Below are 144,179 nucleotides of genomic sequence, written 5' to 3' on the forward strand. Positions count from 1 at the left end.
ATCTTGGTGGATTTTGCCTTTGATGAATATGAAATGTCCTTCCTTATCTTTTTTGATGAATTTTAGTTGAAAATTGATTTTATTTGATATTAGAATGGCTACTCCAGCTTGCTTCTTCTGACCATTTGCTTGGAAAGTTGTTTTCCAGCCTTTCACTCTGAGGTAGTGTCTGTCTTTGTCTCTGAGGTGTGTTTGCTGTAGGCAGCAGAATGCAGGGTCCTCGCTGCATATCCAGTTTGTTAATCTATGTCTTTTTATTGGGGAGTTGAGTCCATTGATGTTGAGAGATATTAAGGAATAGTGCTTATTGCTTCCTGTTATATTCATATTTGGATATGAGGTTTGAGTGTTTTTTTTCTCTTTGTTTTGTTGCCAAGACGATTAGTTTCTTGCTTCTTCTACGGTGTAGCTTGCCTCCTTATGTTGGGCTTTACCATTTATTATCCTTTGTAGTGCTGGATTTGTAGAAAGATATTGTGTAAATTTGGTTTTGTCATGGAATATCTTGGTTTCTCCATCTATGTTAATTGAGAGTTTTGCAGGATATAGTAACCTGGACTGGCATTTGTGTTCTCTTAGGGTCTGTATGACATCTGTTCAGGATCTTCTGGCTTTCATAGTCTCTGGCGAAAAGTCTGGTGTGATTCTGATAGGTCTGCCTTTATATGTTACTTGACCTTTTTCCCTTACTGCTTTTAATATTCTTTCTTTATTTTGTGCATTTGGTGTTTTGACTATTATGTGACGGGAGGAGTTTCTTTTCTGGTCCAATCTATTTGGAGTTCTGTAGGCTTCTTGTATGCTTATGGGTATCTCTTTCTTTAGGTTAGGGAAGTTTTCTTCTATGATTTTGTTGAAGATATTTACTGGTCCTTTGATTTGGGAGTCTTCACTCTCTTCTATACCTATTATCCTTAGGTTTGATCTTCTCATTGTGTCCTGGATTTCCTGTATGTTTTGGACCAGTAGCTTTTTCCGCTTTACATTATCTTTGACAGTTGAGTCAATGATTTCTATGGAATCTTCTGCTCCAGAGATTCTCTCTTCTATCTCTTGTATTCTGTTGGTGAAGCTTGTATCTACGGCTCCTTGTCTTTTCTTTTGGTTTTCTATATCCAGGGTTGTTTCCATGTGTTCTTTCTTGATTGCTTCTATTTCCATTTTTAATTCCTTCAATTGTTTGATTGTGCTTTCCTGGAATTCTTTCAGGGATTTTTGCAATTCCTCTCTGTAGGCTTCTACTTGTTTATTAATGTTTTCCTGTGTTTCTCTAAGGGAGTTCTTCACGTCTTTCTTGAAGTCCTCCAGCATCCTGATCAAATATGATTTTGAATCTAGATCTTGCTTTTCTGGTGTGTTTGGATATTCCGTGTTTGCTTTAGTGGGAGAATTGGGCTGTGATGATGCCATGTAGTCTTGGTTTCTGTTGCTTGGATTCCTGCGTTTGCCTCTTGCCATCAGATTATCTCTAGTGTTACTTTGTTCTTCTATTTCTGACAGTGTCTAGTCTGTCCTATAAGCCTATGTGTCAGGGGTGCTATATAACTGTTTTCCTGTTTTCTTTCAGCCAGTTATGGGAACAGAGTGTTCTGCTTTCGGGTGTGTAGTTTTTCCTATCTACAGGTCTTCAGCTATTCCTGTGGGCCTGTGTCCTGAGTTCACTAGGCAGGTCGCTTGGAGCAGGAAGGTTTGTCTTACCTGTGGTCCTGATGCTCACGTTTGCTCCTGGGGTGTTGCTTAAGAGCTCTCTGCGGTGGCAGCAACCAGCAAGATCTGTGCCGCCCCTTCCGGGAGCCTCCGTGCACCAGGGTTCTAGATGGCGTTTGGTGTTTTCCTCTCCAGTCAGAGATGTGGGCAGAGTGTAGTCTTCTCTGGTTTCCCAGGCATGTCTGCCACTCTGAAAGTTTAGCTCTCCCTTCCACGGGATTTGGGTGCAGAGAACTGTTTATCTGGTCGGTCCCTTCAGGTTCTGGCAGTGTCTCAGATGCAGTGGACCTGCTGTTCCTGGGCCCTCCTCTACGGGAACCCAGAGGCCATATACAGTTTCCTCTTGGGCCAGGGATGTGGGCAGAGGTGGGCGGTGTTGGTGGTCTCTTCCGCTCTGCAGTCTCAGGAGTGCCCACCTGACCAGGCGGTAAGGGCTCTCTCCCATGGTGTTTGGGAGCTGAGAGCTACTGCGGGCAGGGATCCGCGGGTTTGGGACTCCCGCTAAACACTGGAAGTGCCGGGTCTTAGAGGAATTTTGCCTCTGTGTGCCCTGAGTTCACCAGGCAGGTTGCTTGGAGCAGGAGGGTTTGTCTTACCTGTGGTCCCGAGGCTCAAGTTTTCGAGGCTCAAGTTTGCTCGTGGGGTGTTGCCTACGAGCTCTCCATGGTGGCAGCAACCAGGAAGCATAAATGAAGTTTTTATAACTCCTGCCTTTGTACAATGAATAGCTAGTATATCTGGGAATGCAGTCTCATGCTTTAGCTTTAGCTGACTGATGGGTCCAGGTGTTGGAATTTGGATGGACAGTAGAAATCATGAATTAGTAAAAGCTACAGGATACATCCAAGAAGTGGGCACACATGGTACCTTTTTATTAGCTATGCAGCTGATGTTCTGGGAAGAACACATCCCTTCCTTTAAGGAGTTGCTATTGATTAACAGCAACTTTGTGTTTTCCTTGATTGGGTCTTCATTCTTTTTCTGAAGCCATGATCTATATATGATAGAGGTCCCACAAAAGAGGTAGGAATTGCAGCAGACAGGATTTACATCCACATGAAAGACAAAAAAAAAAAAAAACCAAAAACTAATATTGCTTTTTGATTCATATCTCCACTCTTCTCTACAAGATCTGATGTCCTGGCTGTGGGATTAGGAATTTGGAGGAAAGTAGATAGGGACAGGTTAAAGAGTAAGGAAACTCATGCAAATTATGGCTCTTGAATGATGATCCCTAGGGACAGAGTCTTCGTCAAAGCTAGTTACAAGGTGGTTATATCTGCATTACCAAGTTCTATAGCTGACTTCTCTGCTCTCTGTTCAAGCATGATGTGATCAATCCCTTTTTAAGTTGTTATTTATATAAAAGTAAAATAATAATTTAAAAATAACTTATTTTAAATTAATGTATTTTTTTGGTTTAAAAGTTACTGTTTTTTAATGAATATAAATCTCTCATTAGGGTTTTTGGTACTCATTCTTTTTTTTGTTAAATCTATTTTTTATTAGATATTTTATGTATTTGCATTTCAAATGTTATCCCTTTTCCCAGTTTCCTCCTCTCCCATGCCCCCTTCCTCCTGCTTCTATGAGGATGCTCACCCTCCCACTCACCCACTCCCACCTCAACACCCTGACGTTCTGCTACACTAGGGAAATGAACCTTAACAGGATTAAGGGGCTCTCCTTCTATTAACATTTTTTAATATTAACTTTTAGTTCAGACATAGTTCACATCATAGTAATTATAGCCTTCAGAAAAAATGGGTTGTGTATGCATAGATAGACTCAATTCGAATGGGTTAAAATGTAGAACAATGAGAAAGGCCCAAATAAAAACATATCTAATGCCATAATGCAAGGCATGGCATTCAAGATGTAGCATAAAATCCCATGTAATGTATGAATTTGGTAGAAAACAAGATTAATTTCAGCTGAACGAACCCAGAAATGGCTTTATTAGAGTTTTGGCTGCCCTGTCAAGTGACATTGATTTTACTGCACTCCATATGACAGGTTGCTTCTGGATGCCCTATGCATGCAGACAACCACAGTGTTTTAATTAGGCACTTAGGGCATTCATCTCTCTGATGTGAAGAACTCTTTTGTATTTCCAAGGTTCAAGGCAGGGAAGAACACAAAGATTCCTTATTATTTTAGTGCAATATAATCTTTTGCAAATCAACACGCTCTTTAAGAGACCATTTTCTTGTTTCGAAGGTCCAGAACATTTGGAAAGTGGGCTGAAGTGGGTTGGCTTTGGTGGCAATCTGTAAATTTTGGTGGCCATTGTTTGGTACAGAGTTTAGGTACCCTAGAGCTTTTAGAGAAGATACCAACTATCTTGAGGACTATAGGTCAAATTTATCAAGTTGATGAAGACCAGTGAACACAGTAAAGGTAGCAAGGACCTAGTTATTTTAGATTTGGAAACCTTTAAGAGTGAAAACACTACTAGGGATAGAAAAGTGTTGAGAGTTGTAGGAAGAAATGCTAGAATGATGGAGGGAAAGAATGTTCTTAAACTATGGGTAGAGTTGTCAGATACTAAAAAGTCAATTCATGTAAAATCAGAGGACACAGCAGGTCTGTAACAAGATTAATTGGACTGGCCATTATTTATTCTTTCTCCTCCACTTTGGTTCCTTAAGACTAATAGTGTGAATTTTAAAATCAGTCATGTGTCTTTGGTGAATATTATGAAATATCCTAAGATTTTGATTTCACTCATACCTAGTAACAGAAGACTAAATAGACAGTAATAAACATGACTGAAAATAGATTAACTCAGTTAAGAAGTGGAGAGGAATAGCTTGCATGGAAGCCAGTGGGAGCTACTGGAAGCTCTGGAAGAAGCATATTTCTAGAGGTGATTGCATTCCCACCTGAGAATTTCAACCTAACCATCCACATAGTGCTTTAAACACAGAAACTGATGAATACTTTCCCACACAACAGACTTTTGATTGATTGATTGATTGATTGACAGTAAATATTTGCTGTCCACTACTCTGTTCTAGATACTGATAATAGAACCCTCAGTAAGACAGTTTCCTATAGGGCAAGAGTGTCAGTCAAAGATGCTAAGTGAGAAAAATATGAACAATATGAATATATGAGTGGATGTTGGGTAGTGGGAAGAATGTGTGGATGTTGGGTAATGGGATAAATGAGTGGATGTTTTGTGGTAGGATGAATGAGGGAATGCTGAGTAGTGGGATGACTGAGGGAATGTTGCATGGTTGGAAGAACGTGTGGATGTTGGGTAGTGGGATGAATGAGGGAATGCTGCGTAGTGGGATGAAAAAGAACAGAACTAAGGTCAGACCTATAATGACAGTACAAGATCTTATTTCATTTGGAGGTGGGTGAAGTGAGACAGGACTGAGTCTTAAAGACAGGAATAGGGAAGAAAGAGGTCCTAGGAAATCACAAGCTTGTTACTATTGCAAGAGTTAATAGGAAGAGGTAAATTCTGGGCAGGGTATACACTGATGTCTTCAGAGGTGGAGGTGGGGCTGGTTTGACAGCATGATGGGAAACTTAGTCAGGGTTTCATTGCTGTGAACAGACACCATGACCATGGCAACTCTTATAAAGGAAAACTAATTGGGGCTGGCCTACAGCTCAGAGGTTTAGTCCCTCATTGTCATGGCAGGGTACGTGGCAGCATACAGGCAGACATGGTGCTGGAGAAGGAACTGAAAATTCTACAACCAGATCAGACCAGCCAGCACAGGAAGAGAATGAGCCACTTCCTCCAACAAGGCCACACCTACTCCACAAGCTTACACCACCAATTGCACCACACCCTGCGAGCCTATGGGACCACTTTCATTCCAAATACCACAGAAGCCATTGGTGCTACCAAGCAGGGAGCTGAAGTGTTGAACTCACACTCGCATGAAATTGTATGGCTGCTGCAGGGAATGGGTTTATGGTGAGAAACAGAGACCCACCCAGGAAAGCATGTTGATGATCCTAGTGCCTGAGATGGCAGTCTGAATTGGGACAGTGGGTACAGCAGTGAGGATAAGTAGTAGGATATGGTATGTATTTTGAAAGTACACTTGTAGGACTTTTTTTTTTTTTAATTTCATACACAAATGTGAGAGATAAAATGCAAGGATGGTGTAAAAGATTTTGGCTTGAACCACGGAATGAGTGAGCAGCTGGCTGCTGGCATGATGGGAATGATGTATCTTGGTATATGATACAGTTTGATATACGCAGCTAGAGTTAAGAGAACAGGGAGGAAGCTGTAGGTTGTGGACCTCTCTGCACATAGAACTGTGCTGACACGAGGCTGACTGACAGACACCGTTTCTGGTACCTGACAAAGCTCTACTCCACATAGGCAAGTGCTGGGTATGATGCTTGCAGCTCTCAGCTATCAAGTACAACATAGCCTTGTTGTTGTACAGCATAAGGCAGGGAAAATGACTCCTGGATGAAGTGTAGGCTGGAGTCTTAGTTCCTTTTCTTGGGTATGTGAAGACAACTGGTAACACTTATGTATTGTATCCTGTCTCCATGGAGTTATCCATGTATTCTAAATGGGCCAATGGAATAATCTTGGGATATCTGTAAGAGCTACAATTAAAAGTTTGGTTTTTTTTTAAAGAGCAATTCTAAAGAGCTCTCCAGCTTTCTTTATTAGTTTGAAGGGCATATCAAGGTCATTGTGCCTAGTTTAGATTCCTGATAAATCTAAAGTCTCTCTCACCTACCATAGCCTGCCTTAACTGCTGTCTAGCTCCATTTCCCTTCAAGTGATTCCAACATTTAATCCCAGGGTTTGTGAATTTCAGGGAAGCTTCAGGAGAAACTCTTAGGGTCATACATTGATGCCACCGAAGGACATCTGGGGTGGACGCACTTGCCTGGCTCTTTATCATTTTCCCCATCATTCTTCCATTCATTGACTCATATCTAAAGGGTCTGCACATCATAGTGAAACAGCCCACGTAGTGAAGTATGTGTGTGAGGAGTATAGAAATGGGTATAAACAAATCTGTTGTTTAGCTTTCTCCTTTATTTCTGTACCACATACATGTCAGCATTCACTTGGGTTTGACAAAACTTGACTTTTCAAAACTTCAGTGGCTTCTGGCGGCTGCTGGAAGTCAGATGTCTTTCCTTAGCCCTTCTTTATGTTTCCCTCCTCTCTTCCATTTGGGTGTTGGCAGCCTGTCGGATACACTCTTCTTTCCATGCCTCTCATTACGCCACACTTTTACAGTAGAGGTCAAGATTTAGTTTCTACTGATCCATTGAAGACTTAGTAAGTAGGTTGAAGCCTTTTGTGAATGGGGACAAGAGATCAGCCTCCAAGTTCAATGAAGCTGGGAAACAATGTTTCTTTCATTCTTTAATGTGGTTAGCCATCATATTAAGAAATGAAAATTTCTATTATTGGAGTTATTTTTCCAGAAAAAAGCAACTGAAAGGACACACCCACTGCAGTTTACCTGGTTAACTACCTGCACTATCTCTGCTGTCATTTTGCTCTCTAATAACATATTTTGTCATATCCCATAGTTATTTATTAGCAACACATTGAATTACCTGGGATTATATATAAAGTTTGTCCCTTTTGAAGAATTTATGATTCAAGCATTTGAGTATATGAATAGTTATAAAAATCTTATGAATGGGATATATACAAATGCATGCTGTTTACTTTTGACAGGTGAAGACCCAAACAACCGCTATCTACCATCACATTTCTTCAGTGTGGTAAGTTGCCAGGGCCTGCAAGGATTATTTTAAAACTGTTTGCTGCCCGCCACTGTGCTACCAAAAATAAACTGGTCTGAGAGAACTATGTGAGAGGACATTCCTGGAAGCTCTGAAAAGCCTTCAGCCTCCTCCTTCTCCTCCTCCTCCTCCTCCTCCTCCTCCTTCTCCTCCTCCTCCTCCTATTCCTCCCCCTCCTCCTTCTCCTCCTCCTCTTTTCCTTCTCCTTCTCCTCCTCCTCCCTCTCCTCCTCCTTCTCCTCCCCCTCCTCCCCCTCCCTCCTCATTCTCCTCCTTTTTTTTTATTTTTGCAACTTCATCCAAGCTACACTGACATATGTCAAAAGACCTGAGCCCTTTTGTTTGTTTGCTCCTCCCTTCCTCCCCCTCTTTCTTTTTCCTTTTTAAAGAAGGCAAAGGTATAATTGAAAATTCTTCTTAAGCTTGTATTTTGGCCCAACTACTTCAGAGACACAAAACAAACCACATACTACAGAACTATTTTAAAGAAGATGAAGAAAGGATTGAGTGTGAATGCTGGCATATGTTTATGTGCCCCCCCACCCTGTTCCGGACAAGTGCTCGCACGCGCACGTACACACACACACACACACACACACACACACACACACACACACACACACACACAGGTGTCAGATCCATGAAAGCTGGAGTCAGTTAAAAGTCCTTTAATAGGCTGGTGACCTTGAACAATTTAGTTTGCCTATCTGGTCCTGGGTCTACAGCTTCTATAAAATGTAGCCCCAAAGGAATGTTTTAGGGCCAGTCATGTCTGTCAAAGTCATTAAGGCTCCACTTCAGTCGCAATTGATTTGCATAGACACCTTACAAGGTATAATTCCAACAATTTAAGAGTTCACACTGCTGTGTTTGGAACAGACAGGACTAGAGCACAGGAGCACAGATTTCTGTCCAGCACCCTACTAGAAAGGGGGTGGGGGAGAAAGAGGGAGAGGAAAGGTAGTGAGGAGGAAGGAGGGAGGAGGCCAGGGGGAAGAGAGAGGGACACAGGGGGAGAGATGGGAGGGGATAGGGAGAAGGAGGGTAGACGTCTGAGTCAAACTACCTTTTACTGCAAGTAAGAAGGAGACCCATGAGCCACAGAATGAGGCATTGAAACCCTCCAACCTCCGAAGCATAGGAAAAATTTACAAACCCAGGATGTATATTCAGGAGAGGGGGACAGGAGGATTGAAGCATTCGGGGATGACAAAGGTTTCAGAGATTGCTTGAAGACTTTTGAGATGCAGAGTCCTCTGAAGGTGTGAGGATTGGGATCACCAAAACAACAGTGCAGCAAAGAGCAGTTACATCTGTCCCCAAGAGTCCTTTCCTTCTTGCCTCTGTTCCATGGGTTCTTGCACCACAGGGATACCTGCCTCGCCCTCTTCCTTACTCCCACGCGGGTCTCCGCTTGGCTCACCACGCCACCGCCCGGCCAGTGTCTCGGAATTCCCCCAGACCCACCCAGTAACGGTTTTTGGATCGGCAGCTTCCGACCCCTCCCCCCTTTCCTTTCTCACTGGAGCCGCAGTGCCGCGCGCTTCTGAGAGGGGCAATCCGCCCCGGAACCGACGTGAGCGGCCCGGGGCGGGGTTAGAGATAGCGGCTCAGGGATCCCCCAGTTCCAGCAGGGTCCTCTCAACACCCCACACCCTCCCTCTCACGCACGACTTGCCCACCACAATTCCCTAGTCCCGCACTTGTATCCAGCCCCCTTGCCCAGCTCTGCGCTCCTCCCCGCCTCCCACTCCCCCCCCACCCCCCGCGCGCCTGGCACGCTCAGCCGAACTCGGCGCCGCCTCCATCAGAGCCGAGCCGGCGGCTCCGCTGAACAGCCGCCTCTGCCGCCGCCGCGCCGGTCCTCCGCGTCCTCTCCTGGTCCCGCCCTCCTAGTCCCTGCGTCCCGGTTCCCCTTCCCGCCCTCCTCCCACCTCCCTCTCCAGCCTCCCTTAGCGCTCCTCTGGCTGCAGTCCGCGCCCGGCCCGCCACCGGGCGGGCAGGAGGACGGCGGCGACTCCACCATGAGCGACGAGGGCAGCAAACGGGGTAGCCGGGCGGACAGCCTCGAAGCTGAGCCACCTCTGCCCCCGCCGCCCCCACCCCCGCCTCCGGGAGAGTCCTCCCTGGTCCCCACCTCCCCACGCTACCGGCCGCCGCTACCCGCGCCTCTGGAGCGCATCGTAGGGTCGGGCGAGCCGCCGGTAGAACTGGCCCCGCGGCGCAAGGGTGAGCCGCTGCCACCGCTGCCGCCGTCTCGGTTGCCCGGCGACCAGGAGGTGTCAGCGGCGGGCGACTCCTGCGAAGGTCCTAGACGCCTTCCGGAGGTAAAGCTCCCGGAGGCTGCGGCGGGGAAAGGCAGCCCGGCGGAGCCCGAGGCCGGCGCGTGCGGGGAGGGCGAGCGGCGAGGCACCGGAGACCAGCCTGAGACACGCTCCGTATGTAGCAGCCGCAGCAGCAGTAGTGGCGGCAGTGGCGACCAGCGCTCGGGACATCAGCACCAGCACCATCAGCCCATTTGCAAGATCTGCTTCCAGGGCGCGGAGCAGGTAAGGCCGGAGGGACCCGGAGTCTGTAGGCGGTGAGCGCTGGGCGGACCGGGCCGGCAAGGGTAGAGCTTTCAGCACCGCGGACAGCGCACGCCTCTCAGCTGAGCTCTCCTCTCGTTCTCTTTCTGAGAAGGCAGATGAAGTGTCCCAGTGACAAATACAGAAGTAAATTAACCTCTGCCTTTTCTCTCTACCTTATTTTGAAGTCAAGTACTCTCGGGTACTATAATGGTAACATAATTAAGCGTTTCTTGTGAATTACTCACAGGATTTTAGTTTGTAAGTAGAATCAAGCCTATAGGATGCAAAGGTGAAGTCTGTTTTTTGTTAATGTATCCAGAGAACTTAGTCTCAGAATACAAATGAGGTGGGGGATAAGTCATTCTATATCAATACCAATGAGATATGCAATAGAGGGTGTTTTTTATTGCAAATTTTTAATGAGAAAGGTGCTATGGTCCTTGCAAAGGGAAGTACTTGAAAAGAAAGGGTTTAGCCAACTGGTGTCCTTGACGATTTGTAAGAAATACATTTTAAAATTATAAACATCATTAGAGGCACATGCAAACTTCCACGAGAATCATCACACAGGGGAAATGATAGTGCATCTCCCTTGCAAAATGTGTGAAAACATTAGCTTTAATGTCTTTGAAAGTTAGGAAGTTGCATAAGAATATGCAGGCTTTCAGGAAATAGTGCCCTGAGTCAATATTTATGATGCTACATTTAGAGAAAGTAAAAGCACAGGCTTCTGTGAGTTGCTTTCTGCCGTGCACTTCTTTAGCAATGATTAAGAGTAACTGCAGAGGAAATGCATCTGACCATCCACTTAAGTTATTAAAGAGATTTAATAGTGGAGCTTTCCCCAAGGGCACTGGGGGCTATATCTTGCAGACATTTTGTATGTCAGTAGAACGTTTATGTCATAACTCAAAGCACTATTTTAGAAATAGTTTTTTTAAGACTTTAGTATCATTCCCATCAGAGATATAAAAATTTAATTTGGTTTTCTGGGATAGAGCTTGATGCCCGTATCCTTCTTGGTAGACTGAGTAGACGGAGAAGAAATCAAGCTTAGGGCTTTTAAGTAGAGGCAGAAACACAGATGTCCACAGTGGCCTGCTTTTGTTTTCTCTTCCCCAGGGTGAGTTGTTAAATCCTTGCCGATGTGATGGTTCTGTTCGGTACACACATCAGCTGTGTCTTCTAAAGTGGATCAGCGAGAGGGGCTCCTGGACCTGCGAACTGTGCTGTTATAGATACCACGTCACAGCCATTAAAATGAAGCAACCTTGCCAGGTAGACACAATGCTTACTCTTCTAGGAACAATTTTGTTAGCATGGGCATACTTGAATTTCATTTTGGCTTAAACAACCTCCTTATTGCTATGCAAGAATGTTTAATGCAAGCTGCAGTAAGACCAAGATGTAGAATCTGTAGGTTGTGCTTAGAGAAAGCCTTGACATTCTATCTGAGAGATCCCAAGGGCATTTTAACCAAATGATTTCCTTTATAATTTGTTATTTACTGATTAAATTATACCCAGTCCTGTTTCTTAAAGGCTTAGTTGGTAGAGATGAAACCATGCGAGTCTGTTTTATTAATAGGAGATGCTATACAACTTATTTAGTAGACATTTTTACATTTTTAAGCCATACCCAGCTCAGTTTATGGAAAAGAGATGCAAATGAAGTGGCTGATTACCAGTGTGGAAACTCCCGGTTGAACCTGTCAGCTCAACTCTGAGCATTCTTGCTGCTTGAAGTTTTCAGTTCTGTAAGAGTTTTTAAAATTTTGTTCGCATTAATTTTTGGTGCCCTTCAGTTACATACCGGATGCAGGCATTTTCCCCACAGCACGGCTGTTCTCTGCAATACTGTTGAAGTTCTACATAGTTTCAAAGCTTTGTGTAAAACCACAGTGACACAGTATCATAAGTAGTTAAACGCCCCCTTCCCTGCCCACTGCAATAGGCCTCTTTTTCCCCCATCTCCTTATTTTTTCTGGGCGGAAGTGACTCAAGTTCTTTGAATAGGCTGATAGAATATCAAATACAGTATATTAAGATAGCTTAGAGGAAAGTGGGGAAATACATAACAGAGATCTGGTAGGAGATGAACCAGAGGTACAACAACTATGAAAAGGCAATGGAAAACTTGAAAGGAGAAACACAATGGAACCCAGTGGCCCTCACCACTAGGCTTGCCTATGACCATTAGGCTTGTTCATGACCATTAGACTTGCCCACGACCACTGGGTTGCTAGGCTTGCCCATGACCACTAGGCTTGCCATGACCACTACTATTAGGCTTACCCATGACCCCAAGGTTTGGCCATGGCCAAACTCAATTTACATTGAGCTATATAACATTCCTGGCACTGTAGTGCTTCTGAAGGAATACACTTCATGAGTTATTGTTGCATTGAGAATTTAAATTTCTTAGTATTCACTTGGTACCTTATATAAAATTAATTGACATTGCTGAAATTTGCATTTATTAGCAATCATGAGATGAAAATGGGAACATTCTCCACCTCAGTCTTACAAGTTACCTGAAAAGGGGAAAGAATCTAACAAGAGGTATGGCCACATGGAAGTCAGTCACAAACCTTTTCTGGATCAACTTATAGATAAGGGATCAACTGTCCTGAAAACAGTTGGGGTCATATCCATAGGTCATGGCCTGGTCGACATTGTTGTATCCATGATAATCTTATGAACAGAATACCTCAGAGGCTAGACCTAGGAAGTTTTTCTCACAGTAGTTAGCCTAGTAAGAACAATGTGTGGAGCTATAGCAGAAAGTTAAGTATGTCAAAAACTTTAATTAAGGGCTACTATATATATTCATTCCTTTTGGACATTAATTTTGCAGTAAATAGAAATAGGCTCCTTATTAACACTAAATAGACATAAAAGTCTAGGGCAAATAATACTATTTATAATAATTGTATTCCTGTGGCAAAGGGAATTTATGCATTTACTTTCATTAATTTCAAAAATAGTAGTTATTTTAACAAAAGCAATTCTCCAAACACCGTTTCCACAAAAATTAAAAATCCTCCAAATTGACCCAACATGCTTAATGTATTTAAGATTACGTATATGATATATGATCTGTAACATTGTCTGACCATTACTCTGAGGTGGAAAGTAATATTTAGAAACAAGGTTCTTGCATGCTATGGTAGCATTTGTATCATGGCAGAGGTGAAAGAACCTTAAAGACTACATCTAACACATATAAAGCTTGGTACTCATATTTTTAAGGTGTTAGGGAATGACCCAAGACCACACACATACACAGTGAATACCACTGAACTGTACTCCAAACCCATGCTTGATACCCTTATCTAACTGAACTTGGCCATAAACCCAAAGAATGGGCCCAGATGCAAAGACATAGCTTCGTTCCCAGCCTGTCACTTGTGTTATGAATGACTCTCAGCCTGAGCATTCTCTGGCTTTTAATGTGAAGTCCATGGGAGTCCTCAGTCATCATTTCCATGTTCCTATGGCCTGAAAAAAGTCACATCCTCTTAGGGCAGAATCAAACAGGAAGTCTGTGCATGGCTCCTCTTTTCCCTATTCTGTTTCCTGTGAATAGGGTCCTCTCATTATCAGGAGCAGACAGTTCACTGGCCTCGAACAGAATAGAGAATAAAATTGAACACGGACATTTACTGAGCCGTTGGTCTGTGCCGGCCACTGTTCTAAAGCCTTCCACACAGAGATACCACTGTTTAGTCTTTGTAACATACTAGTAATATGATTGACACTGTTTTCTTGACATTACACAATGTGAAACTGGAACATAGCCAGCCTCTTCTAGGGATATATCTGGATCTGGATCCTAACTCAGTCAGCCTGGCTTCAGGGCCTGTGGTATTAAGTAGGAATGCTCGTAAGTTCTTTTCATCATTCTTCTGCTAGCATGTCTTGATGTCTCAGAGCCTTTTGTGAGTTTCCTATGTGGTATTTGAAGCAAACAGAAGCTAGTGTTTTAAGAGTAGAAAGTCTTTTGCTGCACAACAAACTTTCTAAATTCTTGCTGATTGAAACATCCACTATAACTTATTACCTCATGAGAGTCTATATCTCAGCTGAGGTCAATGGGAGGCTTTGTACCATATAAGGATTACCTGCCACTGTAATCCAGAGGTTTGGCCTTGTCAGTATACTCGATGACTTGCCTGTTTGACTTGTTCTTGGTGGTGGCTGTTCCTTGGGGCTCAGTTCCTCTGGTATCTCAGTTCTCCTCCCATATGCTATGCTTCTAGCACAATGAAATATGGGGTTTTTGGAGGATGCAAGTGGGCACTATGAATGTACTAGGACTTGACCTTGAAAGTGACATGACTTCATATCTGCTGCATCATCTTATTTAAAGCAAATTTAGTCTGAGGAAACAGGCAAACTGACTCTACTTCTGGAGGCTGACTTGCCTTTAAAGAAAGACCATTTCCCCCACACTTCCCAGGAGAAAGTGTCTAGTGTGACTCACATCCCTATCCTGATCTCTCCATTTGGTCTTCATCAGGTCCATGTGGACCAGACTTGTAGACATTGCTGTAACTTTCTTTTTGGAGGCTCTGAACTGAAGGAGGCTGTCAGTCCAGGGAAGCTTGACTCACCCTTGCTGTTAGATGCGTTCTATCAAGCACTTTCCAGGACTCTTTGTTAATATCACGTCTTCTTAATTGTCCACTGGGAGATGGGGACAGTGAAGGGCAAGGAGGGGGTAGGCAAGAAACAGGCACATGTGAGCAAAACCTGCTGCAGGCTGCCTCACACTTTAGTTTTAATTGTTTCTCTCTCATCGAGATTCCCTTCTGTTTCAGTTATGCTCGGTGGTAGAACCTTGGAGAAAGTGAGCAGACACATTTACATCTTAATTATTGCATCATTAGTAGTGGGAATTAAGACACTTGAGGCACTAAAAATGCATTTACCTTCCTCCTTACTTGCAGAATCTACTTCAGTAATCTATCAAATGGTGTAATATTAATTGATATATTTTTATACCATTAATAAGTATGTCATTATATCATTCTTCTATTCTATATATCATTGTTAAATGATACATTAATGGCATTTTAAGAGTAAAAGCTAATTCTGTCTTGAAGCACATAGTATGTCTGAAAACTGAGATGCATGAGCATATAAAATGACATTTACTTCAAGTTGTTGGTGACATTGTAAACTGACAAAGCAACAGTGTATCTTGTGAAATGCTGTGTATGATATGTAGCTTTGAGGGGGGGGTCACATTTACTAAGTAACCTGCTGTGTGGGACACTGCACCCTTGATGTAAAACTCAGACTGCAGTGCCTCCAGATAGGAAAGCATATGAGAAGCCCCAACAATAACATTAAAGTACATACGAATTAACTGATGCCATTCTTATAGAGGTTGGAGGACAGACCACCTGTGGCAGTTGGTTCCCTCCTTCAGGCATGTGAGTTTTGAAGATCAAACTCAGGTCACCAGGCTGGGTAGGAGGTGCTTTTAGCCTCTGAGCCATCTCTCTAGCAATAACTTTTTTAAAAGGGAGATGAGAATGGCACTTCTGCCATATCAGTATTTTGAGGATTTATGTCCTAAATATGCATGGCATGCTTAGAATGGCTCTGCCTCCCCTTGGTCTATCATGACTGTAACCAGTTCATCCTCTAAGAGAATGGGGCCCCTTGTTCCTTCTCTGTACTGTCACAAAAGTGTGATTGCCACCCTCTTTCTATATAGTTAAGTTTTGTTTTTAACTAATAAAAATTGCATAAATATTCAGGGTACTAAGAGATGTTTCAGCGTGTGGATACATAGTACAGTGAGTAAATATAGCTGATGGTTTCTCATCAGATATTTAACCTGTTTTTGTTTGTTGTTGTTGTTGTTGTTGTTGTTGTTGTTGCTTTTCTGCTAGGATTATGTAAAACATGGCATTTTAGCTCTTTTGAAATATACAGAATGTAGTTGGAACTACTCCCTGCATCTAAGTGCAGCTTCATACTCTGTGGCTGCTGTCTCCCCTCTCCCATATTCCACCCCTAGCCTGTCTTCTGATACTTGCCATTCTGCCTTCTACAGGTAATAAATCAGTATCTTGTGGATTCCACACACAAGTGAAGTCATGTGCTATTTATTACCTGATTCCAGGCTCATTCCACTTAACATAATACCCTTAAGCCACACCCATATTGTGGCAAATAACCAAAGTTCTTTTTGTTCTTTTGCCCCCCCACTCGCCCACCCAAGACTGAATAGTGTTCCTTTATATATACACGCCATCTTCTGTGGGCATATAGGCTGTGCATCCTGGTGATTGTGAATTCCATATTCTGTCGTTTCTTTTTTTCTTCTTCTTCACCTTCATTTTTGCTTCTTGTTCTTTTATATTTTTATTTATTTATTTTTTTGGCAAAACTAAACCCATTATCATAAATTATTAACCAGTATTTTGAAAGCTCTCCAGATGTCCCTCCCTGTTAGTCTAATTTATCTCCGTCTTGAGTCTTCTTGTGTTTGGAGATCTGAGATTTAGAGAATTTCCAATGTGGTTATTTCACGGGACAGATCTACTCCAAGTTAGAGTCATCAGGAATTTGTAGTTTGGAGTGGCCGCCGCTGGACGGAGTGCATAGGACCAGTCAGTGGGAAGTTAGGGAGCCTGGCTTAGAGCTTGTGGAAGGGTGATGACGCAAGGTGGTCTGCCAGAGCATTACAAAGCAGCATATCAACAGGTAAATAGACACCCCTCCCTCTACTCTCATTCCTCCTCTACCCTTACTGGAATAGAGGGGAAAGCACTGCCTACCTGCCTTGTCTACCTGGGCTTGCATGCTGGCCAGTTACCTTTAAAAGCATTGGGCCCCTGGCCGCTTTTAACCTACATGTCCTGCTACTTTTCCTTTAAATATTCATAATGTGCTCTGGGCCACAGGTCTTCTCAGAGCTGTTAAGAATAATGAGAATGTCTTCCACAGAAGGTCGGGGACACAGAGTTGTTTTTTAGTTCTAAATCCTTGTTACTAAAATCCTGCAGTTCCTTACAATAGGTACAAAATAGAATTATTTGTACCCATCTTAGACATCCTTTCTCAAGACCAACTTCTAGACAGATTTTAAGGCCCGTCTAGATGTCATTACTTTCTTAAATGGGGTATGAAGGGGATATTTTCATCTTCACGGCACCTCACGGTATAGTGCACTAGGAGAAGCTGATGAATTATCTCTAAAACTGATGGAGATTTTGAAAACTGATGAAGAAAACCTGAGAGTGTGAACCCTATCAGCCTGGTACAGACTCCCTGGGAAGCATCACCAGTGCTTGGTGATGACTTTAACATGTCCATGTGCATGCAACCTCGTCTCGATTTGTCTAGTATTCTAGCTGTTGATCCTGTTGTCATTTCCAGTCAGTTCAACAGTAGAGGAGGAGCTGCAATGAAGCTTTTCAAGAGCATGCCCAGTGACAAAAGTAGATGATGTTCAAATATCATATTTCATAAGTTGTAGGCAACTAAAAATGCCAAGATAGACAGTAAACATGCCACAAGATGGTCTCTGTTCCTTCAATGCTGGTTCTGTTTCATTTATCCACTCATTCTCAAGACATGTGAATGCACATGTCACTCATTAGACACAATCCGTGACTCTGTTGAATGGCATATGTAGATGGGCTTTGTGTTCTGCTACAGTCATCATGCTTCCCGTACAGCACTCAGTTCTGCTGATTCTCTAAATTGTCCCCAAGTTAGCTGGCTCTGAGACAGGAGCAATGGGAAGGAGGTAGTGAGCTTTGGGGGCTTCATGTATCCTCAGATCCCTCAAAGGGTGAGGCCAGGAGACAATGTGCTTCATGTCAACGATACTTTCCAGAAATTTCTCCTTCACATGTCTCTGCTTTTTCATAGTTTATGGCTGTTTTAAAGTGTGTCCTTCCTTTGTTTTGATATGTTTTCCTCCTCTTCTTGTCTCTGTGTGTTCACCTAGCTGCCTCTAGGGGAAAGGATCTAGAGTATAGGTGTGGGCAGATCTACCTCTTGAAACAAGTTTGGGGGCAGAGAATATTTGAGTAAAGACCACAAATATAGTTCCAACATGTCTTCACTTGATACCTGCTTGTTTAAATCAGGAAGCCAGAATAGAAAATTCATGAAGCTCCCAAGGGTCATTGTGACGATTGTGCTAGCGCAGAAACAGCTGCAGACACCATATCGATGAACAGATGTAATACAGGGAAATGACACTGAACAACACTGAACTTTGAACTTCAGTCAATCAGAGTGTTTCAAGAAGTGCTATTCCAGAAGCGCTTGCAGAGCTGGATCTGACCCACCGTGTTCAACAGTAGTTCAAGCAAATGGAAGCCTGATACAGACTTGTATATTTCCTAGAGAATCACGTGGGCAAATGTATTAAGTTTTAATGTTTTCAGCTTTAAGTGAAGCTATGATTAACTTACATCCTTTAGAAGATGCTGTCTGCTCAGCTCCATAAAAGCATTAAATATTACTGTCGACTATTACTAGCTATTCAAACCATTGTTCTTACCAGTTTCTTAGTTGTTTCAGACCCCAGGGATAGTTTCCATCTCATCAGATGGAAGGCAGGACTACAGAAGCCCTCAATGTTCTTGGAGCAAGCTGCCCTCTCATTTCAGAGAGCCCTGCATGCATGTGCAGAGTTCTAGTGGGCCCAACCCTACCCAGATCCTTCCAGCATCTGCTACTCACCAGGTGTATACAGTTCTGACATTGAATTCTTTCTGCTTCCTTAGGGTTTCTAGAATAGAACAGGAATAGTGATGTCTGGAACAAGTTTTATAACAAATCCCAGAATGCAGCACAACATTGCTTGAGATTAGATTTCTTTTTGGTCAGTCTGTGACCATTCTATGAATGTTGGTGATAAGAATGAGTGAATGATTGAGTGAGTGTTTTCACAACACTCTGGAATCACAGAGACTCTGACTTAAGGAATCAACATTGTTTTCATTTCCTGAATACTAGTTTTCTGCTTGGTCACTTCTTGTTTTCCATTTTCTTCTTAGATCTACTATCAATGAGAATCAGAATATGTCTAGACAAATGTTTTCAGATTTCCAGACCATAACAAAAAAAATCTCAAAAGTAATAAAGAGATCAAATTTTAAAACCTAGAGAGGAAAAGAAAGAGAGAAGGAGTGCAAGCTTCCAGTGAAATACATCCACTCTTTTAAAAACATAAAAAGTCATGGAAAAAGACTTAGTAATTGCTACCGGCAACACACTTTAAGATTAGATTGAGATTGTCACTAGTTGCAGGGTTCCACATAGCATCTGCTTGGGGAATTTAAATAATTTGTTGGAAATTTCACTATGCACTCATGGCTGCAGAAGAGCTGCTAAGATAGTCTACTGCATATAAATGTTTGCTGTGGAATTTGCTACCGGACTGAGAACAGGCTACATTATGTTGATGTGTGGTTTGTATCATTATACTGTAACTTCAAAAAATGACAATTTTCGGCCAGCTGGACACCACCGCAGCACGGGGAGCTCCAGCAAAGAGCGGACTCTTTCCTTTTTGCTCATTTCCTGCTTTACCTTGCCTGTGGCTTTGCTATGTTATGACTAAAGGGATCAGAACAAAGGAAATTCAGCTTCCTTCTATTCTTGGACTTTCTAATAGTAGAGAGGATGACTCGGAGGGAGGATAAACTGGGAGTGCATTGGACCATTCAGAATGGCAGGGAAAGACCTGATGAGCAGATAATCACCACGATTACAAGTAAGCATGGCCAGCTCAGAGGTCTCTGCTGAGAACGTCTGTACTGTGGTTTGTGTTTTCTGTATCCTTGGATATTTGACAGCCTTTCCCCAACTCATAACTCAACAGCTGTTCCCAGTGATTTATGCAAATGAGGTTTGATATCAATAAAAGTGGACTATAAATTGTATGGGAGGATATGAGGGAAACCTAGAAACGTGAACTACAGGCAAAGGCAATACAGGGACTTATTAAAGAGATGGTTCTTATTCCATCCATCCCTTAGATTTTGCCTGCTGTGCAAACTTCCATCTAATAACTTACCCTATTTCTTTCTTCCTTCCCTTCTTTCTTTTTTATCTCAAGTCAGCGTATCTGAATTGGATTAGCAGAACTGCTTTCCTTAATGTGCCTTTTGTCTTGCTTCTCTTTTTAGCTAGCTGACTATGTGTAAGTGGCCACGAACATAATTTAGGCACAGGAATAGAGGAGGAGTGGGCTCCTAAAGTGTCTAGCTATTATTCCAGGAGCTCCCTGGGTACTCCTTTGCTATATATGGTCCTGCAGTTGTGCCAAATGGCATCTTCCTCCTCAATTAGCATCATGACACGGAGCTACAGAATAGTGTAGATGAATAGAGAACTATTTCAAGACACACAGGCTCACTGTGGTTTGTTGGACCTGTTGGAAAAAGATTTTAGGAAAGGGTAACATCTTTTATAAATCGGGGTACTTTATATTTTTGTGGAAAATATTCCAAGGCATGGAAACTCTATGTTATATCTACAGATTTTTACATAAGTATACATTTAAATGGCCTGTTAGTTTTTTGTTTTTGTTTTTAAATAAAATGTGTGGAAACTTGTTAGTTGGGTACAAAAGAAGACAGGCTCTCTTTTTATACATACTTGTTTTTCCTTTGACCCCCTCTCTTTCTTGCTTTTCTGAGCTTATCTTACTATTACTTTTTTATGTGGGAAAAATAGCTGGGAATTTTCCAGCAAATGCTCCCAACCCTTGGAGAGAAGGGCACAGTGAAGAGATGTGGTAGAGTGTTCCCCAGCGTTAGACCGGGAGGTTGAGTCAGATGTTGATTGCACAGCACCTTTCTCGCCTCTCTCTAGTGTCTTTCTGTGTCTTTCGTGGCAACCTGTCCAGAGTAGTACAGCAGCTTCTGTGGATTTCACTTCAGATCTAGGTGACTTGAGTAGCTTAAAGAAGTGAAAATAAAAACAAACACAAAAATGCTAGGCTGGCCAAGAGGACTGCAAGGAACTTATTTGAAATCTGTTGGGTTGCCATGGGCTATGTGGTTCTCTAGCTGTGCAAAACACATAGACACTGAAAATTTCTAAGTGATTGTCGAGGAAGAGTGGTGACTCCCCTTTCTAGAATGCTCATCCTGTGACCTGCTACAGATGTGGCTGAAGGTTGTGCCTATGACAGAAAGGACATTTGTAAAAGAATTATGCCAGCTTATTTGGGACATGATTAAGTTCCATTCCTCTAAACTGAAAGGGGAAAATACCAGTGATTTCTCAAGGGTTCTCTATGGACACTTCACCAAGACGGATTATTTATTAATGTGACAGAACAAGGTGATAATTTGGGCACGGATGTGTGAGTATTAATAGTGAGCATGGTGATAATTTGAGAGTGGATTTGTGAGGATTAATAGTGTCAATGTGACAGAATCTAGAATCAACTAGAAAACGACCTGTGTGCATGCCTGTGAAGGACTGTCTAGAGTAAGTTAAACTCTGGGATGTATATAAAGCTGCAAGGAGATGCCAGGATCATGGGACCTCTAAAGAAAGGAACAAACTGGGTACAAGGGTGCTTAAGAGCTTACTGGGTACTACAGGTAACAGCTTGAGGGGTGGGGACACAGATAATTTTACCAGGAACTCAAGATGCTGGACATGTATTAGCTGCAAGATTTGTTGTTTTCCTTACTGGGAGCTAGTCTTGTTTGTGGTCTGACCCTTGCTTTGCTCCATTCTTCCCTTTGGAGCACAGTTGTTACCTCTATGCCACTGTACACTGAAGGATACAATTTGTTTCTGATTTTATAAGAACTTACCATTAAGATATTGCTTTGAGTTCATATGCAAGACTTGTTATTTGATCTGTTAAACAGGGTTGGAAGTGTGAAAGACTTTGGAGGCTTTTGAAGTTGTATTAATTAGTTGCCATTTGCACTGTAAGAATGCTGTGAGCCCATGGAGATGAGGATGTGTTTGAGTTTCAAGTTGATAAAGAGTGGAGTCGTGATGTTGATAACAATCCATTTAGGAGGACTTGGGATAACATAAGAGACAAGCATCTGGGCATGGCTGCGAGGGGCAATAGTGCTTAAGATATTCTCTGGCCATGTTTGTGACAGTAACTGAGCATCTACCTTAAATGTGAACTGAGGTCCTAGACTGCATAAAATAGAAACCGTGAGCTAAGTTGTAACCGTGATCTTGTTCTGCTTTCTGACTAATGATGCAGTGTTTCGAGCTGCTTCAAGCTCTCATCACTGTGGGTTGCCTACCTGTGTGGTTAGTGTTAACTATCAGCTTGACAAAAATCTGGAATTACCTGGAGGGTAGACCCCTGAGCCTGCCTATATGCAGCTAGGCTAAAGCTAATTGATGTATGAAGGCCTGTCCTAATTGTGGAAGGACTACTCTATGGTTAAAGGATTCACAAAATTATAAAGTGGGAAAAAGCTGAGCATTATTAGTGTGTATGAATTTATTACTCTCTGTGTATCAACTGTTGATATGATGTATCCAGATTATTTGAGTTCCTGCTGCCTTGCCCTTCCTGACAGATTGACTCTATCCCAAAACAATAATCCTTTCTTTTTCATCTTAAATTGCTTTTGTCAGAGTATTTTATCAGAGCTACAGGGGAAGAGACTAATCCTGTATTGTCAAACTATAAGTCAACATGACCCTTTCTTCTGCCAGTTGCCTCTGTCAAGCATTTTGTTAGAGTAGCAAGATAAGCAGCTAATACACTTGTGGGGTTCAGGGCCTGGGAGATGGGTGATCTTTCCACGTGCCCCAGAGGTAACCATAGAACATTCCATCATTGCTATTTTCTATTGTGTACTGTATAATCAATACTTCATGATTGATTCTTTTTATTTGTTATTGTGATTAAGCGCGATTGGTCATTTATGTAACAACTGCTTCACTGTATAAGCACTGTTCTAAGCCTTGGAGGTGACAGGTTTATTAAAGCAAGTAGGATTTCTGATTCTAGAACTGACAGAAAATAACCATAAGGCCTGGTTAATTATATATTGTGTTAATAATTCAATGTGAAATAAATCAGGTTTAATGGCTAGTTTTATGTTCAGATGCACTGGACAAATTCTTAGACATTATTCTGGATGTGCTGTGAGAATGTTCCTAGAGAGACTGGCATTTGAATCTGTATGTGGAGTAAAGCATAACACTGTTCTAATCGGGTTGGACCTGTCCTATACATTGGAATCCTAAGTAGAAAAAAAAAGGCTGACCTTCTCTTGGAAGGAGAGGGAATTTCTCCACCTATCTCTTTCCAAGTCAGAGAAATGATTTACTGTCGTATATGAACAGAAGCATTGGCTCGCCCTGGATTGCATCCTGACTGTCCTTCAGATCCAGGGGCTTTCAGTGCTACTCCATCAGCTCTCATTTCTCAGGTCTGCAGATGCCTCCTAGGATTGCAGGGTCTACTCTGATGAATCCCTAGCTGCACTGATTAATGATCTGAGAACTCATCAGCCTCAGTCATATGAACTAGTTCCTGGTCATTAATCTCTCAATACACACACACACACACACACACACACACACACACACAAAGAGAGAGAGAGAGAGAGAGAGAGAGAGAGAGAGAGAGAGAAAGAGAGAAAGAGAGAGAGATACATAGAGACATATACACAGAGACACACAAGACACACAGAGACACATAGATACACACACATACACACACACAGAGACACAAACACCACACACAGAGACGAAAATGCACAGACACATAAACACACACACATACACACATACACACACACACACACACACACAGACACACACACACACACCCTATTGGTATAGGTTCTCCTATCAAATCCTCAATGTAGTTTCTGGGTTTGCTAAAATAGATCATGTAGGACTTGAGTTGAGTGGAGGACACTTAAAGAAATAAATGAACAGACAAACACACAAACAAATGTGAAAGAGGCAAATCTGTCACCAAGAAACAACTTATTACACCCCCCAAAGGTATCACTCCCCTCCTTCACCCTTTGAGTGTCGATTATACTCAGTGGTTTAATATAGGGTGATGTGGCAGTCGAAAGTGGAGAGAGGAATAGATTTATGTTTGCAATGTCTAGCAAATGCTGCTTTAGTCACATGACTAAGGATAACATTGTCCTGATATGAATGATAGCATGTTCAGTGACAGGTCATGTTGATAGCATGTGCCTTTGGTATGCTGTGATGAAACTGTTTCACCTTAATCCCAACACCTTAGTATAGTTATGAAAAACACACAAAAACAGATGAATTGAGAAGCCTACCATGCACTTGAGCTAAAGTTAATGAATGAGACCATATGAGACAATTAGAGACAAAAGAACAAGATGACTAAAGGTAATGAGTTGAGGCTGGAGCCTAGGATAGAACATGGAGACTAAGGAGAACCAGCGTGTTATGAAGTATGGAGACTAGTGAGCAGAAACACCCCGGTGGTGGTTGGTTCATCAGTCGCTGTGAATACGCAATGGCACCATGGAAAGTTCACAAGAAGAAAACTGTATGCAGGGTATGTGGGAATTTTACATTTTGTAAGCAAAAGCATTCTAACTTAAAGTGTGTAAGGAGAAGCAAATCAGCATGAAGTGTAAGTTTAGGGAAGTCAGAGGAAGTGACACCTGAGATTAGATGCTGATGTTGATTTTGAAAACTAGTTGAATTGCATTCTGAAGGGCAAGTAAATGAACAGACAGCATGATGATAATGTAGGTATTTCATAATATGCCCCAAACATACTATTTTATATCAAAGAACCAGAAAATTTGGAGTCACAAGTCTCATATAGTACAGTGTTTTAGATGAGACATTTTGGCCTAATATACACTATGCTCTGAAGAGTGTTCTACGTGGATGATTTTGGTGGTGATGTTAAAGTCTTCTATTTTCTTGTTGATTTCCTTTCTAGTTGAAACGTGATCCTTGATGTTTCCAACTGTTAGTTTTAAATTGTCTGTTTTCTCCTTCATGCATTTTAGAGCTCTGGTATAGAGTACCAATATGTTTCTAAGGAGTTTTACCCTCCTGACATGCTAGCCTTTTTATCATTACAGAATGTTCTTTGTTTAATGTTTTTAGTTTGTCTTTAGTTCTGTAATGAAATACCTCATGTCTAGGGGTTTGAAAAAAATAGAAGTTTATTTCTCATAACGGAGGGTTATACTCTAAGACTGAGGCACATGTAGGTTTGGTGGCTAACTCACTATGGATGCTGTGTTCCCAACACAGGGGCAAAGGGAAGAGAGTAGAACTTACTCCTTCCAGACCTTTGACTAAGTCCTGAGTTCCATGTATGAGGACTACAGTCTCATAATTTAATTATCTCTTCAAAGCCCTGCCTCTTAGTAGCTAAACTGGTGATTCCATTTCAGAAATGTGAATCTGACTATAGTTTGGTTGCATGTTCCCATGATACAGATCCCTATGCATTGTTTACCCTTCCATCCATTTGATCTTCTAATATGAATTTGCTCTCTTGGAGAGACAGTATGTTTGGATTATTAAGTATGGAATTTTGGGTCTATATGAAACTATTCCTATAATAGAAACTTAAAAAACAACAAATACTTCATAGGTTGATTTCTGATTATGAAGCTGTCAAATTAGAGAGTTCAAGAGTCTATTCTCAGGGCTCATATGTGCTGCATTGTGTTTTCTTAAATTCCTAATGGACTTTCTGTAAACTCAGGTTAACTTAGACATTCATCCTGTTGGTTTTCATCTACTATTTGTGAGGAACTGTCTGGGTTCCTCCTCCTCCTCCTCCTCCTCCTCCTCCTCTTCCTCTTCCTCCTCCTCCCCCCCGCTTCTCCCCCTCCTCCTTCCCCCTTCTTTATTTCTCTTCTTCCAATACAGGACCTGGAATGAGGAATTAAGGATTCAGAGATTAACTTTTTACTAGTACATCAATACACAATGCTTTTTACTATTTTCAAATGGCTGATACCCTCCATAACTGCATATTCCAGAGGAGGATAGCAAGTTGACACAACTAGACTTTGCCATTTTTGGCATGCCCTGTTATACTATGCCACATATCTTTAAGAAGGGTTGAGATGCTATGAGGGTTGCTGGAATATAAGTGAAAGAGCATGGACTTCAGTACTGTGTAGATCAATATAAGCTCAGCCACATGCCAAGCTGTGTGGTGAGCACTGATATCATGGCTATCAATTCCTTAATGCCATTAGGTTGATTAAATCAAATTAAACATTTACAGATGCTTAATTATGGTGTACCTTAAAATTACTTTCAATGTTGATTTTATAAGATGGTAATAATAAAGCAAGTAAAAACCAACTTTGAAATGATCTCTTTTTTAGACAAGTGCATTTTTTCTCACTGAAACACAGTTTCTAAGATGAATAGCTTTGGAGAGAAGTTCAGTCGTCTCATCTAATGTCGCCTGGAAACTTGGCTGTTTGGAGAATGAATGTTTGATGCCCTGATGTTCAGCATACTCTAATTGAGATATATTGAGGTGTCTTGAATGACTTGGCCACTGTGAAAGACATGCAATGACTTAGAGGGTGGGGAATGACTTTTTCCGTTGCTCCTGGAGCTGTGCAAATTGATATTTGTCCTTCCAGAACCCATTTGGAAATAAATGGGTTTCATTTATCAGTGCAATGGATTCTGGACAGCCCATATTATTTTTGCATCTCTGCCATTGATAGGGAATGTGAATATAAAAGGTTCTGAAGGGTGAGGATTCCTTCTTTAGAAAACTTTTCATAGCATGGAGGGGTTTTGTATAGTACTTAATTAACATAAATGGAATACTTGCTACCCAAAATTTGGTGGGACAAACCACTAGTAACTTAGCACCTTCACCTTTAAGTGCCCATAAGTATGCCTTGGCTGTTAAGAGTCCTTTATTCAGAAGAAAATCAGCAATCAGGGAATAAGATGTTCATTGCAAGAAGAAGGAGGAGCGGCCATTCATAGGACAGCATTCTCCATCAGCCCTTCTCTAGGTTCCTTGTGTTTTATTGTTTAGATTCACGTTGTAAATGTTTAGGCCACAGTTCAAAAGTTTAGAAACCTTTTCAAATAAATATAAAGCAAGAAACCCCCCAGATACATCTCTTTCCTGTTTGGTGGCAGAAAAACTTCCCTGTGCAACTCTGCCCTCTAGTGTCTCACAGGAACCACGGACATATTCTTGGTATCCTGCTCAAAGTTCCCTGAGTTGAGATTATTTCTGTACTTTTTCCATGTTCCTTGGAAATGAACTTGATCAAGAGTAAATTCATTTGTGTGTGTGTGTGTGTGTGTGTGTGTGTGTGTGTGTGTGTGTGAGACGTATATATGTATATGCATATGTATACATATACGTATAACAAAATATATATACAAATAGAATATATATATATATCTTATTGGTGAGGTTAAACATTAAACTCTTAGGCATTTTTCAAAATAATTTTACAGCAGTTTAGGACTAGAAGGCATGTGAACTCAAACGGAGTGAATTCATTTGCATTTATTTTAGAAAGAGCATTCAATTATGAATGCTTATTATATTTCTGGCTGTGGTCTTGTTTAAAGAGAACATAATTATAACATCTAGCAGTATCAGACTATGTATGTTTGACATACTGAAAAATCAAACCCTTTGCCGAACAAGGAATAAATTTCTTAAGCAACATAATTATCTGGTTTCACGTGTACAAAGGCAACCAATGACGAATAATTACAAAAAAGTTTATTATTTGAAAGAGAAACTGGTCATATGTTTGCTTCTGTTTTCTTACATTTTCAAAGAAAACATTTCACTTTGCTCAGGGCCACATTTCAAAGAGAATTAGATGAGGCACCATTTTTGTGATGTAAAGCTTATGAACTTTATTTGAAAATTAGGTTTTTCATTACTACTGATTATTTTATTAATGGCATGCCATCATGCTTGAGGGGGGACTGTCTTCCAGGCAGCTTAGTTAACAGGCATCTGAACATTAATTAAGCTGTAACTGTTGAGGTTACGACCATCCCAGAGACTCTCTCCTAGGGAGAGCATGTGTGAAGAAGAATATTTTCTATGCAGTTGGGACTCCCTAGTGGCATGTCCTTGAAACAACAAAGAAATCAAAGGAAGAAAGGAGGAAAGACATGAATTTTATTTTCCTAGATGGGAAATAACATTTAACTTTAGAGTTACAGTGTATTTTTAACAACTTGGTCAGTTGGATGCAGGCAAAAAAATGTTTGACTTGGAAACACATATGAACTTTCCCTTTTCAGGTTAAGTAAGCCAAAATTGCTCTTGGCTTGAGACACTAAAAATATGATCTATAATGATGGATGTTCTAAGGAACTTGTGTTGTCCCTGCCCTCACCTTACTAACCCATGTGTCAAGAGGTCTATGGAGGCATGACAAGCAATGGAAGGGATGTTATCTCTGTCAGGGAAAACTACTTCAACTCTGGTTTTCAGAATGCTGTAGGGGAAACTGAGCAAGTGCAGTGAAGTTTAGCAACAAGCTTCAGTTAGATTATATATAGTGTGTTCATAAGTCATTGAACCTATTTCACTTATTTATGTAACTCTTTCAAGATAGACCACTGGGCTTCCATGTTACTGAAAGCATTTGTGTAGTGGAACCACTGCATGCTCAGTAGAACCCTGACAAGCTTACAAACAAACGAGATTCAGACTATGCTTATTTTATTTGGCTCTGACAACTATTGGGGGGTCACCCCCAATCTACTCTTCTAACTGCTGTCCTGGCTACATGCCCAATGGTGGACCCCAGATACTTGCTGTTTCTCCTGGCCATGGTCCATCTCTTCTTGCTGTGTCTTCCTCTTCTCTCATTTTTCCTCTTCCTTCTCCTCTTCTCCTTCTTCCCACCCTCCTCCTCTTCTCCTTCTCCTCCTCCTCCTGTTCTCTTCTCATTCCTTTCTCTTCTCCCCCACAACCAGGTAAATCAAAAGCCATTTATCGCTAATCCATCCAGTAATTGGCTGTAGCCCATTTTATTTAGCCAAAAGTTTTAAATTAAGGAACAAGGTTTACATAACAAAAGCTTACAACTGTGAGAATTCACTTGTAGGTCTAGACCTTTCCTTTAGCATTTAGAATTTAGCATTATTAATTATATCACATGGCAGATAAAGATTACATATGTTTATCTTTTGAAATATATTTTTTAAGATATGCAAAATTATGAGGCTAAATCAAGTGCCAACACACACACACACACACACACACACACACATATATATATATATATATATATATATATATACATGCATGCATGCATCACCCTACTTACTTGTTACTTGTTGTGAGCATCCTTAAAATCTACTCCACATTACTCAGCTATCAAAAACAATGACTTTATGAAATTTGTAGGCAAATGGTTGGAACTGGAAAATATCATCCTGAGTGAGCTAACCCAATCACAGAAAAACACACATGGTATGCACTCATTGATAAGTGGCTATTAGCCCAAATGCTTGAATTACCCTAGATGCCTAGAACAAATGAAACTCAAGACGGATGATCAAAATGTGAATGCTTCACTCCTTCTTTAAAAGGGGAACAGGAATACCCTTGGCAGGGAAGGGAGAGGCAAAGATTAAAACAGAGACTGAAGGAACACCCATTCAGAGCCTGCCCCACATGTGGCCCATACATATACAGCCACCCAATTAGACAAGATGGATGAAGCAAAGAAGTGCAGGCTGACAGGAGCCGGATGTAGATCGCTCCTGAGAGACACAGCCAGAATACAGCAAATACAGAGGCGAATGCCATCAGCAAACCACTGAACTGAGAATAGGACCCCCGTTGAAGGAATCAGAGAAAGAACTGGAAGAGCTTGAAGGGGCTCAAGACCCCATATGTACAACAATGCCAAGCAACCAGAGCTTCCAGGGACTAAGCCACTACCTAAAGACTATACATGGACTGACCCTGGACTCTGACCTCATAGGTAGCAATGAATATCCTAGTAAGAGCACCAGTGGAAGGGGAAGCCCTGGGTCCTGCTAAGACTGAACCCCCAGTGAACTAGACTGTTGGGGGGAGGGCGGCAATGGGGGGAGGGTGGGGAGGGGAACACCCATCAAGAAGGGGAGGGGGAGGGATTAGGGGGATGTTTGCCCGGAACCGGGAAAGGGAATAACACTTGAAATGTATATAAGAAATACTCAAGTTAATAAAAAAAAATCTACTCCATAGCTACATCCAGAATCTACCACTGTAGTACTGATTATAGTGCCCATAGAGCGTATAAACTTGATTCTTCCTAACTTAAAATTAAATCCTTCAGTCAACACTCCTGGCCCATGGTAACTATATTCTGTTTTCTGATTCTGTGTTATATGTCTCCAGACAAGGAGAGATCATACGGTATTTGTCTTTGTGTATGTGTATGTGTATGAGTAAGTGTGTGTGTGTGTGTGTGTGTGTGTGTGTGTGTGTGTGTGTGTGAGAGAGAGAGAGAGAGAGAGAGACTTATTGTCTTCTTGATTGATCTCTATTGTTATAAATGGAAAATTATTTCTCTTTGTTTATACAAAGCTGATTAGTATGGCATTGTTAGATTTTGGAAGCAGGTCAATGATTCAAGACAAAACTGGGATGAAGTACTGGAGACTGAAAAGTTTATTATACGTGTTATTAATGCTAGTCATTATGTGTTGCTGCCCCATTTTCCCTTTCTGTTCCTCTGTAAGAGAGAGACACAAGTGGATTCAATTTTTGGTTGCTGTGAATAATGTAATGGACTTTGGTGGTGCTGGTAGCCCTTGTCGATAGTGAGTTCATTTCCTTTGGAGCATATGCAGTGTTGAGATTCTTGGGCCATATGGTAATTCTATTTTCCATTTATAGAGCAGCCCTCATGCATTGATACAGCTGTGCCAACTTACATCCTTAAACACTGTGGAATTTGCCTTGCCTCTAGATTCTTGTCCACACATAACCTTTAACCGTTTTGATAATAGTCATTGTAACAGGTGTGAAGTAGTAACTCATTTTTTACATTTCCTTGATTACAAAATTGTTGAACTTTTTGTCATATGTATTTTGGCCATTTCAGAAATATTGATTTTGGTCTTTGAAAAGCAGGGTTTACTTCCTTGGTATGGTCCTGCATGGATGCCCAGCTTACAAACGTTTTCTCTCATTCTGTAGATTGTCTCTTTATCCTGATGACAGTTTCGTTTGCTACGCAGGACCTTTCGATATACTTACTATTTATCCCTTCATTTTTGTTGCCTATGCTTTTAGGGTCACATCCAAACAAACCAGTGCTAGTGTAAGCAGCTCATAAATGTAGTGGGTACCACACACAAAGCAGACGTGGAAGTGGAAGAGGGAGGTTGTTGAGAAGAGGCTGTCATCAGGAGAGGGGGAGATGAGAAAGGATGAGGGGGTGAAAATGACTAGAATTCCTTATATACATGTCTGAAACTGTCAATGAATGAAAAACCCTTCTGATAAGTTGGATGGTACCTTCGAGACAGCCATATTTACCCTCTGTGGTACTAAAGGATTTCTTCCTGTGCTTAACCTTTTTAGTGTAGAAGCAGGTTGAATTTTATCAAGTATATCCACGTCTACTAAGATAATCATATTTTTATCCTCCAGCATGGTAATGTGTTGTGTCATCTCTAAAGATCTGTATATGTTGAGCTTTTCTCACATTCCAAAGATAATCCCCACTTCACCATGTTGATATTTTGTTGAGTCAACTTCGCTGGTGTTTTATCAATGATTCTCATGCCTATATCCCTCAGGGATATTGGTAATTTTCTTTCCCATGGTGTCTTTTTATTACTTGAGAATCCCAGAAATGTCAGTGGTGAGTATCTAACATTTGGCTTTTGTCATAGAGTATTAATGGATTGGTAATTGTATAAATATTTGATAGATTCAACAGCCAAGTCATCAAGTCTTTGGCTTGTTTAATTATTTATTTGATTACTGAGGCAATCTCTTTACTAGTTCTTGATCAATTTAGATTTTCTATTTCTCTGTCATTCATTTCTAGTGTGCTCTGACTAGGCACTTACCCATTTCTTGGGTTATCTGTTTGTTGGCACATAATTGCCCAAAGCCATCCTTTAGTCCTCATCCCAGCCATCGGAAGCAGCAATATGTCTTCATATTGCTCTTGGAGACCAACCTGCATCATCTTTATCATTCACTGGCACTCCAAGTTGCAGCAAGAATTCAACAATTTCTGTATGACCAGCTGAGCATGCCCAGTGCAATGCTGTTCTGCTTTCCTGATCAGTTATAGTGGCCAGAGATTTATCAGCCAAAATGCTTTCCTTCAACTCATCCAGCTTCCCGTTGTAGGCCAGGTTACAGATCATGACGTTAGATACACACCCCTCCATTTCGCCTTCCCAGGACCTCCGTGAGACATTTTATTTTTCTGATAGAGAAGTTTATCTCACTATAAACATAAACTGTTTACGTTTCCTTCTGCTGCTCCATACGTATTCATATAGTGTCTTTTGTTACATGTCTGAATTTCACTTTTGATTTCTTATTTGACCTATTTGTTCTTCAGTGGCCATGTATTTTGGAATTTTGCTAAATTTAACAATTAATGATTTCTGGTTCCATATGACTGTGGTTGAAAAAATACACTCGATGCTATTTTAATTTATGAAGATTGCTATATGGCCGAAAATGTAATGCAGTCTGGAGAAAGATGCAGATATCTTTGAGGATTATGTGTGCTGTGTAGATACTATATGGAAATTATTTATTTGTTGGTTAGGCTTATTTTTGTCTAAAATGTAGCTGAAGTCTGATGTTTTCTTATTGATTTCTATCCCAGTGTTGCTTTATTGGAAGTGAGTTGCTAAAGTCCTCAATGAGCGTTGCAGTAATCTAGCTTTCTAGACTTATTAATAGTGTGTGTGTGTGTGTGTGTGTGTGTGTGAGAGAGAGAGAGAGAGAGAATGTATGTGTGTGTGTGTGTGTGTGTGTGTGTGTGTGTGTGTGTGTGTGTGTGTGTTTTCTGGTATAACTGTGTCTATATTCTAATTGTTAAACACTTTGAAGAATTAATCCCCTTTCAATATATGACGACCTCCTTTGTCTTTTTTTATAGTTTTATATTAAAGTCTGTTTTAAACCCATTTAAAGTAGATGTACCCTATGAGAGTTTAGTGAATATACAACTACTGTATTAAACACGAAGAGATATAAGTAATGATTCTGTTTTATTGAGAATTAAAATATGTTTCTAGGCCAATATAAATTTTACAGCCTATTTAGAAAGTTAAGCATAACATTATCATAAATTGATACAGTTAATTCCTAGTCAAATATTCTGGTGGGCATATGTTTTAGTTCAGAGAGCTTGAAAAATATTGTCCATCCTATTTTGATAAGAAAAATGGCATGACACTTAATACACAATGGCTCTTTCTTTCAGTAGCAAACAATAGGTAGTAAATGAAATAAAAACACAGTAAATTGAAGCATGATTTGTGTGGTCAATAAAATGTTTTCAGCAGTTACGCCTTCTTCCCAGTGCACAGCATACTAATTTGTATGGCAATAATATAATATTCCAGCAATTTATGTTGTAATAAAGAGTTTGTGCCAAACTGAGGAAAGTTTCAATGACATAGCATAAAATTTAATTGAACAAAGAAAAGAACACTTAAATTAATGTTCACATGAGTAGCACACTTTGTGTTCTGTATTAAACTTAAATGTCTGACCATTTCTAGGTAGATCAGATCCTCAGTGGCATCCGCACGAAGAACTAGGAAAATGTTACATGTTGGAAAAGGCGGTTTCATTTTATAGTTCAGAAACCAAGCCCTTCAAATAAACTACTAACTATGTGTAGGTGGTAGTTTTATGACAGGAAATTAGTGCAGAACTTCTTATCAGTTCTAAGTCAGAATCTGGTCAATACTTTAGAAGTAAGAGGGCTCATTTCTCATATCCTATAAGAGAGCCCAGTAAAAGAATTCCTTCTCCATGTTTGATCAAAATCACTCACATGCATGCAGATAGTCATGGGTTAATACTTGCTAAGCAGGTGGCAGTGGGATTTGAGGGGGTTAGGCAGGTGTTTGTTGTTATTGGGATGCTGTGTTACTTTTAGGACTGAAAACATTTTAAAAACTACTGTTGAAAGCCATTTGTAGTGAAAGGGTTAGGGCATGTATGTGTATTCCACTTGCTCCAGCAGACTGGGCTAACCTTGGTGACCATGGGGAAGAGGCTCTCAGATTACATACTTTACAATGCAAAAGAACCCCTGGCTCCAGAGGTGTTGTCAGTGGGCTTAGAGAGCTCTCCTGTGCTGCACTTGACTTGGTTAAGGAGGACCAGCTCAGGAATGCTTGCCTTACTTTGTTCCAAGAGCCATAGTACTAGTCGGAAGTTCTGGAATTAAAAGGTTAAATTAATTTGGAGATTCCCATATATCAGTTAGGAAACCACTACCCTAATTCATGAGGCACTGCCTAGCACTATGAGAGCCAGGTGAAATCTTGTAATAGCTTACTAAGCCCCTTTTAACTACACAACTAATTTGAGCCAGTGTAATATTGGGGGCATTTAAAGAACCAAGAAAACAGGTAAGCCCATACAGTAGACATGTAAGACTCCTCTTTCTCTCCCAGGCCCTACCTAACCTATGATTCCTAGGGAAAATTCTGGGGATTGAATGGTCCCTAGCCTTCTCAGACTTTTCAGATACATTTACATGTGTATGTATGCATGTGTGTATGTATGTATGTAAGCATTTACATGTGTGTGTAGGTGAGCATTTGTGCTATTTGTTTCTCCCCATGGGAAACCTCTACTTGCTTTGTTCTACAGCTTTAGTCTCCTGGCAGCTTCTCAGTACATATGTTCCTGATTTTTTCCAACTAATTCACTGTATTATTTTGAATGAACCTGGCAATTTAAGCACTTTCCTATCAGTGGTTTCAAATTTTCACTGTTATAAAGGCAATGTAGTGAATTCTATACACACATGCCGTCCGCTTACTGTGGGACCACATCAGATGCGGGAGTGCTGGGTTTAGCCCAGCAGCAGCAGCACTCTGTGTGCCTGCTTTCTCAGCAGCATTGTAGGACAGTGCTCATCTCCCATATCCTCATGGTCAAGGAAGTCATAAATAGTTAATTATTACCAAATTATTAATGTTGCCTAAAAGTGCTACTATGTCATTTTAGTTTTCATTTCTCTGATTGGAGAGGTTGAATGTTACTTCCTGGGTTTATTGATGATTAGTATATCGTCATTTTGAACACATTTGTATAAATTCCACTCTTAAAAACAATCTTTTATTAAGTTTCTGGTTTGACAAATGTATGTGCATATATCATACTTATGCCTCTGAGCCCACCCTCCTCTCCACAAGTCCCTTTCCCACTTTATGCTTTTGTTGTTGTGTTTTGTGATCTGCTGAGTTTAACAGAGTCTATCTGTGTGAATGTAGGCTATCTCTTGGTGCATGGTGAGCTCTCCATTGGGTACACAGCTGGAGACAATGCCCGCCTCTCTTCCAGAATCCTTACCACTCCTCCATGCTGGACTATTGTATTCTGATGAATTCCATTTTTCTATCATTGTGTGGCATCCGTCCTCAAGTTCATCTTCCTGGCTATCTTGACTGCTTTAGTGCCAGACCCCATATCCATGTTCCTTGTTGAGACATGAGGAGGGTAAAAGCAATACTTCCAGGTAGATCTAGAAATGTCTAGGGAATATTTCCCAGAAATTGCCTATAGTATTTTTAATAAACCATAACCTATTCATACATCATATAGAGAAGATAAGCCTGAATGTGTTGTTTGTTCTGGTTAACACTGAAGTAAACTACTGTATTTCTGCACTAAACATGGGGTGAACAGATATCACACAATAATTAGCTCTCCCCACTATAACCAGTTCTATCAATATGTGTACCCGTCAATTAGCATTTTCCTTGATACCTGCGTCTCACAAGTATAAAGAACACTGCACTTAGCTTTGGGCAGAAACTTTGTCACAGTGCTTATCATTTAGCTTTTCTGCTTCTTTCTTTTTTTTTTTTTTTTTTTCAGAGCTGGGGACCGAACCTAGGGCCTTGCGCTTGCTAGGCAAGCGTTCTACCGCTGAGCTAAATCCCCAACCCTGCCTCTTTCTTTTTAAATTAATTAGTTAATTTATTTATATCCCAAATGCTGCCCCCTCCCAGTCCCTTTCCCATCCCTCCTCCTCTTTTCCTTCGAGAGGGTGGGTCTCCCTCCCGAGGACCCCTACCCTGGCACATCAAGTCCCTGCAGGGTTAGACATATCTTCTCCCACTGAGGCCACACAGGGCAGCCCTATGGGGAACAGATTCTGCATTCAGGCAATAGCTTTAAGGACAGTTCTTGGGGGACCCACATGGAGACTGAGCTATGGGCCCAGGGCATCAGTCCAGCTGTGTATGCCCTTCTGCATCTTGAAAACTCAGCACCAGGCATCATGCGTATTCCTGTTTTAGATCCTTCAGCTACACTCAGTTGACTGTAGAGAGACAGCCATATTTCTTTTGCATGGTAATAAGGCCTTCACAAAGCTAGCCATATTGAAGCTACCAGGCTTGTGCCTGATCCTTCTGTGCTTCCTGTGACTTGTGATTGGACCAGTCACTCTCGCTTTCCCAGCCACAGAAAGATCCCTGCTTTCCTGAGGAGGCTTCTTCCTCACCGTGGTGCTTCACCCTCAACTCCTCAGCTCTTCATTTCTCATGAGCTTCTTTGTATGTATGTATAAATGTATATATGTATCTATAAATGTATGTATGTGCATATGTATGTATATTTTTATGTGCTTTGGTGTTTTGCTTGCATGTATGACTGTGTGAGGGTGTTGGATCCCCTGGAACTGGAGGTACAGACAGCTGTGAGCTGCCATGTAGAAGTTGGGAATTAACTGCTGGGCCGTCTCTATTTAAATTATGCATGTTGTGGGCTCACATGAAATGCAGGTGCCCAGACAGTACAGAAGGTGTTGCAGTCTTTTGAGCTAAGTTATAGGTGGCTGTGAGCCACCAAAGTAGGCACTCGGAACTGATCCCAGACCTGCTCTTAACCAACAAAGCCTCTCTCTGGCCCCAAGCACTGTACTGTATCTTTGTTTCTGAAACTGGGTTTCATTATTATTATTACTATTACTATTACTATTACTATTGCTATTACTATTACTATCATCATCATCATCATCATCATTTTAATTTGTGCTATACTGTGAGGCACCTGAGGACAAGATTTGTGCCTGGATTGATTTCCTATTCTTGGCTGTGTGAAGAACACTGGATAGCACCGATAACAGGAGCTGCGAGATGATTTAGTGTGCATAACATTTATTTTATACAACCCAAACAATCATAGTACACCCATGCAACTCACACTATGTGTGGTCCTAATGACATTATTGGTGATTAATCATAATAGTAAATGGGGAGAAACATACATCTCAGAGATAATACAGCCAGGGGCTGGTGGCAGGGGAACAGTGAGTCCCCTCGGAACATCTATATATCTGTGGACGCCTTCTTAGCCAAGTAGAGGAAACAGAACTCAGGAATGATGCCAGCTTCTGCAAACAGATTATCCAGGGCAGATTCTCACAGACTGTGGGAGGGGCTGTTGAGACATCATGGCTGCATTTGTTTCTCCAAGTGGGGTAGGAAGTTGATGTCTGATTCTGCTCTGAAGACATTTGGAGGTGATTTATTGGTTCTCCCGCACCTGTCCTTGCCTCATTGGTGAATAGATGCTTTCAAAACAAAACAGGATCCTGATAAAAACCCAACTGCATCCTGAGGAAATGTGGTTTGGGTTGTTTTTAAAACATGAATTAATCATCAGGGCTTGTAATGATTTATGACATGGGCTGTGATAAAAATTTTTATTCTTTTTCCAAACATATACTAAAAACTCACTTTGTTTGTACTTTGTTCCTTGGCTTAGGAGCCTGGTTTAAGTGTCATCATTCAGCAAGGATAGACTTCTGTGGCACAGCTGGTCACATTGGAGCTGTGTGGTCTGAACAGCGCTGTTGTGTGTAACTAGTCCGGGCGTGTGCACATGGATATATGCAAAGAGTGCATTTGACAGGACTATTCCTTCACAGTAGGATGGGAAAGTGGAAATTAAAAATAAGAGCTCAACTACAAACATCCTCACACTTAATGAATGGAATATGGGAAATATAGCTGTCAGTGCTGGCATCACATTGTTCTGGAAGAGCTAGAGCTAGCTAATAAGGGAAAAACAACAGAGACAGACAGACAGACAGACAGACAATTATAGACTTGGGGAGCCTTCAAAGAAGAAGGGAATGAGGTAGAGGATGAAACCAGGAAAGAAGACCACTGGAAGGCTTGCCTGGCAGACAGGCTGTGGGACCCTGATGGTTGAAGGGGACATCTGACATCAAGGAATGAAGAAAACCAAGGCCATGACAGAAAGAAACGAGGTTTGATGTAGTGTGATTTGAGGACTTGTCCTCCAGCTCCTCTAGCTGGCCTGGCACACTGCTTGTTGGTGTGTACACATGTGAGTGTTTGGGACATTTTCCAGTTGTCAGTGGTGATCTTTGATCATTTAAAACCTGACTTTTATTTTATAGTAGAAAAGACAGAAATCCCGCTTCGGCAAGCCCTTGGATGGGACACTGTAACTAGATACTTTATGACCTTAAACTACTACTAGAACCCAGTTCCTTTCATTGAGTTAGACTGGGGATTCAGTTCCTGCAACAGATTGGTAGAAGGCATCTTCAAACTAAAACAAGCTGGCTGCAATAGTGTTGGTCACCATGAAGTCCTCCCCAGTCCCATGATCTATTCTGGGAAAAGAAGTCAGCATGTATAGTCTGTACTCAAACTAGAGGACCTTTGATCATTTAAAACATGTTAAACTCTCATCCACTAACCTACATCACACATTCCCATTTGAACCCTTAATCCAGCAGTCCTCAACCTGGGGGTTGAGACCCCTGCACATCAGACATTTATATCACGATTCATCACAGTAGCAAAACTACAGTTAGGAAGTAAAAGCAAAAATAAGTTTGTGGTTGGGGGGCCACCACAGCATGAGGAACTATATTAAAGAGTCACAGCATTAGGAAGACTGGGGACCCCTGCCTTATTCTAATTCAGAAGGGGAAACGTCACCATGGGTCTCCCAGGTGGCTTCTTTCCCATCCTGTCAGCTGTCATTTCCAGCTTTGCTTGTTCTCTGTGTTGAGCACATGACGTTCAAAATCCAGATGAACACTGGAAAGCCTCACCAGTTACCCCCAGCTTTCTATGCAGTTTGGATGCTTGCCCAACAGACTGAAAACTCAGATAAGGAACCAAATGCTTTATTCTCATAACACTCGGAGCATTTTGCATTATGAATATATAGACTTTCTTGGGCACCATAAGATCCTCACGTGGCCCTCAGATTTTGATAAAATTTTACCTGAATAAGCACCACATGACTCATCTCTGGGTGCTCCCTCTGGGTGCTCAGGGCACAGATTGCAATGGGTTGCTTTGATGAAGAATCAGGATGCATGCTTTAACTAAACGCTAAAGCCCTCGAATCAATCAAACAGGCTGATGGGAGACAAGAGGTAGGATTAAGGGTTGAGAAAAAGAGAATGCCAATGAGCACATGTTTAATAGTTTAGGGCTGTTGAGAAGTGCTGTTAGAGAGCACCAGGGCTGAAGAGGGGAAGGAAGAGCTGCTGGAGTCTGTGCTTCAGATGGACATCGCCACACTGGGAGACACACATGGTCTGGGCACTATGGAGCAGCTAGCTAGATTTCATTTTAAGAGGCAGTAATGGTCAACTTAATTAATATTTGCAAGTATTTATACACATCCTAGTCTTTTTGTTTCCTAAACTCATTTCACAGCATTTATCTTGAATTTTCTGAGCAATACCCATTAATACTTAATTGGGTTTTTTTTTCTGTGTATAAAGTGCTCTCGCATGTATTGGCTCCATAATGCCTTATGACAATCTGAGCTGTTGGTTTAATCATTATTTTCCTTTTACAGATGGGTCCACTGGGCCTTAGGCAAGCAAATGATAAAAATTGTTTTAGTTTGCTTGGCAAATGACAGTGAACCAGGAAGTTAGCTTGGTAAAATTCAGTTAGTCTTATTAACAAGGGAGAGTGAGCATGGTGGCTTCGACAGCATGCTGGACCCAACTCAGAGCTGTGCTTCTGGGATGGGTTGATTATTTAATAGTAATTAATTTCCACAAGCATGGATATAGTACAATCACAGTGTGGTATCAGATAGCACTATCGCGGATGCTATGGTCCAGAGGGTGGTCCTTAGGTAACTGGAAGTCTGTTCTCTAAAATCTGGTTCAAGTTATGCCCATTTTCTCATGAGGGCCTGCTTTTAACCAAAGGTCAAATCCAAGTGGTCAACTGATCTTGGACTTGAATCACTAAAGTATGAGCCAAATCAATGTTCTGTCCTTTTAAACTCGGCTCTCCTCAGTACTGTGTTGTTATGACACAAAGTTGACTAACCCATGGAAGTGTTAAGAAGTTCCTAGATGGTAACATGTCACACTGCAAAGTGTAACAGCCCATTCAAACTTCAAATTCACTATGTTTACATCAAAATCAATGCAAAACCTGACCCATCCCAATGTCTGAGACATGTTCAGTAGTGACGTGATGGGACAAGTGTGACTCTTCAAAGTACTCACATTGGGTAAAGGTTGTCAACTATTTGCCTTCAGTCTGTGTGTATGGTCTATTTATAAAACACAAACAAATTTGATACGTAATCTTGTGTTTCATGTCCAAGAGTCCTCTTCATGCTCACATAAAGATTCAGGTTGTGAAAGGAAGATGTCAGATCTGAAACCCTATGGGCCTAAACATTTCATTTAGGAATCCTTGGCCTGTATTTCTGAAGCCCCACTTGTGTTCTGAAGAGGTTTCATCAGCAGGCTGTCCAAGGTGAGCCTGTTATTGAGGGACTCACACAAACTCCTTATTATTGTCCTGGCTGCATTGTCCTACCTCTAATACCCCACTCCACTCGGACCCAGACAAATTTTCCAAGTTATTTCCCTTCATGTCTTTGATCTTGCTCCAATTAATAGTTAATGTCTCTAGATTAAAGAAAAAGATTGAATTCAAGTGGAGGAAGCACCTTTATTTATAGAGTGCTGGCTAGGGCTTAGTTTTCTTTCAGACAGTGTTCTTTCAAGGATACTCACTTGTACCAGACAGGTAGCTAAAAGGCAGGAAGCCTAAAGGCACAGGGCAAGAGAAGTCCTTTCTGGAGAGAGAGAGAATATTAATATTTGGTGACATGGAGAGCTGTTTCTTAAAAGGTGCCTAGAAAAGGAGAAATTAGGCTGAGTGGGCCAAGGGCAGCCAATTTGCCCTGCCCAATTGTTATAAAATAGCTAGAAAAGGGCTGGAGGATGGGAGTCAAGGTCAGCTGAGCTGTGTCTCCCCACCTTGCCCTGCCTCCTGGCTACACCTACACATTCATGGGCACTCATCCCTGGCTCCCCATGGGCCTGTGCTATATCAGAAATGAGAAGCCAGTCAGAGCAAAGGATCAGAAGTGCTTGAGTCTGTGTGAAATGCCGAGGAGCAATAAGGGAGCAGAGAAAGGGCATGGAAGGCAGTATGGGTAGAGAGCATTCTGTTAAAGCTGATGCACTTCTCGTCAGTACATTCAAACATGAAATGCAAAGAGTGTAATTAGAGCTTTCCTATAAGTAGCCAAAAAAGAAGAGAGGCGAGGGCAGTGAGAGCCATAACTCTAAACTTGACCCGGCTCACCGAGTTACACTGTGTACCACGTTCCTTTGAAGTGCTGGCATCCAGAATGTGTGAGCAGTGTGAGTCTTGAGGTTAAAGACAAGCTACATCAGAGATCCTCTGTGATCTGTTCTGTCATCTGGTTGCCTTAAAAGTCATCCATTTGGAAACACCACAGTCTCAGGGAGAAGTTTTTCTTTTTTAGCTCTGTTCCATCCATAAGCGAGTAGAGTGGAGTCAGTCTCAGTGCTGTTATATCAATAGGAAAAGGGCCACTGCAGTTACATTATATTACATATTGTTAATACTCCATAGATGATTCAAATAGAGGATTGAAAGGATATTTCAGAGAATAGGTTATAGATCACTAATCCACCATTGTCTTCTGTAAAGAACCCGAGGATTCATAGAGTCTAGTCTCCAAGGAATTGGCACATGTTGGAACCAATCCTCATTGATATCAAGATTGACTCTATGTAGGTTGAGAATGTCTACTATCTGCTGTGTTATTTTTCAGCAGGCACACAACGTCTCCAGTGCATGCTGTGGAAGGTTCGGAGACATCTGCATGATGGCACAGTTGGCATTTCTTCATCTGTTGGTTTATTTAGACTAGATCATTCCTCTATCCTTGAGAGTAAATGGATTCCCTCAGCTTCAGATCATCCCCCAAGCTCCTTCCTTTGCTAGGCTGTGCCACATATCACCATGACTTCAGGACAAAATAGAAAGAATAGTCTTGGCATTGGCACACATCTCCTTACGATGCCAGAAGTATAAGTATCACATAGCCTTAGTCATTCCTGTGGTGTTAGCTCACTTCTCTGTCTCTCTTTCTCTCTCTTCCAGTCTCTGTCTCTCTGTCTCTCTGTCTCTGTCTGTCTATGTGTCTCTGCCTCTCTTTCATTCTATGAAGTTCTTAAAAATCAAGAATACAGCTAGGTAGTGGTGCTGCACACCTTTAATCCCAGCATTCAGAAGGCAGAGGCACACAGATCTCTGAGTTTGAGGCTATCCTGTTCTATAGGATACATTATACATCTGCAGTTACATTATATTACATATAATATAATGATACAGAGTGAGTTGCAGGACAGCCAGTGCTACACAGTGTAATAAATTTTTTCTCAAAAAAAAAAACCCAAAAAACAAATAAGCAAAAAGCAAGAAAAACATATTTAGCTAAATTTGCCAAATTCATTCTCGGTGTGAATGGAGAAAATATTGTTTCTCACCTCTGACTTACTAATACGAAGATCTCTGCCTGATTATCTACTTCTAACAATATATAGTGGCTAGCCCCCTTGATACTGAGGACAAGGGCCAGGTATATTTCCATTCATGACTACACTGAGTGTTTTGGATGAAAGGTAACATAAAAGTTATCTTTCAACCTCAGCCCCAGGAGACTTACCTCTCATCATGGGCCTCCTTCTCTTCAGCCCTCTTCTAAGGTTCTGTGGTATCTTATGGCCGGATAAGACTGGCTCCCACCTGGACAGTTTCCTTTAGTGACTGCCCCATCATTCCAAGTCCCCTTGCTGGTCCAAGTTCTTCCCAGAAATCTTCAGTGGCTGTCATATTTCCAATAAAGAGGAGGTCTGTTGCTTCCATGTGGTATCTGCTTCTTGAAAAACTCAAGAAGTTATATTGGCATGTGTGTTTTAACCATTGAACGCTTCTATTCAATTTAAGTTGTAGGTTTAAGGCTTTTTGTAGCTGTAGTGTTCTCTGTATATGTGCATGAGAACACATGTGTAAGGGAACATGAGCACCCACACATGCTGGACGTTGCCTTGGAGACTATGCTGGTGTACAGGAAGACTCAGAGGCTCTCTGCCTCTTCTGTAGCACAGCAGACACTGGCAGCGTCTGTCCTTGAAGGATTTGTCAGACTCACTTGTGTGAAGCTGATGATATCTATTGCATTTGGGGAAGATTATGCCTTGAGAAATCACTGCACCTTCATTTCTAGTAGTTGGCTGTGGACCTACAAAATCCACTCATCCAAGGTTCTATAGATCATCAGTTACTTTTCAGGAGCCTAAAGGGATGGTTGGAAGGTTATGAGTGCTTCCGGCTTTTCTGGGTAGCTGAGTTCAATCCCAGATCCACCTCTGGTTGCCCACACCACATGTAACTCCAGCTCCAGGGGATCTTACACCCTCTTCTTGCCTCCATGAGCACCTGACCTCAAGTATATATGCCCTCTCCACACATACATAAATACGACTTTTTTACAATTTGGAAAGAAAACAAAATAAAATAAGGCAAGTAAATTGTTTCATGGGTACTCTGTGATGTTTTGCATTTTCTGACTTTTCTATTTTGGCTACTTAATGGTTTATCTTACTTCTTGACTTGGAAATTGAGTTCTTTTACATAGTCTTAATATTTCATATTTATGAATTCAGTACTGTATGCAGTGTGATCAACATTCTTTCCTATGAATATCTTAGGAGACTCTGGATATTTCTAGAGATATTCTATTGTTGTTCAGTATTATATAAATATTCTGTATGTTTTTATAAGGATAACATTTAATTGGGGCTGGCTTACAGGTTCAGAGGTTCAGTCAATTATTGTCAAGTTGGGAACATGGCAGCATTCAGGCAGGCATGGTGCAGGAGGAGCTGAAAGTTCTACATCTTCATCTGAAGGCTGCTAGCAGAATACTGGGTTCCAGGCAGCTAGAATGAGGATCTTAAAATCCACACCCAAAGTAATATATCTACCTCAACATGGCTATACCTTCTAATAGTGCCATGCCCTGGGCCAAGCACATACAAACCATCACTTTAGATATCTCTATATTTCTACAAACACTTGAAATTTGTTGTTTTTTTACTATTATTTTGAAATTTGATTTCAAATAATAGACTATGTAAGATTATAGAAACACTTGGAAAGCTTTATAATTATAATAAAATTAAAAGAAGCAACAATATAAATGGTATTCCTAATCTGTGGGATTAATCTTGTATATTTGCACATAAACAATAAATTGTAAGAAAACTCTAGAAAGAGGAAACTGAAATGACTGACTCACAAAAATATATTCAGCATCCTTAATCATCAGGGAAATGTAAATCAAAACTATTCTGAGTTTCATCTTACACATGTCAGAATGGCCAATATCAATAAAACAAATGACTGTTCATGTTGGTAAGAATATGAAATAATGTGAACACTCATCATTGCTAATGGGTGTGCAAATATGTACCACTGTGGAAAGTCTTGTGGCAGTTTCTTAAGAGGATGAGAATGGATCTACCTAATGATATGGTCATGCCACACTTGGGCATATAAGCAAAGGATGTTTCATCCTACCGTAGATATCCTTGCTCAACATTGTTTAATGCTGCTCTATGAATAATCACCAGAAATGTGAAACACCCTAGATCTCTGTCAATGGACAAATGGATTCGAAAAATTTGATACACTGGCACAATAGAATATTACTCAGCTGCCAAAAATGAAATCATGAAAATCATAAGTAAATGAAAGGAGCTAGAAAAAAACTAATCCTGAGGTATCCCAGACCCCAAAATACAAATAGGGTATGTGTTCACTTATATGTGAATGTTAGCTTTTAAGTTTTCAATAAGCAGGCTACAGCCCATAAAATCATAGAGGTTAAGTTTAGAATAAGAGGCTTGGGATGGGGCTATGGATCTCCCTAAGAAGGGAAATGCGATTCCACATTCCTCTCATTGCTAGGGTGAGTGAACTCTGCTCATTCAGTCAGATGAAACACTGGATGCTAGGCTGCATTTCACCATTGGGTGTCAAGCTGGCAGGAAGTGCCAATGCACTGCTCAGGGATGGGAGAACGCAGTCTAAGATGGGGCCCAGCCCAAGTGAGAAACCATGCAGGCTGAGGCAGAAGCTTGGCTACAAGTGTCCAGGAGCGTGGAAAGACCTTCTGCAGGAGACTTAGGCTACCCGGCTCTCCATGAGAAAGGCTTCCCCCTACAGTGGTTCTTAATGGGCTTTCCCATCAAGTGCTTGCTTTTCCAAATTGTTTATTAATGGTGAAAAATGGATGCATACAATTTACTCAGGGTGGAACAGAGATGAAATACCTTTTGCAGGAAGGAATGTACAGGAAGGGAAGCTTTTGGGCTAAAACCTTGGGTCCAGCCCATTTGGATACCTCATTGGCATGGAGAATTCTGTGCTACATGACTACTGGTCATGAACTTCATGTGGGGTGTTGTGGTCATGTACTCCAGGACAGGAACCAGGTTGAAAGCCTACAGTCTTAGATTAGGGAATACCTGGGTTTCTGAATCTGATTCACCTTCCCAGTTTTTGTCAGGTGACACAGTTCAACTTACCCACATGAGAAGTAGAATAGATGGTTATAGATGAATGTGGAAGAGTAAGGAAGAAGGGGTTGGTGAGGGAATGGTAAAACTAAAAGACAATTTGAAGGCGTGTATGGAAAATTCATACAGTACATTCTTAAAATACATGCATGTGTGAAAGAATTATAAATGGAATCACCAAACAATGAGGAACGATAGTTAGAACCAAGCAGTTCTTGTCACCAAATGAAACCCCAATTCTAATTAGATCTAAATTAGATCTAATTAGTTACTGGTTCTAAAGATACCATGGAGAATCTCAGGGAACCCACAATATTGCCAAGGCTATCTGTTGCTCTTCACAAACTGGTGACAAAGCCCTATTATTGCAGGCAACACCTATACAACCCATAGAATATGCAAAAGTATCATTGGTGCCTATTGAAGACCCTACTGACCAATTTTAGCACTCTGCATGCCACCAAAGGAAAAAGCTAACACAAATCTAGCCACAAACCCTTTGGTGTACAAGGATGACCTGTCTGCAAGATATTATCAGTGAAATAGTGGCACGAGCTCTAGAAGTAATAAACAATTATCTGATTAGATTTAGGGCTCACACCATGAAATGGAACCCAGTCCAGCACCGCCAAGAACCTGAGCCTAGAGAAGGTGAGGACGAATAGGAAACTATAGTGCTGCAGCTCTGCTAAAGGGGCACAGAAACCAAGTGACTCCAAAAAACGTTCTTCTATGCACATAGATCAATCTTGATCATGCATTACCTGAGAAGCTTTCTCTTTCTGTAGATAGTAACAAAAACAGAGAATCACAATAGGACACTGTGAAGATACTGAAAGATCTTGGAACATTCAGCCCCAAATGGGATCAAATCCCTTCTCACAGAGCACAGGGAACCATGTGGAAGAAGAGGTAAAAGGACCAAGACCCAGTGGAGATGGAAGATACCAAGGATTCAGTCTTTGAAGCTCAGTAAGACTGACACACAGTTGGAATCGCAGAGATTGTAGCACTCTGAGAATGACAGAAAGAACAAAAACATATGTATATGGATGGGTGTGGATTTGGAAAGGATGTTGGAGAAGTTGGGAGGAGGGAAACCACAACAGAATATATTGTATGAAAAAACATCTCCATTTTAAATGTAAGAAAAAGCAGTATCAGTATCTTCTTCCTAATATGATGTGCTTAAATAGTTGTATTAAATTTACTCAGGTATTGACAAGCTATGCGAATTATTTTTATATCATCTATCTGTCTATCTGCCCGTCTATCATCTATTCTCTATCTACATATCTTTATATATACATACAGACATCTTCATAGCTATATTCTGGTGTGTCTAAAGTATTCTGAATTTTAAATTTGGATTTATTTTTTGACAACTAAGTTTTGAGAATTTCCACTTTGTGCAGATGTTAGATAGAGTCTTTCTCTCTCTCTAGTTTTATAGATTTTCCATTTCACTGCACTGTGAACAAACAGTATTGTCTTCTTCTATTTTTATAACTTGCTGGGGATTTTTTTAGCCTAATACATAGTAAAGCATTCAGTAGGCATTTAAGAAGTCTCACAGTTGTTTTCTGATATGCAGTTCTATTAATGTCTGTTTGAGTGGCTGTGTAACTTTATTCTTACATCTTGTTCCTCTGAACAAGTTCTCCAGGAGAAGGATTCCTCTCAACTCCTCAAGGTTCTTTGCTCTGTTGCGGTTCATAATAGTTTTGCTACATAAATACCGAGGTCATCTTTGTAAGTGTTACGTACACTGTAGGTACATGCTACAACCTCACAGTAGCTTTTGCTACTTCCTGCTACCTGATGCTACTTGCGATGAGTCCAATGTGTCTCATTCAGATCAACATTACTGAGTCTTTAATTGACAGATACATGTTTATATATACATTTTAGTCATTTTCATGTCCCATTTTCCTATGTCACTACTGCCTTCCCCCACAGCCCTTTTCTCAAAGATTCCTTTCTCCTACTTTTATATCTGAGTAGTCTCTGTATGATATGCTGTTCTCCAAATTTTTATCTTTATCATTTCTCAGATGTATTATTGTGTTTCCACATATATCTATACTATTTTTTCTCATGGGGACAAAGATGGGACTCTTTTTTATAACGGGGATTTTTATTTGTATTTATGTGTCTAGTCTCAGTTCCATAATCACGTTTTATGCTGTCCTTTGTTCCAGTGCTTACATTTTTATGACTGAGTCTGGATTTAGTTTTTCCTGTGATTTGGAAAGGTTATGTTACATTGTAACTCTTCTAGGAACAACCTTTACAACTAAAGTGTCATAGATACGCTTTCTGAGACAGTATTTATTCATTCCCCCTTAAGGCCTGTGAAGAAATAAGTATTTTCCCCATTTAAGTGTATCTTTTCTTTTTACTACCTCACTGTAGCAGGTCATATCCTGCATTTTCAGTATTCTATTGGTACCTTTTATACTTTTACTGTATATAATTTTCCTTTCCCTACTAGATTTATGTTTGGTGTTTGCGTCTCAGCTCTCTTGGTTGAGCCAGTTTCCTGCATTTATCAGAGCACATGCTGCTTCTCTGTGTTTCAGAACCATGGTTCTTGCAGTTGTTTTTACTTTTATTCATTAAGTGCACTCAGTGGCATCCAATTGCTATTTTCTTGTGTGTTTTTTGTTTCTTGATTTTGGCCTGAGGACTTCGGGCTACTCCTGGGAGAGTCACATGGTGACTGGAAGCTCTTTCCTCCACGGGAGGACTACCTTGTTCTATCTTGATATGAAAAGGTGTTTCCATTTTCAGGGAGATCTGCTAATTTTGTGTTTGTTGTTACCATCCAAGCTTTATTAGGAGTGTGGACTCTGGATATTTCTTTTATTTCTCATTTTATTGACTTATGCCTTATTCACTTATTTGTCTGCTCTCTTTGTTCTGCTTTTGTATTCTGGAATACCACTTAGATGTTTAGTATAACTAAGCATTATTGTTTCTCATAAGCTTTTCCTTTTCCTTTACACCCTTCTCTGTGACAAAGTCTTTCTAGGTAGCCCAGCCTAGTCTTGAACTCATCGTCCTCTTGCCTCAGATTCCTGAGTGTTGGGTATCTAAGAACAAGCCAGTGTTTGTTGGGAACAAGTGTGTGCTGGTCTGCTCAGCTGTTCCCTGAACTCAATAGTGTATGGTGTATTTCACTGACCACACCCTTATGTTTTATCTATGAACTGCTTGGTCACAGTTAGAGACACAGGTGGCTAGGACTAAACTCAGCTGGGTAGGCACTGCATTTTCAGCGGGAGACCTGTGCTAGTGTTGAAAAATATTTCCAAGTTACTCATATTTATCTTCTTCCCTCCCCCTCTCTCCAGCTCTTTCTCTTCCTTCCTTTCATCTTGTTGTTTCCTGATACCTTTCACTGTGGTTCATACTCCTCACGCAGAGGAACAAATTCCAGATGAAATACAGTTATCTTTGTGCATGTAATATTAGTGTGGTTTATTCACACATTTTTGAGTAGACATGAAGGATGTTCCATACCTGAAATAATACCCCCTTTCCCTGATCCGAAAGACTTTCGATCTCTTTGACAATGTTTTCCTATTAAGCTATGTGATCTCATCTCTTAAGATATAATTATTTGGGTTGAGGATTTAGCTCAGTGGTAGAGCGCTTGCCTAGCAAGCACAAGGCCCTGGGTTCAGTCCTCAGCTCCAAAAAAAAGATATAATTATTTACAGTGTTTAATATGACCCCCCCCAAATTGTGGCAGGCAAAATAGAGAGAATTAATCTCATGTTTTTTTTTTTCGATTTAGGTTTCAATAATGCACTTAATATTTGTGCCTAAGCTTCCTGCTTCTGTGGCTTAATAGGGCATAGCTGCTTTTAGGCTTTTAGAGGCTTCCAGGGCATCTTCTGAAATGTCCTCTGTGTCTGTAAGTTAAATATCATCTTTCTTTTCCTTGGCCTCCAGGCTCACATGCCGCATTCTCTTGTTCTCTGATGCTTTGAATACAAATTGTGCATCTTTGAGCATAGCCCTCATATCTCTGTTACTTGCACCTTTCACCATGTTAAAAATCTCTCTCTAGACAATTACTGCACAATTATCTAAGTCTCCCAGACTGTGCAGATCCACATCCTGTAGGAGAGGTTTCTTTAAGAAAGAATGAAATGAAGACAGGTGTGGAATGGATGTTCTCAGAGCAAAAGGAATGGGATCCTGTTGTTCGGAGTTGGAATGATAAGGATGGGTGTTTCTTGGTGGTCCATTGAGGTCAAGCCAAAGGCTTCCCTCACCACGGCGTCCAGTCTTTCACCACAATGTAGTCCATTACCCATTGTTTCTTCACCATACTTTGCCTTTGGGCTACTCATACCTCTCAGACAGAACTGACCTTATACATGGTTCTGAAGACTATGACTAGCTGTTCCTGTGTGTTTACTACTCAGGATGCGATCCCCTGCATCCTCTGGACTAATTCTTTAGCTACCTGAGCTCCTGCAGTGGCCCCATAAACCTGGATAAAATGAACACTCTGCAGCCAGTCTCTTCTCTGTCTTTTTGTATTTCTACCTTGGCGAACTTTCCCTTATCACAGAGTGCCGGCTACGTGATGACTGGGACTGTTTAAATCGTGCCTGTTCACCAAGATCTAGTTTCTTGGAAGCCAAAACCCAACAAAAATTAGAGCTGAGTGAGTAGTTGATACAGGAGGTATGGAAAGTGGTTTTTGGCACACAGTAAAGTGATTTTTCTGTTTAAGATGTCCATCAAAATCCATCAGTGGGTATAGAATATTAGAACAGAAAGGGATCTGAGACACAACAGTCTAGAGTGAGTAACTGACTCATCCCTGGCTATGGCAGGTATGCTGGGGCCTCCTAAATCACTGCCCTGGTTTCCCTCCTCCTACCCCCAGCTCCTTGCTGACAAAGATATATTTTGTTTTAGAGCCCCACCTCCCCATTTCTATTTGCAAGGTCTACTTTTATACTTTCATTCCAGCACTGCTATTCCACACCGTGTCTATTGTTTCAAGTTTGATTGAAAATATTTCCAGAATCTGTTTATTGTTGTATAAGAAGTAGCATATGCAAAGCTGGAGACCATGGCTTTCCACGTGCTTGTCGCCACAGGATGCAATTCTAATGGACTGTAAGGCCACTGACTGAGCAAACCAGCTCTTGCTATGTTCCTCCTGATGGCTGGTCACTCTCCCGTGAATGAAGTATTATTGCCACTGTGGTTGGAGCCTTGATTGCTCTGTTTTGAGCTCATCTTGGTTTTACATGAGTAAAACAAGGTAGATGTGTTAGCTTGCTTCTCCCCGCAGGCTACCACTTCAGACTGACCTTTGGTTAATGGAAAATGTGCAGTGCTGATGACCTTACATATACAATTAAAAGCATGTGTCTGTTTAAAATGGAAGGTCTACCTGAGTTCATCATCCTAATCAATCCTTATAGGCACCTGTGCTAAAATAAGTGTGCCAAATGGGAAAGTCTTAGGAGTGAACTATCTTCCGTGAGGGTGGAATCCATCTCTGATAAAACTGCTATAAGAATGTTTGAATTTCCAGTGTCCACTTATGACACACAGGGAGGCTGATTTGTGGTAATGAAGCTTCTCTCCTACCTTACTTATGCCTCAATTGTGAATCACATCCTGAACATTTTTTGACTCTTTTCAGTAATGACTTTTGTATTATTTTCATGAAATAATTGAGTAGTTGTCTTTTATGCCTGGTTTCTTTATGTGTCCCACCATTGGAACAACTGCTTTTTTCTTTTAAATCAGAAATAAAATTCTTTTCTTTCCAAAGAACAATATGTCATTTCTAGTTATTAGCACTCCACCAGTTATATTGGTTATATTCTATGAGCACCAATGGAGAATTCCTGTAGAGTCTGTGTGACAACACAGCTATATTTAAAATATATAAAATAAGTGTCACCAGGACAGCATTCAGCACTTCAGTATCCCCAGGGTGTTAGCATATGTTGCATAATACAAGTGTTGAAATTCAAGGTCTATGTACAGCCAGTCTTGAAGCACTGGTGATTTCAATTGATTTATGACATGGGGTGACTAAAGTTACTCAAAATATGTCTATGGGATGATATGGGGTTTACCACTTTCCCACTACTACAGCAATCAAGATGTGTTGTTAGCTGAGAGGTTGACCCAGTTTTTCAAAGTTGAATCTGGATACAACATTAAAACTTGTTAAAATTAGATTCCACCCATATTTGCCATTTGAGTTGGTATGAAATCTCAGTAGGCAGTAAACATCAATCTCTCTTTCCCTGTAACTGGTGAAATATGGTGATTCTATTGATGTTTTTAGTAAATAGACTTTGAAACATGAAAAAGAGGAAGAGAAGAAAACACCTATTTTGGATTTCATATCACAAATTTAACTGTATACCTGTCCTGCATTCCCTTGTCTCTGTTTTGATTCTTGCTTTATTAACACACGTAAAGGTAAAGTATGTGAGAGCATTTAGAGCCGGTATCAGAAAACAGTCTTAAGCCAGAGAGGTAGATAACTCATTGGAACTCAACTGGGGGCCACTATTAACTGAAACCTGAAACCAGATCCAGAAAGGTGCCTCCCCACTCATCTCTACAGCTACATTTTATACAGCCTTTTCCAGAGTTGCTGAAACTCAGCATAGAAAGAAAGAATTGCTGAGCCAGCAAGTTGTTAATTTTCTTAATTAAGGCATAATGGGACTATAAAATAACTCTAAAATAAATATTTTATTTGACCATCTTATCATTAAATTAAATTAAAGTTGCCAAAGCTACTTCAATAAAACATTCAAAAATAAGTATTTTTTTCCTCATTGTAATCTGTGACCTGATAAGTTGTTTAGTGTTTTATTTTATGGAAAAGAATAAAAGCACAAACTCTCTGCTAGAAGTTTTGCCTAGTAAATGCCAATAAAATGTAACCAATAGAATATTACTGATATTGAGGTGGTGATTGGGAATATCCGTAACCCCTTTAGGACCTTAGTTATCCATAAAATGCTTCTGGAACGTTCCAACATTAACATTTTAAGGTGCTGGTTACTTCAGAAATGAAGGAAGCATTATAACCTCATTCACTGCCAGCTGTGTCAGTCCCATGCTACTTCCATAGCCTGTGTGAATAAGTGATAAATTCCAGTGATGAACCTAAGAGCCCCTCCAAAGCAAAGTCATCTTCTTGTCAGCTTGGGCCTGGCAAGGGGTGATGTCACTTCTTTATATAACAATGCTAGTGATGAGCCTGGAAGGCTATACTTTTTAAAGGACAGACCTGTTTCATTAATGAAAGGAAGTAGGCATCAAACTCCAAGGCAAGTTCAGTCTCTAAAGTGTAGGTGCCCATATGGTACTCAAATGATTTGTGATTTCCTGGCATGAACAGATGACAAAGTTTGTTCACATATTTTTTTCTGAAATGTCTTGAACACCAAATGTATTTCTTTCACAGACATGGAAGGATTATCTTGAGAAAGTTGTGTGTGCATACAGTTTGATACATGATCAATGGAGTTCATTCCAATTAAGTTATGTCTTTTCTGAGGGCACAGTCTATGTTCATGGCTCTTTCCCACGCAAGCCTCTCCTAACGATTCTTTCCCGGACATTTCCCTTTAGAGTCACATGGCTGGTGGTGTGTGCTTCTGGTGCTGTGATAAGATATTGAGACAAAAGTAGCTTAAGGTGGAAGTGTTTACTGTGGTCAGCTCAAAGGCATAGTCTATCAAGATGGGGACATCAAAACCGAGGACCTTGAAGCAACTGTTGCAGTCGAATTCTCAATTAGGAAGTATAAAGCAATGAATGAGTACAGCCATTAGGGTATTATAACCCCAACTGATGCAATCATGGTAGTAATTCATAGGCATGCTCAGAGACTCATCCCATTCCACCCTGCCTGGTGGTTGCTAGATTGTACCAAATTAACAGCACTAACTGTCACAGTTGGTAATATAAAGAACATTAGGCATTACTTCTCTGGCTTTCCTTTCTCCATCATTGCAGTGCGATCCTCTCAATTTCAAACTCATATCCTCCCTGTACACTTGGTAGCCAATGGCTACTTATCAGTTTATGAAGCTAAACAAAAGTATTCAGCCATAGCAGTCATCCACAAGGGAACTGCCTACAGACAGGCATTGATGGAGTGCTACTGAATCACACCCACTGTGGTCCTGGTGTGACTGTGTGCTTTTGTGGCCTTAAGAAGCCAAGGGAAGGGGGGAGGGGGATGTTTGCCCGGAAACCGGGAAAGGGAATAACACTTGAAATGTATATAAGAAATATTCAAGTTAATAAAAAAAATTAAAAAAAAAAGCCCACCTGGACTGTATGAAAGCATCTCGCTCCCTCAGGATACTTGTTTCTCCTGTGCTGTTTTCCTGTAGACATTTCCATACAAATGGTTTTAGCCTTTTATGCTATATGTGACTTTCCATCAACCAATGTGGATCATGGATTGTCTGGTGGGTTTTGTCTATGAAGTAGGTAAGACCAAGAAAACCAGCAAGAGTTGGTAGCTGCAGTAGCAGGGCCTAAAAGATCAGGTGCTGTGGCTATGGAAAAGAATATGGGATATAGGGGAGTGTAGAAACAGCCACATTCTTGGGCAGGCAGGGGGGTTTATTGTAGCTCACTACCACGTGTGGATCAATACTCCAATTTTATTGTTTCTGCCCTCTGATCTCCTAAACTCCCCTCAATTGACCCCATTTATTTAGAATCCAGAGGGCAGGTGGGTTCATGATATTGACACCAGAGTAGGAAAGATTGAGACAAAGGTCCAATCAAGAGTATTTAGCACATGACCTCTTCCCTAGATCTTCTAACATAGCAAACATAGTACTTAGAAATTTAATCAGAGTAAAATTCTACAAAGCAGGTGTATTGCTACATGTGGGATAGCCTCTCTCCTCTGTAGAACAATAGCAGATTGTAACTGGTATCGAGACCTTGTCCATATGGCCAGCTACACATGCAAACGCATGTCTGTTGTGCTGACTCATGTGGTTTACAGACCTTCTCAACATGTATTACTTGTCAAGGAAGTATGCTAATGTGAGCAAGCCTCTAAGTCTCAGTGGCTTCGTCAACAGTGACTTCCTCACTCGTCTAGCTTCTGTCTGTTGCTGTGATAAAATGCTCTGACCAAAACCAACTTGAGAAAGAAAGGTTTACTTCATCCTACATTTATAGATCATAGTTCACCAGTGAGGGAGGGCAGGGCAGGAACTCAAACAGGGTACCTGGAGACGTGAACCATGAACTTACACTGGTTGCTAGCTTTCTGTCTGATTCACATTCTGCTTAACTTATTTTCACGTGTAGGCCCAGGACCACCTACCTAGGAATAGTTCTGTCCACAGTGGACTAAGCCATTTCTTATCAATTAACAATGAAGACAATCCCTCACAGTCATGTCCACAGACAAACCTGATAAAGAAAATCCCTCAACTAAGACATCTTTCAGGTGATTCTTGGCTGTGTCAAGTTGACTATTAAGATTGGCCAGTTCACTCATGTCCCTGTCCTCTGTGTTGTAGAGGTGCCTTCTGGAATTTGGAGCCTGAAGGATCATCAGAAAGGGAAGAGATGATGAGGATCATCCTTGTGTGATAACATCTGGGCACTCAGCTCTAGTTGACCAGGTGGTTTCCTTGCTTCAACCTGACTGTAGAGAAGGGCAGGTTTGAAGATTATCGATCATTTGTGCTGAGCATGTGTGTGAAACTCTGCTGTAAACATGACTGAAGTGAGTTAGGACTAATTGGATATTCATCCTATATATTATAATATTAAGTCCTGCTGTCTCGGAAATTTGCGTTATACTCAGTAAAACTTGAATATTTAGATTACCCTCTAGGTATATTGCCTTATCAGTCATCATTTGAACAAATTGGGAGAAATGATTTTTCTCCTGACTGAGCTATGCCAATATAAGTAGGTCAGACGCGTGTTGTTATTAAAGGTTTGACTCTTTAACTACATCTTCCCATTCTTAATGCTTTAATTAAGTCAATGCTATTTAACTTGTTAAGTTAATCTGACTCTTTATATCTAGTCCTTTGAAGAGTACATGCTAAGTGAAGCAGAGCATTTCTTAGGGTCAGAGGTTAGTTTTGTTAGCAATGGACAATGCATAGGATGTATTTATTTAATGTCAGTACCCATTATAGTCTTGACTATGTAGATCTCATTGTATGAGAAACTTAGAATTATTTAAAAACCTTGACACGGGACCAAAGCCCAGGAAATAATGCAGCACCATTTAGCTTTTATTGCCCTAGGAAATATAGCACCTCCATATAGTACTGAATTTTTCTACTATTATGAACTATTGATTCTTATTTTAAAATGTGTATGCAAGGCATCAAAGGTATCTATTATAATGCCAGTGATTAACAGAGATTTGTAGTTAAGAAATGAAGCTTAACTTAATATGCAAAAGTATTAAAACTAGGAACAAGGAACATAATAATTCATGTGTTATAAATTAGTTTATCTGCCAACATAATGCATGACTACATTGCTAATTAGTGGCATTTATATAGTACATTCTTGGCATACAACTTCTTGGAATCAGTAAGCTTTATGTAAGTCAAAAGCTGTTTAATTATTGATTCCCATTCCTTTATATGCTGTATTAATCAATTTTGTGTTGCTACACCAAAACAACTAACAAATAATCAAATCAACAATAAATTTATTGAAGATAGACATCCTTAAAGAAGTACAAATGGCAGATATGCATATGAGAAAGTACTCAATAGTCCTAGCCAACAGGAAAAAGGAAAGTTTAGGCACCCTGAGATGACATTTCACCCCAGCCTGGATTTATCATCAAGATGAGGAGGAAGGACATGGCTCCCCATTACCTATTAGTAGGCATGGAAACTAGTGTAGGCATGGGGAGAAGTCAGTATGAAGAATCCTTAGGAAACCGAAAGGGGGACTTCCACATGACCCAGTAATACCACTCCAGTAGTAAACCCATAGGAGTTCATGTCACATGCTACAGGCATTCCTGTGCACCCATGCTTATTATAGCCTTATTCACAACGCCACATTACATAACCAGCCAAGGTGTCCATTCTATTCAGCCAGAAGGAATGAAATGGTGTCATTTACAGGAAAACATGTGGAACTGGAGATCCTTTCTTTCTTTTTTTTTTTCTCCAGAGTTGGGACCGAACCCAGGGCCTTGCGCTTGCTAGGCAAGCGCTCTACCACTGAGCTAAATCCCCAACCCCTGAAACTGGAGATCCTGATATTGAATATAATAAGCAAGACTCAGAAAGACAAAATTTGCATATTTCACTTGTATATGGAAGTTAGATTATACATGAGTGCAGAGGGGTAGAGGGCATTAGTGGGATGTTGGGTGTAGGACTGGGAATGTGGGGCTGTGTGCAAATGGAATGCACAAGATAAAAATGTAATGAAATCCATCACTCAATAAAATAGAAATGAGCTAGTACAAAGTTAAACAAATCTTAAAAACAGAAAAAGTTCTTTTAGCTCGGTATCTTGAAAGTTCAGGAATGTGGATCCAGAACTTGGTGAGGGCTTCCTTGGCTGCATCACAACAAGGTCAAAGGCATCCTAGATGGAGTACATGTGAGCAGGGGAAATCCTGGTGTGAAATAGAAAGCCAGAGATCCGAAGACATTCCAGTCTCACTCCCCATGCTGTGTTGGGGGAGGGGATAGTCTGTGAAAACAGACAGATGTGCTCTCTATAGGAAAGTCTGATGTTAGTGTCCTCTCCTGTTATTTATCTACCTTATTTTTTCAGACAGGCTTTCTCACTGAACCTGGAATCCATCACCTTGGCTAGCCTAGCATGGCTGCAAGCCCTTCGCCTGGCATTGAGGATACAGGCTTATGTCATTATTCCCAGCTTTTTATATGGGCTTTGGTAATCCAAGCTCATATCTTCATGCTTACGCAATAAGCATATTACCCACTGAGCCATCCCTCCACCCTCAATCTCCTTTTTATAGCACTGTCCCTCCAGGATAAAAACTTGTGAGATATTAGCAGCAATTCTGAGGGAGGGGCCCCTTCAGCAACTTTATTACCTTGAACTACATGTCTGAGAGGCTTCATCACCATGCTGCATCCAAGCCTCCAGGAGAAAGGGTGTGTGAGCTAACACACTCAAACCATATACAAACCACAGATTAAAGATTGCCTCTTTAATCCATCACCCCAACTTCAAATCTTAGTCTTAGATGGTGTTGAGATTGTGAGTCCTTTATTCCCCCATCAATCACTACTGATTTTAGTAATTTGCAATACTGATTTGTATACAATGATTCCTGACCAAAGCAATATTATTTATGAAATCTAAACCAGCAACGATAAATGATTCATCTAAATCCAATTGCATCCTAGAGAGTTTCAAGTAAGAAGCTATGTTCATAAATCAGAATGAGAAAATTCTCCTGACATTGACTAAGTCTCTACAGATTTCGAGGGTAATATATCTTTGCTGGTGTCTTCCTTCTCATGGATCAAAGTGAAAATTGAGGCTCCTTCTTATCAGATTATCTATGAAGGATTTAAGTTAAATTTCTTTGCCCTTACTTGGATGAATTCTCCTTCCTTGTGGTGCAGATACAGTAGGATTTTCTCCTAACTGGGCACTCTAGGCTGCTGAAATGCTTCCTTTTGGTATTATATCTAAGCATTGGGTACCATGAAGCTATCAAAGGCATGGCTAATGACTGGATGGTCTTTGTAGAGAAGCCAGTCCTGTACTTTTGGCAGGTTTTACAAGGTCTGAGTCCTTCCTGGGGCGAGCCTGGAGACTACATTCCTCACAGCAGTGCAAGCATTGCTGGGAAGTTAATCTCATGCTTTGAAAGCCACATGGCTCAAGGCCCTTTGGGGACTGTCTTCATCACAGTGGACTCAAGGATTAGGCTACACACATAAGTTATTGAATGTGAACCATGTGCTCTCCTATTCTAGAACAGCTATGCGTATTATCTCCAGTTCACACAGCATCAGTTCACCAATGTTTAGTTGGTGGATCAGCTTTGGGATCTGGTTCACATTCAAGGCAGATGGTCATGAATATGCTGTGCTCACCCACATGCTGCTTTTCGAGTAATGTGGCCCATCAGAGTTGGGAGAGCCCTGCTGAATTGCTACTGTATAGTACAGCACCTGGTTTACACTCCATGTCACAATCACACACCTGACACAAGGGGGCTAGAGAATACTCCTATAATGAAATTGTTGATTGAAAATCATCTTAATAATCTTAAAACGGTAAGAACATAACAAGGCTGGCATGCTTTGAATGAATGAATGCCATAGTTCTAAACAAACAAACGAACACCCCAAATCAAAAACCACCCCCAACAGTCTATCAGCTCTGATCAACATCAGACAAAAACCAAGAAATAGTTGACGAAATTGCTGGTTTGTGTTGTCAACTCATGTGCATTAACAGATACTCAGGACTGGAGAAAGCACCTCTGTGTCTGTGGAAGCATTTCCTAGGAGGACTGCCATGTGGGACATCGAGAACAGACCCAGACAGATAAGGGCTGGACCCTCAAATGGGCAAAGTGTTTGGGTGAAGAAGGGATATGTGACTATGACTGCCTGGGAGCCAGCAAATTTCTCCCTGTTCTGAGTGGGTCTGTTTATGGCAACTGCTGCCTCTCCTGACATCAGACTTCAGTTTCACCAACACAGAAACTTCCCAGTATACTTCCAAGCTTACAGCACTGGGCTGAAACCAGTGACTACCAAACCATCCTACTTCCTGCCTTCCAAACTTGATTCTTTGACACTGAAGCATGCAGACAGCTGTTGTACCACATAGCACCTATTCCTGCACCTGGCACCATCTTGGTTTTTGTTCCTGTAGAGCATCCTTCCTCAAACAATTGAGGTGAGAAATATAGACTTGTGTCCTCTGTAGTTAATTAACTATCTTGTCTCTAAATGTGCTTGTTTTACAAGATATTAATTAAAGATTCTGTAAATTCCTGGAATCTGAACACTGAGAGTCTATGGGGAAGTATCAGGGAGCTCTGTGAGCTCTGTGGCTATGGTAAATCTTATAGACAGTTCTGTCGGCAGTTGCGGATAACTCGTGCTTCCCCCATTAGTCCTCACAACATCTCTTTCCTCTTGGTCTTCTACCCTCTGAATCACTTCGCGGAAGTTTTCATCAGCATTCTGAACTCAAGTTTCTAAGTAGCAACTCCTCATTTCCTTCTTCCATTTGTTTTTCTTTAAAATTTCACCCTATGGCCTTTTCTGTCCTAAGTCAATTCTTACCTCCATCCAAGGTTAATTTCATGCTCAGTAATTGCAACAAGCCTGCTAGATCCACATTTCATTCTCCTGATCTCCCGTGTTCAGATACGAGCCTAGTTTACACTTGATAGCTCTGTAAAATCCAATACTGACTACGTTCCCAATTCTATTCGTGTAAGAAAAAAGGTCTGGGCTTTCCCCAGGCTGTCCATGCTTCACCCTTTTATCCTGTTGACTCTTGGATGTCTGCCCATTCTTATGCCACATAGTGGCATGTAAAAAGCAAATTTTTGTGCTTATACCTTAAAAAATAAGACCATGTCTTATTTTTTAAGATGACAACAGTACTTACACTTGTCTTTTGTAAATCCCTTTTCATTGGTGTAGATTCTGCCAAATGATGATTCTGATGACAGGTAATATGGGAACAAATGCCTGTGCTAGTTATAAGAACAAATAGCTTCTGATTACTGACCCTGTTGTAAGGGGGAGTCCACATACGGCTTTAGTACAGGACACCATGGCTCCACCATGAAAGCCAGTGAAGTGGAAAATAAAACCCAGGAGTTCACTGACAAAGTATCATGAGGCACATCCCAAGGCTGTGGTTAGCATACTGGTTCACTTGAGCTGCTTAGACAAATTGTTTAGACAACAGAATGTTACTATTTCCAAGTTTAGAGGCTAGACACTTTAGACTAGGGTGCTGGAAAGTTCTTTCAGAGATGTGGGAGAAGAGTCTGTTCCAGTTTTCCTCCTTGGCTTTCAGTAGCCATATTTTCTTCTCTTTACAAAGTTGTTTCTGTGTACCTGAATTCTTTTTTCATTAATTATTCACTTTATAATCCTGATTGCAGGCCTCTTCCTTCTTCTGCTCCCAGTCCCACCCTCATGCCCCTCCCACATTCCTCTTAGGGCATGTGGAAATGAGTGTGTGATCTCACCCCTCTGAACATCTCTGCATCATTCTCCATGGATGAATACCCCTTCTCTTTTGAAGTAAACAGAACCTACCTCTGAACCTGTCTCTGTCATACCTGGTCCCTTCCTGGCTGCCAAGGAGGTGGTGAGGAAGGGTTAGGCGTGGTGCCTGATGGAAATGGAAGTCAGGGAGGGCTACAAGCATATGCAATGGCACAAGGGAGGAGGGAAGAAACAGGGATGCAGGGGTGGGGCATCATACTTTATATAGCAAAGCCATCATTGGGCACACCAGAATACAAATGTGTCAACTTTTGTCATGTGTGTAATTATTCTTATCCAAAAAGTGCTTCCCTTAAATGTTGCTTGTTTCTGCCGGGCTTTCAAAAGGTATTAAGCAGATCTACATGGCTGCTGAGAGCTAGTATGTCAGATTACTGACCAAGAAAAGATCTGGGGCTCAGGCAGTCAGGCAACAGTGGCTGGCTGACTGCCTTTCACTGTGCATGTGGCAAAGCCCAAACCAGCTCTTTCCTGGAAAGAGACTCTTTCCCTGTGCTTATGATTGGGGAAGAGGAAGAACTAATTGACTGGAAGGATCCCCAGGGAGAGCATGAAGCTGAGACATCTGGGACCAGAAGATTCCTTTGGTTGCGATTCTAGATAAGGCATTGGGATCCATGTGAGGGGATACACGTGGGTGGGGAGAGACCGGAGCATTGGAGCTACATTGCCCAGATCTCAAGACATGGCTTTTTATCCATATACCATCATACAGAGTCTCTGAGTTTCTAGGGATTAGTAGAAGCACCAAGTAAAGACAATGGTAGCCTTGATCCAAAGCCACTGTTTCTCCATTTGTGCTTAGAAGAACAGGTACTCACAAGGGTTGACACTGTCCTTAGATGTGTGTGAGCTATACCTGTAAAGATATGGGTAGCAGGACATTGACTGCATCTGGTAGAAAGGATACTGCTTCAGGATAGGTGAGTTCATTTCATTGGGTGTAAAAGCTTTAGTTCTGCTCTTTGGATCTGCCAATGGAGGCTGTCCTCTGAGCTACTGTAACACAATCAAGTGCCACTGTTAACAGTCGCATTGTTAGTGCAACTTGGATTTTCATTATTGAGAAAACCTTGAATTTATTTAAGTATCCGCACCATGGTTACCTCAATTGGTGGCTCCTAATTTCACCTCTAATGAACCCTACTAATCAATAGTTTGTTACCCTATTTTAAATCTCTGTATAGTTGTTACTGTTAATTTTTTTTTTCGGAGCTGGGGACCGAACCCAGGGCCTTGAGCTTGCTAGGCAAGCGCTCTACCACTGAGCTAAATCCCCAACCCCGTTACTGTTAATTTTTATTTATTTGTTTGTTTCATTCATTTTCTTGTTTATGTCACCAATATGTATTACGTTGTTACCACGTCACAGTCATTGTATGTGCTAATGCAGTGAAGGAAATAAAAGGAATTCTTTGTGATTGCGGGCAAGATGGATTGAAAATAGATAAGTAAATACATAATAAATTACTGTGGCAGATGGTGGTAAATCTTATGCACAAAACCCAGGAAGTGTTTATCTGGAATGTGGCATTTAGACTTAAAACTATATGGCCTGCTGTAGAGGGCTTCGCCTCACTGATGGATTGCAACGAGGCAGGAATTTGAAGGAGTGTCTATCTGGGTGACACAGGCTTCCCAGGAAGCATGAGCGCACAGTATATATGTCATGTTCACCTCAAAAATAAGGAGCTCAGCATGGCAAGATCGAACTGTGAAGAGGTGTTATAGTGATTGATTTTGCCAACATGAAAGACCACCACAAAGTTGATGATTCCAGACAACTGCTATTTGTTTAATTCAGTAAACTACGTATTAGCAATTAGTCTGGGCTCAGCCAGGCAGTTCATCTGCTCTTCTCAACCAGGAATGTTTCTGGTAGATGGCAGGAAGCTGGACCCTGGTCAGTCTTGTGGCACTCACTCACGTGGATTGACATACCTGTGGCCCATGTTGATCTGTTGACCTCTAACCACTTGTCCTATATTTGTCCTCTTTATGTCTCTTTTACCATGTTGTCCTGGTCAGAGGAGGCCTTGCAGCAGGCCTGACTTTCCCAGGATAGGAACAAACACTGTTTAGCCTCTGTTCTTTATACCATTTTCCTACATGAGTTCTAAAGCTTCCTGAAGTTTTTGCAGCTGAGCTCTAGCCTGAGATGATGTAATGGTTGAGAAACATTTCCAGGCTGCTCTGTTTAAAAGAGACCTGGAAGCAGAATCTGGATGCCCAGGAAGGAGTCTATAGTTAGCTAAGTGAGAGCTGGCATATAGGCAAGCACTGTCTTACTTTTCCACGATGTTTTCAGTGTGTAACTGGAACATCGTGAATTTTCAATATATATTGGTTATGTAAACGTGTGAAAAGATAATAGCCACTTGAGATTTGAAGGTCATGGGAAGGATTAGAAAGGAGGGCATCTGGGAGGGGTGGAGGAGGGAAAGTCATGTGATTCTATGCCAACTGAAAACATTTGAAAAGGAAGAAAGTGAATGAATCAATGGGAATTTAAATTTCCAAGGTGAACTTGCAGAGACCAAATAGGACCTGGAATTTCTGTAGGAGGTCTCCCATAGTCCTTGAGTGCTGCCCAGAGGCTGGCCTAAGTTTGCTGTCCTTGGACTGACTGCTTAGCAGAAAATGTATGGGCACAGAGGTAAGGAAGTGGGGTGGGAGAATCCACTTGTGGAGGGTTATTTAGTTCTGTGTTTCAAGCTCCTTCTTTTTACACCATTGCGTTCTGCATTGTTTCCTTGAACCCATGGATTGAGTTTTTATCACTGTAAGTAGAAGTAATGTAGAAGTAATGAAACAGAGCTTTGTGCTTTTTGTTCTATCCAGATAATTTGTAGAATAAGATCAAGAACTTGAGGATTCCTAAAACCTAACGAGCGTGTGTGTGAGTGTGTGTGTGTGTGTGTGTGTGTGTGTGTGTGTGTGTGTGTGTTTTCTGTCTGTGTGTGTGTGTATGTGTGTGTCTCATGGGACTTCAGTACCTCCAAACACAGGGTTCACTGGCCTCCTTTTTTAAAAATATTTGACAACCTCAAATATGAAGTCATCTAGGGCTTTGAGATATTAGTCAACCCTCCCTCAAATCCAATAGGATGTTAGACTTGTGGTCCCTGAGTGATAGTTCTCTGTCTGGCACCAGAGAGGAAATGTCAAGTTACTCAGGATCTAGCTTTCCATTTTGCTCCCAGGCTCAGACCAGACACTGCCCCGGGCTTCTGTCCTCTCTTCTCCTTCCTATTTTTCCCACTATCATGTGTCACTCTCTGCTTGGATTATTTTCAAAATCTGAGTTACAGGGACTCACATAGCTTTGCGTCTCTGTTATAGAAGCTGACAACAAGCCTTCTGTCTACCTAGCCACTGCCACACTCTGTCCACAATGAACTGTTTCCGTCTCTTCACTTCCTGATTGTTCTTCACTCCACTCAGTGCTGTCTTGTCCTGCCATTACTATTAGGAAACTGTTCTTGAACCCAGCCACAGCCCCAGCCTGGAAGGGGCTCTGGACATCCTGTGTGACTTACTTCCTGTTGATTTTTCTCAGGAGATCTCTTGGACTCTCGGAGTGCTCAGGTTTATTTTGATTGTGTGTTTTGTTTTGTTTCTTAAATTTTGGTTATTCCTCTGTTGCATATGAAAGTTCTTCTTTTATTGGATATTTTATTTATTTACATTTCAAATGTTATTCCCTTTCCAGTGTCCCCTCCGGAAACTTCCTCTCCATCCTTCCTTCCCTATTTCTATGAGGGTGCTTCCCTACCCACCCACCCACTCCTTCCCACCTTCCCGCCCTGATATTTCCCTACACTGGGGCATCTAGCCTTCATAGGACCAAGGGCTTCTCCTCCCACTGATGTCCAACAAGGCCATCCTCCTCTACATATGCAGCTGGAGCCATAGAAGTTCTTTTGTGCTAATAAATAACTACCTATCAATTGACAATTTCCTCTGCATATCTAATGGTATTAGACTGTCAATGACACAGTAACAGAACTCATGGTCTTCCCCCAGAAATGTCCCTGTTTTCTAAGTTCTTCAGTATTTTGCTCTCCTGCTCACCTGGGTCATATACAGCCACCCCTGGTGCAAATCCTCACTTCACCTTGTCCACACCAATTGCATCATCTTCTAAATGGCATTTCTGTTCCTTCTCTGCTCAAGTTCATGTTGGATATAGCAACAAAGGAAATGTCACTTTTAAATTCTTTAGTGGTTGCTTTTCCCCCAGCTTGGGGGAAACCTCAATTCCCTTAAAAGAGCTAAGTTTCTTTTTGATGATGTTGGTGCCCACTTCTTTGAGCTTATTTCATTTTGCTGGTCAGTCTCTTGGTACCTGTGTTCTTCTTAGGCCTTAAAATAGCCCCCAGGACACAAGTGCTCTGGCTTCTGCTAAGCACACAGGGCCTCTGCTCTTCTTGAGATGATTCTTACTGGTTCATCCCTAGTGCTTTGGGTAGAAGATGGTTTGATCTTAAATTTCTTCCATGTGCTAAAGGTGTGATGGCTAATTTATGATACACTGTGAGGTCTTGTAACTTTGTAGGAGGTGCGGTCTATGGAGGGAAGTTTGGTCACTGGGTACATACTCTTGAAGGAAGTATTGGGACTCACTTCCTCGTTCTCTTTGCCTCACAACCATTGTGACATTAAATCATTGTCTTTGCCATATGATCATGTGATGTCTCACTGTCTTGTCCCAGGTCCCAAACCAACAGAATTAAGTACCATGAACCAAAGCCTCTGAAACAGTGGGTAAGGCAAATCTTTCCTCCTTTAAGTTATTTGTATGCCTAATTACTCTTCCTGTTGCTGTGACAAAATGTCATGACAAAATAAAACATAAAAGAGAAAAGGTTTGCTTAGCTCACAATTCCAGTTTACAACCCATTCTTTTGGGGAGGTCAAAGTAGCAGGACCCTGAAGCAACTGCTCACGTTATACTCATAGCAAGGAAGGGTAGTTAGCAATGGGTCAATGCTTGTATATGTGTGCTCAGTTCACTCTCTCCACTTTTATACAGTTCAGAGTCCTCTTCCTAGGGGGTGGTGCCACCCACAGTGAGCAGCTCTTTCCCCCCTTAGTTAGGGTATATACCCAAGACAGTCATCCACAGACATTCCCACGGGGCCAACCCAAATTTGCATGGTATGTATTCATGCCCTCCTCTTAGGTGACTGAGATTGTCAACTTAGACAATTAAACCATGCTCTCTTAGGTACGTTGTCACAGCTAGTAAACAGTGACTGACACCAATACCTTTTTTGGATCAAAGAGGTTCTTGGGATTCCAAACCCTCCCAAGTTTTCCCTTTCCCTTCCTTCAGGTTCACTGGCCTGGACTTGCGTGTGCACTTGACATGAGATGTAGTTACGTCCTGACTTTTTATGCCACTTTCAATCCAGTGTCCATGAGGCTAAGTGCAACGTGAGAGGGCCTTCTGTGACCTCTTGCCTTTGCATCAATATATGAGCAGTGGGACAACTAAGTTGATGCAAGAACTATTTTATTTTGCAAGATAAGAGAGTTTAAATTAAAGCAGCCATAATTTCAGTGCATTTTTCCCCTTCCTGAGGGCCAGACCCTCTCCTGCTTGAGAAGGCTTTCTATTGTCTTTATCTCCCATATATACATGTATATGTATGTATATGTGTATATACATATATGTGTATATGTCTGTATGTTGTATGTGTGTATGTTTATATGTGCATATGTATATATGTGTATGTGTATATATCTACATGTGTACATTCATATATATTTATATATTCATATATCCCATATAGATGTATATATTCCATATACATGTATATTTGTGTGTGTTCATGTGTATATATACATATGTATATGTATATATATATATGAATGATAGCTGTTTGGAATGTCTGCATAAATGAATCAATTTAAGGAAAATTTGTTCCATTTTACCATCCAGCTTTAAAGATTAGTGAATAAACAGGCAGCATAGAGCATAGATAGTCAGAAATAAATAATTCACAGCACCCCTGATGAATCATGCTATAGGAAAGCCAATGGAGTCATATTTTATTCATCTCTGTATTAAAGAAAATCAATCTGTGAATTTCCAGAGTGCTCAGCCCTGATGTTCAGCTTCTTGCCCTGAGTGTGTGAAGTGTGTGTCTCCTGAAGGAGGGCAGCTTCAATGCTTGTCCATTCTTTGCTGTTCTGACTAAGCTGCTAAGATCCCTGCTGCGGTGACCACTGCAGTGTTGGCTCATCTGTTCTCAGTGGATTTCCATCTTGCGACTTAAGTGATCCCTCTGAAATTCCAATTGCTGGAGTGACATTACCATTCATATTTCAGTCTAGCTCTCTACCTCTCTGTTTGTCCTGCCTGGGAAGCACTTTTTCGTCTTGCATTTGTTATACTGTGCTTGTAAAGTGCCTTAGAACATGCCACTGTCCAACCCTATGTGATCAGAAGGAAAGGAATTTCTCCTTTGAAGACACTCTATTTGCCCAAGTCAAGCTTCCTAAGCACCTGTCTGCAGGGAAAGATATTTTCGTGCAGTTATAAAGTGCTATACCTCTAGGATCTTTCAAGTATTCCAAGATATGACATCATCGAGAAGGGTAGGCAAACAATGATTTTTTTCATTTGTTTGCTTACTTGCTTGTTTTGTAGTTACAAGTTTACAGAGTACTGTTGACTATTTTCCAAAACACCTGTACTAGCCATTGTCTGCAATTCAGGAGGTGGAGCGACTCTGCACTCTGAGCCCCTTGAGAATCTGGTTTGATGAAACTGTGAGCTTGGGCAAGGGCCTCTCTACCCCTGTTTAGATGGGTGCAGGAGCAGGGGCTGATATGGTGTGTTGTGCCTTGCATTTCTGCTGAGAGCTAACCGTTCGTGATCAATTTGATTTTATACATGTGGTCCCATTCTACCATGGTATCAGACACATAGAGATAGCTGGGAATCACTGAAATGCCTTGTTTGAAGATACATCCTATGCTAGCTAGTCAGTGCTCTCCCATTGAGCTGTATTTCTGTCAGTATAAGATTTAACTCTTCCAGAGGCACTTCTGAAAATACTGTAAGCAAAAGTCATCTTTGCTGACAAAGGTAACTATGGGGAAAAGTAAACATCTCCAAGTCTCAATGTAATGGTACATGCCATTTTTGTGGAAATCATTAGAATTAGAGGAATGCATCCCTGCTTCCTGCCCAATATTGTAACAATTCTCTCTGCATGAGAGCATGTGGGCTTACTGAATATGCAATCTTGAGTATCTTTCCAGTGCTCCATTGCTCATTTCTCTGGTTTCCTGGGGTTTGGGGGTGGGACTCTGGGTTCAGGTTTATTGATGAGCTCACTCCCTTCTCCTAAGCGGATGAGGCTGTGAAATCAAGAGCCACTTGACCATGATCTTCAGCTGGGGAGGAAGCTGGCAGCACAAAACGTGAGTGGAGCTTGAGACAGCACAGGAAGAGCAGCTAAGTGCACGGCTAGGCTAATGCAAGTGCTATGAAGGAAATTGACGAATTAAGGAACTGGAGGGCACTCATTACAAAATAATGGCTGGAATTAGACTCACAAATTTTGCCTTAATAAGGAGATGGGCTAAATATTTCATCTTAAGTTATTCTTCTTTCAAAATGCCCTTTACAAATTCCCGTCTCAGCCTCGATTAAAAATATTACTGTAGAATCAAGAGTCATAATCTCATTTATGGGCCTGCCTGATGTTTTCCCGTGCAAATGAAGAAAGCAATCACGGCGGCCCCGAGGCACACAGGACAGTTAAGTGCCGCACAACAGAAATTCTTAGATGATTGCTCTTTTTTTTTTAATTTTCAGGGTACAATTTTAATTCTCAGGATGAAAATTCAACTCATCAAATGGATGTTAACCCATAACAATGAACAATCATGTTGAATTCAATTTTTATATTAATAAGTATGAAGGTCATTTCATTCTGATGGCAAAAGTAAATCTCCTAAGGGCTTGGATCCTTGCACCCAGGCCAGGGGCGTCCCTCAGGCATACTGGAAGAAAAATAGAGATTACCACCTGCACAGGATAATGACAGTTTCTGGGAGATAAAAATCTCTGTGAAAAATAAAGTGTATTGGAGACTGACCTCAAACCTCGTTTCTGTTACGATAAAACCAGGGACATGGCAGGGTTTTCCATAGTATCTATTTTTCCTTTAGTTTTCTTGGTAGAAACAAGATTTCTGCTACTTTTAATTTTGGCATTATAAGCTATTTCTGTTTTGCTTTTTTTTAAAGTCTGATAATGGCTTTATTTTGAAAATAAAAATACCCTTTTGGTTAAAAAAAATCAGAATTAGAGGAATATATTCCACTGCTAATTCCCTGAAGGCAGCAGCCTGATGCTGGGATTCTAATGAGTGTTGTTTTCTCGTTGAGCCCCTCAAGACATACCATGTTTATATTGATATATTTTGTATAATTCAAGAAGGTAGAATCTATCTGGAAAGATTATCTTGCTGGAACTGTCTTCTGTAAAGTCAATGTGTAATAAGCCGAAGGTCCCTCAGTGCTGGGGACAGGTTCTCTGCAGTGTAGCTAGGCTTTTCATAGGTGTACAGGTCAGCTTTGGTGATGACTGTCTTGGTGGCATAATGACATGGACCTTAGGTCTTGGTGGTTTACTTCTGGGATGGGCACTTCCTTCCTCTGTTTTGTCAGAAGGAGAAAATAAATCATGATATGTGTTGGATGTCACCAATCCAATGTGTAAAGGGAATTTGGTGGGTCACATTAAGCTATGCTGATGTGGAGGAAACATTGCATGTACACTGAAGCTCATTTTATTGTAAGTGTATCACACATTGCCATTCTTCTGCTTCCCAGTGTGCATGTTTTTGTTTTTTTCCTGAGCTGGGGACCGAACCCAGGGCCTTGTTCTTGCTAGGCAAGTGCTCTACCACTGAGCTAAATCCCCAACCCAGTGTGCATGGTTTTATGGGTAGCATCACACTGGGCTTTGTATTTCTTTCATTTTCAGTTTGGTAGCTTTTGATGGGTCCTCTCCATCCTCTTGTCAGACCTCAAGAAATACAGTAATTATTGCTTCCCAGACTGAAAAGATCTTGCCTTTTCCCGCATTGTCTCTTATATGACATTTTGGACTAGTGTATTTCTGAACACTAACCTCGTACTTGAACCTCTGCAGTTCAGATACACACCTACCCTATCTACATCTCCTGTTTGTATTGTACCATGATTGTTCTTTCCTGTACAGAAGTGCAATTCCTCCCTCACAACCAGACACCCTTGAGTCCGTGGTAGACACATACCTAAGCAGGTTTGCAGGGCAATTGTCTGGGGTCCACCAGGCCTCCTTTCATTCAGTAACACAGAACAATTATTCCCTCCTAGAAAACAGTTGTGAACACAGAGAAAGAACTGTGTGAGCTTTGTTCCAGTGGCTTATAATAATGGACTCTGCACGGTCACTTATGTCTTTAAGGGATGGGGCTTTTTAAATGATCTCAGTGTCATATGTGCAAGACTAGTTTTGACAGCATGCTTATGGGTCTTGGCATCTCGTACTGATATTTCAAAAGACAGCTTGGAGGGCTGGGAGGTGTGCATGCAAGAGCTCCAGCAGTCGATCCCGGAGAGAGGGATTTGGGAAACTGTGAACCTGATACCAACACTCCATCAGAGACCTTGGGAAGTTAGACTGCCAGGAACAAGGATCATCTGCTGGGGGAAGCTATAGGCAGAATGCAAAATCAGCTTGACAAGCCACTCAGACAGCAACAGGGTATGATGCCCAAGCACTTGGCATCCCATGGCCTAGTGTGGGATACTGTATACCACCTTTACATCCCACACATGTATATATGTGTGTATATGTATATATGTGTATGTATGTGTGCATATATGTTTACACACACACACACACACACACACACACACACACACACACACACATACACACACACTCCTTTTATGCTTTCTGAAAAGGCCCACAGTTGAATTTGCTTTGAATCCTCTCAAGGAGATTTTGGTTGCTGAGCAAGGTTGGGACAAATAAGACTTTGGCAACTCTTAAGGATGAGATCATTACATTCTGAGCTGTGAATTGGACATGGAACTTTGTGGATAGGTACAGAATGCTGCAGTTTTGATGTTGATTATCTTTCATTCATTATGTTAAACCCCTGTTAAGGTTTGTCTCTATAGTAGCACTGTCAGGTTAGATGTGGAGCCCAGGTGAAGGGTGTCTTGTCATTGGAGAGTGTGTTCTTTAAGGGGACCATGGAAGCTTGATTGCTTCCTCCTTCTCTGTTTAGTTGGTTTTGGTTTTGCTTCCTGTCCAGAAAATGTCATGCTTCATTTCTTGCCCCACTTCCTGCTCCTCTTTGCAGACCTGTACCTTTATCTGAGATCTAAAAGTAACAGGTCCATCTGATCATAGACTGGGCCTCTTTAATCATAAGTAAAAATGTTGTCTTCTTCTTTGTAAGACAGTTGCCTCAACTGTTTTGCAATAGTGACAAAGATGACTAATACAGACACTACATTTAAAAGTCCACTGTTTCTTCTCTGTGTTCTTTACTGCTGACACTCGAGGAGTGTTTTCCTACATCCAGTGCTTCTTTGTTTCTCTGTAGACATGGACTGGCTACCCCATGGCTTAATTCAATCCGGACACTATCTGAATTGACTTTCATGAATTAAATCTGATCAGATTAAGGATCAGGCCTATAAGACAGTACCCACCTTGGCTGTCAGTTTTCAGTCTAAAATAAAAGTTAAATTCTCTCTTGTGTCTCTGGACGCCATAGAAGAGGTTTCCAAACTCTCTATCAAACTGCAATTTCAGGAATTTGCTAGAATGGCTTATGATCTCAGGAAAACACCATAACTACTTTTGCTTAGTGGTATATCAAATACGACTCAGGAATAGTCAGTGAAAAAGATAAAAAAAAAGTCAAGATACAGGGTACAAAGTCAGAACCACTCCACAGTTCTCTCTCTATATTAGATTTTACTAGAAGTATCTTTATGGGGAGAATATTAAGTATTTCACTTCTGCTTCATGGTTAGGTCAGCTTTCAGTTCCTTTTCCCCACTGAAGATCTACGGGCCGGATTGGGAAGGATACCATCCCCTTACATAGTCTGACTCTAGGATCTGATGTGTGAGTTTGTCCCATTTCTCATCCAATGGTCATATTGCTCACATGCACATGTGAGATCTGAAATCAGATGCTGTGTTAGATTGTTGAACTTAAGGAGTTCTTCTCAGTCCCCTAACCACATGGTTTGTTCCCCTGGAGGCAGTTCTATTTGAGGCTACTCAAGAACTCCCAGCCCTCAGTCTTCTTATCAATATACAGAGACATGTGATTCCAGAGAACACAGTGGCTTTAAGAGCATGTCAGGCAATGGGAGCAGAGACTAGGCACTCATATTTGTGTCACAGATGCTCAGAGCAGAGCAGCGAGGTCGGAATTCTTATCTTCATTTCTTTTCAGCTAGGCCATGGAGGCTCTGATGGTCAAGCACATTCCCAAGGTTAAATAGAAAAGGGAGCGTTAGAAATGTTATCGGGGCTTGCTCCTTTCTCCACAGCAGGTGAGGAAGACAGGCGAGTAACTATATCTGTACATGCCTGAGTAAGCATGAGCATGAGTGTGTGTGTGTGCGCGTGTGCATGAATGCGAGCGTGTGTGTGTGTGTGTGTGTGTGTGTGTGTGTGTGTGTGTGTGTGTGTGTCGGGGGTCTATGTGTATGCTCACAGATGTCTGCAGGCACATTTTACAAATACTGTCTCCATGATGTCCTCTCTGAGTACAGCTTGGCTTCCAGAGTTGCAGGGAGAAAATACTCTGTGGCTTTCTCAGGTGACTCAGCTCACTGGAAAAATCCTATCCTTGTGTTGTGTTGGGTGTCCTTGGAGTGCAAGAAGAAGGAGATTTCCAGAGAACACTGTGGGCTGTGGCCTCTATGCTCAGTGAATCTTGCTTTGCAGCCCCCCTGGGTTGTCACAGCAGTTTCTTGGATGAACACAGCTGGCCCTTCTTCTGCCCCCTCATCCCACTCTCTACCTGGCACTTGTTCCTACCCTGGCAGCAGTTCTTACCCAGTCACTCTGCTCCCTTCCTCTCAGGGCAGAAGCCATAGTCCATGCCTCCAAGATCATTCATTGACAACTGCAAACAAGCACCTGCCTTCCCCCTCCATTCTCTTGGCTCTGAAATGCCCAGAAGCTCTGGCTTTCCATGGAGGGTGCAGGAAAGAACCGTCACATTCAAGATTGTTGCCTCTATGCCACAGTGCATCCGTGTTTCCAATTTAAAGGTAGTCTGATTTTGCTATTATCACTGCAACCTCAGTCTTCAAAGCGTGGCTTCTTTTTTTCCTCAAAGAAGTTTGTTGGAGAGCAAATTGTCCTTTAATGGGGACATAACTTACTGAAAACCAATAATAGGGTGACCTGTTTTTCAGAAAAAGATCAACAGTGCTCCCTTCAAGCCTCCCTCTCATAGCCAAACCACTCATTTGTTCTGGGCCCTTTTCTCCAAGCATCTAAGCAGAGGGGCATTTCACAGAGCATGCCCCCACATCTGTGGATGGATAAATTCCTGCTTAATAGACTGTTAAAGAGCCAGTTACCAGGCAGAGGGCTTCATATTCATTTTGTTCTGTAAAGTTCATTACTTTGGAGTGTTTTTCAAGATAAGCAAAGCTTTCACAAGAAATAATACACTACTCCCTCACTTGCAGCCCAAGTCCTGACTTAGGGGCTCTCCTGAAGCCAACTTTGATGTTGATGATGCAGGTGCTTTCTGTCACTGCCAGCTCCCTGGTGTTGACAGGAAAGAGCTACAGATAGAATGGAGCAAATGCATTTTAAGTTCACCCAGAACTATGGTCAGGATTCAGTACTTGTTATAGTCCTAATTTGTGGCAGACAAGGAAGGAGTTTCTTACACTTGGTATTCTTGATAGTATGGTTTTGCTGAGAGGTCTGTCTTGTGTGTCACAAGGTAAAAAGTCTTTGTTGATGGTGGTATCATCATTTCTAGAAATGTCAACCAAAGACAACTGTTGAGTAAAAATGGGCTGTTGGGTAGAGCCCAGGCAATACATGCTCATCTGAGAGAGAGGGGGTTAGGAGCTAGAGTGACTCTGGAGATACTTTCACGCTGTCAAAGTCAGGTCCTCAAGGAAAGCAAGTAAGACGAAACTAAACTTCCCTCCCTGACCGAGGGTACCTAAGTTCTGATGCTATTCCGTATCAGGGTATGAAGTTACAAGGTCTCAGCACTGATAAGTTATTGTCCCTGCTCAAAGAGTTTATGATGCTATGGGGTCAGGCATGGGGATGGATAATCCTGTGGCAATGGCAATTACAAGAAGATATTTCATCCTGCTGCTGATGCTATGGAAACCAATATTAAAACCATCTTGTTGACTGTACTTTTACTGTTGAGGTGGCTCCTTTGGAGTCCCATGGCCTCAGGTGTGTTTTAAATGGGGCAGAGCAGAGCCAACCACCTACCTACCTACCACCACCTGCTTACTACCTTTCTCTTACCACACCACTCACCTACCACCACTCACCTACCACCACTCACCTACCACCACTCACCTACCACCACTCACCTACCACCACTCACCTACCACCACTCACCTACCACCACTCACCTACCACCACTCACCTACCACCACTCACCTACACCACTCACCTACCACCACTCACCTACACCACTCACCTACCACCACTCACCTACCACCACTCACCTACCACCACTCACCTACCACCACTCACCTACCACCACTCACCTACCACCACTCACCTACACCACTCACCTACCACCACTCACCTACCACCACTCACCTACCACCACTCACCTACACCACTCACCTACCACCACTCACCTACCACCACTCACCTACCACCACTTACTTACCACCATCTACCTACCACCATGCACCATTTCTTCCTAATAACTTGAGCTTGTGTTAAGTTAACCCAAAACTAGCCATTATACCTTCTAATGTTTTAAAACTCTACATCACACGTACTTCCCTGTGTTTATGTGTCTTCTTCACTTCTTCTTCCCCTCCTTATGGGGGAGCAATGAGTTGCCTTTTTACACATGGGAGGTTTCAGTGTTTGTGTTAGTGAAGGGTACTTCCTTGGGTTCAACTACAAGTCATATGATATCAGCGAATGGAATGTAGATTGAGGTCTACCTGGAAGCTGGATGGTGTGGCCATCACCAGGCCTAACAGTTATTACTCTTTACCAGATATTATCTAGAAACAGGGCTCAGGAATTTCCATTTTTCCAGAGGTGTAGTATGGAACCAAGTGTAGCTAAATGCAGCCCCTGCTTCTGTGTGTGTGTGCGTGTGTGTGTGTGGGGGGGGGGGATGCGTGTGTGTGTGTGTGTGTGAGAGAGAAAGAGAGGAGAGAGAGAGACAGAGACAGAGAGACAGAGAGAGACACAGGAGAGAGAGATTTTACCTCTCCTTTACTACAACCATATGAAATATGTTGCTCTTTTGTTTTATATGTTTTTTTTTCTTTTTGTAGTATCAGAATTGAAGTCTAGGTTTTATGAATGCTATGTAAGAGCTCTATCACTGAACCACACTCAAGTCTCTACTATTATTCCATTCTAATCGTGAGCAAAATAAGGTCCTTCGTGCTCAAAGTCATTCAGCAAGAGGGGAGGGAACCTTAGATTCCAATCCAACCCATAGTTCCAATCTGCCAAGACAGAAGCAGAATGCACTGTGCTTAGGCCAATGGTTCTTTTCTTCAGTTTCTGCCAGGAGACTAAGTGTACTTCAAATATTTTGCAGTAGAACATAGCACACACCAACTAGGTTAGTAAGTTGAAAATTTCACATGTTTTTCTATTTTAAGGACATACATTTATTTCAGACTCTGAAACTGTTTTATCAGATATAACTTGCGTACCTCCGTTTGTGTGGGTCTCTGTCATTTATAGGCTGGTGTAGCCACCGTCTATTTTAAACACTTCTGTCATCCATGAAGCATCTCTACTGCTTTTAAGAGGTTTGTTTTGTTTTTATTGTTATAGAATTGCTAAGGTATAGGTAAAAGGAGATGGGGAAGAAAAATCAGGTTAAGTAGTAAGTTAGTAAACTCCTTGGTACCAAGGAAATTGTGAATCAAAAGTTATGAATTGGGATCTCCTATAAAAGCAAAGAAGGGGGTGGGGTTGAGGAACTGTGCAGCTCAAATTCACTGGTGGAGTGGTAAGAACTCCATGGAACCCAGTGTGTTCCCGCTGGGAAGAAGACCTGACTTGACGCTTAAATCTCTCAGCAACCATCTTCCTCTTGCACTTCATTTTGAGGTCTGAAAAGTTTACATGTCTGTGGCCAGCACAGTGTCTATTGTGTGTCTTGGATGCAGAGAATTTGTTTCCAGACGTATGGCTAATACCAAGAAGATCCTTCGTACACAGTGACACTTCCACTTACCCAGACCCTCCCCAGGTAACTTCAGCGAAGGCAAGAATTGTTAACTGCTGTGACTTCCAAATGCCAGGAAAGTTACCTTGGTTACAGAAGGACAGCCGTTTTGGGGGGTAGACACTCGGTCTTTTCTGCCATGCGCTCTTGGTCAAATGTGTCCTCTTCCCAAGAGGGGTAGGGAAATGATTGCTACTGCATGGTTGTAAGATCCACAGGACAGAAGAGCACATGGACTGGGGTGCTGTACTTTTGCTCGTCCTTGGAAAACAGAAGAAGCTAAGCAGGAGACCATCTCTGAGTCACCACATCCAGAGGCATCTTTCTTATACTTATGCAATGGTCAGTGCTTTGTGGCAAAGAGTCAAGCTCTCTACTTGATAGTGGAAACCTCCTAGCACTTTCCCACTCCATTCCTACTTTCTGACAAGAAAAATCATAACGTTTCCCCAGAAATGTCTTCTTTCCATATGGTTCTTCCTTTCTCACAAGTCTACATCAGTTTCTTTACCTAACTGTCTCTTACTCATCCTGCTAAGCTCCTTTCCATATGGTTCTTCCTTTCTCACAAGTCTACATCAGTTTGTTTACCTAACTGTCTCTTACTCATCCTGCTAAGCTTGACTCAAGGTTACATGATCTGTAAGCTTCCCATAATTTCCACAGTGAATGAAATGGATCCACCCACAAAGCATTGTATTCACCTTTTCCATAAGTATATCTTGACCTCATAAGAATAGGAGTTTTTCCCAAAATTAGTGATTTTTATGCATATCACACATGCCTAGCATCCAGTAAATAAACATTGAATATGTACATTACATATACATATACATATACATATACATGTACACACATACTATACAATACACACATACTATACATATATATATATATATATATACATTTACATATATATACAAATTCCTGTTCCGGATAGTAGATGCTACAGGATCAGCATTCAGTTTCATGGATTGTGTCTCTCTCTGTGACTCCTGCTCTTCGTGGTCTTCAATCTCAAGGACTCTATTTTAAATAGAGAAGGAGAACAACTCATTAAGATGTGTAGTTTTTTCCTTAGACAACTGTCTTAAGTCTTAGTTCCCATTTATTTACTTACTTGATATAACAAAGTGCATGAGGTTGGGCACTTTACAAAGAAAACATTGAGCTTATTGTTTTGGAGGTTGAGGCTCAAGATCAGGTAGCCTTGTCTACTCATCCTCTGGAGAGGCACTCAAGGTAAATAGAATCACTAGTCAGGAGCCTTTGCAGAGGAGATCACATGACAAAACAGGAAGCTGCAGAGACTCTGGGGCCTGGCTCACTCTCATTCATCATTCATTCATTTACTCATTTTATATCCTAATACACAGCCCTCATCTCCTTCCAATCCGTCCACCCAGTTTCTCCCCTCATTTCCCCCTCCACTTCTCCTCTGGGAAGGAGGGGCACCCTTCAGGTATCACCCCACCCTGGCACATGAAGTCTCTGTGGGACTAGGTGCTTCCTTCCCCACTGAGGCCAGGGAAGGCAACCTAGTTAGGAGAATTGTATCCACAGACAGAAAACAGATTAAAGGACAGCTCCCACTCCAGTTGTTAGGGGTCCTGCATGAAGACCAAGGAAATTTGTTACATATATGCAGGGGACCTAGGTCTAGCCCATACTAACTCTTTAGCTGGTGGGTCAGTCTCTGGAAGCCCTCAAAGTCCAGGTCAGTCGTCTGTGTTGGTTTTCCTGTGGAGTCCCTATCCTCTTCCGGTGCCTCAATCCTTCCCTCAACTCTTCTACAAGACTCCCCGAACTCCGTCTAATTAATGTTCAGCTGCAAGTCTCTGCTTCACTTCCCATTGTCTGCTGAGGGTGCGGGACTCTCAGAGGACAGTTACGCTAGGCTCCTACCTGTAAGCATAACAGAGTATCATTATTAGTGTCAAGAATTGGTTCTCACCCATGAGATGGGTCTCAATTTGGAGAAGTCATTGGTTGATCATTCCCTTAGACTGTGCTCTATCTTTGTCCGTGAATATCCTATAAGCAGACATGTTTTAGATTGAAGGCTTTGTGAGTGGGTTGCAGTCCTTTTCCCTCTACTGAGGGTCCTGTCTGGCTATAGGAGGTAGCCTCTTCAGACTCACATCGCTCAGTGTTAGAAATTTCAGGTATAATTACCCTTATAGACTCCCTGGGGATTGCGAGGGTCCTTCCCCCTCCCCTGGGTCCAAGAGGGCTTACTCTTATACCTACCCTCACTCAGGAGAACCATCCCAATAGGACATGTATCACTCCTCTGGGAATGAATGGATCTCCTTCTGTTTTCTTCCGCTTCAAAACACTAATTATCTTTTGAGATTATAATATAATTAGATCATTTTTCCCTTTCCCTTTCCTCCCTCCCACCCTTTCATGGACCCATTCTTACTCTCCTTCAAATTCACAGCCTCTTTTTTCATTAATTTTTGTTACATACATACATGTTTGCACATATATTATATATATATATATATATTCCTAAATACATTATTATGCATAGTTCAGTTGTTATCTTAAAGGCATACTATCTTCCAGCATTTTCACAGCGAGGACCAAATTTTCAGCACATGAAAACCATATCCAAACTATACCAATAGCTAGTATCAAATGCCATTTACAGGGAATACCACTGTGATCTTTATGAGATGAAGTAGCAGGGCCACTTCTTAGACTCATCTTTGTTTCACACACATGGTACCTTCCTATCTATAGGCAAGGGACAAAATGGTAAAATCTCCACATTTTGATCCCTGCCTTTTGCTATCATCCTGTGTTACCAAGGTCGCCGTTCTGCCCACTATTAGAACACTCAATGCATGTTCTGCATTAACTGAGATGATAATGCAGCTGTCAGCAATGGAAATTCTGTGAAAGGCAAACTTGAAAAGCCTGAAAATCTTTTCATACTCTCCTTTAGCAAGGACAGTTCTTACATCTCTGTGGAGAGAATAATTCAGCATGTCTATAGTCTCACACTCATTTACTTAGGTTCCCGGTGCCCAGCATGTAAACACAGTGCACTCACTATTTAGAGGAGTAGCTAGATAAACATACATTAGGCACTGCTGTATACCTATAAATCATGTGTGACAAAATTAAGTCACTGAGGTCAGTGACATTAGGCAGTTTGTACACAAGGAACATTTATCTAATAGGTCCTATTTTGTTATAAAAAATTAAGGAGAGACAAAGTAGCATGAAGTTTCAACAACTGAATACATGAGATACATGTATATTTATCTCAATAGCATCTTGTGCAGTGTATGAAAATCCATAAAAGATTGGAACAATCAAGTGAGAGAAGCGAGATGTGGATAGCTCTTGAGGAATTAGGAAGGAATTAATAGAGGAATGCAAAAGCTTTTTCTCAAGCAAGCTCCCAAGTCTATGGTCATAGACTGTTCTTAAATAATGGGCCTGTAAAGGAAGGTCCAGTTCCCTTGGGAGGAACTCAGGTAGACACTTCTCTGCACTTGATCTTAGTCAAAAGGCCAAGAAGCGATAGACACTACTCTGAAAAGACTCAAACTTTGACTCCTGCAATGAATGTCCTGGGGTCTGGCCAATCACATATATTTCTCTGGATATCACTTGTCTCTGCTCCAAGTCCAAGTTCTCCATTTGCCTTGACTCGTTTCATAACCAAATCTTCACCTCACATTGATGCCTTTCGTCTAGAGTTGAATTTAGAACTTTTCAGGTTGACAGATCTCTTTTTCCATGACCTATATTGTGTGTCCCATCTGCTACTTCACATGGACCTGAACCAGATTCCCGATGTGTCCTGCTGTGAGATTTCCAGGTATTTAGAAGAAACTGTTTCATTGACTGTCTGGATTTTATCCAATAACTTGGAGCCCTCATATATGCTGAAATACTTGAGAAGCTACCCATTACCCTGTTTAGGTTTTGCTTGGTTTTGTTGTGTTGTTGTTGTTGTTTTGTTTACATGATTTAGGTCTAGATACTTTACTTAAATGAAGTGACAGTTTATGGTCAGTATAGTGTCAGTCAACTATGTGATTTTCCAGTAACCAGGAGATGACAGTGAAGACTGTTCTCATAGAGACAGTGGGCTCAGAGATTTTCTATCTGATTTTTGTAGAAATTTCAGCCCGATCAGTGATGTGGAAGTTTGCTTTTGTCAGCCAAGAGAATAAACATTGGAATGATTGGCACCACCTGACAGAAGATAATTTAAATGAGTGACCTTTCCTGTAAATATATGAACAATAGCAAGGAAACAGCTTTCCTGATGATATTTTGATTCTTTCTTATCTAGAATTTAAGTTTGGAGAGAATGGCTTACTGAACAACAGTACATCTTAATTTATAGTCTTTATTACTTGAGTCTTTAATTTCTTTGTAATTATTTCTTTGTAATACATTTAGTGTAAGTCATGTTTTAACACTTTGGTTCATAGCTGGGTATGAAGACAATAGTGCCCAAGACACTAAGACAGGATGATCTGGATGGGGAAGTCAGTGTGAGAGGCACGGCAGGTACAAAGGGTAGCCTGGACTCTATAACCTAAAGAGCTATTTATGTGCTCCGTTTCTTCACAAGTCAGTTTTAAGAAAGTGATTTTCTTTTCTATGCTACCTATCTATTTCCTCTATAGTATGAAGTTGATTGGCATAGAGTCAGTGATTTCAAACCCTCTTTCATTCTCTAAGTTGTTGTTAACTTTTCCAAACACATGGTTCTATTTTCTGATGATTTCTAGAGGTTGCTTAAGTTTCAGCTTTCTTTTCTCTGATTTTTATCTCAGCTCTAAAAAAGTTTATGAAGATGACTTTTTAGCAAAGAAGCCCCAGTCCAAACTATGAAGCCATTTTAATCTTGCAGCTGACAAAACCACGCTATTAAGAACAGACCTATAACTGAGGGAATCTTTTATTTTCTTGTCATTCTGATTTCTCAGTAGCAACGTTTTTGTCCATTTTCCCAATCCTAACTAACTCTAGGACTACAATCTAAACATTATCTAAAGATGATTGGACATAGATTGTATTTAAATTCATTTCTTTCTGATGAGGACACTCCTCAGGACAGATGTTCTCTTGGGTATCCCTGGTGAGTAATCCCACCTATCATCTTACTACAGACCCATTAGCTCATGATTCCTATCTGGCCTCCCTTGTAAAAACAAATACCATGCAGTACTTTGGGCTCAGTGATTTAATGCTCACCAAACAAAACACCACTTAAGTTCAGGCTGGCGTCCTCTTAGCACATGTTATTTTCTAGGAGCAAACTGGGCTCTTAACTTAGAAAATGTTCTAACTCTTTTGGGTAGCAGGATGAAGATCATCACATCTCTTAGCTGATTTCCTGGATATCCAAGTGGTGTGTCTTACTGGTTGGAAGTGATTTACCCAGAAACTTTAGATCTTGTTTTGGCTTGGTCTCCTGACATGTTTTATAGAAAACTCCTAGACTTTTCTCTGTATCTTGTCTTCTCTGTAGGCAGTAATAAACCCAAGTTAATCAGTAATAATCTTTTTGTAAGACTGCCATCATTATGGTTTCAGAGATATTAACATTTTCTGTGAAGAGGGACTGGCACGGACCCTCACACAGTGCTGCTAATCTTGACCACGTGCATTGTCTGTATCTTTTTTGGAACAGACAAAAGCACTTCTAAAAGAGTTCATGTTCAGAGGAGATGTACTTTATGAGGTAAGTTGAATCTTTTTCTAAATTAGTTCAAATTAGAGTGATTCAAGTCCCTGAGATTATCTGACTTTTGTGGCTGTATCTCAGAAGCTGTAATTTCCAGGTTCAAGAAGCACCCATGGATGCTCCTGAGCAAGCTCATGCCAGTCTTAGCTGGCATTAGCTGAGAGCCCTGGCTGCTACTGGTTTTCTTTCTCTCGGCCTTTGTGTGGTAGGTGTGATTGTGTCAGTGTTGTTCTTCCAGGAAGAACAGCATGCTCAGGCCATGGCTGCTTAAACAAGTAGAAGAAGGATGAGAGCAGGATGCAGGAAGCAGAGAGGGCGATTCAGAAATAATTTAGGTATTGGGGGACAGATCTCGACTTGACTGGTGGTTTGGCCAGAGCAGGGACCTTAATGACAGATGTGAAAAGAATGGCCACTTGGCAGTTCCACGGATGGCAGAAGCCACTCTTAGTCTCCCACATTTCCAGGCACTGATGGGTGGGGTCAGCAGTGTGGTGAGTATAAAGGGGTAAGTTTCAACTTCAAGCATCTGTGCAAAATGTAGAGACCGCAGTGCTGCCTGTGATCCAAGTGAGAAAGTAATGAGCACTAAGCAGATGTATAAACAGTGGATTCGAGGGCCAGGGAAGAAGAGCCAGCTTCAGAAGAGGGAGAACAAGAAAGGAAGACAGGGTGGTTTGTGTAATTGAGGTGGCTTTAGAGCCCAGTTGGGAGGAATGAGAGCATCCATGAGAGGGAGAAGGAACATGCTCAGTGCCCAAAGTAATAAATGATACCCGAGAGAGAAATAAAATGAACAGAGAGAGGTTCATCTCCTTCCCTTCCTCCCCCATCCCTTCCTTCTCTTCCTTTTGATCTCCCTTGATCACTTTCTCTTAAATTCTATAGCAACTGTGTGCCAAGCACAGTGACCTGAAAACTGAAAAGCCCTTTTTGATGGTATTTACAGGCTCAGTCCTTCTTCCCTTTGGAAAGTGGACCTAGGATTACCCAGAACTGGTTGTGGGAGCTTAGTGTTCAGCTGCAAGTCCAGGTAGAGTCCTCTTTTAACAGACCATAGGGCCCAGGGTTGGAGCATCATCGGAATCATGGCATAGGGGTACATAGAAGAGGATATATGACATTGTCATTAAAGCTCACTAGAATTGTAAGATCTAGTATGTTAACAATATGACCACAATATAAGTCCCAAATGAGATGAGCTTGGGCAAACTGTTAAGCTTACTGTCCTGGCTATAGGGATAAAAAGGTTTTCTTGTTGCTTGTTTGTTTGTTTTGGTTCAAAATTCAGGGGTATAATCCTGGCATCAAGAGTTGGAAGGAGCTGGTTATGTTACGTGCACAATGAGGTGGTAGGGAATCATGAATGAATGGTCAAGGTCAGACACAGTTTTCCAGTTTATGCAGCCCAGGACTTAGGGCAAGTGAATGCTTTTTCCCACTTTATGGCTGGATCTTCAGACTTCAATTAACCTAATTAAGATAATTACTCATTATTCAGTCTAGAAGTTTGCCTCATTAATACTCGGGACTACCCCTACTTGCCAACATCCAAATACATCATCCTGAAGTCAGAACTTTCTAACCTTGTGGCTCATGGCACATGTTATAAGGCAGAAACACAGTCAGTCTAATTTTAAAGGCTATTGCAGTCTTTATCACTTCTAATATTGTTTACAAATCCAAAGTCCAAATCTCATCTTATATACAAGGCAATCCTTTAATTATGAAATACAAAATGAGTTATTACATATTTCTTATGTGCAATAGCATAGAGTTTCCAAATGGGAAGGATGAAGGCATACCAAGTAATAATGGGAGTAAAAGTAAGATTGAAACCCTGCGAGACAAACACTAAATCACGTGTCTCCAGTTTTAGCATATGATGCCTTCCATAGAGTCATCAGTCCCAGAAGTATTCGGTAGCCCCACTCTTCAGCTCTATTGCCAGCAAAACACAGAACCTCTGCTGTGACTTTGTTCTACTTCATGAACCTTTCCTCAACAGATACCTCTTGGTTCTGACGTCTTCATCTTCCTAGGGTCTCCACTGAAGTTTAGATTTCATCTCCACAACTTTGCGTAAGAGCCTCTAAGGCCTCCTTGCACCAACTTCTGACCCTATCACACATTGCCTTACCTGCTCTCCATGATTCCCTCAATGTTGTATGTTTCACATCTGCCAATATTGTATCACCTTGTTGCTGCTGTTGAATTCCATGAGTTTGACATGCAGCCTGGCCCTAATGGACCACAGATGTTTAAGCTTCTCGGTGCCAATCATGGAGAAACACTTTGCCTAGGAGCTCAGTTCCTTTGGTAGGCTAGGGATCTTCTCTAGCTCTGATTGGTTGGTGAATGTCTGCTCTGTGACACAGATCCTGCTGTCTCAGTGCAGATCAGAATATTTTGCTTCAACAGTCACAGCCTTCTTTTCAACATGTACCTTGGCTGCATAGTTCAACTTATTAAAGCTCTTTTCCTCCTTAATAATGTCTTTCTGCTCAATGTTTTGTTCTTTGTTTAACTACAGAAATGCATAACAGCCATAGAACATAGCCAGCTATGCTCATACCTGAATGTTTTACTGTTTTGAAATGCCCTCTATCAAAGAGAGTAGTCCATCATATTTAAATTTAATTTTATTCATTCTTTTTAAGACATGAACGGACTGAAGGCAGATTCTTGGCCAAAATATCACACAGTTGACCCCTAGTCCTTGTTCCTCCTGAAACCTCATGAACTGAACCTCCTCTAGGCACATTTGTTTTAGCAACCTTGTCTTCCAACCTTACACCAGAATAGCCAAGTACACTCGGGTTCTAGCATGCAAAGGGTCTTAAAGGCCAAAACTGTCAGATTCTTTCTCATCTTGTTCACAAAATAGTTGTAGCATCCTAAAATCCTCAGGGTCAGGTTTAACAGAGCAAAAAACAACTGCTGGTACCAATTTTGTAAAGTAGTTATTTTCTTCTGCAATTATGATAAAATACCAGTCAACCTCAACTTAAGGGAGAAAAGGTTTATTTTGACCAACACCGTACAACCATACATGTCATAGCAGATATGTGAGGCAGCTCTTCACATTGCATCTGTAGTTAAGAAGTAGAGAGTGACCAGATGTACTCAACTAGGTTTTGTTGGTGTTGTTAGGTTGGGTTTTTGTTTTGTTTTGTTTTTTGGGGGAGTTTTGTTGTTCGGTTTTTTGTTGTTGTCATTGTGTGTTGTTGTTTTTGTTGTTTTTGCTAGGAGCCAAGACCTGGGAATAGTGATTTCCAGCATAGCTTCAGGGTGGGCCCTCCAATCACAGTTAACATAATCCCTCACAGACATGGCCAGAGACTTAACCTAATCAATATAATCCTACATGGTCAGGCCCAGAGGCTTGCCTCTTAAATGATAATAAATCTTGTCAAGTTGCTAATCAATATAATCCATCCCATCATCTCTGATTACATTTACTTATCTTTAAAATGATGAGTGTAGCTCTCTCACAGGGTTGTATGGTAATTCAGTGAGTTGATACCTATAATTTAGTAAGATGACTGGCGTTATATTGGTCCTATATGAATGTAAGTTCTTATCATTAAATTATCTCCATGACAGTCAATGAGGCCAAACTTCCAAAGGAGGCACTCCTTGGTCCCAATTTTCAAAGAGCAATAGTTTAGTTGCTCAGATATAACCAGTTTTTCAGGATTGTGAATTAAATGTAGATAGAGTGAAATAACAGTAAGTTTGGATATTCAGTTTAACTAATCTTCCTTTCCATTCATGGCATGAGCTCAATGAAACTCACATACTCCCTCTCTGTCTCTGTCTCTCTCTGTCTCTCACTCTTTCTTTCTCTCTGTCTCGTCTATCTCTCTGTCTCTGTCTATCTCTCTGTCTCTCTCTATCTCTGTTTCTGTCTCTCTATCTCTTTCTCTTTCTCATGCATGCAGGAAATAGTATGTCCAAGGAGAAAGAGATAGAGACAGATAGATAGATAGGGATAGAAATATATGTAGAGGGGAAGAGGAAGAAAGAGGGAGGAAAAAACTTTTGAGACAAGATCTCATTATGGATTGATAGTTATTCAGGAGTTATTCAGGAGACCAGGTTGGTTCAGGCTTGTGGCAGTTTCCTTCCTTTTCTCCTGAGTGCAGGGAATTCAGGCATGCAGTAGTATACCTGTGTCTCCAGAGGAGAAAACTGTGAATAACTATTGAAAAATGTAACTCAAGTTCACATTGTTTTACACAATGATGTTTAGCCCTCAGATACCCTGAGTTGGAATGACAGGCCTCAAGAAATCATGATTTTTCATTTTTACTGTACTATCTAGTGTCATTGAGCTGATACTAGGAATAGTCTCTGACTTCTGAGATGCTGGTTGAACTTCCTACCATAGAAGCTAAAGCTATTTTCCCCCTATGAGAGGAATGAGACAGCCTTCCTTTCTCTTATACTTAAGGCTAGAAATATGAGGGAGCTGTTAAGAGAGGCCGAAGAAATCACCAAGATGCTGTTGCTCTATAAAGGGAAGCCCCAGTGTCCATGACTACATTCTATAATCTTCACTTCAACAGTGTTTGTCCCCACTAGCCTTCAGTAAAATGATGTTACATTTAGGGTTCATCATCACATGAAGGACATCCATTTACTTGATAATTTGTTTGTGTTGTTAGTGGAGAAAGTTGATTTACTCACAGAATGGTACCAGAAAATTTGAGAAGATCAATTGTAAAATATACACAGTTTATCCTTCTTTAAAACTAAGTTTGAAAAATAACCAGCAACAGAAAATATCTGTAATAATAGTCCATAATTAGCCCTCACATTCCAGCACAATCAGATTATTTACCTTTAGCTTACTAATATGACCTTAAACACATTTATTCAGAACTACAGGCATTCACATGTTAAGCCACCCTAAATTTGGCCTCAATCAAACAAAGATGAAGCATCCATATTTCTTGCTCCTGACAAGTATTCCATTACTCCATTTCTTCTCTGCAAAGGAGGGGAATATCTTGTGGGTTAGAAACTTGACTACAGAAAAGTTAGGTGACTCTTCTGTCAGAGACTATGTGACCACTCTCTCTCTCCTACATCCAAGCTATATCAAAGTATTGCAAAAGTCTTCCCACAACCAAACATCTATTAGAGATACCCACACTGTGCCTATAGACATCACCTTGCCACTGATCTTTGTAGGTAAGCTTAAATCAATGAGTAGGTCTAATTGAAGCTGAGTATAATGACTTAACATGAAACTATTCAATTTAAATGTTTATTCTTCTATCACACTATTGGCAAGAGGAAAATTTATACCATTGAAAAAGAACATTCCCACTGAATCCCACTCACTTATTTTTGATTACTCAGTAGTCGTGTGATTCAATCCTATATACTTAGAATATGAGCCTCCAGATGAAAATCAAATACATATACACAAAACACCCTCCCCACACACACCCACACACACCCACACAGACACACACAGACACACACAGACACACACAGACACACACACACAGACACACACACACACACACACACACACACACACCACCAACACCACAACCACCACCACCATCACCACCACCGCCACCACCTTGTAAACTTAAAAATGTGATTCACTTTAGAGCCAGTTGTGTTTGTGTATTCCTCAGTGGTCAGGAATCTGTGCAGCAAGAGAATTGTGGGCTCAGTGCCATGACGGTGAGTCCATCTGAAAAACGGAACCTCTAAAACTTATGCTTTGGTTCGTGGCTTATTTTTATCTACCTGAAGTGACTGATACAGGGTAAAATCATACACGGAAATATGGCCGCATCCATTTAGAGTGCATGCCAGCATTCTGTGTTGTACAGACAGCAAGTTTTTGGTTTTTTTAATCTTTATTAACTTGAGCAAGTTTTAATATAAATCCACAGTACAGGAGAACATGTGGCAGTGACACTCCACATTAGTTGAGTGACAACAAGCTTAAGGAGCTTTACCACTAAATACATAGCAGGCAGGTTAACGTGTCCTAGTTACATCAGGAAGCTAGCGGGAAAAGCAAAATTACACTTGAAATACAACCTTGCTCACTTGTAAAGATGAAATAATACACAACAGCTTATTATTTATTCAGATTTTTCAGTGAATAAAGGAAACCTCACCTTAAAATGAAGACTGTGTTTATCACATTAAAGAATCGCTGACTGGTGGTTCTGCCTTTTGTTAAGTAAATGATTGCAGAGTATTAGTTTAAATGCATGCTGACATTTAATCCATGACGAGTTTAGAATTCAACAATATATCTGTGAATACTGGAGGTCAAGTTCAGATTTAAAATATTACAAATTGATTATTTGGTTATCCACTAATGGAGTATATGTGAGAGAGGGAGGGAGGAGGGGAGGGAGAGGAGGGAGGAGGAGAATATGGAGGGAGATTACAGGTGAGAGTGGAGTCACTGTACATTCAGTGAGTGCATTCAGAGCATGCTCAGACTTAAGGTAAGTATGAGTGTTAAGCAAACTCAGATTTATTGAATGGACATATCAGGTTGCACGCCCTGGGGGAAGGTTCTTTGATGAGCCCACCCTGGCAGCAGCCAGGCTTTCCCCCACAGGCTGAGTGTCTGCAGGTACTGTGTTATTCATTGCTTATGGAATGTGGTTTTATTGCTTATGATTCAACCATCAGTTCTTGTCTTCTATATTTCTCAAGCATATATAACAGAAGATGATTAATTGACCTCAAACTAATAGGACCACTGAAGGGTGTCTGGAGAGCTACCATTCCTATCAAATATTGATACATAAGATATTAACTTACATTTTGTTGGATACTGTGTGCCACTATGGTTTCATGTGTTTCTAAGATCCACTTTGGTATTCTAAATCTCGATAAAAGTGCCCCAGGGCTTACCCACTGATAATGAGCCAGTTACATCTAAGAATTTGAGGTTAACAGATAAGAACATAGATAAGAACAGTTTTGTAGTTTCTGTAGAATTATTTTAATAGGCATTACTGTCAATGATTGTTTTTACTGATGATCATGTATAATTTATTTGTCAATTGACATTCTTCTACAAGAATAAGAAAGGATTTCCCCTTAAAAAAAAAACACTAAATATGTGAAGGGGGGAAAAGCATGAGGTAGAGGAGCCCTCATTGTGTGCTGTCCGAATGGATTGAATTTCATGTGGGTGTGCGATTTCCAGGTACCCAATATTCTCGAGCCATTCACACTCAGTATTATTATCTGGACTAAAACCGTATTAAATGCTGAGAATGGTGAACTGGTGAAAATAACAGAGTTCAGGGCAATTTGTTGATCATTATCTGCTTGTGTGATTTTATGTCCTGCATATAATGGAGAAACTCATTTGGGGGTGGTCACATGGAAACGGGAATGGCATCATGACGAGAAACACTAACCATGTGATGTTCCCTTTTCCTTTTTAACTCTGCACAGCACCTTTTCCTTACATGCCTCTGTTTTTCTTTTAGTGGCAGAGCATTTCTATAACACTGGTTGAGAAAGTTCAGATGATCGCTGTAATCCTAGGATCCCTGTTCTTAATAGCGAGTGTGACTTGGCTCCTCTGGTCAGCCTTCAGCCCCTATGCAGTGTGGCAGAGGAAGGACATCCTTTTCCAAATCTGCTATGGAATGTATGGTTTTATGGATCTAGTGTGCATAGGTAAGACCACAGTATTCGATATTCACAAACTGTCGGTAATGCATCTCTTTCAGCATCTCCACGTTTACCAGTGTGTCTAATATGTGCAGACTGTTGCTGTGTCCATCATCTTCACTTCTGGTTAATTACTGGGGCAACGAGGAGAAGGTGGCCACAACTGGGCTGCTTCTAGGTGTAGTTTGAAGAGAAAAATTACAAGCCAGTGTTCATTTAATGTGGCATATTTTGCAGCCAAGAAGAAGATGGGGTTTGAAAATAATTACTTGGCATGAGCTACGTTAGGAATGTCACTTGCCTAAGGGGCAAGAACACATCAGTTCCCTTCCCAAGGCTAAGGAAGCATGGGCCGATGCCAACAGCAATATCCTGGCTTCTCAGAGATGATTGTGCCCTAAAAAAACCTACGTCATAGTTGGAACTCAGATTCCTTCAGGAACATAAATGGCCCCTTGTAAAGTTGAGAACATGGGTCAATTTTCCTTGTTTAATTTCCCTAAATGTAGCTAAAATAGACTTCATGAGAAAAGTTATGCTCATTGTTCACTTGTCTGGTCAACAGAACATGCAGCATTCAATGATGTGTTGGTGTGACGTGTTCTTCCAGGCACTGTGATGGTGACAGTTAATGTCTTGTCATAAAAGCACCTGGTGAAGGGCACCCAGGCGAATTTGCCTGCTCTAAAAGACTCCTGGGGTGTAAAATCGAACCAAAGGGGAAGGTGGCCATGATTTAAAGCACTAGTAGCATCTCATTACCTGCTTAGAAATGCCCATTTCCAGGCTCAACCCAGACCTACTGAGTCTTGAGAGGTAGAGTTGGAGTCAGTGTTGTGCATATTGTCTGCAGTGTTGATGAACACTGAAGCCAGAGAGTCAATGGTCCTTGGCCAAAAGCAGCATGCATGATCAGATGACTTGGTTTCTGATCCTAGCCTCTGCATGAGTAGTTCTGCTTTATCTGTCCATCCTGCCTTTCTCCCCATGGAAATAATGTTGACCAGGCAGTCAAAACAAAGACGACCATGATTATGAAAGAATCCTATTATAGTTGGCAATGGATATGGATATGTTGTGCATAAGTCAGAAACACCAAAGTGTTGCTAAGTCACTTGAATTAATATCTGTATATATGAGTGTCTTAATTTAACTAGAAATTTCCATATCCCCAGTTCTTTTATAAAAGGAAGTTTACACACATTTAAAATACAGTCACCCAGGCTTTCCTTGCTTTCTTTCTTTCCTTGTCATGAATGCAAGGTTAAGAAGAAAGAAAATGATGAAACATCAGGCCTAAAATGAGAGATGAAGGATTTCTCCTTTGTCTGTTATGAAAGTTGATAATCTAAGTACAGCTTGCCTGGGTAATTAGACACATGTGAGCACTCTTACAGTAACCATGCAGATGGAGATTTAATGTCTAGGTCCTTGCTGTAAATAAAGAGGAGCCATGAAATCGTTCTCCATCCCTCAAGCATCTCAGAGAATGTGTTTATCCCCTGATGTCTGTTATTTAAAAAAAAAAGGTATACTTCCTTAGCCTGGAGGAAAGGATTTTAAAAGTCTTTACCATAAATAAAGGATAAATTCAGGAGAAGATAGATCTATTTACTTGTTAATATGAGCATTATGTGTATACCAATAGCTGAAGTTTTGTGTTTTTTTTGTACCAACAAAAATAAATTTAAAGAAGAAAGTGAAATACAGCAAATGATCATCATGACTCACTTGGCTTAAAATTTAACCTGTAAGGTCTGATTGCCTTTCCTTGCCTCTTTGTAAAACTAAGAAGGACCAGATGCCTCCTAGGTAGGAAAGCATTTCCACGAGCTTCACAGTGTGCATGTGTTGCTAAGTTATAACATATTACTGTCAGCATTTTAATTAAGACCATTAGAACTCTGCTTTCAAGAACACAGGCATGTGAACTAGTAATCTTTGGGAAATCGGTGCTATATTTGGGCTCCTCCTTTGAAATTTGAATGTTCTCTCATTTTATAAAAATCAAGTCTCTTAGAAACAGAAATACTTGCCATGTTTTCTAGAGACATTTTAGAGAGTAAGTTTGTATCTGTATTATAAATATTGAAAATACGCTCTGTTGTCTTTTGCTTCCTCAGTCTGTACTCTCTCATTCAGTGATCTATTTGCAGAGTTGGAAAAACATCAATTCAGATCAGACATCACTTCCTTTGGCAACCTTATTAATTAGTATATTTTAGATCTGTGAAAATGTCAGGTTCTTTTACCCCAAGAAATTGAGAAAGCAACATAACAAAGGATGCATTAGCCAACTGGATTAATGCCAGAGCCAGCCCCTGCCAACATTTCAAATTAATTTAAAAGTCTCCTAATTAAAAGTGCATACTAACAAAAATCACATAGATTACACCTTGGAAACAATTGAGTGGAAGACAAAGACTTGGAAAAGAAAGGATTGTTACAATTTTTCACAATATTTACAATTGTGAGTTTAGTTTGCTCAACCTAATTATTGGACATGTTCTGTGTCTAGGTACTAGGATTAAAAGTGAGGTCAGTTGTTTTTCTGCCTTCAGGCAGGCCAGGGCCTCATGTGGATATAGAGGTCTTCAGAACCAAAATGAGGTATCTTGTCAAGCCCTAATAATCAATCAACCAAGCAAATTAAGTGTTGGAACACTGAGGAAGAGATCTCATGCTCGTGCTTGCTAAGAACTGTCTCCAAACACCGTAGAACCACAGCTTTGTACAGAGACCACCACAACCTCACACCTTACTTGTCTCACCTTGAACTGGTGTCTCCCTTGGGCATCATTATATTTTTAATCCTCTATGGTCAAAGATTATTTCAAAGTATTTTATCCACCTCCCTTCATTTTTTTCCCTTGAAAAACTTTTGCTGGCCTCCATATCTCTGAAGACACACCTAAGTTACCGAGGTGCATATATTCCCAGTGCCATTTCAAAACCTAATTCCCTGGAGATTCCCTGTCACTATTTGTGGCTTAGTTTGACAGAGAACTTAAGTGTGTAAACATGTAGTTGGAAATATAATAGGGTGTGACATCCTGGGCAGGCAAATGGTAGTTCAATGGTTCAGGGAGTGGTCCCTGTCCCAACACTGCCTGGAGGGTAAGTCTCAAGGAAATTTCATGGAGGAAGAAGTGACAGGCAAACAACCTAATAGCTAATGCCTGGTGTGAGCAGAGATGCTGCCTTACTGGTACTGAAGGAGGCCTCTTCATTTCTCCACAGAGAGGGCTTAGAAGCAATTGGAAGGGTTTTTTGTCAGCTTTCCAAACTTGATTGCTTTTTAAACAAGACAGAACAGATTGACAGTTTGAATGGAATGTTCTTTTAAAAATAATCCAGAAAAATACCCACATGATTCTTCTAGGGGAAAATATAAAATTCAGCTATTTTATGAAAGTCTTAAGAAAACAAATCATTGTAGAGACATTTTAAGGTTTGTAGAACCTGTTTTCTGGGCCTAGGAATAAATGCATGGCCTTGTGCTTGCTAATGCAGTCCTCTACAATAGAAATACATCCCCTACCCCAGAAAACATCCATAACTGAGAGCATTTGAAAATTCTTTACCTGATACATTGAATGTTGAACTTTTTGTTGATATTTTTATCATTAATTTTCTTCCTAAGGGTTGGCTTATTACTTGTTATTACTTTAATGTTTTAAATTCTCCCAGGGGTCTACGTTGAAATACTGAAAGCCAGCCTGCCACATAGAAATTTCCATAGATATAAAAATGGTCCATATCTGCACTGTTGAGTACCATACACATAGCTATGCTTGGCTGTTTAATGTGTAAAAAGTGTCTAGTGAGAATGAAAAAAGTAGATTTTTAAGTTAAAACTCCTTTAGATTAATTTAAGTACACATATGTAGTTGATGACTAACATATAGTCAGACCACAGAGTGGCCAATGTGTAAATATTCTATATAAAAGTTTCTCCTCATCAAAATAGATGGACTGTAGTTCTTTAACAATTAAAGGACTTAGTTCTGAGAAAGGAGTAAGGTAACAAGAAGTTCAAAAGGACTAAGACTGTGAAGGAGACTAAAAGACCATTCTCTGGGTTGAGAGCCCCAGAGAGACCAAGAGCCACAAAGTAGAGACATGCTTTAAAGTTTATACATAAACTAAAATTTCAAGCTATATTTGTTGAACAACCTGTGTTTGTTTGTAGGAAGTATAATATGAAAAGGTATTTGGGGATCACTTTCAAGAACCTAAATGGATGTCATTCAGACTAGCATTATTCACAGGACAACCTAATCCTCTGAGCTATACCCCCAGAGATAGTAGCTTCGGAAGTATAAACTAACATAGGCTTTTGCTGACTTTTCCAAGGAAGATTTGCACATTGGACTAGGAAAGATTAGAAACCCAGGAAGGAAGAGTCAGTGTGGGAGTGGGCCAGGGCACTTGTTAGAAGATTTGGCTTGTTACATTGCTCTTACAGGGATTGGAAGATTTTAATCCTCTGACCGTGTGATCCAGAGGGTGTGTTGGGAGAGGAAGATATTTATTAATGAGCACTTGGACATTTTAGGAGATGAAAGGACAATGAGTCGGTTTCTTACCTTGCAAGTAAAAACTGAAGGTATTAATGTGAACATTGTAGAAGTGACGAACTAAAGCCCTGTTGTGTTAGTGAGATTCCCACAACTTTCTTTAAAGAGAAGCCCCTTTGTCATTAAATAGGCATCCCTGGTAAGAGAATTATTTGTGGTAACAAGGACAAATAATCCTGGAATGCCTTCCTGCCAAAATTATGCATCTTTACTTGTGTAATATCACAGAGTTAGAAAACATACTTTAAAAAAATTCTAATAAACACCATAAGTTGGTAGCAAATCCATGTCTGAGAAAGACAGGTTTTGATCTTTCCCAGGACATAGTGGAAGGCACTGGTTATTGTTTCCATCTTTTAAAAAGTGGATTTACACTCTTTTCAAATATTTCTAGCTAGGCACATTATCTGCACATCTATTTTATTTGTGATTGTGAAAAATCTACATTTATAAAAAGGACACCTGACTCACAACCCTTTTCTTGAAGTGACACTCCCTTAATGTTCTAAGAATGAACATCTCAGCATTTTAATATATATCCAGATCATTTTGTTCTTAATGACACCGGATTCTGAGGAACATCACTTTCGTACTCTACAAATGAGTGCAGGATATAGTGCTTTCCACCCAACAGTGTGATCGCCAAATCTTTGCTTGTTGGTTCTACCAGGATTTCCTTAACTCCCATCTGCTGAGGGCTATGTAAGCCATTCAATGCCACTTTTGCCATGAGGGGTAACGCTGTAGTACACACCTGTTTTAACTGTTTCTTCAGACAGATTCCTGAGATTGGAGGGTCTGAATAGAGTAGTAGGCATATGTATTAGAGTTTAGAGGATCCCTTTCAATAATCCACTACACATCCTTGGCCGTTTAAAACCCACCAAGGTATGACTCTCCCATACCTTGGTTGCTATCACCTCGCTTTCTTATTGCTACTGTGGCTTTAGCAATACTAAGACTCTTGGTACTTTTTTTTCACATCACTTCTGTAACTAATCAGTATGGCAATTTTACCTAAGAAAATAAGTACGGCCACCTGGGGTCATGCCAGCAGGCAGCCTGTCTTCCCTACAGTTTTGAAGAACAGTGGTGCAGTGTACAGCGTCACAAGGGAAGGTTCCTGTGACTTACTTCCATGTTTTCTCTCTGAGGTGAGGTTCAGCAGGGATGATGGAGAACGGTATCCACTGACTCACACACTCCGGATGCCCCAGCATGCTTAATTGCTCTGGGGTCAGCTGCTTCTGCTGTTGGACACCTTTGTTTTTTGTTTCTGTGAAGAATATTTCGCCTGAAAATAGTTGAAGAAAACAGCATCCCTCTGTCACTTGGCTCATCAACAAAATTACTCATCTGTGACTTTTCTTCTCCCTGTTCATTTCTGAATTTAGAGCACAAGATCAGAGAATGAAGGGGTGAACATTGGTACGCTCATCCACCTTGGTACACACACTCAGATGTACTTACCAGGAACCAAGGATCACTCTCAGAACTCTTTTGAAATGACATAAATTTACAACCACCCCACCTTGAATGCTACTGATCTCATCTGAAATAATGACATGTTTAGTTTAATATAGCTCTTTACTCTGTACTGCTTTTAAGCGCTTCCAAATTTAGGGAATTCTAAAAAGTAAACCAGGATATGCTAGAGGGATGAACAGATCAAAATATTTTCTTCTTACTGTACCAATTACAGTCAACACTGAAACATATGCTTCTTTAACAGAAGGCTCATATCATCCCAACTAAATTTTTATTCTCCTATATTTTTAATCAAAACAGTTATTTAAATTCAAACAAGTCTCATAGTCGTGAGGCTAGCTATATTGAAATGTACTTCTCACTGTTAAATATTTATCAGTTTGAAGTTTCTTGGGCACACAGACTTCTCAGGAGTTACATCTGAATGTATTCACACTTCATTATAGAGCATCAAAATGATAAACACAATTTTAATGTTTGGTTGACTGTATTAGACATATATTTACATTTTAAAGAGCAAAGATAATCCTTTTGTCCCTTTTGTCTGGCCTTTTAGTTTAGACTAGCATTCATTGTACAGGTGATTTTGCTTCAATTTGTAATATTTTCCAGGTTTAAAAGTTAAAAATAGGGTCAGGACGATGGTTTGATGACTAAATGTGCTTGTGACACAAGCCTGATGACTTGAGTTGAATACTCTGACCCCCAGTAAGTGGCAGACAGTGAGAGCACTGTGACAGCATGTGCTAGTAAAGTCAGCAGTCCTGTGGGAAGTGGAGGAGGAGACAGGAAAATCTCCATAAAACTCATGAACTAGGTAGCTGACCATGGCAATGGTAACAGTAGGAGACACCCTTCCTCAGACCCAGTGTAGATAGAGACTGCAGAGATTGATCCGCGGTTATGAACATTCCCTAACTTGTAGAGAAACTAGATCTCCTTCTTAGCACCAACATCACAGCTCACAATGTCTGCAATGCATATGGTGCACATACATGTATACAGAAAAAAATCCCTCTTACATAAAATAAAAATAAATCTTTAAAAAGTGTACAAAGGCTAGGATTGTTGGGATAACCCACCTTTATACATGTTGAAGGGAGGGTATGTCCCTGTATTTTCAATTGTTAATGGTTGGGCCTGCATTATCAGTCTAGCAGAATATGTAACTGCTTGTCACTTCCTCACCTGGCCCCAAAGAAAGGCAAGCAATAGCCTCCAAAGTCAACTGGATGACTAAGGAGCATGGTTTTTGCATAATAAAGAGCTGGCTGCTAACACAGAAGGACTAGCAAAAGGAGGGAGGGAGAGAGATAGAGATGGATGGATGAATAGATGGATGAGTGAATAGATAGATGATAGATACATATATAGATACCTGATAGATGATAGATAGACAGACAGACAGACAGACAGACAGACAGACAGACAGACAGATAGATAGATAGATAGATAGATAGAATTGTGGGTTAATATTCTGTTAATGGGAAATTTTAAAAGTACATTTTCTCTGGGTATTAAATGAGTAAAAATGAATAATTTCAGCTAGAAGAAATTTCAGTACTACCATAAATAAGTTTATCAGGGATGGCCATATAATCACAAAAGGTCTGTGGGCCATCTCTATTGCTTTCAATAAATACGAAGCAACTGACATAAGAAAACAGATCTCCTGCCCTGGAAACATAAAATTCTAGTAAATCTCAAGCAAAAAGTAAAAAAAACCCAATATATTCTTGTTTTCTGGTACCTTTGGAATCACTTAAACATTGAAAATATTTTTAAGAATTTTGTGCGGGGGCTGGGGATTTAGCTCAGTGGTAGAGCGCTTGCCTAGGAAGCACAAGGCCCTGGGTTCGGTCCCCAGCTCCGAAAAAAAGACCAAAAAAAAAAAAAAAGAATTTTGTGCGAAGAATGAATTTACAGAGGAAACAGAAGAATTAAAAATATCACTAGAAGTTGAGACAGGTCATAATTAGAAGGCAGCAAAAGAGCCTCCACTGTTCATCATAGATAAGATGTGTGTGCTTGAAGCAGATGCAAGGTCATTGTCTAAAAGATCACACATGTTAAAGCTATGAAACATATGGAAACATGAAACTCATCAGATGGCTCCAAATAAATAATGTAAAATTACTAAGGGAGGACCAGTATGTTTGCTCCACTACTTATGTCCTGTGGGAGATGTTGTTCTACAGGCATGGGGTCGGGATGCTTGAATGGAGGAGGCTTTTTCCTAGACCTAACTAAAGTGAGGCTGGACTACCAAAGTCTAGCATATTCTTGCATGGGTTAACATTCTTTGTTGGAAGTAATAGTAAATACCCTAGATGCCAGTCATTCTCCTGTCCCCTCCCTAGACACCAGCATTCCAGAGTGACCTGAATTTAATGAATGTTCTCCATTCAACACTATTAGCAATTCCCATAAAAAGGATTTAATAAACTTGTGGAAGTTTTCCTATGATAAAACCCTCAGAATCTAGATGCATTCTTCATCATACCCCATCCTTTATCCAGGAACCACCATCACTTTCCAGTTTGGAACTAAGCTCCTGGAGCTATTTAGGAAAGGAGCTTTGAAGTCAATAGTCAACATTCAGCCATAGAGTGGGCTGCGCAAGGCTGCCTCCATTCTATATTTGACAGTCTGGGTTTTAGTTAAAGGTGGGCTGGGGGAGGTATTGCTTCTTTTTGTGTACTGCTGAGCTATGTAGGAAGCACAGACATGGTTAAGTCTGCCTGAATCATAAGACATGTGATAAAAGAAGCCCAGCTTAATACTGCTTGGCATAACAACCATAAAAGTTGATTAGCTTGTATTCCCTTTCTTGAATATCTGTCTCACTGTAATTTTCAGCTCCAGGAAATTCCTTTATTTTTCTTGAGCTATAATTTTTTTCAGGGACCTACAATGTGGCTCTTAGGAGACTTTCACCCTTCTACTTCTGTAAGGACAGAACAGTCTTCTCTTCTAGCCCTGGGCCCCTCTGGGTTTCCCCTCAAACCCATCTTAAGTAGATGATAGCCTGTATGGTTGGCTGCATTGTCAGTCTGTGCCATGTCTGACTTCTACTACAGAATGCACATTCTGCTAGTTCACTAGAAATCATTCTTTAGCTGTAGTAGAATTTATTTATATGGACATATCATTATTCTTTGACTTCAGAATCAGCTAATTGCCCTGGACTTTAGGAAATGCCACTGTTTCATTCAGAAAGTGTCCAATGGCAGTCAACTGGAAACACAGTCCGGGTCAACCCCGAACACCAGCCCCAGCCTCAAATGCCACAGACTGTGACCACAATTTGAATGCATGATAGGGGCAGAGAAAGAGTGGATCTGAGCTATTTGAATTGGTTAAAATAGGAAAAACTTTCATACTTTCTATGATATGAGAAGTAGGTCATTTGCCCTTTCTTGGGAAGTTTAAATTATAGGATTTTTTTCTAGGCCTTAATCATGGTGATGTTTACCAATTTTGGCTATACCATGGTTGGCTATTAGTGATGCTGTTGCATTTTGAACCCCAGAAATTAAACTAGGAACGAACTCATCTCTAATACATGACATTATTGGCTGTGCTGGAATGGTCTCTCATCACTAATTAACCCCATAGGTCTCCTATGAGGGGTAAAATTAAAGATACTGTTTTAAGAAAGCTGTCATCTTAGATGACTGTGTAAAAACCTAGTTCTTCTAAGGAAATATTAGCAAAAGTAAAAGAATAGCAGACCAATGCTATTATTGCTAACTTCCATTTCCTTCATAAGAAGTTGAGACCCTCTCTGCTGGGTCTCTCCATGGAGAGCTGCCTACCCAGCTTGCCTTTTGGCACACATATGCCACTTGCATTATGTATTGACATTGTACTACTCCTGAAGTACATGGCAGAGGAAAAAACACACACACACAAAAAAAAAAACCAAAAAACAGAAAATGGGGTAGCACACAGGGCCTCAGGCCAGATACAACACATTGCCTATTTTTGACTTGAGATTAGTTGGAGTGGTTGATTTTTTTTTGCATTTTCAATGGCTAAATATACCAAAAGATACATAAAAATTACATTAACCTGAAGTGTAATATTTGTAATATTGTATGGAGATAAAGCCACATCCATGTAAGTGTGTGCTATCAATGAGAAGTTGTAACAGAGATCAAAGGGTTTTCATAGCCTGAAAAGCTCACTATTGGGCCCCCTTTGCATTTTTTAAGCAGGGTGTAGCTTGCCCACTGCTTTGTCTACTTGCTGTAGAGAAACATTCACTGAAAAAGATTAAATACAACCTGGAAAGTACCAGGAGAGAAGCTTCTGAAGACTGATGAGAAAATGGATCATCAATTTAGGGTCAGCAAAGCCTGTGTGCAGGAAAAGTCTTGAGCTAAATTTGGAATGAGAGCAGAAGCATGGAAAGGGTCTAGAGTGGGAGCAACTGCTGGGACTAAGCAAGATGCATATGGTAGTTCATACCTCTTCATTTCATCCCTTCATCTCTATCTCTCTCTCTTTCTCTTTTTCCTTCCTTCCTTCCTTCTTTCCTTCCTTCCTTCCTTCTTTCTTTCCTTCCTCTCTTCCTCTCTTCCTCCCATCCTCTTCCTCCTCCTCTCCCTCTTCCTCTTCTTCCTTCCTTTCTTCCTTCTTTCTTTCTTTCTTTCTTTCTTTCTTTCTTTCTTTCTTTCTTTCTTTCTTTCTTTCTGTCACTTCATTATATAGCCCTGGCTGGACAGGAACTTGATATACAGACTACACTAGCCTCTAAATCCAGAAGATGAGGAGACCATAAGACAATTTAATGCATATAGTTGAACATCCTGATACTGAAGAAATATCATTGATAATCATAGGCATGAAGGAAGGGCTGTCATATAGCAGAAAGCTAATAAAGATATTGCAATTACCTAAGCAAGTGATTAGGGATTCTTAGGTCTGGTAGGAAGCTGCCATAATGGAAAGGGATACATCGGATGAACCAGTGATCACTGTGGAGCCAGTTGGAAGGGATTGCAGTTGTGGATTTAGGTAGAGCCTCTCAGGGACTCATAGAGGCTGACGTCATTTCCCCGAAGGGTGGGGCATCAGAAGATGGTTAAAGGAGAGAAAGATCATGGATTCTTCTTGATCATTATTAGAATTTCTGGGGGAATCCTAGGGAATGTGGCCAGCAAGCAGCTGGAATTAAGAGTCTGCTACTGAAGATAGACATTGGAGGCAGAGATTTCTATGTGGTAGCTGAGACCAGCGTCTACAAGGAAAATGATTTGGGCAAGATGAGCTGAAGTTTGAGGAACATAGGGAGATGGAAAGGGTGGACTATCATGGCTAGAGTAGGAAAGGTAAACAAAGGGAGAGAGGGGATTGTGTGGTCCAACCAGCAGTCATTCCAGGTAAGGAGAGCAAAGCAGATGTGGCAGAGTGGAGACACACAGAGATGACAAACACTGCAGCATCGTGAAGAGGGCCACAAGAGGGCTCGAAACATACATTTCTAAGTCTTGCCTGACAGAGGATGCAGTTAAAAATGGTGCAATCTAAAGGGGATATGGACTTGAGAAAGATAATGTTCCTTGCTTGGCATATTTGGACATAGACAGCTAGTAAGGAGAGATGCTTGTTGGAAGTCAGAAGAAAGAGTGAAGATCCAACTTTAGAGAGACCCAAATGTGTTCTGTGGTATTGTGAAATATGACAAGATCATGAAAGAAGATAAATCAGCTTAGAAAGAGAAAGAAGAAATTAGACCACATGATGATGAGGCCAAACTCTTGAAAGCAGACTCTATTGTCCTCATTCAGAAAGACACAGAAAAAGCAGCTCCTTGTGCTTCTCAAACCCACAGACCGATCCCGAGAACTTTGGGCATTTCCTGGCTTTGTACTATTTTGAGATGCATTTGTCACTCAAGGGAATGTGACCGTGACCATTCCTTCAAATGTAATAATAAAAACAATTGATGAATGAATTGACTTCTCAGACTGCAAGGTTGAGATGAATAGGCAGCTTGTTTTTCATTCTCTGTCTTTTTCTTAGAAACAACAGAGAGGAAGCCATACTTTCCTGGGGCTCTAGTCCTGGCACAGTCATTTCTAAGCATCTGGGTTCATAAGTGTTTTGATTCAGCCAAGTATTGGTGACCAGGTTGACAGGAGGAAGGAGGAAGAAGGTGTACAGTTTCTTGTCGAATACAAATCCCATGTGACTCTTTTGCCACCAGTGATCCCTGTTCACGCCCCATTTTCCTTGAGGGCAAAGCCTACTGTCATAGAACATGGGCAATGATGACCCCTTAAGCTTTTTCCAATCTAGTTTTGAATCACACACTTGAATTCCTCTGCCAATGTTTTAAAATATTACTTTAATATTTGAAAGAACTATAGTCAAGGTTTTAAGCACACAAATTTAGTCCGTGCTTCTCAGGCATTCTGGAGATCCCACTGGTGCCTGCTTTTCTTTTTTTTCCCGTTCCCTGGAATTCAGCAAGGACTGAGTTTTTACCATATGTCAGGAAATGGAGTAGGATTAACATCCACCTAAAGGGAAAAGAAGACAGGGCTCAGACAGGCTAGGAACACACAGCAGATTAGGAGCCACAGTGTTTATACAAGATATTATAGTACACGAGATTAGCAGTATAGATCTGTCCTATGGGAGCTGAAGATGATAGGAAGGGAAGAGCAGCTGACAGATTGTGTTTAATAAGGAAATGGAAGAATCTGGCCTTCAAAGATCCATGTTTGCTAAGCAGACAATGCAGGGAATGCTCATTTGCTGGAACAGTGATGGGTAGACTAGAGTAAGTATAACCTGCATCTTTTTGGAAAAGGGTCTGCTTCACTCAGGTCAGCCAGTGAAAGGTGACTTCTGCATCAAGGTGGGCTTCACAATCTGGTGTGATCAGCCTTGGAGATCCAGCCTGACAGGGCTCCTCCCATCCACCTAAAGAACAAAGATCTTACAGAAGATGTAGGCATTGCCATAGAACAGACATGAACTTTATGTAGTGGATTCTGAGGAGCTTCATCAATCCTTCATCCATCACTATTAGGGTCTCTGATAGTATAATGTTCACTTCTTGATGTACACAATGATCCGCATTAAGGGTGTGGTACTTTTTGTAACAGCAGTATCTAAAAATTAGCCAGTGTCTATGCCAAGGCCTTTTTTTTTTATCATGGCAGAATTCTTTGTAGTTATCAATTTTCTCCTACAGGGGTCTCCTAAGAGGGGTAATGGTGGATCTATGCCTGCTGTTGGTTATTAGAACCAGCACCACACTCTTAAATCAGCTGTAGATAATTCTGAGAGAAGTAAAGGTCTCTATCATTCATATTCTACAATGGGAAAATCAGCACATCTTTTGTAGATAAACATGTGTTTTATATTGACTATTTCTTTATATAATTTATTTATGTCTGGACATCACAAAACACCCACTTATGATTAGCACATTGTGGTTTACAGAGCCCTAATTTGACATCAATTTAAAATAACTATTTTGTGATGGTGTATATATTGTTTGACTTCATTTAACTTCTGGCATCTGGCTGTTTTGCATTTTTATGTTTTTAGCCTTCATGCATAGTTCTGTTCAACAACAGAAATGTTGTAGACCATAGATAAGTAACTGACTTACTGTTATTGCTTCAAGATACTTTCGAACAATACTCAACAAGGAGATGCCTTTTTAGCAATGGCTTCCAGGTTTCTCTAAGCACTGGGAGCATGACTTGGGAAACAGCGCTAGGAGAGCGAATGGACTTCATGGCATTTTGCACTTTTTTATTGTCATGAATAAGGGTGGACACAAGGATGAACATAGCACAGTGCACCTTCAAAGGTCAGAGGACATCCCTTTCCACTTTTAAGTGGGCTCTGAGGATTGAACTCAGGTAGTCTGGTGTCTACACCAAGCATTCTACCCACTAAGCACCACTCCAGCCTTGCACAGAATTTTAGCAAAGTTTATCACCATCAAGGATATAGTGGACTACAGTTTCATTTTGAGTATTTTTATTCTTCATGCATAGTTCAATTCAACAATAGAAATCTTTACATCTTACCATTTTGCACGTGATCCTTCTAAAACAACAACACTATTGCTTTCACTAACTCCTGCCAAAAATAAAGGCATCAGAAGCAAGGCCAACTAAAGCCATTGACTCCAAACTGCTCTACCAAATAAGGAATAGACAGATTCAAAGCTTTAGGCTGCTTTTGGAGCCACCGACTCTTCAGGTTGGTTGTCATACTTGGTTTTGTTTTGTTTTATTTTGTTTTTTGTGGGTTTTATTTGTTTGGCTGCTTGTTTTTGTTTTTGTTGTTTTTAAGTAGATTCTTCTCACATATAATACATGTCAACCACAGTTTCCCCCTTTCTCCACTCTGCCCAGATCCGACAACTTAACTTTTCCCCAGATTCCTTCCCCTTCCATCTCCCTATCTCCCTTCCAAGACACACAAACCAAACACACACACACACACACACACACACACACACACACACACACACACACACACACATTGCAAAAGCCCTCGCACTGGACAAGGCAACAGAACAAGGGAGCACACAACAGGAAAAATAGTCCCTAGAACTCAAATCTACAGCAAGTACACAGAGGACCTGGAACAGACAGCTGCAGGCCCCGCCCCATTTTTGCCACTTATAGCATTTGAACCCATACTCGTGCTTGTAAGTGTTCATGTGCACACCCACACATACTGGGGTGGTGACATCTTGGCCAGGAAAAAAAGAGAATTCGAAACTAGAAATTTTAGGGAATTTCAATCAAAATTTCCTTGGTCCAGGTCTCTGCTGCACTTCCCAACCTTTCCCAAGGACATTTGGGTTGAGCAGAGCAGGGCAGTGCACAGGGATTTCTCTTTTTGATGACTGAACTTCCTGGGAAAGGAGAGATGAGTATAACTTGTCCAATAGCTTGGCAAAGTCTTCCCAGCTCATGATATTGCCTTCCAAAAGGACTCTGAAATCTGGTTTTCCATGAAGTAGATTGGTGTATGCACATGGGTGTTTGACTACTATGATTCTGGTTTGGAATGTTCCATGATGGCTCATGTGTTGTATTGAAGGTTTTTAGATCATGGTGTTGTGTTCAGAGGCAAGGCTCTAGGGAGGTGACTGGATTTGAGGGCTCAGACCTACTCATTATGAATTCATCACTTGCTGGTCATTATGGAAGGTGATAGAAAATAGGGAGTAGTACTCTGCCACCTGAATGCCATGAGATCAGCTGCTGTGTTCCTTCCAGCCCTCCCTGCACCACCACGGAGTCCAAATAAGTGGAGCCACACAGCCATTGATAGGACCTCTTGAAACTGAGAGCCAAACAATCATTGTCTTCCCCAGGGATTTTGTTTTAGGACAGAAAGCATCTTAGTAATATCAATCTGTATTATTGAAGCACAGAGATGCTTATGATAGCAACAAATTATATAATGTCTCTCAAATCACAACCTCCAGTATTTAATTTACTTAAAATTTAAATGAAGATAATAGTACCTTTTCTATAATATTGTGGTCAGGTTATATGCTATAACAATACTAGAGATTGGATGGTCAAACAGGAAACACTTGTTTGTCATGCTTCTGGAGGTCAGATAATTTATGGTACTGTCATACTTTATATCCCATAGAGCCTTCAGGACTGCCATCTCCTAGTTATTCCATCACACTGCCTTACCTGGTTGTGGGCAGTGGGAAAGAGGGAGGCATGGAGGAGGGAGGGACAGAGAAAGATAAATGTTTAGCCAAGGGGCTAAACATTAATATCAGATAAAATTTGTTTGATTATAAAACTTAAAAGCATTCTCCATCCATTTTTCCCTCTCTCTGCTGTGTGGTATTAGGTACTGAACCCAACTCATGGCAGCATACTTAGGCTAGTGTTTTACCACTGAAATAGATCCCTAGCCCAATTCTTTGTTAGTTAAAACACTTTGGGTATGAAAGTAACACTTGGGGTGTGAAATTAGAAGTAAAAAATGTGATGTGTGTGTGTGTGTGTACATGTGCACGTGCGTGCAAGCACATATGTGCGTGCACACATGGCCAGACATATGGCCATATGAATACATGAACCTTGATAATCTCCTTCATCTCTTATACTCTGTTTCCAAGACAATTACAAGTAACATAATATTTTAAAATTTGGGATTGATTTTACTTACATAACTTTTTTATGTCAGTTAACCCAAAATCTGTTTGTGCCAAGATGATTCCTTAACAAAATGTTCCCTTGCATATCAATATTTTCAACTAAATATATTGTCAAGAAAAAAACTATATGCCTACCACACTCAGTTCTCATACTCTGTTGGCATCCATAGCATTGAATATAACAAGTATATTAAAATAGTTAATATATATGTTTTATAAAAATTATCACTGTATTTCCCTGCAAGGTTAATGGCTCAAGTGAAACATAAATTCAATTTTTGAGACCTGAAATATCATAAAGTTGTACCACTGATACAGTTCTTTAAAGTTTGGCTTTTCAGCAAAGTGAGCTAGATTTGGATGACTCCTAAGTCTTGGTTTAAGTTTGTGGTGGTCATGTTTTCTTGTAGCCACCAGCTCAAGCAGCATTTTCCATGGCTTCATTGAAATTGAAGAAGAGAGGGAACGTGCCTTGTGGGTAGCATAGGATATAGTCTGTTTAGGAAAATTTAGCCTTCAGAAGGCAATGGGTAACTCTGAAAGCTCATGGGGGAATAAAACAAAATCTATGCATTATTCATGACTCAGTGCAATTGATAAGCAGCAGCCCATGGAGGTGGAGAGACAACAAGAGTGTGTCTTCTGAAAACTGGGATTGTATGACCTATTTCTGCACATTAGGTAGGGGATGGTAATTTTGAGGAAGTGGCCATCCCCTCTAGTAAATGATCTGACTTCTGGCCTTTGGAAGAAGTTTAATGGGGAAAAAAAGGCTGAAATTTGAGTAGTTTTCTGTGATGAAGCCATCACGCAACCATCATCACCACTGTACTCACTCCCAATGAGCCTACCTTGGACTGAAATTGCTTTTTGATCAGTGCAAATGGGCTCTCACATCACATAAACTCACTATTGATTTTGTAATTAATAGTAATGTCTTGTATTTATATACTTCCCATCGCAGAGGAAATCCTAGTGTCTCAGGGTTGAGGAATTATGATTTATATCCAAACTCTCCTTCCCAATGCAAAAATTGCATTTTAAGGAAGAAAAAGAAACACTAAATCACTGGCCTTGATGAATTCTGAAAGCTTAATAATAGAAGCAGCAATTAAAACCTAGTCATCTTGACTTATAATTCTGTAGCTCCCTACAAACGACTGGTCAGTTGAATCAACCCCCTTCTTTCCTTTGTGAAAAAGAGCTTCAACATTGATTTTATGCTACTGTCATGATTGACAGAGCACATTTCTCTGGTTATTTTGAGACATAGAAGACTTGGCCTCAAAGACATGTTTATTTAACCAGGTCCTACATGTTCTTAGCAGATTGGTAAACATCTCTGCAAGCTGTTAAGTCACATATACAAGAAACTTATCTTCAGCTAAGCGGGTAGTGTAAATAGACAAAATTCTGACCTCTTTTTTCAAGGAAAAGATACTCATCTCCTGCTTGGCATTGTATTAGCTGATGAACGTATAAAAGGGAGGGAAGGAACAAGGAAGAAAGGAAGACAAAACAGAAGGAAGGAAGGGAAGGAGAGGAAAGATGGGAGAAAAGAAGGGAGAGAAGAAAGGTCAATGTTCTTGGCATAGTCAGGCTCCCAACCCTCCCGCACTGAGCTGCTGGTAAATAAGTACCCTTTTAATTACTTGTTCTTTCAGCATCAAAATCATTGGGTTGGCTGTAACTCCTTCCTGTTACTACAATCCCCACCATTTTTCCTTCTGTGAAGATTCATTTTTTTCCTTTTATAGTCTACTTATGACTTCTTTTAAAGGTTAGAGTAGCAACCTCTTTGTTTTTCCCAAAGTTTTCAGTTTTCAATACACTAGATTACTAATAAATTATCTGTTATCTCAACTTAGGAAATTTGAATTTCTTTGGTGCAAAAAAAAACCATATAGAGAATGATAGCTGACTATCTCCATCCCTATATCATTTACTTGAATTATAATTCAAAGCACATTTATTACTGCCCCCTCCCCCAACATTTCTCCATTCTCTCCTTACTATTGAAACTTAGAAGGTAATCTTTTCGCCATTTTATACATACATCAATCAATTATTTGTACTAAAAAATGTACAGTATTTTTCATTTCATCATGCCCTTGAGAAACTTTCATCTCTCTCCACACTGGCTTTGAGATTTTTATTATGAATCCATGGTAATTCATAAGCCTTTGTTCTTTTATGTCACTGCTGTTGTCCACCAGATCTACATTCTCTAATCACCAACTCTTTTGAGGATAGAAGTTCAGATTGCTTGTGGTAATTTTGCAGTAAGCACTTTTAACTACATTTCCCTGTGTTTTGGGGCAGATGGGCCCAAGGAGTTCAAGTGTTGTGAAGAGTAGGTGTTCATCCTCAAACCCATCATCACTGACAGGTGTGCACCACTCCCATCTCATACACCACCCGATTAAACGACTCTTCCTTGGCCAGTCTGCTGACTGACTTCCAATGCCATTTAGTCTTCTTGGAGGTCAAACACACAGACCCCCCCTTGTTCATTGGAAGGGTTGTCTCCTCCAGGGTCTCCTTTTACTTCTGTGCAAGTCACAGGGTTACAATCTCCTGGAGCACATGCTGACATGCAAACCCATGGAAAATGTAAGCTGTTCAGTGGGCACGGTATCTGCAGTGACGATGGCTCTATGCTGCCCTGTCACATCTGGTTGATGATTAAGCAGTTTATGGTCCCTGAGTTTCTCACATTGCCTTGATTATTTCCCTGAGAGTTTGCTTCAGAGCAATGTGACTATCAGGTTCAGAACAAGGACCCTGCAGCCAGCCTGCTTGGGTTTGACTCCTGACTCTGTCACTTCCAGCTCTTGTGTTCCAATCAGTTCTTTACAACATCTTCATAGCTTGGCCCTCTTGTTTGTAAAATGAGAACAATATTTACTTCACAAAGCTGTGGTGGGAGTTAAATGAGGTAATATATACAAAGTTATCAAGGAGTAAAGGTGTTTAATAAGTCTGTGTGGTTGCTGGATGTAAGAGAAATCTTTTTCTATCTACTGTGTGTCAGCTATTGTTTTACTATTACTTCAAGAGCAGTGGAAATGGTGATCCTATTATCTACCTCTTAGATTGTCAACTCAGTCTTAGTTCTCACCATCCTGCATGGTATACAGTTGGCACAATGTCAAGTTTAAAAATGAAGCTAGTGATTGAAAACAATGTAGACACTTGAGACAGATGATGGAAGGGAATTACATCCATGACAGCCAACCTCTTCACAGGCTAATCAATTATTTTTTCAAAAATGAGCACTTCTACCTGACATGGAGTAGTTCGCCAGTAGCCACCTTGTTAGTCAGAATCCTGTGTTCTCTGATAATGATGAGGGATGGAGAGAGATGAGGCCGTGTCTTAAATGCCTGACCTTTATGCAAGACAGTGTTTTTAACTTCAAACTATAACAGTCATTTTGTTTCTTTGAATTTTAGGCCTCATTGTCCATGAAGGAGCTGCAGTTTACAGAGTGTTTAAGCGATGGCGAGCTGTTAACTTGCACTGGGATGTATTAAATTATGACAAAGCCACAGACATTGAAGAAAGCAGCCGAGGAGAGTCATCCACAAGTAGGACTTTGTGGTTACCATTGTCAGCTCTGAGGAACAGGAACTTGGTCCACCCAACGCAACTAACCTCACCACGGTTTCAGTGTGGCTATGTGCTATTACATCTATTCAATCGGATGAGGGCCCATGAAGATGTTTCGGAAGATAATGGCTCTGGTGAGGTAGTGATGAGAGTGACGTCTGTGTGACAGATGTACATGGCAGCAGAGTGTGGAACCCTGCACATTTCGGAATGTAATTGCAATGAATGGCAAAACCATAGCACTTCTAATTGTACATCCATGAACTTTTTAAAATCTATGCTTTTTATATGAACATTTGAATTGCAAATACATTTTTCTGAAAAAAAAATGAGGCTCCTTGTTTGCTTTGTGACCTGTCACATCTTTTTCAATTTAGTTACTTACTGAAATTGTCATATGTGTCATTTAACTCTACTTGGTCAAAGGAATAATGAAAAAAATCATTAAGACCTAAAGTATTTTTCTTGCTTATTTTAAATATATGTGTATCAACATTTTTGCTTCATGTACATTTCAGGCACAGCAAAATAGGTCAGTTTAGAATGCTGCAGGCAGGTTCTATGGAGCCACAGCCTACATATACTCCACAAAACTTCCTGGGTCATCTATCCACACCTCTCAGTTAGAAAACTTGTAACAACAAATATCTGTCCCAAGGACTGCAAACTCTAGGCATTATGGCTTGCTTTTCAACTTTTGGATCAGCACAGAGAGTGTCAAGGGGGAATAAGGGCATGATTAAAATGGTTAGTTTCCTGTTCATGTTAGGTAGACAGCCCTAGTACATCGAGCCCTGAAAAGGCGAATTCACCAAATGCTTCAGGTGCTATAATCACAGAGACGCAAAAACCAGCCTCTTCACATTGGCACAGCCTAATATGCTATCATCATTACTTAGTGTCTTGAATTATCTTAATCAGATTTTTCTCTTATAAAAAGCATATACACTTTCTTAATAGCCTAAATGCTACTCCACTGAATGAAATTCTGAGGAATATCTTAACCTACAAGCAGTGCAGATCTTTCTGTTCCTCTGGATAGACTAGATTTTTTTTCTTTGAAAAGAAGAAAAAATTGAGCTTTTGGCTTCTCAGAAACAGGTTCTAACTAATGGTAGCTGACAATTATCTATAATTCATCTTTGTAATGAAATGATTGACACACATTGCAGGGCAATAATGCAATGTACAAGGATGTAGGAAGGCATGCTTAGAAATGAGTCTCCATGCCTGCTGGTAATAAGTTTAAGTTCACGATCTAAAGGCTTATGAAACAAAGCATTCTGCATTCTATTTTCTAAAATTAATGTTGGTGTCATTGACAACATCACTGTTTGTGTTTACAAGTATGACTGTGATCACTCCATGGAAAATTCTCTTCATTCTGGAAACTCTATTTTTCCAGTTACAATTCTGTGTCACAAACAATGAAAAGTGGACAGTTTATAGAAATGCGAAGAATGAATCACAAAGCTATCTATGGAGGACTCTATTTAGAGGCAGAGCCAGGGAGAGAAGTTATCAGAATTCTATTTCAAAAGGAGGTTGTTTGTTTTAGTCAGATGCTACATGGTATAGTTCTAGGGGAGGCTCCTGGTCAGTTTAAGAGCACAGCATCTAATGGGGAACAATTTTGGTTACTGTTGGTATCCCAATATAGAGCAATATGTTACTAAGACTTCATCAATAGTTCTTCAGCCTAACAGTGCTCCAGCATACAGCAAGGCCTTTAAGGCAGTGTATATCTGTGAAATTGTATCAACACCCTTGCAGAAAAAGGACCCTGGGATAAATTCTCTGCAATATATTTGTGGAGTACAGGAGGGAGATCTGTGATGATGAGAGTACCTAGTGCCATGGCAAGCCTGACAGCCCTGCCATTAATCATTGTCTGCTTTCTATGTCTAACCCTTACCGTCTCTAATGATTCCACACACACACAAATACACTCATATATACACCCTCCCACCCACAATATACATACATACATACATACAAGTATATACATGCATGCACACATGCGCACACACATGCATGAGCCAAATTAATGTTGGAATAAGAAAATTATCAGAATTTCCACACAATAAATATATCACCCATGAAATAATTTCATAGAAAAAATGTGGTGTGTGTATGTGTGTGTGTGAGTGTATGTGTGAGTGTGTGTGTGAATTTGTGTGTGTAAAGAGAGATTTAAACTCACTGTTTTAGAACAAAAACCTTAAAACTCTCAATATCATCTCACAGATTATTATGACAGAAACAACTTCTCAATTTCAACACCATAATTCAAACTAAATCTTCAATGCCAAAAATATTTATAATTGGGAAATGAATTGGAAATGCCTTAAATTATTATTTTCAAAATCACTTCCAGAATGATAAAAACCCAGAGACTGTAAGCAAGTTGTCTCTTTTGAACGTCTAATTTGTAGCATGAACTTCTTTAAATGTGCTTGTAAGTACCGGGCACTGTTAGTAGCATGAGCTGAGGCATCTGGACAGGAGATCATCTTTGGTCCTGCATCACACATGAAGAGTTCCAGGTGTGAGGTGGCAGCCCTGAGGGGCAGGAAGGTGGAAGAGTTGCCCATGAGGCACCAGGAGAGGTTGTCACTGAGATAATGTAAAACCTGGCTCCTGAAGCCTCAGCAGACATCCGAAAATTAGAAGGGAGGTGAAGGGAACACTCTAGGAAGAAGAGGACATGTTACAAAAGTAGGTGTACTGTATGAACGGGAATGCAGGGTGCATGTCAAACATGGTCCCTCCTTACACAGGTAACTAAGTATGGGACTGAATGCCACAAGGATGAATGAACAAAAAATAACACTTGGCAAGACAAATTCTGGGGCACTAGTGTCCTCTCTGTATCCACTGCAGTAAGGCAGTAAGGGGTATAAGACAACAGAGGTGACAGAGCACCATATAGGCCAGCCATGTTTCCTTTCTCTCTTCTCCGGAGACATCAAAACCAGAATTCAGGAAAGGAAAGCAGCTTGTAGTCTCATGAAATAGAAGATGGCTTCTTCATTATTAAGAGGTCCTCAAATTCTTCAGAGTAATTATATTTTGTCATCTGATATTTCTTTTAATAAAAATTTAATTTTTTATTCTTTATATTATACCAACTAAATATCTACTAGAATACAGATTGAATTATAACTCATTGGTAAAGTTTCTGTCTCACACAGGCCTTGTGTTCTCTCATTAGTAACACACTCTGGAAGATGGGGTGGGGTTGGGAGTAGGGAATGGAAGGGGAATGAGGCGATGGAGGGGAGGTACGGAGGGAAGGAGGAAATGCAGGAGAGTCAGGAGAAAAACTAAGAATATAAATGTTTAAAGGGAGAGGGTGGGGGTGAGCTACTTCTGAATGGAAGACCTAAGAGTTACCAAATATGACTAAAAATTAAGATGAAGAACAGAGACGCATCCACAAAGGTTAGCAGTAAGCAGAGCCTCGGTGCTTTGAGCAGAAAGGGATTCCAGTAAAATTTCAGGTGAAAGAAAAGCCGCTAGACTAACCATGAACTGCTGTGCTAAGCAGAAGGCAGCTGTTTTCTTAAGGCTGGGCTACCACCTGCTTCTCCTGTTGTTCCCCTCCCTATGTGTTCCTTTTGTCTCTTTCTCTGCTTCAGATGAGATCACTGTAAGCTTGTGTAAGTAGTTTAGGAAAGGAGCTGGAATACCTACAGTGTGACTGAGAAACTAAGACTGCAGAACCTTATGCAGGTGCTCTTTATAGTCTCCGTATAGAGGGCCAGGAGGAAAGGACCTTCTGTGTGCACTTGAGCTTCAATTGCAATAGGAGGCAAAAGTAGAGACAAAACACAGCTTCATGAAAGCAGATCAAAGTTCCTTCACCCAATGTCTCCCATTTTCTTTTCTCTTTCTTTAGTCTGTTATTAAGTACTTTCTTAGGAATTTTATGTATGTTTGTGTTTTGATTAAATCTACCCTCATTTCTTCTCCTTTAATCTCTCCCCTACTCCCCACATCACTATGCCATCCAAACTTCATATGATCATTTTTTAAAATCCCCACTGATTCTGCTTAGTGCTGCCTGGATGTGCACATACGGAGGGCCATCTACTGGAACATGGGTAGCCTCCCAGGGGCTGCATCCCTGAAGAGAACCGACTCTGCCTTTCCCAGGGGGCATCAAATGCCAGTAGCTCCTCAGCTAAAGGTGGATTTCATGTCTCCTCACATCATCTGGGCTGGACTTTGTCTGGATTGATCTTGCACAAATTTCTTGCATGCAGTAAGAAATAAGGCATCTATCTTTGAACTGAGAATGGGGTCTCCATTGGAGGAGTTAGAGAAAGAATCAAAGGAGCTGAAGGAGTTTGCAACTCCATAAGAACAATAGCAACCAACCAGGGCTCCCAGGGACTTAACCACCGTCCAAAGAGTACACATGGACAGACCCATGGCTCCAGCTGCATGTGTAGCAGAGGATGGCCTTGTTGGGCACCAATGGGAGGAGAAGCCCTTGCCCTGCCAAGGCTGGATCCCCCGGTGTAGGGGAAAGTCAGAGCGGGAGGTGGGTGGATGGGTGGGGGCATACCCTTATAGAAGAAGGGGGTTGGGATAGAGGGGTTATGGACAGGAAACCGGGAAAAAGGGTAACATTTGAAATTAAATAAATTTTTAAAAATCCAAGAAAAAAAAGAAACAAGGCATCTGACATTCACGTCAAACAAAAACCCTTCCTCTTTAAAACCCTGACTCCTCTTCCCATTGCCTGTAACATTCCTGCAGTTAGTTGTTCAGACCCCAAAAGTCTGATGTCATCTCTTGTTGCTCCATTTCTTTGTATCCACATTCAAACACTCAGCTTATTTAACATTTCCCTCAGGTCTAAGCACTGAATGCCACCTCCCTTACTGGTCTAAGCTTCCATCATCTCTAATAGAGACTGCTACAAGAGTTCCCCAAGGCCAATTATATCAGGTTGACCTACTTCCTCCAAAAATGAATAATCACCTAGGACATCAAAATATGACTGGACTTGGAAATAGTGTTTAATACGGCTTATTAGTTAAAATGAAGACAGAATTCACAAGGAAAGCCCACAATAGCAGAACCCATGTCTTTGTCTGGTACATGAAGCCATGCAGATCTGCAGACGTACATAGAATTATTCCATATAATTATAGAGACATACTCTGGAATGATGTTCCTCCAAACCAGAGAACATTTGCACTATTCACAGCCCATACCAGAAAGAGTCAAGGAAGGATGCTCTCTGAGTGATTTAGAGCAAATAAGGCCCCAGTAATTCTGTGGCTTGGACTTGTATCCTCCAGCACTGAGACAGTGAACTTGTAAGGTTTTAAGCCCCACAGGTTTTGCTACTTTTTTTAACTTATTTTATTGGCTATTTTATGTACTTCCCTTTCAAATGTTATCCCCTTTACCCCTTGTCCCATCCACCCCCTGCTTCTATGAAGATGCTCCCACTCCCACCCACCCACTCCCACCTCATTGCACTGAAATTCCTCTACACTGAGGCAACAAGCCTTCACAGGACCAAGGACTTCTCCTCCTTTGATGCCAGACAATATTATCTTCTGCTACATATGCAGATAGAGTCATGGGTCCCTCCATGGGTACTCATTGGTTTGTGGTTTAGTCTCTGGGAGCCCTTGGGGTCTGGTTGGTTGATATTGTTGTTCTTCCTATGGGGTTGCAAACCCCTTCATCTCCTTCAGTCTTTTCTCTAACTCCTCCATTGAGATCCAATGCTCAGTCAGATGGTTAGCTGAAAGCATTCTCATCTGTGTCAGTAAGGCTCTGGCAGAGCCTCTCAGGAGACATTCATATCAGTTTCAGGAAAACAATATACTCTTCTTTCCCCCAATAGAATGAACAGCAGAGACATTTCAGAATGGAATTTGAGCATATTACTCTTTCCATCACATACATTTCTCTCATGAGGGCCCATCTCACTGAGAAGGTATTCACTGTCCTTACAAAATCCCATGAGGACCTGCTCCTGGTAGCACCTTCTCCATTATCCCCACTCTCCTTTCTCCTCGCTCAGCCTGGGTTTTCTGGCTTTCAAACCTGTCAAGAGCATCTCTGCTTTAGAGTTCTGTGCTATGTAGATGAAGCCCATGTGTCCGCATGATATCATGCTTCTTGTCACGAGCTCCTCTCAGACCTCTGTAAAAATGGCACCATCCTCTCATTCTCTGCTTTCCTTTCCTTGTAGAACTTAGTCACTGGGTATGATATATGCCTATCTGTTTCTTACTATGTTCTATTGCTAAAGCACAAACTCCCTGAACCTGGGCTATATTAGGTTTATTGTTGCTCCCACGATGCCTAGTATAAGGAAAGGTATGACATGGGTTCTGATTAAATTGAGGGTGGTGGTGGTGGGGCTTAATGAATGAATCTGTTAGAAAAAAGTACATGGCATGTAGGGATCAGAGGAGAGTATCGGAATTAAAAAATAAATTGAAGAAAAGAAAATGCGGGAGACTGTAAAATAAAGGATTGCCTAGAACATCAAGGTGAGAGTTAATATCGTGAATAAGTTCATGAGGGGATCAAAATGTACATGTCTATGTTTTTGATTAAGCATAAATTCTTGCCTAGAGTAGGTTATGAAATATATAATAAAATGTCCCTATTAACCTGATTATATCATTAAACACACATCCTAAAAATAATGAAGTTATGTGAACAATTTGAAAAAGAAAGAAAACAGCATAATCTGTTCACTAGGAGACTGAAGAACAGGCATCTACCACTGGCCAGACAGAGTAATCTTTATTACAACATCCTTTCAGCTCCACACTTGTGTTATCTTTATTTTCTTCTCCCCTCCTCTTCTTTCTGCAACACCAGCACCACCATTACAAGCATCCACAACTCCCTTGGTTACCTCAACAAACTCTGAGTGCTATCATTTCAGAAACAAGGAATAAAACATATAGGATATAAGTTATAAATACTCTCAGGGGATTCAGGACTAAAATAAAGTCATAGCCTTTCCGAATACATTAAGGTAAGTCTGTCTCCAAGTTCCTAGTGTATATGATAAAAATACTATATGTAAGCATGAACTCAAAGAGTTATAATATTTTATCCTGATTCTTTTATATTTAAAGTTTATCTATTGCAAAGTGCACATACACACACACACAAACAGAGAGAGAGAGAGAGAGAGAGAGAGAGAGAGAGAGAGTGATTTGAGTCCCACTTCTCAGCTTAATAAGTGGTTCTTTTAAATACTCCTCTGCCCTATAAGGTAACCCAGCTGTCATGGACGTCCATGTAGCTGATTGGCCATCCTCCCACAACTGACTTGATTTTTCATACCTTATTCCAGCATAGTCAATATCAGGGGAAATAAAAGTAGAGTAAAGATAGACCTGAAACCAAACAAAATGTTTCCTACCTCTGAAAAACTTACAAATAGCCTTGAAGAATGGGGGAAAGGTGTTTTATTATGCTGTTTATCTTCCCAGGGAAATTAGAAATGGGGAAAACCATTAATTACTAGTTCAATAAATTATTTTTCCAAGTTATAGGTCATCACCTTTAAAATTTGCAAAAACCTTCTTGAAGTATTTCAACAATTAAACATCAACATCTGTAGTTCCTTCTCATCATCAGTCAAAGTGGGGAGCACCCTTTATGAGTGTAGGAAGACTCATAAATGCTAAATGGAGACAAGGGAAATGCTAAATGGCAGATGAAAGGCCCAGGAGAAAGTGCAGTATCTGTTGCTCACTGATTCAAACTTTGTTGTTTATTAGAATCTGAGAGAATTAACAGGAATGGAATTCTAACTGCATTTTTTGTTTCTCACCAAGGAAAATTATACTTCAACAATATCTGTTCCACCGGACATTGTTGGGCACATGAACACTTTGCATCAATGTCCTTTCAAATAAAAACAAAGTAAATTTACAGACAGACATTCAAGTTAAAAATGGCCTTCTCATCTATTCTTTTAAAAACAAACACTCAAAAAATCATTTAGATCCATCTCATTCTGTCACTGGAAGATCTAAGTTCATAGGGGAATGTCAGGGAGGGCAGGGAGGCAGGAAGTGAGGAGGTGGTTGGTTGGGGAGGGGAAACACCCTTATAGAAGAAGGGGGAGGGGGAGGGGATAGCGGGGTTATGTATGGAAATCTGGGAAAGGGAATAACATTTGAAATGTACATAAAAAATATCCAGTAAAAAAATGTTAAGTTTAAATTTTCTCTTGAACCTTATGACTCAAGTCCTTTATGTTTGAGGAAATTAATTTTAGAACACTTATTTTCAATTATAGCTGAAGAAGCTTCTTTCATATGTAATGAGTTTATGGACCTATGTGTGGAAGTGCTTGAAAGTACATTATTAAAACTCAAGTAAATTGGTCTGTGTCTGCAATGCACACAAACTTGAAAGACCTGTGAGTAATGGTGACTGTCACTGGGGCTGGACTTGAAGGTTCTGTGTACCCTCAGACACTGCTCCCAGGATATAATCAAGGACTAGTTTTTTTGAAAATGAATCTCTGAAGTGTGAGATAACAATATTCTATAGGACAAAAAACAATCATTAGCTCTAATCACATTCACTTTTATAGATGGTTTTGGCCAGAAAAATAGAGGTTCTTAGTTGAAGGAAAGAGGAAAGATGATAGCGATTTGTCACTAGCTGCAGAAATGTCACATTCAGAGTAAAAGATTGGGATTGTGCTCAAAGTTTTATTCTCCAAATGTCTGGCATGTGCTTTGTGCTTCCAGTCATTGAGCCAAATCTAATTCTCATCCATCCTGTTTACTCTTTAGAGCCACCTTGAATCAATTCTGGATCTGTTTAGAGGTGTGCAGAAAGTCTGGGTTCTATCTGAGCTTTATGAACTCAGTTCAAGCTGACAGTATTATATTCCATCAATACTCAAGATTCAAAAAACTGTTACTACTATCTTTATGAATTTTATAATTGACACAGTAATTTTACATGTTTGTGAGGTGAAGAGTGACTGATGTATGTATATAGTATGTACTGATGGATTTGATTATTTCTATTCCCTTAAAGCTTTGTCATACTTGGGAAAAACTTCAAACTTGTCTCTTTTAGTACTTTATGGATGGTGTAAGAAATTGTCAAATATTATTACCTCTCTGATGTAGAATATTAGACTTACTTGTCCCACCAAAGTGTACTTTGGGACTCATTACTAAATCCCCCCATCTTTCTCCTTCTCCATGTTATAAAGATTATTATTCTTCTACTCAATATTTCTATGAGATCCAACCTAATTTCACATATAAATTAAGATGGGTCATAGCTGTTTCTCTGTGTGTGGCTCATTACTTTTTAAAAACATTTTACTGATTGTTTGTGAGTTCCACATCATGTACCTCAGTCCTGCTTATCTCCCCATCCCTTCACACCCACCCTTGGCCCTTGCAACCTCACCCCAAAATAAAACACATACACAAACAACAACAACAACAACAACAACAACAACAACGTAGAAAACATCATCATGGAAGCTGTAGTATGTTAACAAGGTGCCCCACAATATATCCCACTGTCCCCACATCTTCACTTGCAAATGTTCATTGCAATGAGTCATTAGTCTGGTTTGAGATCTCTGGCTTCTGTGATACCATTAACATTGGACCCTCATCTGGACTCCTGGTTATCCTGTTCTTGCCCTGTGTCATGGAGATCCCATGGCTTTGGAACAGAAGGACTGGTCCTTTCATGAATCCAAACCATTTGCAGATAGATGATATAGATTTTGAAGTCAGCCAATTTAGACCTCTGGATGTGAGCCTTGGTATTAGCAGAATGGGTCAGTGCACCAGCTCTTCCCTTATCTGAACCCCCAGGGTGAGCTCTCCAGCACTGCTCTGGGTGTTCCACCTGATGGGATGCTGCCATCAGGAGGAGGCAGGTTCAGCTCTCCCACATTCACACTCTCAGGACTGGCTCATCCACACCCCTGTGTGACTCATTACTTTAAAAAATAGTATTCTCCAGTGATATCCATGAGCCACAAACAGCACTATTTCATTCTTTCATTTTTAAATTTTAACTACAAATATAATTACATCATTTCCCTATTTCTCTCCTCTCTAAACTCTCATGATCTCCTGGTAACCTCTCAAAATTAATGGCTTATTTTTCTTTAATTACAGCTGTTGCATTAACACATACATTGATATACATACGTATGAATGTATACTGTGAATACACAGTGTGTGTGTGTGTGTGTGTGTGTGTGTGTGTGTGTGTGTGTACTGACTGGTTTTGTGTGTCAACTTGAAATAAGCTGGAGTTATCACAAAGAAAGGAGCCTCTCTTGAGGAAATTCCTCCGTGAGATCCAGCTGCAAGGCATTTTCTCAATTAGTGATCAAGGGTGGGAGGGCCCATTGTGGGTGGTGCCATCCCTGGGCTGGTAGTCCTGGGTTCTATAAGAGAGCAAGCTGAGCAAGCCAGGGGAAGCAAGCCAGTAAGTAACATCCCTCCATGGTCTCTGCATCAGCTCCTGCTTCCTGGTCTGTTTGAGTTCCAGTCCTGACTTCCTTTGGTGATGAACAGAAATGTGGAAGTGTAAGCTGAATAAACCCTTTCCTCCCCAACTTGCTTCTTGGTCACGATGTTTGTGCAGGAATAAACCCTGACTAAGACTGTGTGTGTGTGTGTGTGTGTGTGTGTGTGTGTGTGTGTGTGTGTGTGTGTATTATCCATAAATACTACTAGGTCAGTTTAGTGTTGCTCATATGTCATATGATTTAGGTCTGGTCATTTGTTATTGGGTAACCAATTAGGGGGCGGTCACTCATGAGGAAGGAGTCATTACTTACTTGTAGCTTGTCATCTTCAGGTGGGATCCCATCATGCCTCCCATCCATACTGATATGGCAAGTTGAATTGTTATTGTTCTGGTCTTATTTGGGTAGTTTTATTGTTTTTTTTTCCCCAGAATCTGTTTTTTTTTAATCTTATAAATACATTTTTAGGGTTTCATTCATTCATTCATTCATTCATTCATTTTAAAACATGCAACAAAATATAGTACGATAAAACAAACATGATCACAGCACAACAGTAATTGTGAAGCAAATGCAGGTTAGTGACTACCACATGTTAACTACCACTAAATATATGAAAAGAAAGTTGTTACATGGCTTCCTTATAATGGGTAGTCATATTGTTGAGATTGCATATACATACACATGTGGCGGAACCTTCCCCTAATGAATAAAGATTTCAAGAAGCTAATCACTGAGCATGTAGGCGGGACTTCTGGGTGAGAGACATGGTGGGGAGGGGGAAGCAGGAGAAAAGACACGTCTTTTTGACAGGAAATGAGCATGAAGGACAAAATGGAGGCCCATTGGGATCCGCTACTGGGGGATTTATAGTTTACAAATTAGGATGCTAGTTACTGTGCCCAGTGATTGTGTTATCTCTTTATTCTAAACTAAGTTTGTGTGGTGTTTTCCTTCACACGGCAACTCAACTGGGTTCCAGAGAGAAAAGTACGGCAGCAAAGTGTGGGTTTGTGAAAAGTGCACCCCAACTAGCCGTGGGAATTTGGAAGTGTGGGGCTGGCCTGTCCACTGCCAATGGTGTGGGATTCATATTTTTTATTTCATACCACACACACATATTTTAGGATGTGGATATAGTAGAAGGTAAGTTTCTGTATGACTTTTTGAGGGTGTTAAGAATCATTTATTTCTCCTTTTATTCCCTCCTAAACCCTGTTTTTCTCCTTCCCTCTCAAATCTCACCCTAGATCACCTATTAGTCCCACTAACTACTGATTTTTAATCTCTCCTACTTTTAAGGTCAGTCATAAAGACCCTGTAGTCATTTCCTGACATCCAAGAGTATTTCAAATGAACTCCATGAATCTGAAGATTCAAATAGTGTCCACAAATGAGAGGAAAGATCTGACATTTGTCCTGCTGAATCTGTACTGCCTCACTCTGAATGATTATTCCCAGATCTACCTATTTATCTGTCAATTTAACAATTCTTTTTCCTTAATAGCTGATTAATATTCCGTTGTATGGATATACTACATTTCCACTATCCATTCATCTGTTGGACATCTAAGCTATTTCTGTTTCCTCAGTATTTTTAAGAGATGAGTAATGAAATGCATGAACAGTAATCTCAGTAATAGTATCTTTGAAGTATCTGTCCAAGAGTGATACATCTGGGTTACAGGGTAGACATATTTTTGGCTTTTTGAGGAATCATCACACTAATTTCCAAGGTGGCTTCACCAGTTTATACTCTTACTAGCAGTGAATAAGCTTCCTCCTTTCACCACAAATATGTTAATTTCTCTTAGGAATGGCTGCATAAACAGACTAGAACAATGGCTTATCAATGGACATGTTAACATGACAGGCAGGTTTCTTGAGGGGTTTCACCTATAGACAATGAATGATAGACAATTAATGACTGAGGAGGAGAACTACCTCTCCCAGGGATGAGCCCCCTTATTGGTTTTCCAATACAGAGTAGTCATCTTGAAACCATATATATACCATCACTAAAAATGGACCCAATAGGATATAAGATATATATGCGTTATATACTATATGTGTGATATACATACACATATACATATTAGAGTGGGGCTGTGATATGTGTATATATAAATTATATAACACTTATACACATATACATATATGTATGTATATAACAATAATAATCAAGTAAAATGAGTGTATCAATTTAAGAGTACAGTGGACATAGAAGTTTGAAATAGGGTCACTGGGAAGGGCTTGAGGGCAGAAATGGAGGGGGAAGTGATATAGTTCTTTGACAATTAAAGTTATATTTAAATTATTTATTAAAAAGAAAGCTTTCAATGCATTTGATCCATCTCTTCTCTTTTCTTATTGTACAATGGAGATCATAATTATATACTTCATAGTTTTTTAAAAAATTACTAAAAGAATTGATTTAAATATTTAATCTATGGTATACATTTCATTGTAGTTATTATTAGTAGTTCTTATGTTACATGAATGAGGGAGGTTTGTGACAGTTGGAGTGATAGAGATTTCAAGTATCACTTGGAGATATGTGTATGGCCAAGAAATGACCTCACCTTCCCCCCAGTGAGGAGTCAAAAGGCTTGGAACATCTCTGAAGATCATCAGCTGCTTGGAACTCTTTTGTCCTCTCTGTTAACTGTACAAACTGGGACCTACTAACTGAATGATTCATTCTCAAAGGCTAACTTCCTTTTCTTAATCTTTCAAAGGATTACCTGTCTCAATTTTTTTCCTGCTTCCTAAATTACTCTTCAACTTCACCAGACAAGCCTCTTGCTAGGTTAGCCATTCTTCTTTCTAAAGCAGAGCATTCTTATTTTTGCATTTAGCTACCTTTCAAACCTGGGCCTTTCAAAGCTGGGAAGTAGAGTTCTGGTTCAGTCCATTGTATCTATGTTTGTTTACTGATACAAAATAGGACAGCAATTCACTTCCATTCTGAGTGTGGAGCACTCTGGAGCATCAGTGCGTGGCTGACACTCAGCTTGTTGCATAGTAACACTTAGCTGGAAGCTCATGCATAGTGTCTATTCTGTTTGATTGGTTTTAGGACCCCACCAAAGGTCTTCATAATCACCCTTTCATGAATATTATTACGTAGAAGTGAAATAGAAGAGAAGAGTATCGTGTAATACAACATGAGTAGTAATGGGCTATTCTATTCGTAGAATCTATTCTCCATCACCCTTCCATACACTTATTCATATATACATGCACAAACTCATGCACACACACACACACACACACACACAAACACACATACATACATACTCAGACACACACACATATAATTATATAATATGTACATATTCACACACTAACATTTACATGCACACACTCACATATACATACACACACATTCATACAAATATACATGCACACACTCACATATATATGCATGCACACACATTTGCATGCACATACTCACATATACATGCACACACACTCACATTTACATCCACACACTCACACTTACATTCTCACACTTACATGCACACACACTCACACACACATAGCCCTTATACATGCACACTTTTCAGTCTAACCACTCCAAAATTAGTTCAAAAGAGAAGTCATGCATCATTATCGTAAGATGTTTGCTCAGAGTACTGAACTGAGGAGAGCAGACTTGTGGATAGTGGACCTCCACACGCATTTTGTTGTCCTCTTCCTCCTGGGGTTGATGTATTCGATGCTTCACAAACACATATATGTACACATGTGAGAGTATTACCCCCCAAGAAACCCCTAAAAAACATGAGAATTAAAACCATTTGACCAAAAAAGACCAAAATGCAGAAAGATTTGCTTTCTGTGTTGCTTAATACTTCAGCGTTCTTCAGTCTTTAGTGACTATGGACATTCTGTTTTTAGATCACAGGTAGAACACACTATTCCAAAGGGGATGCAAAGAGACTCCATCTGGAATCAATTGTTTAAAATGTTCAGCAAAACCCTCCTTCTCTTTGGAATGTTCCAGCCCTGTAAATAGAGTTAAGATTAAAATAACTCTCCAATATCTGTTGGCTGGAAAGTAGGGGGGAAAGGATGTTCCAATATAAAGAATTCCTGCAAAATATCCTGTAATGTTGTTTGACCATGTGGTTCTTTATACCTTGTACCATTGTTTTTTTAAAGTTGTCCCTACGTTGCATGGGATTAGCAGTTCATTTCTTTTTTTAAATAGAGTGATGGAATAGTGAGTTTATCCCCAGAGAGAACAGATAGCACCAGAAAGTGAAAATAGAATAATCTAGTTGGTCATCAGATTAGATGTGACTCTAAGTGTCACCTCATCCTCAGCCTCAGCCTCAGTCTGATGCTTTATGTAACACAAGGAAAATGAAATATTAACCCAAAAGAGCCATTCTTTTAGAGGGCATGGGAGGAGTTTATGATTAAAAGAGAGAGAATTATATGTATGTATGTATATATATATGCATATATATATATATATATATATTGCTCCAGTATGAAAGTCTAAAAATATCATTATAACTAAAAAAAAAACATCAGCGCCATTCCTTTTCTTCACAAATATGGCCCATAAGCCTCTTGGAAGTAGTTTGTCAGAACTATCCTTGAGTTCTATTAGGTACAAACTTTAAGGTGTTAGTAATGGGCCAGGAAGTGATTTTCAAGGCACCTAGAAAAATACAGTTCCTATTGTCAAGTAGCAGTTACAATCTGCAACTCACAGGTTCATGTCTCCTCAAGGCTCTTTTTATTCACCCTAATTTGAAACAACTGAGTCCAGTGTTATTCTTTGCCTGGCCAATTGGCAATTAGATTTTCTGTGCCCTTCAAGATGGAAGGACCAGCTCTCTAATCGGCCCTCTCCTGTGGGCAAGCAGTTGACCCCACAGGGGAGAAGACTGAGTCTGACAATGCCTACCTGGCTCTTCTTAAGGTTCTCATTTTTGAGACATTTTGTAACATTTTGACTTGCAATGGATGCCCATGCTTGCTTCACTGCTGTGCCCTTATATGTTGTGTACATGAGGATCTGTTTTTAAGGAAAAGCTTCCAAATATCACAAAGGGTCATAGAAAAATCCACTCACAAAGGAAGGGCAAGGATGCTTCATTTCTCCGGATTGTCAACTCAGAATGCTCATTCTGAGCTAGAGTCAAACATGATTCTCCTGTGTCCCAAGTTAATGACAAAAAGTTATTCGAGGCCATTCTCTGCCTCTTTCCTTCTCCATTTTCTCAGGTTGATGTGGTAGTGGGGTCATAACTACTTGTATAGGCAAGAATGAACATGCTCCCATGTATGATCTGATTTAACTCCAAATCTCTCTCCAGATCAGTGCCATAGTATCCATTACTGAACAGTCATTGTAAAATTACATATGGTTGTTTTACTACCTTTTCCCCTTATGTATCCCATTCTGATTTTAGACTGAGCAACACCTGAGACTCCTTAGCTGCTTCCTAGAGAATGACGGCACCTCTTATAGCCCCTCCAATTATTCTCATGGTAAACACATGATCTATGAATAGTAGGCAGTTCTGTATTCTTCAGGCAGCAGCATTTCTGGATCCTTGATGTTTATTCTCTAAATGGGATAGCTTCAGGTGTTTGCTGGCTTGCTTAAGTGGTAGCCACTACATCCCTTTCAGAGAGATCCACTTGGAAAGAGTTGCAAGCCAAAAAGATCTTCTGTGTCAAGTCCAGAATTTGACCTGAAGAAGCAAACTCCCATTATACAGTCATTTGAACTAAGCAGCCAGGCAGATTGCCCTCCCACTGTCCCCCACCAGCCCCCACTCTCAAATCCATCTGCTTCATCTTTCTGTCAGCTATGGCAATGGTAAGGACTGCAGTGAAATGCTTCTTGCTCAATCTCAGGTTTCACATGAAAGTCATTGTCTGGAATAATTCTATACTAGCCAAGATCTTGTCATCTTCACAGAAGGTGTTCCTGACAATGGTCATTTGTTCCCACTGGCTGTAATGTTTCTAACTATCCTATAAAAGCTGCTAACTCAGATGCCACAGAAAAGGCTCCTGGAACAGATCCTATGATTTTGTTTTTCTATTGATTTCTCTAGAGTGTGAACACTGAAATCCAAGATCTCTTGATATCTCTTTGTCAAAGTACCAAGAATTAGCATTAACTGTACTGTCTTAGCTAGTGTTTCTAGATCACCTGTCTTGCAAAAATCCTTGGTGGGTAGAGGATGAGTGAAACTTAGAACTGTGTTTCATGCACTTATCCTAAATATATATGTAATGAACATTTATTATGGGTCAAGATAAGACAGACACATAAATGACAATATAAATGAAGACACTGGAAACTCAGGGGTTCAGCTACTATCCAAAGGAGTAGCTATGGTCTTGAAATACTAAAAATAGGGGATTTGGGACACTTAGTAGATGAGAACTGGCTAGGCATTACCAGTGTAAGCAGGACATAAAGAGGATTTTTATATCCAATGTTGCATCATGGGTTGTGAATAACTCCTGCAGCAGGCATGCTGTTTTTATCTGTCTGACATTATATTAAAGTTAACATAAAGTCTCTTAATGCACCTTGGTCCTTCTGTGACTCGTTCTTCAGAAAAAACATACCTCATATCCAGAGAAGGCATAGCATATTTGATATGAATAGGGACAGTTGAACTAGACTGCCTGGGTTCATGTCTAGAGCCTCTTGTTTATGTGACTTTGTGTGAATTACTTCACTGTGACTTGAGTTTTCTATCTTTGAGATGACATATTATCATTTATATCATTGGGGTGGAATTATTATTGACAAAATCAATATACCAGAAATCAGTTAAACAGTGCCTGGCATATGATAAGCCTTCAAAAGTGTTAGCCTCTGTCATAACAACATGGAGGCAGATATAAAACACCTTATGGCTAACAATGACTTTTGAATTATGGAAGGTTTTGTTGCAAAACTTTTTCTAGGAGTATGTCTGGCATGAACTGAGCCACTTCCATTGTTTAGTGTGAATCCCAGATGTTATGGTCTCTAGATGCAGGGTCGTTAATACCTGGGCTTGCTTTGCTCAGGCAAGTGTTCATTCTTACCTGAAGCCTCCTGTTTCCTTTCTTCACTGTAAAAATATATATGAGATACTTACCTGGCTTTAGAAGATTCAGTTCATGAGTCCAGGCACTTGTCTCCACCATTCTTCAGCCTGTGATAATGGACAATGAATGGTAGGACTGAGCTGCTCATCTCAGACTGGATGGGAAGGAGAAAGGGGAGCAGTGGGAGGGAGAGAGGGAGGCAGACAGACAGTCAGATAACAGACACAGAGTCAAAGAGACAGGGACAGAGAGACAGAGGAAGGCAGAGAGAGACAGAGAGACAATAAGACATAAAATGAATTACCACTAGGGTGGTCATTGCCAAACAATGAAATATATTCTTCATCTACTTTCTTCTTTATTCCATCTTCCTTCTTCCTTGCTTACTTACCCACCTCTATTTTTCTGCCATCCCCAAATTGTCTGTTAATATAAAACTACCATTTGATTAAACCATCCATGAGGTTGTTAACCACAGTAGAACATCTCCAACTTTTGAAATCTGCCCTGCCAAAGACCAAGCCTTTAACACATGATCTTTGAGATACATTCCAGATCCAAACTGTAGCATTCTGTAAACACAGAAAATGTCAGTAAAGATGCTGGTACCTGGGGATGTTCCTGATAAAGGAGTATAAAACATTTGCCAAAGCAATTGGTCTGGACAAGTCTTGCCTCTTAGGCTTCCTCTGGGAATTCTCCTGATTCCACCCTCTACTCCTCTTCAATCAGATTTAAATTTCAGCATTCGTGAGCTCCTCACAAACAGTAATTTTAGTTACCTCCCAGATACATGGTAATAGTTGAGGTCATGAGTACTTTTGGCAGGGAAGAGGAGGTATGGGGGTGAGGGGCGTGGGCATCAATGAAATCATGACAGAGTTTGGGGACTTGAAGATGTACAATCAGAATAAGGAAAATATAAGTCTTTGTTTTCCAGCTTGTATTTGATCCCAATTTTAGTATCTGAGTAGGTTTAATTTCTTTTTACTATCTGCTAGTTCCATTTTCCTGTGATGTCTCATTACTCAGTAACAAGAAAACATATAAATAACCAGGACTTTTCACACAACTTAAGTTCAAACATCACTTGCAGTTACTCAGGTTTTGATCCCAGCAAGATTAAATGGTAATGTCTCGTAGACTATGTGTGGGTCAAGAACAGTACTTCAGTTCCCATTCTCTGTGGAGCTCAATTTTCCTCCCTGCATAATTCCATCCCTAGGCTTGCCTCTGTCTATCTTCTTATACCTACACATGAAAGCAATGTACCTCTAGACTGAAGAAAGAAGGATCAGATTGTTTGAAGGGACTTGGACTTTGGGGACCAAGAAAGTTTGGGAAGAATATACTCTTAGTTTAAGGAAAGAGGAACACAAGAAATACATTCTTGAATGATGTCTTTGTACCAGGAAGTTTATCTCACCTCTCCTCACCCACGCCATGCACCATGCATGTTTCAGAGGCAGAAAGATGAGGCTCAGAGAAATTACCTCAGTATACACAGCTAAGTAGCTATACACTGGTCCCAGTGTTACTACCTAACAAATTATAAAATGCTTTCAGGTGAAAATATTTTTTAAACAATCATAAAAGCCATAAAGAAGCAGATATGGATATATGTAATTCTCATGGTTCCCACAGAGACATATCATAAAACGTTCTTAGCACAGATATTTCACATCTTTAATACCTATCCTTCTTTTCTACAAGAATTCCTCTACCCCTCCTTCCTCCAAGACAAATTTCCTTCTCTCTAAAGACAGAACACCTTGACTATTCACACATTCATGTTTTCTACGATCTAGCAATCCTACCCAGGTAACCTTGTCTTGAGAATGTCTTTCTGGAACACAAGACTCCCGGAAGCTCCTGAAAAATACAGTTCTTACGACATCTCCACGCTCAAGCCTTCATTTAAAAAGGAATAGAAATATCTACTTTTTGTAAGATTTCAGTGAGATATCATTTAAAAATATCAAATATTTCTGAAAGGTTTATGTTCTTAACAAAACAGATACCCCCTGAAAGCAATGACAACAACAAAAATCAGGACTGGATTTTGGAAGTTATAGTCATGGTTTCTAGCTTTCAGTGTGCTAAGGTGGGGCTGAGTCAGTTGGGGGACATCTTTGCCCTAGGGATGGAAACAGTGTCACAGGGCACAGGAAGCAAAACCCTACCTGAGGACCCAGCTATACCTCTCTTGGGCATATACTCAAAAGATGCTCCAACATACAACAAAGACACATGCTCCACTATGTTCATAACAGCCTTATCTATAATAGCCAGAAGCTGGAAAGAACCCAGATGCCCTTCAACAGAGGAATGGATTCAAAAAAATGTCATCCATCTACACAATGGAGTACTACTCAGCTATCAAAAACAATGACTTCATGAAATTCATTGGCAAATGGAATGAACTAGAAAATATCATCCTGAGTGAGGTATCTCAATCACAGAAAAACACACTTGGTACGCACTCATCGATAAGTGGATATTAGCCCCAAAGCTCAAATTACCCAAGATGCAGTCTACAGACCACAGGAAGCTCAAGAAGAAGGATGACCAAAATGCAGATGCTCCCACTCCTTCTTCAAAGGGGAAAAATATCAATAGGAGGGGATATGGAAGCAAAGTTTAGAGCAGCAACTCAAGGAATGGCCATTCAGAGCCTGCCCTACATGTGACCCATGTATATACAGCCACCAAAACTAGATAAGATTGATGTAGGTAAAAAATGCATGCTGAAAGGGACCAGCTATAGATCTCTCCTGAGAGACACATCCAGAGCATGTCCAATACAGAGGTCAATGCTAGCAGTAAACCACCGAACTGAGAACAGGACCCCTTGTGGGTAATTAGAGGATGTATTGAAGGAGTTTAAGGAGCCTGCAACCTCATAAAAACAACAATGCGAACCAACCAGAGCTTCCAGTAACTAAACCACTACCGAACAACTATACATGGACTGACATTTGAATTGTAAGTAAAGAAATATATCTAATAAAATATTTTTTTAAAAAAAGAATAAAAGGAAGAGAAAAGAACACAAGATACATGGGTCTGCCATTAATTGGTTTAACTATATGACATTGACCAAGTCACCTTCTTGTCTTTCTGTTCTTTCCAGGTCATAAAACCCCAAAGATGCATCCCTGGTGACCCCAGAAAGCTATGCCATCAAATGAAATAGTAGGTGTGGAGGAGTTTTACAATTCATTATGTACAAGGAGTATTACATATTCTATAAACAAACACGGCTTCCATTAAGCTAAGCACTGAGTCACTGAGACTGGCAATGAAGCAAATGGGGAAAAAATACCATGGAAAATCTGGATGGATGCTGAGTCATTCTCCTTGAGCCTCATGACATTTGGGTAGGCCATTGAAGGTGACAGAAAGGAAGGCAAGCTAGGTGAGATGCAGAGGAAAAGGGGTGAGGTGGGGTTGTTTTTATCTCTGGAAAATTACTCAAAGTGTAGCAGGTGAACGACGCAAGGGAATTTTGTGGCAGCTAAGGACAGCCCATCAGTATCAATGTGGATGAATCATTCACTCATTCAGGAAGACTTGCCAGCATTCAACACCCACTGTGCGCAAGGAAAAAAAATGCTCTTGGGTGATTCAAGTTGTATGATGCAATTCTTGTCCTTGTCAAAGAAATGACAAAATCTAGTAAAAAGCCAGGTGAAATGAATATCATAAATTAGGTGTGGCAATCTGCCTCCACATGTATCTGAATATCTGTGTTTACTGCACATTTAAAATAGCACCTGCAGGGAAGTAGGGCTATTCTTCCCATTGTTTGGGAAGAGTTAGATGTTTTGTTTCCAGTTAGGTTGTATGAGGTAGTGAAGCAGATACTCATCTGTGCTGTACATATTTAGTCATTTGTAAAGAAGATCATGAATTCGGGGCATCTGAATTAGTTACTAAATATGGTCTAGAATTTCTTTCATGTTATTCTAGATCATGTTACTATTTAGATTCTATTTCCTTTTAGTCTGAGCATTCAAATTACCTGATTGCTAAGCCTTTAATTAATCTACATGTGGTACTAATAGTCTAGTTTTCAATTTCAGATTTCAATATCTCCTTTATAAAATATGAGTCATGATATTGACTCTTCTAGAATTGTGTGCCAGTTGACGCCGTGATGATAAAAGAACAACCCGTGTTCAGGGTAACACATGGTTCTTTCTGCTAGTTCTCAGCAGAGTGCTGACACCACCCCAGTCATTGTCTTGTGGAGGTTATCATTTCATTGTCCTAAGATTTTAATAACACTTAACTGCAGACTACAAAACGTTATCTCAAGTGCTACATAAAAGCAAAACTTCCTCTTTTCTGGCATTTTGAATATTCTCAGCACACAGACATAACCCTTCCTGTGAAGCTCTGATGTTCATTGCTGGGTAGATCGCACGATTGTTTGGGTTTTTGAGCAGAGGGACCATGTCTTGCTGCCTCTGAATTTGTCTGAACAAGGACAGATTCTTTGGATCAAGGGTATTGGCTGTCCTTTGAGTCCTTAGCAGGCTGCAGCAGATGAGAATAATTTTACTGACAATATTTAGAGCTGTGATTAATGAATCTTCATATCTTTTCAAACCCATCTATTCTGATTTAAAAGCAATGAATAGCAGCAGTTTGGAAAGATGTACTTGTTCATGGGCCTAATAAAAAATAGATGTCACTGCCGCACAAAGTTCTTAATGTCCTTTCCCCGGGGGAGAAAATAATTGCTACAAGGGATTAAAATTTAACTCCTTGCTCTTATTACTTCAAAAAAGATTTTCTGTCACTTTTTAGGTCCCCCTCCTATTGGTTTGTCCAATTTAACTGCAGGATATTTTATATTTCTATGTTCATTAATATTTTACCTGTATTTGGTATCAAAATAAACTTAGATTTTATTGTACTACTTTTCCCCAAAGAACTCAGAAAGCTTCAGAGGTTTGAGTTGAACATCCAGAAAGCAGACTTTGTGCTTCTTCCAGATTTATAGCTGAGGAACAGTATATAAACAGGTCCCCATCTCGGAATTGCTCACCAAAAGCTCCTCAGATGAAGAGGACCCCGCACAGGTGAAAAGCAAGAATGTTAAAGTACAAAGCCTTGTTTGTATTAGGGTGGGAAGACTGATGGTGGTGCATTCTGGATTGCAGTCTCATTGGAGAATGAAGTCCAGTGTCCCCCACCGTCAGACAGAATGACATTCTACTCATGCACTGGGCTCGGTCAGTGTAGTGCCGGAAGAGTCTGGATGCATGTGACCTCGTGGCTGTCATTTAATGCTCTTCACACTCAGCGTTCTCCTCTTCGGATATAGAGGTGGAGAGGTGCACAAAGCACCAGGCTCAACCTTAGTACTGGTATTTGCCATGCTCACAGTTGGCACTAGCACATTTTTCAATACTATGCTTGCTTCTTTTCATTGTCAGTTTAATAGCATTTAGATTCACTTAGAATAGACCCTTTGGGGCAGATCAGAGCATGTTTCTAGAGAGGTTTAGGAGGAAGGAAGATTAAGGCTGAATGCCGCCAGCACGATCTCTGGGCTAATGTCTCAGACTGAATACAAAGTAAAAAGGGAGAAAATACACTGAGTCCCAACATCCATCCCTCTCTGCCTCTATACTGTGGATCCAATGTGATCAGCTACTACATATCCTGATGCTTTATCCAGTACTTTTCTGACTACCAAGACTTCCCCGCCATGATGGGTTGTACCTTCAAACTATAAGATAAACCCTTCCTTCTTCAAGTTGACTTTTGTTGGGTATGAGAGAAGTAACTAATAGTTTGCTTTAGGTAGCCACCAGCAACTGTTATTAGTTATGAGTTAACACCTGGGGTAACATCTACTCGCCATCCCATGTACTGGAAGATTTCAAAAGCACCACCTAAAATCCCAGGATTCTATTCCTTACACAGCATCTAGATTTTAATAACAATGATTTACAACAGCCGAACATTTGGAAAGCACCCATAATATTCTTTGTTATATGGGAGCCCTGGGGAGTACGGCCTCAGACTAATGAAGTACTTAAAATGTCACACACATAGTCCATGGCAGGCAAGTGCTAACTGATGGGCTGTTGGGGTCTGACCTCAGGATATAGAGATATCATCTGGTCTCTCCCAAACATAAGCTGCACTACGTGATTTTAAAAGTATGCTGCAAGAAAAGGAGAAAAAGAACATTTAGCAATAAAAATGATCGAGCGACTGGCGGCAGTACACCATTAGATCTCTGTGGAATTTTTGATGCTGTTGTGGTTGAGATGACATTGCAAAGATACAGAGATTTGAGCGGGCTCTTAGCCTCTCATTCTGCACTGGCACCTTAGCAGTTTGGGTCTGTGGCAAGGAACTACATGTACCCTTTGCATATATTACTCAGTGTCAGGGACTTCCAGAGAATGCAGTGTTTGGTGGTTTCCCTGATTAGTTCTTTATGTATACATAGGCTGTCCAGAGATGTTTCATTTCACTTCAGACTCTACATTTCTTTGCTGGAAATTCCAGACTTTCATAAAATAAAGCATTCTGAAAACACAGTATTGACTCCCATCTGCAGAGGGACAATAACTTTGAGGAGACTAAGGACTCATTTTGGGGAAACTAAAGACTCCTTTTGGTTCCTGTGTTAATTTTGGATGATTGGGCACAATCACCTTCCAAAATAAATCTGCAAACAGACACAGATGTCCCCTTTCTCCTCTGTCTGTGGTAAGCTCACTTCTTCCCAGTCATCCCAGCATGTCATTACTGATGTAAGGCTCTGCTATGGTACTGGAAGGATCTAGCTGCCCTAGACACTCTGAAGGACAAGCTGCAGCCACGTGTGTTCATGTCCAATGTTCCCTGAACTGGTGTTCTTCCGCTCTCTTCCTCTTCGTGATGAATCATTATGGAAACTCCCATCATTTTCCTTCAGCAGGTCTAGGAAAAGATCGCAGACTGGATGGCTTAAACATAGTTCTGTAGTCTGGAGGTCAAAAACCAGTATGCCAGTATGGTGATTCCTTTGAAGGTCCAAGGGAAGGATCTGTTGCAGACGTCTCTCACTGGCTTGCAAATACCATCTCTGGTTCCAGCCACATGATTATCCTGTGCGTCTTGATGTCTTGATGTCTTTGTTAGCTGAAAGAGATAAGATACAGGAGGAAAGCTATTCTTCCTCCAAGGTCACGCACCAGAAATGAGAGATACATAGTGTCAGCCTCCAGCACAGCATAAGAAGATATATTTTAAAGTAATTTCCATCCAACAGGATTTAGGTTCCAGTCTCTGAATTTCTTATGGGGTCACTTTCCTCCAATTGCAAGACCTGTCAGGACAGAGGATGCTTATTGTTATCTGCCCATATATAGTCTATATGGAAAAGAACAAGCTGGACATAGATACTGAATAGTTACATAATCAATATTCAATCACTCTTTTCTGTTTGTTTGTTTGTTTGCTTGTTTAGATAATGGATGCATCCAGATTTGAAGCTGCCCTCCTATGATTTGAATGTGAACGAACTCCCAGAGGTCCCTGTGTTTGGGCACTTGATCTCCACTTGGTGGCATTGCCTTGGGAGATTGTAGATGCAATTGCTGGCCATGTGGTTTAGCTGGCAGAGGGTAGAGTATATGTGAGCCTGTGTGCAATCAGGACTTCCTGGCTTCCTCATTCACTGTGAGGTAAGGAGCTTCTCTGCTACATGTTAAACTCACCATCATAAACTCCATTGTACCTTCCCCACTGTTCTCCCTTGTGATGGGCAAGAGCTGGGTGCCCAGACAGACTCTTCTGTCAGTTAACATTGCAAGGCATTTTTGTTACTGTGATGGGGTGTAATAAATGCACCCCCACTCCACTAGTGAAGTATTCTTTGTTATACAGAAGTCCCAAGCATAATATTTTCTCTTCCTTACCATTGTCAGAAGAGGTTGCTTAAGTCTGCTTTAAACAGAGCTAACGCACAACTGAAGGCTCATCTTTATGCCTCAACAACAAAGTTCCATAGTGTATTTTATATTGTATTTCCTAGAATTTTATAATGTATTTCCTAGAATTTTCTTGGCTTTGGGTTTGCATAGTCCTTGTTTTCACTCATTGCTAAAGCAAATAATTCAGAGGACAAACAGTGTTGTCTCTCCCCCACTGAGATATGAACTCAGAGGATAAAAAAGGAGACCAAACTCCAGCCTCTGTGTTGCAGATATCCTGAAAGTGACCAATGATCAGACAACTCACTGTGAACAAACCCAACAGACTAGAAATGGAGCCTTGCCACCATGTGCTGCTAGGAGACTTGGCATAACCTTGACAGAAAGCTACATGGATGAAACCTAGTCTGCTATCACCATTTTAATGTGTGTTTTGATTTGAGACATATATTTACGTATTGTATACAGATGTGGCTCTTTGTTTTAAAAAAAACTCTGTGATGATGACATATGTTTAGTTTTGGAAAGAAATACCTCATGCATTTCTCCATAAACCTCTAATTTCTGTCTCTGTAAAACAGCAGTTTTATCTAGTCTTTGGGTTCAATTTATACTCCTTCTTTGGTTTTGATGGGAGGTAGAGAGCTTCTTCAAATCTTATTTTCCTTGAAGGTGTTTGTCTGATCTCTCTGTGAAGAAATAGCGCTGTCTCTCTGCTAGCGTTATGCTAAAACCCCTGAGTGAAAATCCCCAAATCTATCTGTCTTAAGAACACAGAGAGCTGTGAGGTAACTCTCAGCAAGATGCTCCTTTATGGCTTACATGCCTAGAATTAAATATGAGGATATATTTCAGAGTAGTGAGCCCTGAAAACTCTTCCAGCCCATACACCTATGCAATTTTAAAGTATGTAATTATGAAGTAGGGTAAAGACAATCATTGTTTTCCTTTAAATTTAGAATTTATTGTTCTGGTCTCAATAATGCAGGGGAAGTCAACAAGCAGAACTATTACACAAACTCTTGGTAACTAGGATGATACTTTGTGAAGGCATTGTACTAGCCTTTGGATAAGACAGTCATCCCCACTGAAGACGAATGCTTGCTGCTTAAGAAAAGAGGATCACTATTACTTAAAATTATAACAATTACAGTCAGAGCAACTGAAGCTTAGAACATAATCATCATGATGATGATGGTGATCATCATAGGCTCTATGGTGATCCTAGTCTGGTTCACTTATTTATTTAGTAAATGGACAAGTGTGAAATGCAAGGCTCACACATAAAATGCCTTATAGTTCCAAAATAGGAAAACAAGAGGAAAACTTAGGGGTAACCTCTTATTTAAAAAGTAAAACCACCCCCCACACCCCACACCCCCACACCCCCACACATGTATATTTGGGGGTATGATGCAGTTATGCCAAACAGGGTGATAAGATTCCCCCAAGAGCCACAGATTATCTAGCAAAACTCCAGTACAATAAATTTCATTCCTCATGAAATAAGCACGTGGAAACTATACACAAATCCACAGCTGGACAAATTCAGGGAATGACTGACAGTGAGGTGTCCAGCTGCAGTTGGTGCATCTGCAATACAACTGGTATGCCTTTGGCTCAGGAAACATTATGCAAAAGTGAGAGGAGAGATGGTAAGGGTCAGAGGATCAAGCTGTGAGATGGTATTTTCTGTGTCTGCACTCATGAATTCTCAGAAGGATAGTTGCCTCAGTAAGACTTGGAAAATTACAATGTCAATTGACATGTGAATGAGGAGATGTCACAAAAAAATCCCATACATAGATGAAGAGCTATAGGAAATCAGTGGGTACTAAGAGAGTGAGAGTTAGTTTTCTATATGGATAAGCCCTGCTGAGATTTCGCTCAGTCCCAAGTGAAGCCTAAAAATGCAAGTGTAAGATCACAGTAAATGGCTTCAGTAATACATGCATGCGCGCGTGCGCACACACACACACACACACACACACACACACACACACACACACACACAAACACACATCCAGAGAGAGAGAGAGAGAGAGAGAGAGAGAGAGAGAGAGAGAGAGAGAATGCACACACAAACATACATACACACATTTATGATTAAAGAAGTGTTCATGAATTTGAGGAGCGGGAAAATGGGAGGAGAAGGTAGGTAGAAATAACATAAATCTAGTATTCATTCACAGAATTCACATATGAAACGCCCCACCCAAGTAAAACATTTCCCTCTCACAACAGTTCTATGAAGTGAATGTTATAGAGGAGAGAGTTTAAATCTAGGACCATAGGCTAACAGTTAACAATCATTTAAACTGTGGTTATGTAGTTAAAATTTTATGCTTTCAATTTCTTTTAAACATCAAGACTGAGTAAATATGTCATAATTTCATGTGTACATGTCATCATCAAATAAAATTTAAAAATAATTAGAATTTAACTAGTAATTATATTTAAGACAGTGTCACACTCTCAGTAGTACTCTAGTCTTGTCTACAATTTTCTATCCTGTCTCAACCTCCCCATTATTGGGATTGCAGGTTCAGCGTGGCCATTTCTGCATCTAGTAATAGTTTTTTTATTAAATTTTATTTGTTATTATTAGAAGGGTGAGTGTGTATGCATATGTGTATTGTGTGTGCATGCTTCTGTGTGTATGTATGCATGTGAGTCTGTGTATATGCATGTATTCATGTATGTATATATGTGTGCATATGCACTGTATGAAAGTGTGTATATGTGCATATGTGTGTGTGTGGGGGGGTGTTATATAAGTTTGTGAAATCAATACTCTTCTTCTACCTATACAGGAGTTATAGGGATCAAAGTAAGGTCATCAGACTTGTGTCATAGTGTCTTTACCCACTGAGACATCTAGCTAGCACTAGGAATGACTTTGTAATACAAAAAGCTAATGTTTTGACATAGAAAGAAATTGAGGAACAATACAACACAGTTCTGGAGATGATAGAATAAACTCTAGTTGTAGTCTCAAAGGTGAAAATCTTTACTTGAAACTAAAATGCTACAATTGGAATACTATATGATATCTTCCTTTCAGTCATTTTTATTCTTCCTTTTAGGCGACACCCATTTTTGGGCAATCCCACTATAGAGTAGGAACTCATTGGGTAGTCAGATCAAGAAAACCAAGAGACTAATGGAGGGCATGCACTCTAAGTAAGCCACCTTCCAATGTATGTAAATGACTCTCTGCACTTGTCCTCTATAAAGGGATTTCCCGGATGAAGGACATAATCATTTTGCCTTGATGATATAAAAACTTTAAAAGCACATTTGAGAGACTGAGTTAGTTCACACTGGTAGACAGATGCCAGAGAACATAGTGACTGTGTCAGTGTTTCTGGATTAGAACCCAATATCTTATTTTATTAAGGATTCTCCAATGATTCTTCCATCAATGATGTGTAGGCCCAGCTAAAAACATAAGTGCTCTACTAACTTTTCATATTCAGATTTATCCTTTCACCCCAAACTCCAGAAAGTTCTACATTTGAATTCAGCACATTAAAAATAATAATGCTTTCATAAAGGTGTTATGCTAATTTTACATGTCAGCTTGACAAGGCCACAGGTTACTCTGGGAGGGTTCATTTGTCTTATTTCTTGGTGTAGATGTCAACGTGTTTGTGGAGAAATCAGTTTGATATTGGTAGGCTGAGTAAAAGAGACATCCTTTCCCATTATGGGAGGAAGTCATCGCAGTGAGTGCTTGGAACGAGTGTATGGAGGAATGCCATCTTTGCTCTCAGACCGTCAGCATATGCCTGGAGCAGAAACCTTCAGGTTTATTCTCAGGTCTCCACACTGTAGCAGCAGGCATATGACTCTCCAGCATGCAGAGGGAAGATCACTGGGCTTTTGTAGCTGCCACAATGATTAGTGCAAATGTCATAAGCTACATCTAATTTTTATGTCTACTGCTAGTTCTCCTCATCTGGAAACATCAGACTAGCACAAAATTGAATGCTTCTATTAAATGGGTATTTTGCATAATGTATTCTGTTAGATATGTGCTGTGTGTGTAGACCAGCTCCCTAACTACACTTGAAAACCATATAATATCTTAACTTCTCCTGTCTAATCTTGAGTTTTATCCACTTCTATGCTCACTTTAGAACTTCTTCTTGAACAAAGAACCTCTCAAGTTCCCACACTAGGAAAACCCCATTGAGAAAAATATCAGAGCAGCAGAGAATCCTGGTCACGTGACATCATGGTCTTGACACTGTACTCTGGGAACACACAGAACTAAGAACATGCTTCCATTGCTCAAACACCATGCATGACACTTATTGTCATTTCTGTAATCATTTTCTCTGAGCACAGTTCCTGGTGTGTGACAATTTACCTTATTGTAAGTTTCATTTACCTTATTCATATACAATGGCCACATTCAGCAACTGGTCAGCCAATGTCTTCTCATTTAACTCTCCTAAAATGCCCTGATTTTCATTCACTGGGTATTGCAACAGAGCACATACCTGAGGATGACTATGGGGCTTGCTGTGCCTAGTCGTACATGTGTGAGTGCAATGCTCGCAGTCTATTAGCTTACATTTTCAGCTTGGTAATACAGACAAATGAGGCATGGCACTAGGAAGTTTCAGCGCTGTTCAAAAACTATATCTTGTCACTACATGTCCCAATTGCATGTCACAGAGAATCTTATACTTGAGAGAAATATGGGAGGCAATCTAACTCAAAATGTTACATAATCTCTCATGTTACAAAAAAGGCTTTAATCCCCAAGTTTTAAATTCTCAACATTTCCTTTTGAATATAACCCTAACTTCTCTATCTCTGTCTGTCTATCTCTCTTCCCCTCTTCTTCCCTTCTCCCTCTGCCTCCATCCATACCTCACTTTCTCTTATTCTCCTTTGGTGTGTGTGGTATGCACATGTCTTCACATAAAAGTAATGGTACATTCACACATGCATGCGCACATGAATGCCAAATGGTGATATTTAATGTCTTTCTCCATTACTTTGCACTTTATTTTTTTTCAAGGTGAGGTATCTTATATGTAGAGGGCCGCAATAACATTCCCCACCACAAGATGGCGCTGGCTTCCACTGTGCCCCACGTGGTAGGCCAAGATAGTTTCGCCATTACAAGATGGCGCTGGCCTCTGCCGTGCCAGCCGACTTCCTTTCAGGAAGTTAACTGTGTGCACATGTGCAAGAGTGCCTTCCTGCCAGGTCTTTGCCCACTCTGGGGTGTGCCTAATGAGATCATGGGTAAGCAACCAATCAGGTGTGGATGCGCCGCGCTAGGGTGTATATAAGCCGCGCCATGCCGGCGCGCGTGGCCTCTCCTTAAGATTCAATAAACGTTTAGCTGCAGTAAGGATTTGTGTGTCCCTGTATATTCTTGCTGGCGAGAGACAGCGCGGGACACTTATAGATCCCATAGTTCATTTTGGCTAGAGTGGCTAGCCAGTGAACTTCTGTGACCCACTCATGTCTGCTTTGGACTGCAGCACTGTGGTTTCAGGCTATTTTATGTGGGTTCTACTGACCCGAACTCAGAGCCTCATGTTTGCACAAGTATTTTACCCACTGAGCCTTCTCTAGCTCAGGAACCTGGACTCTGCACATGTTGCCTCAGTTCCCCCTTCTTCTATTATTAATCTTTCAAGATCTCATCTTATAGATTATTCTTTGCATGTCCTTATTATTTCTGCTGTGGCTGCTGCCATAACTGACTACAGTTACTATTTTAAAGACATCATTTTTCTTGTAGACACCATTTTCTTCCGTATTGTCAATGCTCTCTTTCCTTTCTCAAAAACCTTATACAACCTAAGGGATCTAATTTGAGAACAGAGAGAATTACCTTCATTCCTTGATAGACTGTTGAATATTTTCAGGACATGAGCAAGTATACATCATTCTATCAGAAATCCAATAGTGACCAATATATACCATGAGACTCACTCCTTCCTCAAGAGATTTCAAGTAAGAGTAATTATAGGGCAGTGGTTTCCATACAGAAGGAATAGTAGCACCAGAGTTAAGGCATTATTCCACATACTCAGTGAAAAGGGTTTACCTTCCAGACAATTATGAACCTCATAATCCAATAACAAGGTATTTCCAATGAAAGAATTAGAAAGCACTCCCTGATCACCCTCCCTCACAAATACAATGGTGTCTCATCTTTTTCTCTCTATGTATATCACACACACACACACACACACACACACACATACACACATACACACACATGTTTATAGATCACTTACTGATTGGACACCATCAAAGTAGAGTCATGCTGTGGGGACATTTGAAAGGAGCTGGTAGAGAGAAGAGAATATGTTAAAATATCTCATGAATTTTTGTTTAAAAATTCATATAACAATACATACGTGCATTCTTACACATACACACACATGCATACTGAATAAAATGTTGCCTCTTCTGGTAATAGTCCCATCAAAATATATTATATTTATACATATATATATATATATATATATATATAGAGAGAGAGAGAGAGAGAGAGAGAGTATGTATATATAAAGCATGCTTCCATATGAGGAGTTTTGTGTCTTTTAAAAGTATTTTCAGGCACCTTTGCACTACAGAATTACTTAAGGAAGCAAATGTGAAGAGGAATCATGCATGGAAGTCCATATTTTACAGGGTTTAAAATTTTTATTACAAAATTTCTTAGGAGGTTTTAATCTTTGAGGTGAAATGAGAACACTCTCGAGCTGGGAAGACATCCCATGTGTTTTGTGCTGCCAAGAAATAAGCCATTAGGATATTCATCAATTGTGCAGATCAATTGGAACCTCTGCTTTGTGGAAGAAGGGCACATTTCCTCCAAGACTCCTGGATTCAACCAGAGAGCTTGTATTGGTTGTAGTGAGGGAAGCATAAAAGTAAGTTCATGGGGCTGGGGATTTAGCTCAGTGGTAGAGCGCTTACCTAAGAAGCGCAAGGCCCTGGGTTCGGTCCCCAGCTCCGAAAAAAAGAACCAAAAAAAAAAAAAGTAAGTTCATGTGTGTAGACTGGTGTAGACTGTCCATGCTCTATCAAGGGTCCTGACATGGTTTATTTCATTTTAATGCACACCAAAAAAACTGGGCTGTAGACCTTTGCAACTTTATTTCATAGTCAAGAAAAGTGAGGATAAAGAACGTTTAAACAAACTTGGCTAAGATAATGTGATTTTTAAGTGATGGAAATGACATTTCAATTGAGCTTGTCTGCCTCCAAATTCCATGTTATGTCTAGTAACCACTAATTCTATCTCTGCTGAATAAAACGTTGCCTCTTCTGGTAATATTCCCATCAATAATTGAACAAGGCAGAGCCGGTCTTGGCATGAATGTCAGTGTGGGTCATCTGAGGTAACTGACACAAGGCAGAAGCTCTTTCTCTCTTATCTATTTTCCTTTGGTTTTTCTGCCTTGAAGGTGACATTCAGAGATGACATCAAGCTTAGGGCATGGAAAGGTCAAACTCAGAAAAGGCTTAGTTTCCTTCATCAATCTTCATTGTACTTCTACCCTGTTATTATTTGACATATGGTGTTCTCTACTGACTTGCTAGAGTATTTACATTGCGGTGTCCAGTGAGAGCCAAAGAATGACTTTCTACTCTTAGCCTGATCTTATGATTTTCATTTGTAGAGTTTAACAAACTATAAATTAATAAAAAGATGAAAGAGAGAAGGAAAGGAGGGAATGAGAGATGATGGAATGAAGAGGAAAGGAGGGGGAGGAAGAGGCCAGGAGACGGAGGGAGGGATGGAGGAAAGAATGAAGAAAAACCCTCTTTAATGTTTTACTTTTCTCTACTCTTGAGATCTGTGGAAAGGACCAGATTCTGGGTCCTGCATGCTAGCTTGGCAGATGAGGGAGATTACTCTCCATGATGCCAACAAGACCCCAAGGAAGCTACAGTTCATACCAATTTACCAATCTATTTGTCCCTCAGTCTCCCTTCTGCAGAAAGGACCTGCCACAAAAGGATCGTAGAATAGACTTCTCAGGAGTTCAAGCCAAGCTAAGCTCAGACCTCAGCACTGTACTGAACAGCAGTAACTCTGTGTTGTTCCCTTGGTTCTAAGACCAGTTGAGATGATCTGGGATGCCACGAGAAGCATGTGAGAGGAGCTGCCTTGCTTTTCCTGAATTGCCATCCAGTCTCTCTATAAATGTTCTCTCGGACAGTAATGAAAGCCATGGTTCCTCAGCTGCTGCCAAGCTTTATCGAGTTTCCACAGTATGCCGTGCTCTCTTCTCAGCATCAGGATCCTGGGTTCCGCCTTAACAAAATCAATGCTTTCAATTTTCATAGCATCCCCAGTGAGAAATTCTGCTTCTTCAGTCCATCACTCGAGGCTGTTTGGTTTCTCTTAAACAAGCCTCAAGCTATTTTACCTATTTTCCTGTGGG

The 144,179-nt window shown here is 40.6% G+C and overlaps 1 protein-coding gene across 2 annotated transcripts; it reads left to right on the top strand.

The window, feature by feature from the left end:
- Positions 1 to 9,275: 9,275 nt before the first annotated feature.
- On the top strand, positions 9,276 to 110,519 carry Marchf11 (membrane associated ring-CH-type finger 11). Of its 2 annotated transcripts, NM_001101828.1 has the most exons (4): positions 9,287 to 10,015; positions 11,159 to 11,314; positions 90,150 to 90,342; positions 110,034 to 110,519. In NM_001101828.1, the coding sequence occupies exons 1-4, from the start codon at positions 9,491 to 9,493 to the stop codon at positions 110,354 to 110,356; spliced, it is 1,197 nt and encodes a 398-aa protein (NP_001095298.1). In that variant the 5' UTR covers positions 9,287 to 9,490; the 3' UTR covers positions 110,357 to 110,519. The 2 variants fall into 2 exon arrangements, with proteins under 2 accessions (XP_087486346.1, NP_001095298.1); XM_087630220.1 differs by lacking the exon at positions 90,150 to 90,342 and having other exon boundaries at positions 9,276 to 10,015; positions 110,034 to 110,412.
- Positions 110,520 to 144,179: the final 33,660 nt, after the last annotated feature.

Source organism: Rattus norvegicus, chromosome 2 (assembly GCF_021556685.1).
Source record: "Rattus norvegicus strain SHRSP/BbbUtx chromosome 2, alternate assembly SHRSP_T2T, whole genome shotgun sequence".
Classification (NCBI taxonomy): Eukaryota; Metazoa; Chordata; class Mammalia; order Rodentia; family Muridae; genus Rattus; species Rattus norvegicus.

Excerpts from the sequence above, each read along its gene's own strand:
- Marchf11 (NM_001101828.1), top strand. The coding sequence starts at position 9,491 with ATGAGCGACGAGGGCAGCAAACGGGGTAGCCGGGCGGACAGCCTCGAA. Across the intron at positions 11,315-90,149 it reads AAATGAAGCAACCTTGCCAG|TGGCAGAGCATTTCTATAAC; the intron begins GTAGACACAATG and ends TTTTTCTTTTAG. Across the intron at positions 90,343-110,033 it reads TATGGATCTAGTGTGCATAG|GCCTCATTGTCCATGAAGGA; the intron begins GTAAGACCACAG and ends TTTGAATTTTAG.